We start from the raw sequence: 144,179 nt of genomic DNA on the forward strand, positions 1-144,179 counted from the left end.
TTACAGTGATGGTGCTTTATATTTTGACCAGCTTTTAAAGTTGTCTATAGTAAGCAGCTTGGTTTGAATTACCTATTCAGCTTTTACTCAATGCAGAAGTATAACTGAGAGTTGGAGAAACAGAAAAACTGATCCTGACAGTTTGAATTTCTGTTTTTAGTCATGCCTGAAGCCTCACCTACCCCTACTTCATTATATGCAACCCTGAATCCCCCTTCTGCTTAAGCCAGGTTTTAGTATTATAGAATTGTATGCCACTTATAACTAAGAAATTTCTAACTTGTACTCTAGTAATTTTATTTAGGATTTTTGTACTAGTATTCATAAATAAGATTAGTCTGCAGAGTTTTTAAAATTTTTCTACTGACATTTGCTAAAATTTTCTATGCTAGCTTTATAGATATACTAGCTTTATAGAAAATTAGTGTGCTGTCTCTCTTATGCTCTGGAATAGTCAATAATTTGCTGGTAGTTATTTTTTCTTATGAAATAACCCTAAAACCATCTGAGCTATATCATTTTAATAGTGGCAGTAATCAACTTAGTAGTAATATTCACATTATTTGCATAATTTGCCATTTTTAGTAATGTATATTCATTGATATTAAAGTGCATTAAGAGTAAAATTATAATCACTGTTTTCTTATAATTTTAAAAGCAGTCTGCTACATATAATAGCAGCTTTTGTGTGTTGAAATTTTACCATGTACCAGACATTGTGCCAAGCATCTGACATATAAAATCTCAAGTAACTCTTAAAATGACCCTTTGAGGTGTTATTTATTTTACAGATAAGAATTAGTCTCACAGGGATTGAGACTTGCCTAAGGTCACAGAGTAGAGCAAGGACTTAATTCAGGTCTGTATAATTCCAAAGTCTATGCAGGTTTTTCTATTTTAAATATATTTATTTTGTTCAAAGATGCTGATTTTTTTTGTTTATCAATTGTTTTGTCTAATTCACTTGTTTTTTGAACTTTTTGGTTTTAATCTTTTTCTTCATTTCTCTAATTTCTGCAGCTTTGTCTAAGTTTTTAAAAAAATCTTCCTGAATTATAATGTAATAAAATATTTGGCTTCTGAATACTATTTTTTTTTTTTTTTTTTTTTTTTTTTTTTTTTTGCGGTACACAGGCCTCTCACTGTTGTGGCCTCTCCCGTTGCAGAGCACAGGCTCCGGACACACAGGCTCAGCGGCCATAGCTCACGGGCCCAGCCGCTCCGCAGCATGTGGGATCTTCCCGGACCGGGGCACAAACCCATGTCGCCTGCATCGGCAGGCGGACTCTCAACCACTGCGCCACCAGGGAAGCCCCTGAATACTATTTTTGACTGGAGTCCATAAATTTTGTTTCCATCTTCTAAATTGCTGGCAATTGTAATTGTAATTACCTTTTGGAACCTACAGTTATTTAGTAAGTGATTTATAAATTTTAAAATAGCTAGAGAGTTTAAATTTATTTTTGGTGTTTACTCTTGTTTTAGAAAGTACAATGTGCTCAGAGCTTTTATAATAGGAAGAACTACCTATGTTACACTGTATGTATTATTTGGTAGCCTGATCATTTCTGTGTCGATAAACACTCTGCTATAATATGATTTTTAGTGGCAGCAAAGTATTTTATCTTATACATGTGTCATATTTTAAATTCCCTACCCTTTGAAGATAAATGTTTCTTATGTATCACTGCAATAAATAATGTTGAGGTGAACACTATTTTTACTATATATTTGAGTGTATATCCATGATCAGTCTCTTAAATTTCTAGAAGTTTAATTTCTATTTCAAAGGATAAGGACTTTTTAAAGGTTTTTGATCTATAATGCCAAATTGCCTTCCAGAAATGTTATACAAATTTTCTGCTTCCAATAGTAGTGTATGGGGTTCTCATCTCTCCATATCCTGGCCAACAGGTATAACCATTGAGCCTTTTATTAATACATAATGTCCTTCTTTGACTCTCATAAACTTTTTTGATTTAAAGTCTATTTTGGCTCATATTAGTATAGCCACCTCTGCTCTATTTTGGTTACAATTTTCATGGAATTTTTTCCCCATCCTTTCACTTGCAATGTATTTGTGTTTTGGGACCTAAAGTGAGTCTCTTACAGACAGTATACAGTTGGATCATGTGTTTTTATCCATTCTTTCAATATCTGTCTTTTCATTGGAGAGTCTAATCCATTTACAATTGAAGTCATTACTGATAAGGAAGGACTTCTGTCATTTGCAATTTGTTTTCTGTATGCCTTATAGCTTTTTCCCTCATTTCCCTGCATTACTGTCTTCTTTTGTGTTTAGTTGATTTTTTTGTAGTAAAATGTTTAAATTCCTTCCTCATTTTCTTTTAAATTAAAGAGGGTACTTGTGACTTGTCTGTAGGGAGAAAGTACTACTCACCTCCAGATGAAAGTTTCCGCACAGAAATTGGTGCCTATTGCTTCCTGATCTTTCGTTTTATTCCAGAAAGTAGAAAAAGAATTTCCATTGGAAATGTTCCAATTTTTAAATGTTGGCATCTAATTAATGAATGTTGTTAAACAATGTTCAGGTCAAACTAAACATATTGTGGACCTGATTCAGTAAGAGAGCTACCATTTTGTAACTTCTGGCACAGGGTACAGGTGAGTCAAAATAAGACTTCCTTTCCTCTAGACTAGAAAAAATGCCTAAAGGGAATGTAAAGAGGACTTCAATGCTGTGTGTGTCCTTAATAAAGGGACATAGCCTCTTTCTCCCCTCCAACTCTGGGCCAAACTCCTGAGGTCATGGGAAATGAAATGCCAGATGGTTTGGGCGGATTCAAAAGCAGATTCCTGTGGTCCTCCTTTCCTAAATAGAGTTCAGCACTATGATGAGACTCAAGAGTTTGTTTGGTTCAGTGTGATATAGGAGTTTCTAGCTGTGTCTTGGCAGACTGGACTGAGATTGCCCCGTTTAGGGGCTGGGAGTGACTGAGTTTATCTTGTTGAGATAGCACAGAGTGACAGAATCAATTTCTAGGAGCCCAAGAGGGTCACAGAAGTTGAAACTCAGCTGAATTGAAAGGGTCTTTCAGATGGGTATGAAGGGTCACACATCAACTCTTATGGAGGTTCATAAAAGAGTGCATCTTCAATTATAAAACCAGTTACATTTCTTTTACTGTGTTTGAGTTTATGGATCAAAAACTATACCCTCTACACTATCTTTTCTGCTATAAATTCTATCACATCCTAGGTTTGATATGTAGTATTGTCATTACTGTTATTTTGTAAATCACTTTTCATTACAACTTCAATTTTTTCTTGACACAACGGTTACCTCTCCCCATCCCAGGTTTTATTTAGAATTTAGAATTTAAATTGCCTTTTCTATTTTACAGAACTTCAGTTGTTTTTCAGATCTGATTTTTTAAAATGGGTCGCAGCATATGAAATTGAATGTATTCATATCTGGGAAAACACATTTTTCGGAAATTCCTAAACATAAATATAATTTTCATACCTGTGAAAATGTGTGTTTTTGAAATTACAAAAGCCCCTATCTATGTTTAATCTTAATGTTTTTACCTGTTTTCTTAGATTTTTAAAAATATGTAAGTCCAAACTTTATCACCAATATCTTTATGTCCACAATTTGCTGCTAAGGTTTTTTTGTTTGGTTGTTTTCTCATTGCTCTCTCTCAAAGCTACTTATACACGTTATACATATTTTTCTGTTTTATTTTCATAAACTATACACTCTCTGTAAGACCAGATAGAGATGTCTTTCAATGTTATTTAAGAGGTAATGAGGTCAAATAAATCAAAGCAATCGATATATAATAAAGTTACTTTGGCAAAGTCACAGACATTTCTAGAATCAGCTTTATTTGTGCAATGAATCTCTGAGATGTCGCCTTCTCAGGGTGCCTTGTGTATCTAAGACAGAAACATAGGTCCCCCCCCCACACACATTCTCTATCCTTTTACCTGGTGTTCTTTTTTTTCTCGATAGCAATTTATCTTTATCTGACACACTATTTTACTTGTTAATAGATTCCAGGCTTGTGTTTGCAAACTTGGTCTGATTTGTTCACAGATATTTCTCCAGCTTTTCTGGCAGTGGCTGGCACACAGTAGCTCTTAATTAAATGTTAAATCAAAATGCCTCCAAAGAATCTAGAAACTGCCTAATGCTCAGGATGTTCAATGACTGGAGTTATCAGTGGTGCAGAAACACATTAATTATAAGACATCTACAAGTGAATAACTTTTTCTGAGATTTTTTTCCCCAGCCCTTTCCTCTTTTACCTTTGTAATTAAAGCTCACTGGCCTGAGAGTAGCCTCAGTCTATCAACCTTTGGTCAGAGAAGAGGTTTCAGAGAAAACAACACAATTATCACGCAGCAAAAGGAGTAGGGGTGAGGAGGAACAAAGTGAAAAGTTAAGCGGTAGCCTCAATGGGGCATTCCCGGATTAGATGTCCAGGTTCGCCCAGCGGTAGCAGTTGACCTCGCTTCTTTTGCTGCAGTTGATGACAGTTGATGGCCATGTGGCTGGTCTCGCCACAACGGTAGCACTTGACTCGGGCACAGTGTTTCTGAATGTGGCCATATTCGCCACAAGAGTAGCACTTCTGCCCCTCCTGATGGTCACAATCACGGGCCAGATGCCCTGGTGTGCCACAGGTGTAACAGCACTGCTGTCTTTCTCGCTTAGGCTTAACACAGTCTTTGGTGATGTGGCCACTTGTCCCACAGTTGGAGCAGATGTCATCGAGAAGGTTACAGTTCTTAGCATGATGACCAGGCTCACTGCAGCGGTAACAGATGACAGATAGGGTGGCAGAACTTCACTGAGCACCTCGGCCACCACCTCTAGCTCCGTGCCCTCGAGCTCCTCCTCCTTTAGGGCCAGAGTGTCCACACTTGAAGCATTCCTTACTGTTCATGGCTGCAGTGAGATCTTCAGGTGAGCAGTCCCACTGCTGCCCCGGAAGCCCCAACAAAACTCCCCTTACGGAGGTTTAAACAGAAGTGGCTGTTTTTCTTGAGGGGCCTCAGCGACGTCACACAGGGTTTGCGCACGGCCCCATTCTTGTGTCACAGGCGTTCTAGCAGTCAGCTCCTTCCCGCCTGACTTTCCTGCTGTCCTTGAAGCCCAAAGCCCGTCTCAGGGGCGTTTTCCGTTTTTTGTTTGTTTATTTTTGTTTTTGTGTGTTAAATAAACACTTCTTGGGTCGTTAAGTTTGAGTTTGAATCTGTTCTTGTTCAGAAAATGTGCCTTGTAGGATTTCTTATAATTAAGGCTTAGGCCTTCTTTGTGGTCCAGTAGATGACCAGTTTTTATATATGTGCTTTGGACATAGGAGAGATATGTGTGAGTTGTATCTAATCCAGTAAATGAAAGAAATTATAACAAATTAGAGTAACCCATTTGGGGGGGATTAAAAAATAAAATACAAACGTCCATAAAGATATGAGATACATAAGATAGAAAAAAAATGTGTAAAATGCTACAGGGAGATTTACTCACAATTTAGCCTGTTTTATTTCAGGAGTCTAAGTTTTCAACATAATCACCACCATTTAAGTTGTAAAACAACATAATTGAAGCACTCAGTATAAAGAATATGATGTTTTTTGGAAAATAAATTACAAAATCTTAATTTAAATATTGGACAGGGCTTCCCTGGTGGCGCAGTGGTTGAGAGTCTGCCTGCCAATGCAGGGGACACGGGTTTGTGCCCCAGTCCAGGAAGATCCCACATGCAAAAAAAAAAAAAAGAATAAATATTGGACAGATTTCCTCTCTGTTTTCTCAATTATTTATTATATAAATCTCATAAGGATTTATGGACATGTCCACTTACATAGATATAGAAATATGTATGGAAAACTAGACACCAAAATATCCAACTGTAGCTATTTTGGGGCTATAAGATTGAACAGGACTTTTTTCTCCTTATTTTCCTTCCCTGTATTTTACACTTTTTGAAATGACTTTAGGTTGTGTAATTTTAAAAATCCACAATAAATATTTTTCTTTAAGTTACTAGCTAGCTATGTTTTGCATATGAATTTTTTTCAGGAAGCCAGTACAAATGTATTTGGTAAAACATAGACGTGAGAATAATGAATGTAGCAATTGCCCTTTATTTTCAATATGACTTGATTGGAATGTGCAACTGGTTTCATAAATGCAACCACAAAGAAAACTGTTTTCAAAAATTAATAAAAGTTATAGCCAAAGAGGATGAGCAGTTGCCACATATAGAGTAGTGGAGTGAGTTTTATTCCTAAACAATTAAATGATGCAGCATAAATGGTTTCAAATGGCAAAAATTCTCTCTGTGTTTTAAAATTTGATATATGTTTATTAAATTAGCCATATTAACTATCATATTTAAACCCCTGTTTAGATTTATAGTTATATTAAAGTAATTCATGCCCATAGTTTAAAGCATTGATTTTCAAAAAGGTTTAATTGAGACAAGAAGGAAGAAATGCATTTTACATCACAATAGAGGATATGTGTAAAAAATGCTGGTAGTAACCCATTAAATTAATCTTTCAATTCACTAAATGATTTTTACTCATAGTTTGATTGATAACTATAAACAATGCTTATGCTTATGTTATGACTTCTTGATGTTTCAATTTTAGACATTATCTATGCTTTTCCATTTCAGAGAATGAACATTTAGCCCTCTTTTACCTACACCATCTTTTGGTACACTTCATGTGCTTGCATTCCACTCACCCTCCCACCCTTGCACCTTTCTCCTAATATTGATTGGGTCAATAGCCAACATTTACATAATTATAACTATGCAAATGCTACTCATGGCTGAGCCATATTGAATTTTGTCAAATGCTTTTTTTGCATCTCTTGAGTTTGCCTTGACTTCTTGCATTTGCTAGAACCACCAGTAGATTTTTGAATATAAGTTGTGAAAGTGCATATCCTTGTCTTGTTCCTGATCTTAAGGGGAAAGCTTTCAGTCTCATCATTAAGTATGATGTCAGCTGTGGGCTTTTGGTAGATACCCTTTATCAGGTTGAGGAAGTTCCTTCCTATTCCTAATTTATTAAGCACTTTTTTAAAACATGTAAGTGCATTGGATTTTCTTCTATGGCTATTCTTCTGTGGCTATTCAGATGATCATGTGGTTTTGCCCTTTATTACTATTGGATTTGGTTTGCTAGTACTTTGTTGAGGATTTTTGCAACTACACTGATAAGGAATATTAATCTGTAGAAGTTTTAAAATTTTTATTCTCGTGATATCTCTGTCTGGTTGTCATTTCAAAGTAATACTGACCTCAAAGGATGATTTTGGAGGGCTTCCCATCTCTCCTATTTTTTGGAATAATTTGTAAAGAATTTATACTATTTCTCCTTGAAATGTTTGCACGATTTCACTAGTGAAGCTATTTTAGCCTGGGCTTTTCTTGTGGGAAGTTTTAAAATTACGAATTTAGTCTCTTAACTTGTTATAGGTATATTCAGATTTTCTGTTTCTTCTTGAGGCACTTTGGGCAATTTGTATCTTTCTGAGAATTTGTTGATTTCATCTAGGTTATTTAATTTATTGGCATACAGTTGTTCATAATATTCCCTTATACTTCTTTTATTTCTGTGAAGTCAATACTGATGAACACTCTTGCATTCCTGATTTTAGAAATTTGATTCTTACCTCTCTTTTTCTTCATCAGTCCAGCTGAAGGGTTTTTTTCAATTTTGCTGATCTTTTCAAAGAACCAACTTTTGGTTTTGTTGACTTTCTCTATTGTTTTTCTATTCTCTATTTCATTTATTTTCACTCTTATTTCCTCAGTTTTATATCCTTGTAATGCTAGCTATTACAGAATTAAGGCCAGTCTTATGTCAGATTTAGTCAATGTACAATTTGGCAAGGCAAAGCTGTATTCAAGGGACTGATAGAGTATTCTTGATTATTTTTCATTCCTGTACCCCAACCTCAATTCATGGTGTTCACAGGTTTGAGGAGATCCTCTGTATTTGGATTCTTCACAGGAACAGAACCAACATGATATCTCTATATCTATCTATCTATTGAGAGAGATTATCTATCTATGGATATATGTATATATATCTTTTATATAATATATAAATAAATATTCATTTACTTATTTTAAGGAATTGGTTCACTTCATTATGGAGGCTGGGAAGTCCAAAGTCTGCAGGGTGGGCTAGCAGGCTGAAGACCTAGCGAAGAGCCAGTGTTGTAGTTCAAGTCCAAAGACTGTCCACTGGCAGATTCTCTCTTGCTCAGGGAAGGTTAGTCTTTTGTTCTATTCAGGCCTTCAACTGATGGATGAGGCCCACCCACATTATGGCAAACAATCTGCTTTACTCAAAGTCCACTGATTTAAATGTTAATCTCATCTAAAAATACCCTCACAGAAATATCCAGAATAATATTTGGCCATGTGTCTGGGCACCATGACCCAGCCAAGTTGGCACATAAAATTAACTATCATATTTTCTAAAGAGGGTCATTCTTCTAAAAAATGTATTGGGTGGGGAATAAAAGGGAATCAGAGCCTCAGAGTGTTAGTGTGGAGGTAGTAGAGGTCTCCAGATTTTTTCTTTACCACTCCTGAGGAAATGAAAAGTTCAGAAAAATGCGTAGGTCCAGGACCCAAAGTATTTTATAGCATTCAAGATTTACAAGCTGTGCCTCTTTCTTGAATTTCTCTCCAGATTGGACATAGTAGATTAGGGAAGTTTTGTTAAAGGGAAGAGAAGTGGAAAGGGCAAGTAACTGCATCTGCAATTATTATTATGTGCTGACCTCAATTTTAGAATACTTTAAAAAATGGAATGTTGTCCATTTGTTAAAATGATAAAGATGATATTTAGGACCATGTCAAAATATTTAAAACAACACTATATTAAAATGTCGATGTTAAAACATTACATATTTAAGCAAAAATTGAAAGAACACAAAGATATGATAATGGACATAAGGTTTCATTTGGGGGTGATGAAAAATTCTAAAATTGTGGTGATGGCCATACAGCTGTGAATATACTAAAATCCATTGCACTGTACACGTTAAGCTGGTGAATTGTATGACATGTGAATTATATCTCAATAGAACAAAAAAAAGTACACAAAGAAATAAAAGCATTTGTTATAGTGCTGTAGAATAGTGGGCAAAATTCCCTTTTATTATTATTATTTGGCCACGCTGTGGCAGCTTGTGGGATCTTAGTTCCCCAACCAGGGACAAAAACCATGACCCCCGCAGTGGAAGTGCAGAGTCCTAACCACTGGACTGTCAGGGAATTCCCAAAATTCCCTTTTAACTTTTGTGCAATAATAAATGATTCTTTTAATTTAGGAGTGAGGTTTTTTATACTACTATAACTTCAAGCATTTCTATTTTTCTCTTTTTTTTCTTTCTGCATATTGCACATTGTTGTATATAACCTTTTTGTGCATATTAGGCAAAAAATAATCTTCCATTATGTCTCCAAATAACGTTAATATGACATTCCTAACAATTAGAGAGGATGATGATGTACACATTTTATGGGTCTCAGAATTTATAGAATTGTGGGTTCTTAGTTTTTGGTATTTCCAAACTGGCTTTCTTAGAAAGCAAGAACCAGCCACCAAAGTAAAACATCATAATGAGAAACAAAATGTTATTTTGTATTCTCTCCTCCTCACATCCGAAAAGGAATCTATTTCAGAGCCTGTTGAATAAATGATGCCACTTCTCTTAAGATTAATTTGTGAATTTCTCACAGGAGACAGGAACAAGCCTTGCATCTAGCACCAAAGTACACTGAACAGTATTTTTAATGTTCAGACAATACCAGGGTTGTGAAGAGAAAGAAAAAGGTGTTGCATACTCCTTCTTCCCCCCAAACTGATGGAACACCCTTTCCCTTTTTGCTCTGTGCATAGGGTCTTTTGGTCCCCTGCCTCTGGGTTTCCTCTGTGGGTTCATCACTAACCAGGCGTTGTTTGCCCAACATTAGCTGGTTGGGCTCAGCTTGAGAGCTTCTTTGGAGAAGATTGTGCGGATACAATATCTTTTAAACAGCATTTTTTGCCGTATCTTTTACAACTTGCAACATCAGACACACAAGGGGAGGAGTAAGAGGCCCAATAGGGCTGCAGACCAGGCAAGGCCAAGAATACACGGGTAAGGCCACTAAGGATAACAGAGCGAATAAAGGCAGCCAACTGGCAATGAAATGGTGGGCTAAGAACAGAAGAGGGACTGACGGAGGAAGATGGGCTGAGGGAAGGCTGGTGGTGAAAACGGGTGTAACCAAGAGGAAGAAAGGTTGAAGAAGCAGGATGGGCCAGGGACCTGGGCGAGGGGGAACACCGGAGGGTCAGCCTCAGGGAAAGCTGGGGCTGGGTGGAGGGGTGGGGAGAAGAGGGCGGGCTCAGCGCATGCGCCTGAAGCACACTGCGGCGATCCTGGAGAGGCGGCGCTGTCTGGGCATCGGCGCTGTCTGGGCATCTGCGCTGCGGCTGGAGGTACGGCTGGTCCTCTGCCTGCTGTCCACTGCCACCTTGGTCTGCTCTTGCCACCCTGGCGCCGCGAACTCTGTGCCGCCTCTCCCTTCACCCTGTCTTGGGACGGCCGGCGCTAAGAATTCATGCTATGACCTTCGATGCAGCCAGGAGGTAAAGGAACGACATAGGGGAAGAACATGGAGGGCGGCGGAGGGAACTCGGCCCAGGGGGATCCTTAATTTGTGTGTTCTCCCGGTTCACGAGAGGAAAAAATGGGGGACAGTACGCGCCTCAGACCTACAAAAGGATGTTGAGCATTTACTTCCCATTGTGTAAGTAATACAGACTTCTTTCCATTAATCAGGGTTGAGGCACCTGGGTGTCGGCATTTTCCATAACGTTCCTTGCTTTAAAATTTTTTGGAGTTCCTCATATGCAGTAGAAGGTGTATTTAAAGGTCGAGGTTGTAGGACTAGGAGATTATGATAGCTTTCTTTGCCTTTGTTCAGTGTGGTGGCTCTTATTACGGAATCCGAGGGTACTCTAAGCCCCTCCCTGAGGGTCGGGACGGATTCTATCTGGATCTGGCATCTGCTCTGCAAGCAATGACGTCTTTTCCGTATTCCACTTCCTAGTTTATCACACCTACCCCCATTAGGGAAGGCTGGTAATGGCTCTCCTTGATTGAGCACTGGGGCACAACTGTAGCAAGAAACACATCCATATATCATCAGGCACTTTTATATAAAAAACTGAGGTGGGAGGACAGACGCGGTGCGCACGTGTATTTGAGAGTGTGGGGATGCGCGGCGCGGTAGCGTGCAGGTATGCAGTCATCCTTTGGTAACCGCGGAGGATTGGTTGCAGGACCCCCGCGGATACCAAAATCCGCGGATGCTCGAGTCGCCTATGTAGAACGGCATAGTATAGTCAGTCCTCCGTATCCGCGGAGGGTCCACTGTATTTGAGGTCTGATGTCTGTGGGGGTGGGGTGGGGGGGCGACCATTGGGGAGAGCGGGAGGTACGCACGCGCAAGGCTTGGGGCAGGGGGATGGGTCGAATGCGTATTAAGGAAAGCAAAGTTGCCGGTAGTTGATAGGCGCGGAAGGGAAGAGTGAAGGTGCACATGCGCATTCGAGACGACTTTGTGACGGCTTTAACGGGAGGAGGGGAGAGGCGCGCATGCGTATTTCAAACGGAATGACGGGGAGGGGAGGGGAGGTGCGTAGCGTACGTGTAATTAAGATTGCAAAATGGCGAGGGGGGAGGTAAGTTGTCTTTTTGCTTGGCCATCTTGGGCTAGGAGGGCCTGCAGAGGAGCAGATCGACCTTTCTAGTTGGGTGAGGGGGTTTAGCCTGAGTTGGAGTTGTCTTAGGCTGTGGCCAGATCCACCAGATAATAACCCAGAATCTTAGCCCCTCTCTGGCCTATAGATAATGTGGGTTTAAAAACGCGGAGGCGATGATGACTTTACAAAAGGTTACGGCAGCAGGCTGTGTGTAGGAAATGCGTAAAACGGGAGCACTTGGAGACAAGGCCACATTCGGGCAGTACGCCTCTGGAGGGCTCTCTGTCGGACTTGCAGATCGTGGGCCGGTGTCCTTGGCTCTGGACACGTTCTCTCATTCCATCAGAATAGCAGAACCCAGCGGTTGCAATATTGTGAGAACCTACTGATGGTCAGAAGCCCTTGGTTTTCTCCCCTTGAGGTTGTAGGGGTGAGGATTTGGCTGTTTCCAAGTGCTTGTTCCACTTTGCTTTAAACCTAGGATTTAGGCAAATGATAATGGTGGTATGAAGGTGACCTCGGTTCACACCCTTTCTTCTAAATTATTTTTTTCTGTAGAACTTTGAGCACGGTTTCGTCTAGGGGGACTATTTTTTTTTTAGGCAGCAGCACTGTCATGGCTCTTAGAGGGCTGTCAGTAAGGATCTACTGTTAATTGCTAAAACTAGTAATTTAGCAGTTAGATATATAGAAGAAAGGGCACAGGATTCAAAATTGAGATAGGTCTTTTCAGTAATCCTAGCTGTGATCTCATACGGTCATTTTCCTTCTTTGGGACTGTTTCCCTATCTATAATAATAATTATGCTTAAACGTCTTTGGAGCTTAAACTGTGTGCCAAGTACTGGGTCTACATGCTTTTACACATGCCTTAACTAATTTAGTACTCTGGACAGTCTTATGAAATAGCAGTACCGTTATTCATCTTTTACAAGTGAGAAATTTGGGGGACACAGGTAAAGTAAATCCAAGGCTTTATATCCGTTTGAATGACTGAGACTGGATTTTTATCCAGGTACTGTGGCTTCGGAATCCTGTGCTCTTAAACATTATATTTATCCACCAAAATCATGGGGCAAATTTAAAGGACCCTTCTTTTATGGTTTCAAATTTTATTTGTAACTTATCTATGATGTATAAGAAAGGAGACCTGTTTCCTGATTTTTATTCAGTGCATTGTACAGGGTTACATATGTTGAAGACAAAAAGTAAAGAATTGGTTTGGAGCCTAGTGGGGTGGCCATCCTTACCTACCCTTGTCTTCTGTGCTTTTTGTTCTGCAGAGGGTTTAAAATGGCCGACTGCGGCAGGCTGGACACACCCTTCTTGTTTTGCCTGATTTGAGATCTGGTCTGACGCTTTGAGACAACCAGTCATTTACCGCAGTAGAGATTTTTTCCTTACCCATTATTAATATTTTGGTGTTAATACCAAGGTTCGATAGTAAAGGAGAGGGTACTGCTTTTCTTTCTTATAATAAAAGAGAATACATGGATTTCTTTTATTATTTGGTTGGGATAGATTCATTGAAGCGGAATTACTGTGTCAAAGGGTATGAACATTTTTAACACTTAATATGTATTGCCAAGTTTCTTCCTGAAAAGGTTGTACCAATTTTTACCCACACAAGCATTGAGTAGTATTTATTAAAAACATTATTTTAATGGATTAAAAAAACAGTATTTAATTTTGCATTTCTTTGGTTGTAAGTTTGGATTCTGTTTTCCTCTATATGTTTCTTAGCAGTTTTATTTTCTTCCATGTGATGTTAGTTCATGTCTTATACTGATTTATCTGTTGGAGTTTTTAGTTTAGCGTTTACTATTGTTATCTATTTGAATGTGTTTTGTAAATAAAGGCTCTTACTCAGATTTCTGTAATGTTAGAAATATGTACTACAGGTTATTGTTTGCCTTTTAATTTTTGTTTCTAAATTTTTGGTTAGTAGAAATTTGAAATTGTGGTCAAATCACTCTATCTTCTGTTTCGTGATTTTTCTTCCATTAAGTTTGAATAGTTCCCTCAATGTAGAAATTTGGTAAATACCCATTGTAGCTTCATCTGAAGATAACCATCAAGTATGAGGGAAAAAGATCCATAATTTCACCACCCAGAGATAACCAGTGTTAATAAATGTGTTCACTTTTTTCATTCTTTCTGAATTTTTCTACAGTGATCACATATTTGTACTATTTTATATGGTGTTTTGTGTTTATAATGTGCATTTTTCCATGTTAAACATTTCTGTGATTGTCATTGAATGGTTTCATGATATTTTGTTGTATGGAAGTAGCTTAAGATTTTCAGTATTTTAAATTATGTAATTAATGTCTTTTCATTTAGTTTTTATTGTTTATCTATTTTGAGTTATTTCTTTATAGAACAGAGTTCCTAATTAGCATTATTCATCAAATAGTTTGAACATTGTAAAGACCTGCCAAATAGCATTCCAAACGTTGTCAATTTTTGTACGCAGTCATTTAGGTACATAAAATTTTTTTTACTTACTTTATATGTAAAAGAATGGTATCTTTGATTTATGGTACATTTCTCTGATTATTGCTGAGGCTGGACTCTTAAATGTTAATTGATAGCTCCTATTTCCTTTTATGAACTATTCGACTTGGGTCTGAATGTTATCTATTTGTAAGAGCTCTATATTATGTGTTCTGTGTGAGAATCTATTACCCCTTGTCGTTTGTTGCAAATGACAAACCTCATTTGTTGCACATACACTCCTGGTATATGTTTGTTGCCATTGAGTATGAAGAAATGTTTGTGATTCCAAAGAAAACTGCTGCATGGAATACATGTCAAATTCTTGGTAGCCATTTTGAAATAACATTTATTTGTTCTTTAAATAGATAACCATTTCTTTTCATCTAAAAGGAAAGCACTGTTTGCTGTACAGCAGTGATGCTCCCTCGTTATGGGTGTGGGGAGAAGACATGGCAACATTTTGTCCTTAATAAGACATGGCAGCCAAGTAGACAAGACACAAAACAGTAGTCCCCCTCCCCCCATCCATTCGGGGACTGGTGTTCTTTTGAATATTTATGAGTGATCTGGGGGAGGATATGGACGTAGTGGAATGTTCACATTTGTAGATAACACGGAACTCTTTGGAGATGTAAAATGGTAATAGGAACAAACCACAACACCTGAGAAGACATTGTGCTTGTGGGCTGACAATTGGCAGAATGGAACAGGGTAGATAAGAGCAGTGTAATGACTTTAGGGGAAAATAGTATGTTAAGCATACAAAATAGTGGCCTCAGAGACATTGGGTCCCAAGACAGGGATCTCAGTGTAAGCAGAAACAATTTATTGATGTCATCAGCTCAATTTGCGGTTGCAGAGACAGAAGACCCATTAAAAACTTAGGCCTGGGGCTTCCCTGGTGGCGCAGTGGTTGAGAGTCCGCCTGCCGATGCAGGGGGCACGGGTTCGTGCCCCGGTCCAGGAAGATCCCACATGCCGCGGAGCGGCTGGGCCCGTGAGCCGTGGCCACTGAGCCTGCGCATCTGGAGCCTGTGCTCCACAACGGGAGAGGCCACAACAGTGAGAGGCCCGCGTACAGCAAAAAACAAACAAACAAACAAAAAAAACTTAGGCCTTATTAAGAAGCAGTATGTGACACACAAAAATTCCATCCTATCTTTGTATAAAATGATCTGAACCAAATGACCAGTTAACACTAGTAATCTCTCCTCAAGGAGTCTCTTAACTACCTCTCACTGAATTTTGAGAAGGTGGTGGGAAGAGTGTGTTACCTCTCTGTTTCATTTTTCTTATTTATAATATGGAGGTTATTTAGATTATATATTCTCAAAGGTTGTTTGGAGGGATAAGCTATCTTATTTTGGTTTCCTGAAACTGAGTCTGTTATTTGTGGTTCAAAGAATCTGTTTAATTATATTTATTAGTTAAGCCTTTCTAAATTATTATTCCCACTCCATGAGCTATATACTATCTCTTTTATATTTAGTAACATTCTAATTTTATTTTGTCAGTGAAAGGGGGATTATTGGATTTAGAGGTGTCAAGTGAGCTGTTACTTGCTTTTTGTTATCCAGTTATGCTGGGTTAATTCAGTTAGTTGTAAGCTCCCATGTTTCAGCATTTTGCTAGTTGCAGATGTTAAACTAGGCTTATGCGTGTGGTGGGGAGGTTGACAGATGTATAATAAGCAAAATGAAACAAAACAAAATGAAACAAAGCAACAACAACAGAGCTTGTGTTGTAGAGGAAGTGATTGGGAATGTCCTTTACTGGAGGTCTGTGCCTATCTTAAGGATGGGAGTCCCATTTTACGTCATGCCAGTGTCTAGTTCCCAAATCCATTTATGATCAGGAGTTAGGGAGAGCCTGGATATTAGAAATAGCCTGAAAGCATTTAACCTTTGGTTTCTACAATTTGTTCCTCCCCTCTCTTGATGTTACAGCCAGCAGCAGCCTGGAGCAGCACCCCCTGGAAAGAAATTTTACATCGGCCATTATAATACAACCTGATAAGTGTTACAGCACTTATCAGGTTGTATTGTAATTGTCTGTGTATATGCCTGTCTCCCTTCCTATGTTATCAGTTAGACTGTGAGCTCCTTGAGGGCAGGGACAGTGTCTTCATCTCCAGAGCCCAGCCTGGCACATTAGTAGGCCTCAGTAAATGTTTATTGGATGAATAAATGAATGACTCATCAACAAACATTTATTGTGTGCCTGCTAACGTGATCTCCACAGGCTCTGGACTGTCAACTGTTTTCTTCAAAATGCGTGTGGTCAGAAACTTGCTGTTTCTTTCTAGTTATGTATATATCTTCTCAAGAGTTTCTCATGAGATAATGCTATTTTTGTGTTTGCATTTCAGTCCTTGGTATTTACAGATGTTGCTACTATTGCTACTGCTGACAGTCTCTTCCTTGGTGGAACCTGGGTGAAAGCTGCCAGATCAGGAGCTTCATCCTCACTGTCTAGTGTTTGCTAAATGGTTTCTATTTGTAGACTCATCCCCTTTTCACTCCTCCTCAGGTCATCCTCCAAATGGTATTCCCATGTGGGCTCCACATTCTAGATCAGGGGTGGGCAAATACAGCCCATGGGCTGCCTGGTTTTGCAAATAAAGTTCTGTTGGAAAACAGCCATGCTCATTTGTTGATGTGTTGTCTGTGGCCTCTTTGACCTACAACAGCAGAGTTGAGTAGCCACATCAGAGACATGGTGACCCACAAAGTCTGGCCCTAGAAAAAGATTGCCTACCCTTTTTGGAGTATCACTCAACAGTCATGGTTTCATTCCCCTCTCCATTCACCGGAGATAACTTTTAGCATCTCAGAAACTCATTTATTTACTTCATTCATTATTACTTATGACGAGTCTTTTTCCTGTTTTACAGATGGGCCAGCCAGGACACACTTCAAACTAGGAGACTGATTATAAGGCCTCCCCCAGGGTCCTGCAGTCAGTCAGTTATACGGTGTCCTTCAGCATCAAGTTTCGAGCTTCAACCCTAGAAATTAAAATTCCTTTTGTTATATCCTAACTTGAAGCATATGGACATTTCATGCTTTGGTACCTTATGCCTTGCCCCCCTCCTTCCTACACAGCTCTTTGCAATGAAGATATGGGAAATAAGGAATTCATATGAGATAAAGCAGAAAAGTAGGCTGAGGCAAATGTTTAGAGGGTCTGAATGCTAATTTTTAAACTGAGAAATGGGATTTCTGAAACATTCACTTATTCAGACTTATACAGGTAGTGAGCCTGCCCTTCCAAGAGCTTAGGGCCCTTCCCTCAACCCTCTCTAACCCACCGCACGTTGTCTTGGTAACCTGTCTGTGAGTATATTGTCATTCATTTCACTTCATTAAAAAGTTGGAGAGCTCCAAGTCTGATGCAAGAAATGTAGATCTAAAAAAGCAAAATGGAGAGAATATCAGATAGTCTCATTCTAGGAGTAAAATGGAGGGAAAGGCCTTACAGTGTTATTTTCAAGCTGCTTGCTGGATTTTTCCCAGGACTTCATTATGAAAATTTTCATACAGAAAAATTGAAAGAATTGTACAGTGAAAACCCATATACTCACCCCCTAGATGGTACAATTAACATTTTGCTGTATCTGCTTTATTGCATATTCGTCCATCTTTGTTGGGTGGGTTTTTAAAGTACTTGTGTTGTCATTCATTTTGATTTCATCTGTATCTGACCCATTATGGTACAGAAAAATAATCTCTTTTGATTCTTATCTGTATTTTCCAAGATGGTATGGAAACTGCAGCCTAACTACGTACAAACAGATCTTCCTGGGAATAAGAGTCCTAGGGAGAGAAGACATTTTGTTTCTGAAAGAAAATGGCTGCAGCTCACTGTTGTTTACTGGAAATAATAGGCGAAGGAAAAATGGAAGTCCAGATCCAGTGTCAGTAAATCCTTCCAATAATATACTGCCCTGCACCTCATTCACTTCACTGGCTTTAGGGGGTGGGGGGCAGCTGGTTTTCTGAGCTGCTTCTGCTTTTTCTTTCCTTTAAGAATTGATGAAGGAGAAACAACAAAGTGATATCGAAGTGCCACTGATGTGATAGTCAGCATTAACACAACTCCTTGGAATTTTAGTAAATGGATTTTTAATTTGGACTACTGTCTAATATTCTTTTGGACCTTTTCTGTTAGCAATAGCCACAGAGTCAAAGGAAGCACCATGAACTGAAATCTTATTTATCTTTATCATGAATATGATAATGGTACATGTTACCTGTTTGTGTCTATCTCCCTTCATTTAAGTTCAAGGGCAGAGGCCATATCTTACTCATCTCCTAGTAAAAAATGTCTATATTCATAAAAAATGCAATATTACATTTAACACCTATCACATGGGCAAAGATTAAAAAATGTTATACTAGTGTTGGTGGGATATGTCCAATTTTAGTGTAATCCTTTGTAGGAGCAATTTGGCAATATATATTAGTGGGCAGAATAAATATTGCTTGCCCTTTGACCCAGCAATTTCATTTCTAGGGATATACCCCTAAAATATTCTAAATAAATTCTAAATATTTTTTTAAATGTTCTAAGGGTATTTTAAAAGATTTAGGTATGGGAATGTTCACAATGTTCATAGCAGTAAAAAAAAATAGAAAAACTTACTTATCCCTAAATAGGAATTTGAATAAATAAATTTTGGTGTATTCATGTAATAATACAACTTAGGCATTAAAAATGAAAAGTCTTGTAGATGAGTATATGGCTTGGAAAGATGTACCCAGTATATTAATCGAAAGGCTATGGTTTCATCTAATTTTTGTTAAATAAAAATTCATGTTTGTACAGGTACATAAAAGTAATTGGAAGCATATACCCCAAGTGTTAAACTTTCTGGGATTTTGTGATTTTTACTTTCTGTGTATTCTTAATGTATTTCTGGAATTTTTTTTTCACAGCGTGTGTTTATGACTTTGAAAGTTAAGACAAACATTGAAACGGTTTCCATTTTGAAATATGCTGACCTGAACAGAAGTGGAATAAATGGGTTGGTTGAGGGGGCTGGAAACTGGAGCAGTTTAGTTTGGAAAAGAGCTGGGCCGGGTGGGAGTAGGGCATGGTGGAAATAAGATCTCTGTCTTTAGAGAAAGGCACTAGCTTAACTACTAACTGTTCTTGGCTCCTTAGTGCAGGCATTTCACGCATCAGGCTTTACACTTACTGTTTATTTCCCAATTAGACCCTGTACACATTCCTTTCCTACCCATGTCCCTCTGGGCTTTCATAAGCTAAATAATTGCTGGTGGCAGCAGCTGCTTATGGGTGTGCAGATCTTGCTCTAGTAACGGCTGCTTTACTTTATCCAATAAAGAGAAGGCTCAAACCCATCAAGGCTGCCTCCTCACCTCCCCCCACCGCCCCCAACACATACCACTTGGCATTATGAATCTTCCCCACCTATGGTGGGAGAGCTTTCTCCTGGGTCTCATGATCACTAGTAGATTATAAGACACTATTATATTTCACTGTGGGTGAAACAGTTAAAAATGAGCCCTGATAAACTGCTCCTTGGGTTTTCCTGGGGTTTGAGGGTTGCCTGCATCTCACTGCAATAACAGGAAACCTAGTTGCACTAGTTGGTGCTGCCAGCATCTAATGATAATAATTAATAGCCTGGGCTTTGGGCCGTCACTGAATTGCTAGATTTCTGGGTTGCTTTTCATGCTAAACAGCTAGGGACTGGGAAACTTAGAGGCAGAAGGCTGCTTCCTTAGGGAAGAAAGGACCCTTTGGGGGTCTTTGGCTTGTCCTGTGAGGGTCTTAGGTCTCAGAGCCCCATTCCTCATGGTTGAGTTTTGGAGGTAGGGGACTAGCCACGGGCCTACCTAGCTCCTTGTGATCCTTTTGGTCACCCACACAGCTGATAAGGGACAAGATATGTTCTATTACTTTTCAGGTATGGGAAAAGTGAGTCCTGGTGGGAGTTGAGATTGTAAATGACAGGCCTTGGTCCAGAGCCCAGGGTTTTGTACCTTTCCTCATCAGTGTGAACTAAATGCCATATGATGAGTAGATGGAGATTTAGTTCACTTTTAGGGGGGCCTTTTAGTCAGGAGTATGGAATAAAGGGTCATAATTGCCAGGCATAGAAGGGCACCTAAGATACCAAGTTTACCTCCATTCAAAGATAGGATATTGATTGAGGTCTAAAGAGGGTAGGTAGCTAGGAGGATCAGCATCAGTTCAGATCTGAGTTCTAACACTTTGGTATAGTTACTTGGTGCCTCTGTACCCAAGTTATCTCATTTAAAATGGAGGCAAGAATCCTTATTAAATAATAATTGTTTGCATTGCAACAGTCTTTGCCAGATAAAGATAATTGTGATGCTAATAATAGTGCTTAGCAAGAGTGTAATCTGAGGTCCATGGTGTGGACTGGATGACTTGACTATGGTAAAGTAAAATTAAAGCTAGATCTCATACCTTAACTGTTCTTACATTTGTTTCTTCTTCCTTCTCCCTATCCTACAGGTGACACCAAACTCGATCAGAAACCATGCCACTGGTGAAGAGGTATATTGAGCCCTGCCTGGCCCAGTGAGGTTACTAGAGAATTGGAAGAGACTCAAATCAGCATCCTGCACATGGTTATCAAACCATTGTGAAGTCTTAGTAAGTGGTCAGTGGCTCTGGTGGGCTTGCCCAGTTAGTGGGAAGGGCCAGGAAAGGTAGTCTTACTAGGCCTTTCCCATTATGATATGAAAAAAGGTCTTAAAATATTCAGAGTACACTAGAGAGTACTGAGCCTAACCTCTTCTTTTCCCATTCTCCCATTTCTGCAGATGATATCTTGCCCAAGATCATAGCTAGTTGGTATAGAAAATGGATTTGAATCCAAGCCCAATACTGTGTCTTCCACCCAGTGCTTCCTCTAGATTCCATCTAAGTCCAAGGAGGCCATGTGAGACAGAAACATTTTTATTCCATACTGTGAAAGATTTTTATAATAGCCTCTGAGATTGTGCTCCTCTGATGAAGGAAATGTCCATGGTGTGATTTTTTTTATTATGCATAAAATCACCTGGGATGCTTGTTAAAAATGCAGATTCCTGGGCAGCCTGAAACCTTAAGTCATTGAGTCAAGAGCAACACTAAGACCTACCTGTCACTTATCCTGAGGCTTCCTGCCCAGTGGGTTCACCAGCAAGCCAGAATGAAGCATCATTGCCCTGGATGTCCTTGTGAAGCCGTTAGGAAGTCTTGGTAAGTTGGTGGTGGTTTCGGTGGGGTTCCCCAGTTGGTGGCAGAGAAGAGATGGTTGTGACGTGGCACTTCCCCCCTTCCTTCAACAGACAGTTATTAGGTGCTTACTAAGTGCCAGAGACTGTTCTAGATATTAACAAAGTCCTGCCATCATGGACTTTCATTCCTATGAGACTAGACAAAAGAATAAATAACTGATAAATAAGTAAATATGTATCATAAATGTTATATCAGAAGTTTCTCCATTTTGGTGTGAAAATGGCATTAAAAAATGGTTGGGTTGGACTAAGCAATACTGTGTGTTTTTCTCCCCCCTTCTCATTCTCCCTTTTCATACATTCCACTGTCTATCAGTGCAGTGGAGGCTGACAAGCTGAGTATGGGAGGGTCATAGATAATGAAAGCAATCTATTTCCTTTTTGTAACCCCTCACTAGGCTGAATTTTGAAGGATATCTTTGAAAAGTGTTTTAGAGAGTCTACCAGATTTTCCACGTGAGTGCATGTGCAGCAGAAGAGGGGGTCTTCTCAGTGATTAAGGTAACACAGTGATTAAGGTAAGTAGGGGGGGAGGAAAGACTGACATTGCCTTGGCTCCTGTCAGGGAGGCTCTTAGAAATGTCATTTCCAGGGGCCAGTACTTTTAAAGCCTGCAGTTTATTCTGTGATATATCCTTCTCAAAACAATTGGGGTGGATTATATGTTTACCCAGTCTGAGAACACCCCTGCAGAGGGTCACGAGAACTGAAATGGTTCCCAAGTAAACTCGGTGGCATAAGCTGCATGTCATAAATAATGTCAACATGACACTGATTACACTCCCCTTAGGGGAGAGTCTAATCTTTCAAACCAGACTTGTTGAGGGTTTTTCTTTATCAGACTATGGAGCTACATACATCTTGTCAAAAGCCAGCTCATTAGCAGAAGCTTGTTGTTTCAGCAGCCACCAAGTATATGGCACTTTGGATTAGTAATTTCAGAGGAGCAGCGTCTTCTTGTGCACTCCATTTAAACCAATTGGACCAGCATTCATTTTTGGCTCCTCAGGGATCAGCCCCCTAATAGGCTTTAAGGAATAATGAAATGGTTCATAATTAAACTGGACAGCATCTATAAAATGGCCATTCTTGGGAGATCTCTGCAGAAGCCACCCCTGTCTTAAGCTAGTAGCTTCTCCATCCAGAGTTAATACCTGAGGGCCATATCATTCCTTGGTATCTGCCATTTTTTATGGAAGCAATAAAAGTCACCTTTTCTCATAAGGATGGATGGTCTTGAGATGGTGCCTTCATAACATAATGTTCTTGGTATAGTTTCTGGTGTGTTTGGATAATTCCTGCTGGCAGAATTAGGTAGATTAGCCTGCACTGGGAACCTGAATGATAGAAACATGGTCTTTTCCCTACAGAGAAGTCTGGAATAGTCGTTGATACAAAGAGAGTCCCTGCATTCTGTATCCTTCACCAGAACTTATTTTAAAATGACATTGTTCATGTATAAGGATATGAATGTTAGCATGCAGTTAAAAAAGTCTTCTGTCACTTTCTCTATCTGGGCCAAAGTGGGATGTATAAATTTGGCTTTTGCTGTCTGAATGCCATTTCTTGCCCTAGGACTTCCCTAGCCTTGTTATCCATCCTCCTTTCCTTTTGTGACAGCAGGTCTGTTGTTTTTTCTTTTTCTTTTCTCTTTAGGCTAGTCATCTAGCACCCACATACAACATTTGAAAATTTCCTTCCTAAAGTCATATAATAATAATAGTGCTTATTAGTTATAAGTGGCTTTTATGTTCTAGGTGAGTGCTTTACACCTATTTGCTATCTCATTTTAAATTAACATTACCTCTGGGAAGTAGGATTTGTTCCTCCTTTACAGATAATAAAACTGAGGATCAGAGAAGTGTCACTCATGTAACACAGGGAGCCAGTGGTGGAGCTGTGTGAGTCACACTCCAAATATCTCAGCTACCTTACTTGAAGCACTAGAATGTTTTGAGCACGTTCTTAGTTGTTGGGACTTCCTGACTCCTTGTGGGCTCTTCATCACTGTCGTCTTCTGGGATATAGGGGCACATGTGAGTGGTTCATTCTTGAAGGGAGATACAGATGCACAAGAGATGGTGCAAGGGTTGTGTAGGTCCCTCTAACTTTTAGAGATGACCGCTTTGGATGGATTAGCATTTATTTCTTTCCCACACCACCATTCACTATTTCTCATTGTCTTCTCACCTTTTATTATTACCCCCACCCTCCAGCATGATGTTTATGTTGTATAGTTTCTATGAGGTTATACTTCCTTTTACACAAACAAAAAGGAATCACAAAAGTCAGAGTTACAACTGAAAATCCCATCGCTTGCAGAATGTTAACTCAGGTGTAGGTGTATCAGGGGTTGGAGCAGCCTGCTGTGTAGATCAGCGTGTCCAAGCGCGAATTCCACATAAACATTGCCTTCCCTTAGCAGACAATGCTGATAAAATTATTTTCTGTTCATATCAAGTGGAAAACAATAAGAATACCTAACAATTAATACTTTCATAAATTTTATTGCTGGTAAGGTGACAGTGTCCAGATAGTTAACATAAACTATAGGGCTTGGTAAGCTATGGCCCACATGCCAGCTGCCCGTTTTTGTAAATAAAGTTTTGTTGGAATACAGTCATGCTCATTCACTATTGTCCATGGCTGCTTTACACACTACAGTAGAGTTGAGTAGTTGCAACGGAGACCATATGATCCACAGAGACTGAAGCATTACCATCTGGCCCTTCACAGAAAGTTTGCAAACCACTGGCATAGGTTAAATGTACTATGACTACAGATGTTCCCCTCCCAACCCATTTTCTTTTCTGTGGGGCTTAGATTTACAGCTGATCCTAGAAAGTATGGAATCTTATAGTAGTCAGTTTGCCTCTGAATTTCTTCCCACTCAAATTAAGCTCACCAAGAAAGCACATTCACAAATTTGCTATGTATACAGAAAGAACTATGTTTTATATGCCTCACTGTAGCTATTCGTTTATCCTATATGGTTCCCTTCTTTTTTCTTTTTTCTTTTCAGGGATGACTTAAATTTTAGCCATTCTCAAGTATCAATGAAGTACTACTCATGTTTCCTAATTATGAGTTTATCCTAATTTTTCATACATCTTTCCCCTCCCTGTAGCGTGAAAGCAGCCATAGACAGTACGGAAACAAGTGGGCAGGACTGTGATCCAATAAAACTTCATTTACAAAAACAAGTGACAGCCCGGATTCAGCCCATGGGCCATAGGATGCTATCCTTGTTCTATACTGTATATACACGAAGACTTTAAAATAAGACTTGAGGTGATACGTTAAAGAAAATATTCAGGGTGATCTTTATTCAAAATACTTGTAATACAATGACAGTAACACAGCTCTACTTGAATTAGCACTGGAAAGTGTCTCATGATCTGTGTATTATGTGCATGACTTAATAGTCACCTAGATATTGGCCCGAGTTCTTGGTAGAGTGATAGAATCCTCATGGGCCACGTTATTATCATCCCTTAGAGGATCTTCTTCCTTGCCACAGGTCTTTTCTTTGGATGGCTTAGAAGTGACTTTGTCTTTATGTCTGTTATTTGTTCTTATTCTTACCTTATCAGCTCTAGTGTTTACCTTCTTCACCAGCGTGTCTTCTACCCTATGTAGGTCCAAAAGTGAATCTGATACAGAGGTTACTTTGGATGTAATCACTCTCCTAGCAGTCATCGTAGGGGGCTGTGGTTTTGGTAATTTGCTATATCAAACCCTAAATGGCTTTCAGGATTAGGAGGAATTAATCCTTCCATTGATGTCTCAAAATGTGATCTGAACAAAGTAACAGGGATCTCAGTCTAGTAAGTGTTGAACATGGAAGTAAATCTTTTTATTTACCCTTTTTGTTGTATTTGTTATATTTAATAGCTTTCCTTATAATGAACCTACCTTGTATTTCCAGAAGAAAATTTCCTAGTTTTCAAGAGTATTGAATTAGGTCTGCTAAATTCGCTATTTTTAAATTTTATTTTCTATTTTATTTTTTTACTACCTTGTTTCTGTGTTCAAAAGTGAGTTTTTGGTTGGAGTGACAGTCTTTGTCAGTTGTTGACGTTAGGGTCATTAATGAAACCTTGTTGCCTGAGCTTTTAAATTCAGCAGATCTCAAACTGTCCCATGCCATCTGAAACATGTTTAATAAAAAAAAAATTTTAATAATAAAAAATTAAACATCTGTTTTAATTGGCATTATAATATAAAAAATAATTTGTATCTGATATTTGGGCCCTCGTTCAATTGCTGCCCTTCTAAGTTTGTGTAAATAATGCTTAATGTGAACATCCCTGTAAATAAGTTTTTGCACATCTCCATGTTTGTTTCCTAAGGTTGGATTAAATGTACAATTCCATCTAGTGTATGAGAATGCCTGTTTTTTCATATCCTCAGTAATGTACTATATTGTGGTTTTAAAAAATCTGCCAGTTGCAAAGGTGAAAAGTGGTCTCCCTTGATGTTTTAATTTATTTGATTCCTAATGAGATGGAACAGTTAAAAATCTTTCTTGGGTCTTATTTTTAAGTTTCTTTTTCACACTGATTTTTGATCTACCATATATGTCACAGATGTTTCCCTCAATTTGACATAGAAGTTCATTTTTTTTTTTTTTTTTTTTTGCGGTACGTGGGCCTCTCACTGCTGTGGCCTCTCCCGTTGCGGAGCACAGGCTCTGGATGCGCAGGCTCAGCGGCCATGGCTCACGGGCCCAGCCGCTCCGCGGCATGTGGGATCTTCCCGGACCGGGGCACGAACCCGCGTCCCCTGCCTCGGCAGGCGGACTCTCAACCACTGCGCCACCAGGGAAGCCCAGAAGTTCATTTTTATGTAGCTCAAATATCTTTTTTCTTTATGGTTTATTCTTCCCTTGCATTTCACAGTGAAGATAAATATAGTTTATCTTCACTTTATAGTTTCATATAGTTCATGCTTTATTTATTTACTTTTAAATATAAATCTTTTTCTGTTGGGGATCCTCTCTTTGTGTGTGGTATATAATTTTTCTGAATGTCCAGCACATTCAGGGTTCAGGGGGTGATAGGGTACTAGTGGGGATCTCAGCAGAAGGAGTTTTAGAATTTTTTCTCCAGTTTTCTGCTTTTATAACATGACTTAAATATTCTGTCTGCCCCTGTTTCTTTTGTGTGGCTTCTCAGTTTTGCTTCCACTGGCCTATTCTGTCCTCTTTGATGGTTTGGCAACTTTTTCTGTAAAGGGCCTGATAGTAAATATTTTAGGCTTTGTGGACCATATGGTTTTTGCCACTGTGGCATGAAAGCAGCCAGAGGCAGTACATAAACAGACAAATGTGTCTGTGTTCCAACAAAACCATATTTATTTAAAAAAAAAAGATGGTGCTGGATTTGGCTTGTGGGCTGTGGTTTGCCAACATCTGCTCTGTGATATTTTGCTTTATAACTTTTGCTCTCATAGTTTCTACTTAGTCATGGTGGACTTCCTCATGTTCATGCCTCTCATCTCCCCTCATAACCTCTTAGAGCACTTTTTCACCTCCAGTCTCTGCTACTGATTACCTGTTTCTGTACATATTTCACAATTCTGAGTTTCTGAGAGCACAGGTGGTAGCCAGACTGGGTGCTTTGTATGTCATTAGTATTATGTTCTGGGATGTAAAAGTGATTTGCTTGGCTGTCTACCTTGCTGCTTCAATATAACCAATTCCATATTTATTACATTCCTTTTCAGGGTCTATTCCTTGCAATCCAAATTTTATTGCAAGAAATGGGCTCATTTGGGTCAGTTTAAGAAGTTTACAGAACTTGACTCCACTGTGGCATTATTAATGTCATTCAGTTTATTTCTCTGGTTTTCTGCATGTCGTCTTGCTTCTACTTCCAACTGGTTTCCTCATACTCTGTCCTCCTCTACCTCCTAGCTACTGAATACTTATGTTTTTATGTTTTTTTCTCATTCATAACTTGAGCTTGTGCAGCCTCTGTAGGCGTGGCCTCCAGTCTACCTCATCTTTCTCTCTGCAAACTATCTGTTTCCACTCTTGTTCTCCATGCTGCCCAGTTGTCATTAAATTGAGACTCTGATTGCCTGTGGGTTAAGTTTCCTGAGACTGTAGAGGTAGCAGTTGTTATTTGGCAGGTCTAGGACATTTCCCCCTATTGATTGCTATGTGGAAATGTTTTTCTTTCCCTTTTTATAATCCCGAAGTACTTTAGACTAACACAACTCATCTATCATAGGTATATCCAGAGTCATTTAATTGCTCTAAAACTAGAAGGCATCCCAGTCATGGGACATCCGAAAGATGCCATACCTAACCATCTTTGGAAGCGACAGTTTCACACATGACTACACGACCCTACTTTCTCTATATCCTTGAGTCCTGCTGCTGTTTGATTTCCTTATCCTCTGTTCTTTATTCTATTGCTAATGGAGTTTTTGCTTATTTTTAGCTTCTGATTTCTGTGCTTACAGTTGATATTACTTAAATCCTTCATGATTCTTACATAGGCTGTGGTATGTTCTTTCATTGCATATCCATTCATTTCAGCTGCAGAGGTTTTGTCCCTCTTTTTCCTCAGTTGTAAGTTGAATCTAATTTTCTTACCTCATCCTTGTTTGCGGACAGCTTTCATGTCACAGCAAGTCATAGGCTGTTGACCGGCTTGTGGATATCTGTCCTTGGATCTGATCCTTACTTCCCCTTGATCTGAATAGCCATGGATTCAGAGGAGGGATTCTTGGTCACAAGAATGCTTTCTTAGCTAGACTCGTTTGCAGTACAGTTTCCTTTAGAAGAATTTTGGGCATGGGTGACACTATGACATGTCTACTTTATTCTCTCTGGTTTAGCTGCCTAACACTGCTTATTTGCAGCATCTAGCAAGTCTCTCAAAGTCTCACCTTCTAAAGTGGGTATAAAATGTAAATTCTATGTCACAAGCTGGTTTGCACAGCATCTTTAAAACAAGGGATTTTCTGGAAGATCATAGCCAATTCCCTAAATTGCATTCCTCTTGAGGGGCTATTCTGCTTCTTACTATTGGTTAGGTACTTCTGATTGCTAGAAACAAATTCACCAGTGAGCTAATGACAGGTTATTGGCTGGTGACTTGTGGGGAAATAATGGTGACTGGGATCACATGAAATGCCAATTATAGGGGGACCTTAATATAGTTATGCCCATTAGGGATGGGATCTGGGTCCAAAGAAGCTTTGGGAAACTCAGCAGCAGGAGTTTGCGGATCTTCATGTTACGATTGTGCCATTTATGTAACTGAGTTACTCTGTCTTCTTAAGTTTTGTGTCTTATTTCTCCCATTGCCTATTGGCTTACCTATTCACTTTGTTTTAGTTTTTTTCTCTGCCTCATATTTTTAGCTTATTCATAGGTTCTGCTTACTTAGGGCTTCACCTTTTTTCCCCCCACTGAATTGTATACTTTATTTATTTTTTAAATTGGAGTATAGTTGATTGACAGTGTTCTGAGGGCTTCACCTTTATCATAAGTTTTGCTTGTTTGTGGCCCTCGTGGCCTCACCTCTCTGCATTGTGTTGGCTTGCTGTCTATCCTTTCAGCTTCAGTTCCCTTTGCTAACTATGATTACTACTTTTTTTTTTTTTTTTTAAAGAAGATGTTGGGGGTAGGAGTTTATTTAGTTATTTATTTTTGCTGTGTTGCGTCTTCATTTCTGTGTGAGGGCTTTCTCTAGTTGTGGCCAGCGGGGGCCACTCTTCATCGCGGTGCACGGGCCTCTCACTGTCGCGGCCTCTCTTGCTGCAGAGCACAGGCTCCAGACGTGCAGGCTCAGTAGTTGTGGCTCACGGGCCTAGTTGCTCCGCGGCATGTGGGATCCTCCCAGACCAGGGCTCGAACCCGTGTCCCCTGCGTTAGCAGGCAGATTCTCAACCACTGCGCTACCAGGGAAGCCCCGATTACTACTTTTGATAGCCCAATTCTAATTCCTGAGAATACAAATGTACTAGGCCTGACTTATCCCAGTTTAGTTAGATATTTATATACCAACAGCAGCAGTTTGTGGGTCGTTTTTTTTTTTAAGATTTTCTGCAAGTTGATAAAAAATCTACAATCTACAATACTTCTGGGTAGATATGGAATTCTATGAACACATATAATAGCTCTCATACTGTAATTGATGGATGTTTCCTTATGCCTAAGAATACTATTCCTTACTCTGAATATCTCTTAAATCCTAGAACAAACAGGGTTCAGTCTTTTTTTTCTCGTGTTTCCCTCTCACTTGAAAAATCGTCAACAGCTCTCCGCTCTCACCAGACTCCACTTAGTCATTCACTACGACAACATCGTAGAAGCCACCCTGGGTGTCTCCCAAAAGATAAAATCCTAACCCCTGGTACCTGAGAATGCGACTTTATTTGGAAATATGTTTGTGGGTCTTTACTTTTGTGTTCTGCAGTTAATATGATTATTATACTTAGTCTCTGTTTCTTTTACTTTGCTTCGTTTCTTCTAGCTTCCAATGCATCCATTAACAACTGGCTTCTCCATCCTTTATTTCAGGGGTTGCAATTGCAGATGCATGCAGGGTCCAGATGGGGTAAATGTGTAAGATGGTTCTGATATTTATTTTCTTATTTATTTCTTGAAACACTGCTTTGTTTTTGTTTTGTTTTGTTTTTTTGGCTTTTCTTTTGTTGCTCTACTTTTGATACAGACATTGGAAAAGAGAATTCTCTTAAAATAAAATAAAGATTTCAAATGCAATGGTAAAGAGCAGTTGATGCTTCTAAGAGGGAGTGTTTAGGTTTGTGGTCCAGTGGAACATGAACCTTTCATCCAAAGGAGAAGGCTATTACTCCTTGGCTCCTGTTGATTGTTGCCCAGTAAAAATGCTGCCCAACATTGACAGGATTTCCAGCTCTCTGCAAGGAGCCTGAGTTTGAGCTGTTAGCTTAAATTTGTTTAACTGCTGCAGGCCAACACAGTGTGTTTATTTTATTTTTTTAAATATTTATTTATTTATTTATTTTGGCTGCCCTGGGTGTTAGTTGCGGCACGCGGGATCTTCGTTGCAGCATGTGGGCTTCTTAGTTGCGGCATGCATGTGGGATCTAGTTCCCCAACCAGGGATTGAACCCGGGCCCCCTGCATTGGGAGCACAGAGTCTGACCCACTGGACCACGAGGGAAGTCCCAAATGCAGTGTGTTTATAAATGCTCTTATAACCCCATAGCTTCTGCTTCTTTATATTTTTGACTTGTTTGTAGTGTTACCTTTTTCCCATGTGGTATGAAACATGAGTGTGTAGTACTACCCGTTCAGCTTGGCCTGTGGTTGGCAGTTTTCCTTGGGTAGTGTTTAAAGCTAGGTCGCAGTTTTGAATGGAATGGTATAGATTCGAATAGATTAGGAAAGAACAGATGAAGATAGACTATTTAAAAATGAGAAAATACTAGCCTCCATCTGGCAAAGGGTAAGTACTTTGTGAAATTTTTGTTCCAGCTATATGTTTGTATGTATGTATATCTTTGTTCTAATGTAATTGTTTCTTACTGTGGATTAAGCAACTTTATAAGGCACCTAGTGAAATAGTGTGAGTAAGCTGGCATCCTGTGGGCTAAATCCCTCCTGTATACAGGTCTCCTTTGGCTCACACAGTGTTTCTTAAAAATCTGGTGATTGCCAGGGGCTTGAGGGGAGGGGGAGAATGAGGAGTTGTTGTTTACTGGGTATAGAGTTTGAATTTTGCAAGATGAAAAATTTCTGGAGATTTGTTGCTCAGCATTATGAATATGATTAATGCTACTGAACTGTGCACTTAAAAATGGTTAAGACGGTTTAAAAAAAAGAACAGGAGTAACCCATTAAACAAAGTTTACACAGTCATCAGAATATCCTTGAGTATCTCAAATATAATCAAGTTAAAAAATACTTGATGACCATCTTTGATAAAACCTTCCATTTCTATATATCAAGCTATGGCCCACGGGGCAAACGTGGCCCACCGCTTTTTATATTTATATATATATATATATATATATATATATATATATATATATATATACATACACACACAGCCTATGAGTGGAGAATGGTGTTTACATTTTTTAATGGTTCAAAAAAATCAAAAGGAGAATAATGTTATAACCTGTGAAAATTATACAAAAATCAGATTTCAGTTTTATTGGAACACAGCCACACATTCATTTATGTATTGTCTATGGCTGCTTTTATGCTACAGTGGCAAAGTAGTTGTGACACAGACCATATGGCCTGCAAAACCTAAAATATTTACTACCTGGCCATTAAAGAAAAACTTGGAAAGTTACTCTATTGCAACAGTTGCCGGATCCCTCACAGCATCATCTTTGATGGCTTTAAATGCCTAATTAACAGCTCTGTCATGGCCTCCTAGTGGCTATTATCATTCTATTCTAATATGTGGGGGGATTCTCACTTCCTTATCCCCTACTGTGACACCCTAACCAAATCGAGCAAACTCACATTCTTGGTGAGCTTCAGTTATGCCTGGAATTCTGTTAGCAATTTCTGGTATTGTAGGTTCTTTTATTTTCAAGAAACGGACCTCTCTTGGGTCAGCCAGGCAATTTGGACCACCCATGGCTATGCATGGCCAGCCTCTAAGGTAGACAAAGGTTTCATAAGAGTCAAAATAAAGAAAATCCAGTATTTGAATAAGACAATTAAAAAATAAAGAAAATGAAATTCAGTTTCCTCTCTGAGGAAAATGGTTTGAGGATTGGAAACGGTTCCAAGATAGATGCAAGCAACAGGGGTTTGTATCATTCATCTAGTATGCTACCTTTAAAATCTTTTTTTTAAAATAAAAATTCTATATATTTAAGGTATACAACTTGATGATTTGATATACATAGTGAAATGATTACTATAGTCAACCGTCAAACTAATTAACTTTCTTCTCACCTAGTTACCTATTTTTTTGTGATGAGAGTACCTGCAATCTATTCTCTTAGCAAATTTTCAGTATTCACTATAGTATTATTAACTGACCTTATGCCATATATCACATGTCTTCATTCCTCCTTTTCTCTGCTTTTTTGCCTTCCTCATTATCTACTCAAGATTTAGTTTACTTCCTAGTTTTGTTTATATTCTGTTTCCTCATAAATTTTCAGTTATTCATCACTAAACCTTGCTTATTGCTCCAGTGTCCTTGGCTGTATCTCATGTTTCCCAGCGCTGTCATTTAATATTCAGCTCCCTCTGCTATGGGCCTCACTCTTTTTGTATTTCACAAACTTTATTCCTCAATGCAAGAATTTAAATGGCTTAGCTCACCCCCTGCTTGGGTAGTCAGTTTCTGAGTCGTGCAATGACACAGCACTTAGGTAGTGTGTCCCACACCTGGTACATTCAGCTTTGGGTGACAGGACAGGTCATATTCTAAAATTCATTGCTCTCTCAGACTGCCTCATCTCCAGAACTATGAGTGGAACAGTTTACCTTAGATGAGACTGTGAGTGTAGCCACCACTTGATTCAGGTGTGTTTGTATTGCATTTCTACATCTTGACCACTAATCACCTGTGCCCCGCATCTCATTTTCTCATTTCTAAAGATGCTTCTGTTTATACTTTTCCAGCTCTTACTTAAGCAGAAATGTTGGAGAGTAACTAAGTCACGTCCAGATGCTATAGTCTGATGTCACGAGGCCACTTTAGATATTTCCCTGCCAATTTTAGAAGCATCCACCTGTCTGATCTTCTTGGCCACTTCAGTTTTCTCTCTTGCGATTCTACCACAAGTTACCTTCATTGGATGTGTGATCCTGTGACAATAACTTGGCCACAGTTCCTGTAGGCCCTTAACCTTCTAGCCTGGGTTGTGGTGGGGTGTGTGTCTGTTCTCTGCCCCACCACCAAGTCATAACCAGGTCTAAATATTTTACTTCCTGCCGAAGTTCTGTTTATGTAGCCCAACTCTACATTATTTTCTAAATTACATAAGATTTCTGGTTTCAAGAAATAAGACGCAGGATTAGCTCAAGAAATAGACATTTATCAAATAGATACACATAGTAAGATACACACAGTAAGGAAGATAGGATTTCATAGGAATCTTAAGAACAGTGTGGTATGGAATTAAATCTGTGGTGGCTCTAAGAGCTTAAGCACATGGAGTTTGTAGACCTTTTCCATTGTGCTGTTGACTTGAATTAAATCAGTTATTTGTTCAGCTATTCTCTTCCTCTCTACTTTTTTTTTCTTCCTCATGACTGGCTTTGCCACTACTTCAATGAGGCTTTCAGCTTCAGCTTTTACTGGTAATTACCTAGTTTTCATTGTTTCTACTCAAATTCCAAAGAGTGAAAATCTAATTGGCTTAGTTTATCTTTACTTCTGCAGTGCTTTTTCATGCTTAGACATGCTGGCAATATATGGATTGGTCCCGACAATCGTGCTCATTGGAGAGGATGTAGTACTAGATAATGTGAAACAAAAGCTGGTCATTAAGGGCTGTGCTACAGCTGTGACAATAGATAGGGTGGTGATCTTTAGAAGGATGCAGGCGTACATTTGTAGGAACCTGAACACTGGACACATTTAGTCCAGTGGTTCGCAAGCTTGGGAACCTATGGTCTGATCCATGTTATTCCGTGCCTGTTGGAATGGTAACTGAGCACCCTGTCTAGCTATAAGAGAGATAAAATCATGCTTTCCAGGGTCAGCACCTCGTGGTTATGTTGGAATTTGCACATCATTGTCAGAAGAGAAATAACTGCCAAACCCTGCTCTGCTTATTTTTTTGTTGTTGCTATAATACAACCACTACCAGTAGCCTCAGTGCTTCACCTTAAGTGGCTGTATGTATCAGTCACAAAGGCAATTGTGTAATTAGTGGCTTTGCCACAACATAACCTGGACTTGTAAAAAAAACTTTGCATCCTGGTATCTGGAGGGGATTGTGTATGATTTTCTACCCTACAGTCATACCCTAACAATTCCAAATGTTTTATATTTCTCCTGGGGGTCTGTTTTCATGCAACTGTATTTCTGATACAAATTTCTATACAAAATTGGCTCTTTTGGTCTCAAGAAATGAAGAATCACTCAGCCTGCCTCATTAATAGGAGTTTATTTTATATAAATATGTTGAACAATGTGGAAAATGGGGCTATAATGGGAATCTAAATATAGAAACAATATTGAGTATGGGAACTGGATTCGAGAAGCTCTGGGCACCTTAACAGCAGGTATTTTTGGTTCATTACTCTTGTGCTACACCACTGACATCACTCAGCCACTGTGCGTTTGCTGTTCCTTCTAGCTCAGTGGCTCTCTATCAGAGCTGTACATTAGAATCAACTGAGGAACTTTAAAAATAAACCAGGGTGAGATATTGTGATTTAATCGCCACAGGCATCAGTTTTTAAAGTTCCTTCATGCTTCTTTTGCTTTTAATTTTTAAAAATTTTTTTGGTTGCACTGTATGTGGGATCTTAGTTCCCTGACGAGGGATCGAACCCATGCCCCCTGCAGTGGAAGTGCAGAGTCTTAACCACTGGACTGCCAGGGAAGTCCTCTTTTGCTATTAACTGGCTTCCCCAACCTTTATTTCTCTACCTGCCAGTTTCTGCTTACTTGTGATATTCATGGATTGTATTACCTCGTAAATTTGCCTTCTCTTGGTCTTAATGAGCTCCCTTAGAGAAGAGCCTATGGCATGACAGCAAAATTAAAGTGTCTATTGCAAGGGTTGGCAAACATTTTCTGTAAAATTCCAGATAGCAAATATATGAGGCTTGTAGGCCACAGAGTCTCTGTTGCAACTATTCACTCAGGGAATCAACCAGAGACAGTGAATGCAAGATCCGTCTGCAGCCAGATTTGACCCATTGGCTGTAGTTTGCTGACCCCTGGTCTGTTCCTTCCTTGTTCATAGTAAACTTTCTTGTTTATTCTTTCTCAGTATCTTCTTAGCTACTGTTCTCCAATTCATCATTAACTTGAATATAAGAATTACTTTGGGGACTTCCCTGGTGGCGCAGTGGTTAAGAATCCGCCTGCCAATGCAGGGGACACAGGTTCAAGGCCTAGTCCAGGAAGATCCCACATACTGCGGAGCAGCTAAGCTCGTGCGCCACAACTACTGAGCCTGCGCTCTAGAGCCCACGAGCCCCAACTACTGAGTCCGTGTGTTACAACTACTGAAGCCGTGCGCCTAGAGCCCGTGTGCCACAGCAAGAGATGCCACCGCAATGAGAAGCCCGCGCACCGCAACGAAGAGCAGCCCCTGCTCGGCGCAACTAGAGAAAGCCCGCATGCAGCAACGAAGACCCAATGCAGCCAAAAAATAAATTAATTACAAAATTAAAAAAAAATTACTTTGTAAAATTCTACTTCATCTAAAAAAATTCATTTAGGGATATTTATCGTGGTAGCATTTGATTTATAAATTCATTTGGTCAGAATTAACGTGCTTGAAACATTTCTTCTCCTCTTCTAGAGACATTTAGTCAAGTCTTTTTATGTCCTAATAATCATAATTTTCATCATGTAGATCTCCCCAGTATTTCTTATGTTACTCCTTAGGTATTTTATGCCATATGTAGCCACAATTTTCTATTAATTCTAATAACTTTATTTTTCCTAGCTTATTTTAAAATGGAAGTGCTGTTTTTCCTGGTTATAAAGAGGTACTTATAATAAGCAATTCAAATAATACAAGGATATAAAGAGTGCAGGCAAGATAAGCTATAATCCCATCATTCATCTAAAACCACTGTTAATGGTGTATAGACTTCAGTGTTGGGCTGTCTTTGTCATTGAGCATTTATTTTATCTAATTATGCCACCTGTTCAGATTCTGTGCTGATTAAGCAATTTCATGATTACAATTTGGCTACAAGAAAAGCATATGCTCCTCATGTGGAAACGAGTATTCTGGTTACATAGATGGGTATGTTTCTTGTAGTAAGTTAAATTGGCATGTTGAAGATTATTTACCTCTCATTATATGTCAGCTATGATGAATGCCCTTGTAATTTATCTTTGCACAGTTGACTCATCATTTCCTTACCAACCATAATTTTTAGTCACAGAAGCTGCAGTGAATTCTCTCAGGGCCCTTAGGCCTGGTTTGTTTCCATGGAAAAGAGCCTGACAAAAGACTGATAGTGTCGACATGTTCCTGGCAGCAGGCATGAGCATAAGTATGCATTTGAAGAAGTATTAAGAGAATATGATAAAAATCAGTGGTTACAGTTTGTTAGGAGAAACTCCCTCATTTTCTAATTTACCTAGAGAATTACTTTAGTCAGTTCAGAGATAGCAGCATGTATATGTTTTGTCTTGTTCCTGAGGCACAGTTGTTGGAAGTTGGCTACAATGGGCCACCAAAGGATTTTTACACTCCTTGAATACATCCAACTAGGGAGAATTGCATGAAGTATTTGTAATTGAAAAGTGTGCGTGCCTGCTTTTAGTAGCCTGGAACTTGATAAAAATGTCGTTAACTAAAGGTAGGATATAAAATATTTTAACTCAGTAACAGCTTAATATCTAAAAAGAACTTCTGCATCACTAAGAAGAAAAATGTCTTGCTGGGAACAAGTTTGGGAAACAAATGTACTTTTTTTTCTTTTTGTGGGGAGTAAAGTGCCCTCTCAAAAAAAAAAAAAAAAACCTTGCCTAGTTCAGAAAATGCATTGTTCTGCTTAAAAACCAGCTTAACATTTTGTTCTAAGTCAGAAGTAGTTCCTAAGTTGTATGTTTTATGATAGTTGTAACCTCATTTATTGACAGTTCTAATCCAGTGATTTAAAAAATGTGACAGTAAGGATAATTATAACCAAAACATCTAATCGTTATAATGTAAATATATATTATATTTAATTGTGGTTGTAAAAATGCATTTTGAAACTTCAAGGAAAACAAGGGTGGCCTATATGATTTGGCTACTTAATATCAAAAATGGATGATATGTGGGGGTATCACTGGATCACAGGACTCAGCATATAGTTTTACTCAGGGCTAACATAGTAAGGATACATAGCCTTTCTAAAGTTAGCATAAAGAAAAAGACACACGTGGAGTCTGGAGGAGTCCTTGTGCAGCTTTCCATCTGCTTTCTCCTTCCCATGAGCAGTCACACAGAGCATCCCCTTGCAATAAAAATACAGCAGCACGTTGTAACAGCAACAGGTTTCTGCCAGGGAAACCTGTTAAGAGACTCAGCAACCAAGGTTTTTATTGTGGGCTGGTCACATAGGCACTTTCTGCTTAGCACATACCAAGACATCAGACTTCCAGAAGGAAAGTAGGTATTCAACGTGATCCACATTATTTATATAAGCAATTTAGGCACAGTGAGCCACCCTTATCAGTTAGGGAAAGTTTTCTATCAGTGCAGGGAACTGTTTGCCAGTAAAGTTTCCTGATGCCAGCCAAGGGCCAACCTTGCAAGCAGGTCTTTCTGAGGATAGTAGTCTTAGGCCTGCTATGTTAACTCTTTCCTGTGTACGTGGGTTGAATGTATAAGAATAGATCAAAATTATAGCATTCTATGATTGATCACATTCAGGTACTGCTTAAGGTGATAAGAGTGAGTTCAAATATATGATTTCTGTTCTGTTTGGGGCATGTAAAAAAATTTTGGGAAGCCTTTTAGGTTATGTCAAAGAGTGACTTAAGCTTAACTTGTAAAGTATTTTTAACAAAATCTTTGATATACTGGCTATTTTTTCCTTTTTTCCTCCTTACACTGTTGGAAATAGTTAACTGAGAGAAGTGTGTTAATTTAAAATTGTGGGTGTCTTTCCTTCCCCACACATTAATTAGGAAATTCACCTTCAAGGAACCATTCTTTAAGAAAGAAGTCCAAGGGAATATTAAAGTTTTGTTCTATGGTTTCACATGAATTTAATTAAAAAACTGAAAGTTAGTTTAAAGTAACAGGCCTCTCCATTTGAGAAGATTTAAAAGCAGATTGATTGTGCTATCTGGGCATAATTCGATTCAGGTAATACTATTTTTCTCCCTTACCAGAAACTGAAGAAATTGCTGTAACCCCTTTGATGTATTTTCCTGCATCAAAAGTAAAAATATGGAAGTCTATTAAGACACCAAAATGTTCACATTGGTTATCTTTTGAGACAGGTTTACATAAGTAATTATTATTTCTTATGGGGTGTTTTGGTTTGATTTTTTTTCTTAATGAAAATATACTATGTTGGAAAAAATAAAAAGTTGGTAGGTTGACAGTGAGAGATTGATACTGCTATGACACCAGGTCTCTGACACCACCTGGCTTCAATTCATTTCTGATGCTAACTACCCCAAGTTAATACCAGATCCCACAAGTTAAGGGCAACATCTTCCTGAAGACTGCCTTCCCTTTAGTAAATCTTAGGGCAACCTATACTGACCAATCAGCTAAATTCAGGGATTCCTGTGACCATCTTGGGTTTGTTAATTTGCTAGAATAATTTCTAGAACTCCCTGAAAGTGCTATACTTACAATTACAGTTTTATTATAAAGGATACAACTCAGGAGCAGCCAAATGAAAAAGATACATAGGACAAAGTCTGGGAGGACCCTGGATAAGGAGCTTCCATTCCCTCACCCCTTGGACTCAGGATATGTCACCTTCCTGGCACATCAAAGTGTTCACCAACCAGGAAGCTCCTTGAGCTCTGGGTTTCTAGAGTTTTATTGGGGTCTTATCATTGGTCAGTTGGTTAAGTTCAGTCTCCAGCCCCTCCTCTCTGAAAGTCTAGAGGATAGGGCTGAAAGTTCCAATCTTCTACTAATATGCTTGGTCTTTCTGTCAACTAAGCCCATCTTGAGTCACCTCGTTAGCATAAACTCAGGTGTGCTCAAAATGGACTTCTTGTAAATAACAAAAGAACACTCCATCACTCACGCATTTTAGAGATCTGTGCTTCCAACAGAGGACAAAGACCAAATTTATATTATACATTTTTATATTTTATCTCTAGTTTTGTAAAGTTTTTTGTTATGAGGAGCGCAAATGATAGATCCAATGAGGGGATGATAATTTGCAAGGTTATAAGGGATCGTGAGCAGTAAGGGAGGCAAGAATTTTACTGGAAACCCACCAAAGGAACAGGTGAGTGGCTGTGCCTCTCTGGCATGGTAACTAGAAGGCCACCAGGAAATGGAGGCATCAGGAGAAACCCTTTATGGGTTTGTTTCTATTTATGGGCCATGTTCTGCTCTTTTTTTTTTTTTTGGTGGCTTGTGGGATCTTAGTTCCCCAACTAGGGATCAAACCCAGGCCTTTGGCAGTGAAAGCGTGGAGTCCTGACCACTGGACCACCAGGGATTTCCCCTGTTCTGCATTTCTGCTCTATCATTACCTTACCTCTGATTGTTTTGCTCTTTCTTTTGACCTTTTATATCCTTCTCTACACTTCTGCTTACTCATAGTTTATGCTTTTCCATGAATCCTTAGAGATCCAGTTCTATCTCTCACTTCGTTATGCATATTTAAAACTTGAGTGCATGTAAATTGTCAGCCTGTCATACTGACTGGCTCTTTCCTAGGCTAGGTTGGGAATTAACAGTAGTAGACTCAGAAGACTACTACTGCAGAGAAGTTTCACTTAGGAGCCAAGGGAAGAGAGGCTTATTACAATGGAAAGCACTTCTAAAACAACATTAAAATGTTTCTTTTTAAAGAGTGCTTAAAACATTAAGGATATCAGTGCTTTTCCTAATACCAAAAGCAAAATTCTTAATATGGAAGATTGATAAATGTCATGATATAAAATTTAATCGAGTTTAATGTATTAAAAAATGTTTGGATTTACTGTTAGAAAGGAATTCTAAATCTCAAGGCTAAATCAGTATATTTATGTATATTTTCTTATTCTGTCAAAATCTTGCAATCCTTAATTAATTTTTTTTTTTAAGTGGAAAGGATTTACTTTTTTCTCTCTCCCAGTTGTTTGGTTATTCTATTTGTTAATCCATTCTTTGCTCACTGATTTGTAAACACATCTTTATCTTTCTGTGTTTTCAAACATAGAAGCCATAAAATGATTCATAAGCGCAGCTAACATAATAAAATACTTCATGTCAAAAACACTAAATGAAGTCAAAAGAAAATGAGAAATTGGAAAATATATGCAACATGTATTACTTAGTGCTAATCTCCATTAATGTATAAAAAGATTCTAAATAAAATCAAAAGACCACAGTTTAAAATGAGCAGTGGGCATGAACAGAGACAGTTCACAGAAAAACAACACTTAAACCTATGAAAGAACGCTCAAGCTCATAAGAAATGCAAAACAAAACTACAGAGAAAGTTAATACTTGAGAACTTTGCTGGAAGGACTATGGGAAAACTGGCATTTATAGAATGTTTGTTAGAGTACAAAATAGTATAATACTTATGGAGGGCACTTTGGAGATATTTATCAAAACTATAATTGCCTTTATTTTTTGATCCAGTGATCCTGTGTATCTGCACATGTGAAACAAATTGCATATGTAACATTGCAGACAGTTTTATAATAGTAAAAGATTGGAAACAACCCAGGAGCCCATGAGTGTGGAATACTAGGTTGCTGTAAAAACACATGAGGAAGCAGTCTCTGCAGTGATATATTGTTAAGTGAAAAAGTGAAATGGACAATGTTCACTTATGTTAAAAAAAATAACAGATTATATAAAAGTGGTTACCTGTAGGTGTTGGGAGAATGGGGCAGGTGTATCCAGGGATGAGAACAAGAATTTTCTATATATAATTTTTTATATAGAGAGGGGGAAGGTAGCAGAATTGATAGGTTTGGAAGGTTCTGGTGACAAGATACACCTTTAATTTTTACTGTAATGTTTTATATATTGTGTATATTTCTAAGGTATATTGTGTTCGCTGATCTGTTGATTTCTTTTACATGCTAGTCTTTAAACTATGTGTTTTTTTTGTTTTTTTTAATCTTTTTTTACATCTTTATTGGAGTATAATTGCTTTACAATGGTGTGTTAGTTTCTGCTTTATAACAAAGTGAATCAGTTATACATATACATATGTTCCCATATCTCTTCCCTCTTGTGTCTCCCTCCATCCCACCCTCCCTATCCCACACCTCTAGGTGGTCAGAAAGCACCGAGCTGATCTCCCTGTGCTATGCGGCTGCTTCCCACTAGCTATCTTACGCTTGGAAGTGTATATATGTCCATGCCACTCTCTCACTCTGTCACAGCTTACCCTTCCCCCTGTGTCATACAGAGTGAAGTAAGTCAGAAAGAGAAAGACAAATACCGTATGCTAACACATATATATGGAATCTAAGAAAAAAAAAAAAAGGTCATGAAGAACCTAGGGGCAAGACGGGGATAAAGACAGACCTACTAGAGAATGGACTTGAGGATAAACTATGTTTTAATAAGAGGTTTTCTTTTTTTAAAAAAAAGGCTATGTTCACTCATTTTTCCTCTTGATAAGCTTTTTATTCAACTTGTATACATTAAATGCCTCCTGTACCATGCATGGGTACTGTACATAATTTATACATACAGTAGGTTCTAGGTTTTCTCTGGGAGATCAATAAGCTAGGGGAAGTATAATAGAGTTAAGTACGAGGTACGTAGGAAGGAAGGTTACCTAACAGTAGAGGTGATAGGAGGGGAGAGGAGGAGGACTTTGCAACATTGGACTTCAGGGGAATTTTATCACCAAAGCTGTACCCTAAGGCAGAACCCATATTTGGGGCCAAGTAACCAAGCTAACATTGGTAGATCTTGTTCTCTGAAGGACTTTTGGTATTTTTACAGTGGACTTAGCCACCATATATATCAATATATTGCCACCAAGGGGCTTAAATTCCAATTATTAGAGGTTCCAAGGGACCTGCTTTTGTCCATTAGGTGTTCTTGCTAAAATTTTTGTAATTCTGGGTCAGGAATCATGTCAGTCATAAATGCAGCCTTTTTCATGATGTCTCTAGATAAATTTTGTCATTTTTTAATTTCACGTTGTTGATCATCACCCATTCCTTTCTCTTGGAATCATGATACCTTGGTACCCTGGCATAATTTACAGTTTTTTTTCACTTTGTAGAAACTTAAAAATCTGTTGAAGTAGTGTTAAGTGTCTGGCTTAAGTTCTGCTTGGGGGGTTCCTTTGACGCAGAATGTTCCCTCTGATGTTAGACCAAATATTGTGATCAAGCTCAAGGGGTCAGTATATCTTATAGTAACTTTAGTGACTGATCTATAATTGGTAGTTTGATACTTTCAGCTCTATTATTTTCTAGTTGAGAGATTACATGATGTCTGTCAGTACCTGGGATTGAATAGTTGGCATATCATATTATACAAGCATTGCACCCTGGGTCTGAAATTACATTGTAATGTAGGGCGTAGACAAATCTACTTCCAACAGGTTGTATGAACATCTTTAACACCAATGAATTTCTACCGAAGTCATGGAACTCAAAGGTGTATTGTAGAATTTATAGGAGTCTGCTGGGCATTAACACTTTCAACTCAGGTTAGGTTGAATATCATAAGGTGGCCTGCCATCTTGCATTGGTGTATTTCCCTATAACCCCTGCTTGATTGGCAGCCTAGTGGCAATTTGGTTGTTGCTGCTGATACGTAAGCTCTTTGCTGATATATACAGGGTTTGTGTCTTTGTAGACCAAGCATTTTTATCCTTTTAGAATGCTGTGATTCCATCTCTTAAAACTGCCTGGCACTTAGTAGGTGCTCATTAAATGTTGAATAAACATTGGTATGAATATAATACCAATATGTCTACAATACCATATGTGTCATCCCCTAAATGCAAACAGTGTGTTACATGTCATTTATATTTTTCTGTATCTTGTACACTTGTTCTGAGGTACTTGCACTAGTAATTTTGTATGATTTGAGTAAAGAGAATATGCACATTTAATAATTTGATTCATTAGGTTGCTAGATTGCCCTTTGAAAATGTTCCAGTTTTACTGTCACTCACAGATTATAATAGTTCTTTTCAAAAAACAATGATACATGCAAATAGTAAATAGTTCAGTTTGTACTAAAGTGGATATAGTTAAAAGTTGCCTTTCCACCCCTGGTTTCTAATCCTCAATCTTCCTTCTTCCCAGATATAAGTACTGTTACTAATTTCATGTGTAATTTTTCAGAGATAGTCTCTGCATATATAAGTTGATACTCTTGTTATAAAGTCAGCATATTGTAGAAACAATAGCCTGATAAAAATAGATCTGTGGACCAGTCTCTGACAGTGATATACAGTTGATCCTTGAACAACAGGGGTTTGAACTGCCAGGGCCCACTTATATACGAGTATTCAGTTGTTCAATAAATATGTTCTATACTACACCATCCCGAGTTGGTTGAATCCTTGGATGTGGAACCCCAGGTATGGAGGGCTGACTGTAAAGTTGTGTGTGGAGTTTTGACTGCGTGGGGGGGTCAGCACCCCTAACCCTAGCGGTGTTCAAGGGTCAAGTGTATAAGCAAATAACCTAAATATAAACTTGGTGAGAAGGATCCAGAAGCAAATTCATGACTAGTATATAAGCAAGTAGTGTTCCTGCCAGCCATGCAAGGATGATTCAATTTTAGGAAATCTGTGAATATAAGTACCACATGGTTAGGCCAGAGGGAAAAAACATCACATGAGCAGCCCTACAAGTTGAACTTTTTAGTATTTTTATAATTTAATCAAAATCATTGTTCCATTTAGATCTTATTTTGATGTCAGTAGTCATATAATGATCTCACATTCTATTTTAAAAGGCTAGCCAATTGCCCAGTACTATTTATTGAAAATTCATCTTTTCCTCACTCATTTAAAATTACATCTTGTCAAATACTAAATTTCATAATTTATTTGGGTCTGCTTCTGGACTCATTGGTGTGTGAGTCCATTAACTGTCTTTTCTGTGACAGTATGGAATTATTTTGATTGTGTAAGATGTTACTATTTGCTGTGCCCACTTGCTGCCTGTCCATACTTAGATTCATTTATTTGACACCATTCCATATACTCTAAATTTCTTGGTTCTACATAGTATTTGTGTCAATAACTGTTCATCATGGCTCTTGACTTTCCCACTTTAACAATTTACTAGCGTAGTCTCCATCTGAATTTTTTTCATTATTCTATTTTGTGTCAGTTCTACACAGGGTTTTTGTTTTTCCCAGCTGCTTTTATACTTTTTTTTCCTGCCAGGTGTACCGTAAAGATGTATGATGTATATATATATACATGGGCTTTATAACAGGAAATTTTACATGTTAAAATTAATATACAGGGTGATTTTAATCAGCATACACATCGCATAATAGAAGAGCTAAAGCAGAAAAAGTAATATTTCATGATCTGTGCTTCCTTGCATGCCTATTTGCTGCACATTGCTTGTGTTCTTGGTTGAGATAGTCTTATCAAGGTAATATTTATGGGATGTTTCATGACAGCCATATTCAGAGTCCTCTGTCTTGCCTTGTGTCTTTGCATGCCTTAAACAGGACCCCTTGTCATACACAAGTCATTCAATTTTATGTTCTAAAAATTATCAATTTTGGCACTTAACATGTGACTCTAGACTATACATCAGAATATTTGGCTGTTAGTTTGAAATTAAAATTTATGCATAATATAATTTATTTAACAGATTACTTTAAAGCCTTTTGTTCCTTTCACAAATAATGAAGTGAAAACATGATCCATATTTCCTTGTGTGAGTATTTTTATATGATTTCTATATGATGGTATCTTTGCAAAAGTTGGAAAAATATGAACAGTTTTTATTAAAGTTCTTCTCAGTTGCCCATCTAGAAATGTTTTACTTAACCATTTTTATAGTTGCTTAATTAATTTTCTTCAAAATACAAGGCTGTGGATTGTTTAACCTGTATTTTAGCACAATATCACAAAACAGGTTATCCCCAAATTTTCCTTGCACATCAGGGGCCTCAACAAGGTTATTATAAACTTGATTCAATTTCCTTTATTGAATTTGTAATAAGTCTAATTTTTAGTACATGGAAAGATCAAAATGTGTGGTGACCTATTTATAGAGTAAAATTTGGAGGGATGTGGATGTCATCATTCGGTTATTTTTTTTTAAATAAACTTTTTGTTTTTAGAACAGTTTTTGGTGTACACAAATTTACAAAGAGTTCTCATATATGCCCCACTCAGGGTCCCCTATATTAACATTTTATGTCAGTTACTATGGTACATTTGTCACATTCCCTCTCTCCTTAACCCCTGGTAACCTCTAAATATAATTTTGGTCTCTGTGAATTTTCCTATTATGGGTACCTCATATAATTGGAACAGTATAATATTTGTCCTTTCGTGTATGGTTTATTTTACTTAGCATATCTTCAAGGTTTATCAGTGTTGCATGTACCAGAACTTCATTGCTTTTTTTTTATGGCCAAATGATATTTCATTGTGTGTGTATGTATGTATCACACTTTATTTATGCATTCAGTTTGTTTATATGACACATTTTGTTTTTATACAACATATATTAGTATATATTTGTTTATATATGCACTTTGTTTATAAAACACATTTTGTTTATTGTCTAGTGGATAGCCCTGCTCTACAACATGCATGTAATGTTTTGGGTTAATTGTTTCTACATTTTATTAAGCTAATTAAATTGCTCATAGTAAACTGTACAGTAGAGAATTATTTAACTCTTGCAATAAAAATCTTGAAATTGGCTCTGTAGTATTAAGATAAAACTTTGGTCTGCTGAAATTATGAGGCATCTATATTAATATCAGCACAGGCTATCCAAAAATTAACAAAATATTTTCCAATTTTAGTTGAGATACCTTTGGCATCAATGTCTATTTTCCTTGATTAAAATTGAACAGTAATACTAATTGGGTAAATAGTTTTATGTGATTTAAAATGTATTTTTCTTTTAGCTATAATTTTTAATATAGGTCAGTATTTTGTGTAGAATTGCTGTCTATTTCCTGAACATTTGCTCTTTACTTTCCTTTTCTCCTTATTCTCTTCATATTTTCTGAGGACTTTTAGTCAATTTCTTTAGGGAGGAATAAGTTCAAATCTATGTATCTATCACTCAAAGAATCATTTTCTTTCCCCCATTATACAATGTATTAAAAAATTATAAAAGGCATAGGTATTAATTGTAAAAAATTGAAGTAAAAAAGCATAGCACAATTAAAAGAAGAATATTCAGAACCACTCAGATTTTTGGTACATTTCTTTTTAGTATATGTATGTATACTGATAACATTTTTAGATGGCTCTTAAATTAACGAAAACATTTTCCTGTCTTTAAATATGAATACACACTAATCTCATTTGGACCGTGATTTTTTGGTATAACATCTCCCTCTTTTTTAGACATTAGAATTATTTTAAGTATTTTTAAAAATAAAATTTGAACATATCAGTACAGTTAACATACTTACAGAAACATCTTTGTGTACGTATGTCCCTGATAATTTCTTTTATTATAAACTTGTTAGAGACGCGATTATTTTTTGTTTGTTTTGCACCTCTTGATTAGCTGATGTGAAGACAGTTAAGTGTAAAGTAATTAGACCCACATTCAATAAGCAAATGTTGTCCATACATCCCTACATCCCTTCACACTTAATTTATTGTCTCACCTCTGACAGACATACTCATTCTGTGCCCTGCTGTCATCCACCATCCTTTACCTTCCTCTTTCAGTTCTATGTTATGAGATGCCTCTGTTCCTTTCACTTTCACTAGTTGATAACACTTTTAATGGTTGAAATATTATTTTAACCTTTTAATCTGTTTTCCTAGCACTTTCTACCAAATACAACTATTCCTTCTCATTTAAATACCTCTTAATCATATCTATTTGTTCTATTACAGACAGCAGTCGGTTTTATACAATATCCTTTTTCTTTTATAATAGTCTTTTGATAACAATAGTTCACATTAACTGAGCACATAGTAAGTGTTACACACTGTTCTTTCACTTTTTTTTTTTTTTTTTGTAGTACTCCGGCCTCTCACTGTTGTGGCCTCTCCCGTTGTGGAGCACAGGCTCCGGACGCGCAGGCTCAGCGGCCATGGCTCACGGGCCTAGCCACTCCACAGCATGTGGTATCTTCCCGGACCGGGGCACGAACCCATGTCCCCTGTATCGGCAGGCGGACTCTCAACCACTGCGCCACCAGGGAAGTCCTACACACTGTTCTATGTGTGCTTTGACTCAGTTTTAATGGTCAGGAAGTAAATTCTAATATTATCCCTTGTTTTCTTCAGCTGCCGTAATTGAGGTCAGTTAAACTCAGTAACCTTGCTCCCGAAATGTCACAGAGCAATTCAAGCAGTTCATCCCCAGAGTCTCTGCTCTGTAGGTTCTCTCTCATTATCTTTTTATCAATGATGCTCTAGTTGGAGGTAAATTGAGGTCCTTTTCAATGTCCAGGGGTAACTGTGCTCCTAGGAAGATCAGGAACTCTTTAAGATTTGCCCTTTTTTTTAAGTTTAAATGCTGGACCAGCAAAGTAGAGGCAATCATTAGAGTATATAGGATAGGTGTGTTAGGATTAACCGGGGTACCTTTCTAATAGAACACCTGGATATGACCCTTATCTCCACATCTGGTTTTCAAACACACAATTGAACCATACAGAAAAGACCTTTTAATAAAGGCCATTTCCTCCCAAGGTTGGTTCATTTTAGAGATAGCCAAACCTAGAATTGTTCTAATTGCTTCTACTTGATATAATAATCTCACCAACTCTGGTGTTAGTATCATTTTTATTACATTTCAAAGACAGGTTATCAAACCAAGAGAAGTTCAAAACTCATCCAAGCATGGCCAGACAGTAAATTGTAGACTCCCTTTTTGAACCCATGTCTTATGATGGAAGAGCCTAATCTCTTAATTGCCCCAGGATACTACAGTGTCATCTTTGGACTTTCTTAATTACCCTTGACCTCTCTGGTATTTCCTCTTGTGATGTCTCCATCCTAACAACCTTTATTATACACATGTTTTCGTGATTTAACCACACTCCATGGAAGAAGCATTTTAAAAAAAATTTTTATTGGAGTATAGTTGATTTACAATGTTGTGTTAGTTTCAGGTGTACAGCAAAGTGAATCAATTATACATATGCATATATCCACTCTTTTTTAGATTCTTTTTCCGTATAGGCCATTACAAGAGTATTGAGTAGAGTTCCCTGTGCTGTACAGTAGGTCCTTATTAGTTCTCTATTTTATATATAGTAGCGTGTATATGTCAATCCCAATCTCCCAAGTTATCCCTCCCCCGCCACCCTGAAGAAGCACTTTAGAATGAGACTTGTTCCAAATTACTCAGTTGATTTCCCAAGTAGAGATCTGCCTTTTGGTTCCTTTATCTGGCTACCAGGATAGAGAGATTCCTGGGAGCCAACCTGCTATCAAGTCAACTGTTTTACCCCAGATGTTTCTGTCCAGGTTCAACCTTGGAAATTCAGGCTCCTCAATCTTCAGGTCTTCATCCTCCATTTGACTTTCCATCTCGTCCACGGAGGATTGCTGAGTTAAGTCAGGTGAGCGATCATTCCATCTCATTATCTTTCATGTTGTTGGGACAAGGGCTGTCTTTCTGTCAGAGGGGGGAAGTTTTATTCCTTTAAACTACAGAATAATTTATAAACTATAATGCATAGTCCAATTGGTTGGTTTTAAAGAAAATCCATTAAAAACAGAGCTTTGCTGTGCCTAAACTGAATATCTGTCTGTGTTCCTATTGATTATTACCTACCATGGGCCTTGCAGATATGCTCTTCCCCACATCCTCTGATAAGTAAATTATAATTGGTGTACATATCATGTACATTGTACAGATAATCAGAGTGTGAATTGGAGAGAAAATAATTTTAACAAGATCAGAATGCTTTTTAAGTTACAGTTTGAATTTGAAGGCTCTGCTGTTTGTGGCATTTTACATTCCAAGGAAAGCTTTGAATTGTTTGGGATTCAGTTAACTCACATTTCGCAAAGGAAGAGAAGCATGGCTAACCTTCACACCTGTGAAAATTTCCCCATATTTGCTTGGGAACAGATGACCCGTATGCACTTATATATTTGTCTAAGGGATACATGTGGTTTCTCAGCAGTTAAACCTTCATTCAACTGAAGTGCAGTTAGCCTTCCCCAACAGGGCGGTTTTTTCTCAATAAGTTTTCTTTTTTAATAGGAAAGAAAACGGTCGTGCACAGAGGGAGAATTGATCACCGTCTGTTCTTCAAAGACACTTCTGTGGCAGTTGTTGGGGCTACTAGTGCTCACTGCCCTGACAGAGACCTGCTTCGACAGGGTAGGAGGAGGGTGGGCTTTGGGTGTCAGACCTGCATCTCCACTGTTAACTACAGCCCTTTTGAAAGTCAGGCTTTACTCCTTTTCCAGGGACTCCTTTGGGATTGAGAAGCTTTCTTTCTATTTATTGGCCTTCAGCCTTGACTTGGCCTTGAAGTTTCTGAATTTCTAGCTCACAAGTTTTTTCAGGTTGAAGTTAAATATACTTAATTCACATACGTGTGAGTCATTTCAGTTGTAATGTGCGCAAGTCCTTAGACCAGGCACAGTTTCTTACCTGGCCACATGGCCCTAGTGAGAATAGCATCCCTGTGTCAGGGCTGAAACAGCGAAGCAAAGTGACTGATAGACCCAGATCGCTGGAGCCCAGATTCAGAAGCAACTAACATTTATTGGGTAATTCCTGTGTGTTAGACACTGTTCATGTATTAAAGCATTTAATACAGCAACCCTTTCCTTTAGGTTCTGTGAGTAGTCTTATCCAGATTTTACAGATGGGGTAATTACAGCTTACACAGTCTAGATGACCTGTCAAGGGTCACACAGCAAGTCATTTGCAAAGCAGGGATTTGTACCCAGGTGATCATACTGCAGGGTCTACACTCTTAGCCACTACATCAAGGCCCCTCATCGATTGCTGTTTCACTCTCCTTCCCCTGGCATGTGCAGTTATTCCTTCTTGCCCCCTTTCATTTATCTGAGTCTAATACTCTCTCTCTCTTTTTTTTTAAATCATCCTTCTCACCTCCACCTTCTCTAGCCCTTCATATTCAGAGTTTAACCACCTGGCTGGGAAAGCTGGCAGGCTTATACAATAAATAAATCCTCATAAAATTCTCAGCAAAGCAGATGGGGGTGAGTGTGGGGTCATTTATCCTTCTTTTGGAATATAAATGGGGTATGGGGTGTAGGGATCGTGGTCTTTTGGCATCATTGTCTCCTGGGAGCTCGGGAGCATCAGTGGTTCAGCTAGAGTGGTGTGCTGGCTTTTTGGGGTCCATGTTGAGCCAGACAAGTGAGGGGCTTTGTGGAGTCACTGAAGAATGAGTTATGTGCCCCTTGGTGCCTCTTGGTGTCTTTCATTTGTCTCATTTTAAGACTTCTCCTTTTACCTTTAAAATGGTAGTTGTGTGTGGTGGGCTTACTTGTTGAAGGCTTCTGTTTTTAGACTCTAGCTTATTCTCTGTGCCTTACCTCCCTGCTTCTGCCTTTGAGGCTTTAACCCCAGGAGACTGAGCTAGTTTGGTAGCAGCTTGACTGTCAAGTAAATGAGTGTTCACAAAAGGAGGAATTTTGAACTGACCTACTAAGAGGGTGGGCAGGGCAATTTAGGGAGTCCTTTGTAGGTTTCCCCCCATTAATCTTTAGCCTTGTACCATATCACTAGTGAGCTCTCATTTCACAGTGCCTATGAGTTCGTCTGTCTAGGAAGTCACTTATTTTACCCTGGCCCCTAAGGAATGCCAAGTATCAGGAACTGTAATCACTTACACTTACCCTGCCGTTGGATGCCTAATGTCCCCTCACACCAAACTGTAACATAGCTTGAGGCAGAATCTGGGAAGTGCCTTTAGGTCCAAGGAGCAGGGTGGTAGGATGAAGACTCACTTGGCATTATTAGACTTTGCCATGGTTGACAACCTGCTGCTGCATCAGAAGAACTGGTGCATCTCAGAAGATGTTTGAGATTGAGTTCTTTGGGGCCACTGCTAACACCAGAGCTGTCCTGGGGTGGACAGTGCCGCTCCTGAGCCTCAAGGAAAGGGGTGTGTGGTTAAGAGAGAGAATACAAATCCATATTCTGTAGGGTATTAGAGCTGAATAGACTAATTGCCTGATTAGGCCCTATAAGTTTCTGTGTGTGAACACTGAGATCCGTGGGTTGGGTGTGGGTGGCTTGTCTGGCCCAGGATAGATTGAAAACTCAAGGAAACTGCATGAGCCCTTCTAGTACTTTTGCTTTTGGTATTTAAGGGATTTTAGAGTCTTGGCTTAAGAGGGAAGTAGGGAGTAAGGTGTGGGATAGTCAGCATTTCCTGTCATACAGATTGATGCTATTAGGAGTTCTGTTTGAGAGTTATTAGGTAAGGGAGATAGGTAGGGCTGAGGGCCTGAGGGCTTGGGGCAAGAAGGGAAGAAGGGAAGGGATGGAAGATCCATCTGGAATCGGTTTCAAAGAAGAAAGACTGCATAGTGCTTTGAAGAAATCAAACATCAGTCCAAGAAGACATGTGATCACAGCAGCTATCTTCACATCACCCCATCTCCTTGGCAGGGCTCAGCCTAACCTCTGCCCCCTTAATGCCCATCCTGGTTCTGTGTGTTTTGGAGCCCAGCGATTGTTTATGCTCTGGGTAAGCTCAAGCACTGGGAGAGGGACCACTTGTGGCTGTCATTTAGGCCACGAAAGCAGCAGGGAAGGGATGGTTTCCTGTGGAATGGGGATGTGGTGTCAAGCTGATGAGCAGCAGAGGAGCTATTTGGGGCAGCATGGAGGGAAGGATGCATATCCTGTAGGAATCAGGTGACACAGGATTTTGTCACCTATCAAGTGCCCTCAGTCGGGGATGGCTGCAGCTCTATTACACAACCCTATCAAGCAGGCACCGTAGTTATTAGCAGTGACTTTGAAAAAAATTATTCTTTTGCCTCTTCTCTCTCTCACTCCCAAGCTGCTCAATATGTTGAAAATGGAGTCCAGGGACCATCGTCTTTATATAGAAAGTTCCAACTTGAGATGCCTTTATTATTACATCCAAGAATCCTCTCCACTCTTTCCCTGGCTTCTCATACCTGTGGGATTGATGGGCCAGCCTGTGTCCTACCAGTGTTTCCTCAGTATTTATCACTGTTCAATTTGGGGGTTAATTGGAGAAGGATGGCGGAACTACGATGGATAATCAAGTGTGTTAAGATCTTAAAGATTTTCTGTGGATTTCGACGTGCCTCAAAGAACCTTCCTGTCCGGTAAGTACAGGATAATTGAGCAACATACATAACTACAGACATTAGATTGTAGGCCATCTGATTCAGTAATTTGACTTGAAGCACTTCCTAGTTTGCATGTTTTACACTTGAGGATAAGGTTAAGAGAAGTTAACCTATTGAGAAGTTTTAGTTGCTGCTGGAACTATGTTCACTTAATACAGGACGCCAGTATTCTTCAAAGATGAGAGTTCCTCTGTAGGACAATAGGAAGAACATGCAACATTTGTTCCCCAAGGAATAGTACACCATGGTAGACAAGGTTCTGGGTCCCCTGAGGGGTCTCCAATCATAGTATTGCTGAAATTCCAGCTGTCCTTTGGGATGGGATGTCTTTGGCTTAGCTGTACTTTTTACTGGCTTCTGCTTATCAGGACCAGAAGGCTGTCCAGACAGATGCTGCTATGATGAACTCTTGGTGTTCATCTCAGGAACTCACTGCCCTTACAGCCTTTTAACTAAGTGCAGTAGTTCAGCATGTGCTCTAGAGTTAGGAGGTCTTAGATGAGACTCCAAAATAAAAGATTTAAGAAATCCCATACCTTATGTTAGGACCAGAGCACGTGTTCAAGGATGTAGTGAGATGGTTTTTTGTTTGTTTGTTTATTTATTTTTAACATCTTTATTGGAGTATAATTGCTTTACAATGGTGTGTTAGTTTCTGCTTTATAACAAAGTGAATCAGTTATACATATACGTATGTTCCCATATCTCTTCCCTCTTGCGTCTCCCTCCCTCCCACCCTCCCTATCCCACCTCTCTAGGTGGTCACAAAGCACCAAGCTGATCTCCCTGTGCTATGCGGCTGCTTCCCACTTAGCTATCTATTTTACGTTTGGTAGTGTATATATGTCCATGCCACTCTTACTGAGATGGTTTTTAACCAGAAGGATGGTTGCGGGTATTGACCTCAAGAATAATCTGGAGCAGGTTTGCGATGAAGAGAACAAAGATTACCCCTGCTTTCATCGGGAGGAGGAATGAGCCTGATGCCTTTTGTTTGTGGTATACTTAGCCCATAGAGCTTTGTGATGCCTACATTGATATAGGCAATCTTTGATCACTGCCAGAATGGCCAGTGCACTTTGCATTTATTACCCTGTATTGAGTTACTCATCCTTTGGATGAGTTGCTTTCGGTGCTTAGTTTCTGAGCTTCCTTTGCACTTCCTGGTTCACATCTCAAACGCATATTAAGAGCAGTCAAGAAAGGAAAGATTTTGTTTATTTCAACCTTTAAAAGTGACATACTGGCAGAGATGGGAATAAAACCAGCTTCTGAATCATCAGTTTCAGATTCCAGCACAAAAAAATTGGCATTTTTAAGTGAAAAGCATATGGTTTTATACATGTGGGAACTACAAACTGGGCATGCTTTCCACAAGAAGCGGGGAATAAATACTTTTTAATGTGTCCTTGGAGTATGGGTGGGACTCATGAATATACCTCCCTGCTTGGCTGTTTTATTGATTTGAAGGAGTCCCATGCAGCGGCACAAAAGATCTCTCATCGTTGGAAGTTAAGGTTAGTTCACCTTTGCTGCTCCCTCTCTACGTTGCACTGGAGTGTGTGAAGTAGAAATGTAGGTCTCATAGTTTGTCCTAGACCCCATCCATACAAAGGCCCTTTTCTAGAACCTCTTAGCATATTGTGAAGTGCCTCGCATCATGCACCCCCAGTACTAAGAAGAAATCAGAATTGCCTAATGACAGCATTGGTCAAAGTGTCCCTGAAAGTGAACTAGGAAGCAAAACTTCAGATGGGAGTTTGCCATCGCTGTCAGTAAATATGCAACAATCTTTTAGGTGGTGAAATTCTTTAATGCCTAGTTAGTAATAGTGCCTATCTTCAACAAACTTGCTATCTGAAAATATTCTAATATACTTTTGTCACTCATAGTGTCCCCTTGCTCTTTGGGAATCATGTTTGCAATAGATTCTCCACTCATTGGCTTTAAGGGCAGTTTTCTTGTAAGTGGACAAGAAGCTGTTGTATACTGCTAGCACTTTTTGTCCTAGCCACCTGGGGTTCTGGGACTTTGTGGTCCTCGAATATCCCCTGATGGGCTGGGTTGTATTTTCCCAGATAATCTCTGTTAATACTATTAGTAGACATTACTATTCCTTTCAAGCATTCTACTGCCTAGGACATGTTACTTGAATTTTCATTAAGTTAAGGTTATTCGGACAATTCCCTACATTGGTAGTGCAGGTGAGCTTTCTTAGTTTTTCAAGAAATGCCTTTAAAATATTTGGTTCTTTGAAAGCATGTAAGTGCCTAACTCCTCTTCTAGTTGTCTGTCTCCTAAGTATGCTCCTGTAGATGCTTTGTTGCATTGTAGACAGCCACTGCTGGAGAATTGGCTGTCCTGAGACAGGATAAACGTCTTAGACATGGTGCTACTCTATGTTTCTAGTTTAATTGATTCTTCAGATGGAATGTAACACCCAATTGGCAGCTTAAGCTCAGCAAATCTTCCTATGATATGGTTGTAATGAACTTCCAATTTTGGTTTCTCTATGGACAAATTAGCAAGAAAATCAAATGTAATTGCATGACTTATCCTTTGGAAATCTCTGGTGCAGAGCACTGTGTTCCAAAGTTTAGACTTAGTAAAAATTTTAGTAAAATTTTGCTGCTTATTGAAAAACTCATTGTATCTTAAGGTCCTTTATTTCTAGTAACTACATATTCATGCTTACGTGTATGATAAACCGGTCACTGTTTTTTAGGTGCAATATTAATTTACCTGGGTTGCTTCCATCTCGTGCAAACAGGCAATGCAATCAAGTTGTCCAATAAAGTCACAGGTTTGGCATCCGTCTTTGAAATATTGAGCCACTAATTGGAATTTGTAGTGCAATAATGTAGCCATTTGCTATTGGGTCAGTTTTCTATGGGAAGTTTAGTCTTGTCATCACTTTATGGCAGATAATACTGCAAACCTGGATAGCTATACTTTTCCATATTTGTGTCTTTACATTAAGTAGCGTTACTACTGTCATATACCTAAAACGTCAGTCACCTACTTTTTGTTTACGCTGCCAGAGGCTTGCAATGGAGTTCCCCAATTGTCCACTCTGCTTTGCCTCTGCAGAGGTGACATTACAAGTCAACGTCTCAGGGTCTCTTCCAGTTGCATTTCATTAGGATCCCTTGATTCTATACCAATACAATAAGGCTTTTTAAAAAAGAAAGTTTGCTAGGTATCCTTAGGTGCCTATTTACTTTTTTAGGGAGTCAATTTTGTCTGAATATTTGGCAATGTTAAATAGGATCCCACTGCCAATCATATCTTTCACGAGCCTTGACGAATTTGGTGCTGTGTTTTTGTGTTTTGGACAGAAGACCGATTACCGTGGATCTTACGTATATTTCATTTGTCTTTACAGTGTTGTCTTTTATAAGCTATTAGATGAATTTTAAGAAAATTACTCTTAGTAATGCACTGCTTGCAGCGTTGGAAACCAGCAAGTCAGTAATAAAGGCATTTGGTGGTGAAACATTTTTAATTAAATTGTATGTCTGCTCTTGATCCTTTATGCTGAACGTTTCATGAACGTATTTGATTTATCACCATTATCATTTGCAAATAATTTTACAATACCACTCTCTAATGCACTGATAGCATGTGTTTATCCGGGCATACTTCTAAATGTTAGATTTGGTACTGTCTCAGAGTTAGGTGATGCTCTGTACTAAATTTACCCACACTGCTATTTAACAGGTGACGAGCTTGCATTCTAAGTTTGGTTCTTGACAGGCCAAAAAGTACACGTAGGTAAATTTAGTCGTAAATGTATGCGTCATTCTCTGGGCTCCAATATTTTACGGCCATTGTTTCATTATTAATTCCACTGCCTATTTTTTCCCCCGGTACGCAGGCCTCTCACTGTTGTGGCCTTTCAGGTTGCGGAGCACAGGCTCCGGACGCGCAGGCCCAGCGGCCATGGCTCACGGGCCCAGCCGCTCCGCGGCATGTGGGATCCTCCCGGACGGGGGCACGAACCCGTGTCCTCTGCATCAGCAGGCGGACTCTTAACCACTGTGCCAGCAGGGAAGCCTCATTCCACTGCCTATTAAATCTGCGGTAATAGTGTGGCGTTTTCATAGGTTGTAATGGGTGTTTTCACATTTGTAACGGAACTGTAGAGAAGTTGGAGCTAATCCGAACTTGTAGCCAATTGGTACATGCATCATTACCCTTTGGGAATTTAGACGGTTTGATGTTCATGTGAATGTAGGAAATTAGTGTCATCAGCAGTGCAGTTTAATACCTCTGCTACATAATCAAATATTGAGATTGGTAGGAATTTGGCGCCATCTTGTGGATACAAGATAACCACTATGTTAGCTTTTATGTTGTACCTCATTTGTCCACAGGGCAGCACCCTTTGTGAAATCACTACAGATCAGAAATGCCTCCCCAATTTTCCAGTAACATTACAATCTGGTTCCTCCATTTTGAGTCACTAATATATTTCAGGGTTGTTGTTGAGTGTCTTTTATTGTTAGACATTTAAATACTTTAAAAGAGTAACAGGGTTTTAAGCCCCAATAATTGTGTTTTTTGGTTGTTAAAGGTATTAATAAGGCTATTTACTGGTACATTTAGTGTCTTATTCAACCATTTACAGTATACCTCCAAAGTTTGTGCATTTCTGAGAACAATTAGCAATGATTGTGGAAATTTTCCACAGCTTGTATTAGTGGTATTGGTTGCATATTTCCCTTCAGGGATTATTACTCTAAATGTAAATGCTCCAGTGATGGTAAGACAACAATAATGTTGTAAGGTTTTTGAGGACATTGAGATTGTCAACTGTTGTAGGTTATATATCGCATGTATATCATCTATAGTCTGATTTTCTTGTTTATAGATCACTTTGATCATGCGATATGTAAAGTAGTAGTCTTGCCAATTACTGTAGATCCTCCATAACATGATAGGAATGAGGTTTTCACTCATAAAAACTCCAAGAAAAGTTCATCCAGATTTTGCATAGTTTAGTGGACAAAGAGGAAACATAACGGAAACTGTTACTCAATTTACCCATAATATGATGCCTTTTGGATATGTTAGGTTCATCATTCTCACAGAAATTTGGTCTCTTCAGTCTCTTCTAGAAATGGAAGTTTGTGAATGAAAACTTCCATTAACATCACAGTCTAATAGTACTAAAGAGCAAAAAATAATTTAGTGTTGATAAAAGCTGTTTATTTGCTTGTAATATCATTAACTTTATCTCCACATTCACTGAGGTGTGTGACCTTTTTAAAGTAGGTCAGTGTAATTATTACGTATATTACAGTGGCTGTTTTTCTTTAATTTTAGGTGTCTTGCCTCCAAATTTATGGAGGGTTTTGTGCCCCTTGTCAGGAAATATTTCAAGGTTTGTTGCCACCTTGTGGACACGAAGTTTTTTCCCCCCCAAGACTCTAGTACCGCATTAGTCCACAACGTGTCGCCCTTTTGAGTGATATTGCATTGCTTGCATCACAAGTATGGTTCTGATTGAGAGTACAGTAAACTGATGACTGTGCAGTGAGCCAAAAGTATATTTGAGGAATTTCAAGGGTGTTTGTTTCATTTCTTGATTTTGCCCAGTTACAGGCTCTGGCTTATAAAATTTGACGTTGGTGTTTGTGTGCAGTATAGTGTAGTGCTGATGTATAATTGGTTTAATTCGATATTCCTACTTATTAGCTTTGTCCTGGTTTATCACTAGCAATTTAAAAATTTCACTAGCAAATTAAAAACACATGGATGATGTCTTTATATCAGATAACAAGGACCGTGTTTCTCCTAAAACCAGTTGACCTCACTGGAGTACATTGCTCCATATATAAAAAAATGCCTGAGGGAGTGTATTGTTAAAGACTTACTGTGCTATTCCGAAATTTCCAAGTGTTGTTATTTGATATACTTTTATTGTACTATTGTTGCAGTAACTTCAGCTGACTTTTGTCAAACATAACATTGCCCTAGTAAGCACATGCTCTGTGATAATCTGATATGGATACCAAAAAGCATAGTATGTGTTAATGTATTATTGGTTATAATTGTGCTTTGTTTTCCAAATTATTTTAAAAATTATCTAGCATGCATATGTATAATGCAGTGATGAGTGGTGGTTTAATTTTGCTGGTGTTCTCTAGTAACCACTATTGTTTGTTAAACAGTACTTTGAGCTGCGTCTCACTTGGTTTCAAAAATTTTTGCTTTTTTTGTCATGGCAAAACTTGTTTAGGGGGTGTGCTTTAGTATTGTCACCTAGGTTGCTCAGTACGTTATAGTGCTTTACATGGAGAACTTTTCATTGTTTACTTTTAGTTCAGTGTTGCTATTTAGATTGGGGTATTCTAATATTGTTAACCATTTAGCCTTTCTTTGCTCCTCCAGTTGACTGCCTGTAATTTTGTTAATTAGCAAAACGTTAGGTATTAGGATCTGCCCACCATGGACTGAGTGGTTCTGGAGGGCCTGTTACTTGCTGTATTGTGAAACCATAGATCCGTGATTTGTTATACTGCCAATGTTAATTTAATCATGTGATCAACAAATGTGTCCCAGAATTTTATCATGGTGAGTGGTCATTGTTTCTGACTGCTGTCGTTACTTGTTGAATAGCATTAATCTAAACCATAGTCACCAACGTGATTGAAATATATTTGGTAGGTCTTAGGCTTTTTCCACCATTAAGAAAATTTTGTCTTTTTTACTGCCTTGTATTGGTACTGAATTGTCATATTTTCCTACCTGTTACTAAAAATAAATGTCTAGTTGTTGGCTCAGCAATCCCTTTGTATTATAGATGTGGTCCTGCTAAGATTTTTCACCACCTGTGGTCAAATGTACTTTTCTGTTTTGGAGGTTCTTCAGTGACTGTTCTTTACAGTCTTGCCTCTGCTACTTCTCTGCTAGATCATTATTTAGCCCAGCTGTATTACGGGATCTTTTGACTTCATGGTATCACTGGAAAGCTTACATGTCCTAGTGGATGAAAATATTTCAATGGTAAGACTAATCTCCATGTGGTATTTTATTTTATCTCTAATTTTTGCTTATATGTTTATGGGTTATGCCTACACAGATTGGGCAGTTTGATGCTGGCATAATGTTGAAGGACATTTCAGGTTTTGTGTGGACATATTTTCATTCCCTTAGATATCTACTTAGCATTGCAGTTGCTTTGTAATATGGCAACTCTACATTTAATGTTTTGAGTAATTGACAAACTGCTAAAGTAACTGCAGCATTTTACATTCTCACCAAGAAATTTATGAGGATGTTAATTTAACTCCATTCTCACTTATTTTCTATCTTTTATAATAGCCATCCCAGTAGATGTTAAGTACAGTTGACTCTTGAACAACACAGGGGGTTGGGGGCGCTCATCCTCCTCACAGTGGAAAATCCACATGTAACTTATAGTCAGCCTTCCATACATGCAGTTCCTCCTATCCGAGGTTCCGCATATGCACAGATTGTGTAGTACTGCAGTTTTTACTATTGAAAAAAAATCCACCTGTAAGTGGACCCACACAGTTCCAGCCCATGTTGTTCAAGGGTCATTTGTTTCTTGTATCTCGTGTTTTTGCCTAGTGTTTCTGTGTTGAACAACTTTTCATATGCTGATTGACCATTTGTATTTCTTTGGAGAAATGTCTATTCAAATCCTATGTTCACTGGAATTGAGTTATATATTGTTTTATATGTTGTTTAGATTTTCATTCAAAATACTAATTCTTTTTGTGATTTCTTCTTTGACCCATTGGTTATTTAGGAGTTTGTTGTTTAATATGCACATATTTGTGAATTTCCCAAATTTCATTCTGTTATTGATTTATAATTTCATCATGGGAGAACATACTTTATATGATTTCAATTCTCTTAAGTTTGTTGAGACTTGTTTCATTTCTTAGCATCTAGTCTATTCTGGAGAATGTTCCATGTGCATTTGAGAATAATGTGTATTCTGCAGTTGTGTGGATGTTTTGTAGATGTTTAATAGATCAAGTGGTTATTTTTTTGTTTGTTTTTTTTTGTTTGTTTTTTTCAAGTGGTTATTTATAGCGTTGTTCAGGTCTTCTCTTTTCTTGTAGATCTTCTACCTAGTTGTTCTGTTACTGAAACTTACTGCTGAATTATCTATTTCTTTTTCTGTTTCTACCATTTTCTCCTTATTTTTGGTGCTATGTTGTTAGGTACATATATGTTTATAATTATACTTTCCTGATGGATTGATCCTTTGATTGTAATAAAATATCCTTATTCATGTCTAGTAATAATCTTTTCTTAATTGTGTATTTTATTATTAGTATAGCTAACTCCAGCTCTCTTTTGGTTAGTGTTTTTGCCTGGTACGTCTTTTTCTATCCTTTTACTTGTAAACTTTTTGTGTCTTTGAATTTAAACTGTGTCTTGTAGATAAGATATAGGTAGATTATATTTTTTAAATCTGTTGTTCCAAGCTCTGTCTTTTGATTGCATTACTTAAAAATTTTTTTATCTTTAGTGTAATTACTGACAAGGTAGGATTGATGTCTGTTTTGCTACTTGTTTTCCATGAGTCTTACGTCTTTTTGTTCCTCTGTTCCTGTATTACTACCTTCTTTTATTTTTGTTAAATATTTTAAGCATTTTCTTGTACCACTTAAATTCCCTTTTTTCTTTTATTATATTTATTGAGTTGTTTTTCTCATGGTTGCTCTGATCTTTCAGTTAACAACTTACCTTAAAAGAATTGATTTCAGATTAATACCAACTTAATTTCAATTGTGTATACAATTTGTTCTGCTATGTCTTTGTTCCCTGTCTTTTCCTTTGTGATGTTATTATTATGTAAATTACATCTATACATGACATAAGCATATCAACACAATTTTCTAGTTATTCCTTTATGCTATTGTCTTTAAGTCAGAAATGGGAAGAAAAGTGTTACAAATAAATACAGATTTTTTTTGTCTGTTATATTTATTTATGGAGCTATCTTATTGGTGCTCTTTATTTTTCATGTGCATGTGAGTTACTGTCTAATGTCTTTTCATTTCTGCCTGAAGGACTTGATTTTGTATCTCTTGTAGATGGCATGTCTACTAGCACTGAATTATTTTAATTTTTGTTTATCTAGTAATGCTATAATTCTTAATTTATCAAGGATAGTTTTGCTGAACATAGAATTCTCAGTTTACATTCTTTTTCCTTCAGCAGTTTGAATATATCACCCACTGTTTTTTGGTCTCCATGGTTTATGATGAGAAGTCAGCTATAACTTACTGAGGAGCCATTGTACATGATGAGTTGTTTTTCTCTTGCTGCATTCAAGATTCTGAAGTTAGTCATGAGTCTAGATTTGAGTGTCTTTGACTTTATCCTTTTGGGCATACATTGATCTTGCATGTATAGATTAATATTTTTTTCATCAAATTTGGCAAGTTTTAGGCTATTATTTATTCACATATTCTTTGTCCCCTATTCTTCTCCTTTGTTTGACTCTCATTTTGTTTGTTATCTTTACTGAAAGTAATTCTTTTTCATTACCTTATAATAAGAGAACATAAAGCTATGTATAGTATTGGCTTTATGTTATAGTGTTCCTTTTTTACTTGCTAAATTGGCTTGATTGTAATTTACATTTCTTTTTTGACCCAATTGTTATTTACTGTGATGCTTCATGTTGAGGTTTTCTGGTTTGAGCACATATTTCATATATATATGAAGTATATAATATATGTTGAAATATATACATATAATGAAATGTATATATGGTTTTATTGCATTGTGATTAGACAATGTGACTGCTATATGTTCCTACATGTCTAGTTTTAAATAACAACTTTATCTAGTAGGGAAAGACCCTCATTCGTTTTTTAAAAAATTTCTTTATTTTCATATACTTGTTCTTCCAGGAGCCCATTAGAAAGAGCATGTCAAGTTCTCACCACAAATACCATTGGAGTTACAGTTGGAATGGCGTTGAATTATAGAATAATTTTTGGAGAGCTGTCATCTTTATAATTTTCTCATACATGAAGGTGGTATGTTTCTCCTTTTATGCAGGTCTTCATTATTGTGTGCTTGTCTTTTCCACTTATTATTTTCAATGTTTTTTTCCTAGTTTCTGGAAGAAGTAGGCAGATATCTTAGGAACTGAGATTCTGGTGGGAAAAGTACAGAAGGTGTCATCTGCATAGACTAGACTCTATTAGTATAAAAGGTCATATAAAATGTATTTTTGAATATGACGTTACCATTTCTTCCACAAGGCCCTAGGAGTCTGCATTATTTATAATGTTCCATATCCCTGTTCTGCATAAGTATAGAGGTGGTTGCTAATATTAGGGGAAATTATGTAGTAAGCCATTTGTTTTTAATACTGTCAGCATCCCTTTGACCCTCCCCTTTCCCTTTTCGAAGTGCTTCTTCCATCCTGCAAGCTTTTGGGGACTCTGCTTATTGTTTATACCATATGTACCCATTGAAGACCTTCAAACCCTCCAATATAGAGCTAACTGGTTGTGTTTTCACTACAAAAGTTTACAGTTTCGGAGAGGTAAGAGTCCTGTTCCACTTGATGGTTTTGTTTCAATTTTAAGAGCAACTCTCTGAGAGGGAGCTAAAGGAGAACATCCAGGATACAGAGAGATATTTGAACTTAGATCCTATGAGAAGCATTATAGGAATTAGAGCTGTTTAGATTGTGGGAGACAACTCCAAAATGGAGAGCTTGCTGGTCTGAAGTCAGGGATAGTTGGTTTTGTTGTGTAAAGGCAGTTCTAGTTAATGGAGTAACAGATTCAAGAATGTCCAAAGATGAAAATACTCTTGGAAATAATAACCTAGTGGAATTTGAGAATCTCCCTGCATGGAGTGAAAGTTGGATTACATGCACTTTAAGGTCACATTTATAACTGAGATTCTGTCTCAGTCAGGGCAGATGAAACTGATTTTTATTGTGTGCCTACTTCACATGTTCCCATTTAATCATCACAACCCTCTGAGGCATCCCAGAGAGGTAGAATAAGTTTGCTCAGGTAACTAATCTCATTAATGGCAGAGCATACTTCTTTTACCTCTCCCCTCCTATATATCTTAATTTGCAATAGTAATTCCTTACATTTGTATCGCAGTTTATCATTTAGAAGCCTTTCAGAAACATGGTTTTATTTGACCCTTATAAAAATCTGGTGAAGTTGGAAGAACCGATTCCACTTGTCTATTTTATAGGTGAGGAACATATATTTCTCTGGGGTAAAAGGGATCTGAGAGACTATTCAATACAATGTCCATATTTTGCAGTTGAAGAAACAGTACCAGAATTAAAAATCAGGATATTTTGTAGGCATTCTTTGATTTGTGTTGGATGGAGGGGAAGGTGAGACTAGATGATTTCATGAGGTACAGAAGGTTGTATTGTTTTTATCCATCCTATAGTATACACTGGATTGGTGCGAGCTCGCCATATTAGATTAAGTGGCATTTTAACAAACTGATCAAAGGCACTAGAGGTTTAAGGAAGAAACGTAAGGCTTCAGGTAGCAGGTTGTGGAAGATATTTGGTCATGAGGTTCTACTTGGTGGCCTTTAAAGCATTTAAAGTATTTCCTGCTCCAGGTTCAAGGGTCACCAGGGAATCAGGCCACCGGAAAATGAGTTATGTTGTACAATCAGTCTGCTAATGGACAGGAATGAGATGAAGCCTCAACAGTTGTCCACAACTCTGGGAGCCACCATTCACTGTGACATGGGCTCAGAGTGATGGCTCTTTTGATTATAGCATAGGTTATAGATTTAGAACCTCAAGGATAGAAGGACCTTAAAAAAAAAATCTCATATCTAAAACAGCTTATTTTAATTTGACCCTAATTCAAGTCCTTTTATAATATACCCAACAAATGGTCTTTTTGCCTCCAAGTAAGTGTACTTAGTGATAGGGAACTCCTCCCTGAGTTAACTTATCTCTTCTTTCAAGAGCTCTATGTAATACTGAGCTGAAATATATTTTTCTATAGCTTCAACTCATTCATCATATTTGTATTATGCCTCAGTTCAAGAATATTGCTTTATTGTTCTCTCTCCTGCATCTTCAGCTTCTCTCTGCTGCCTTTTGTGCTGCCAGGCACAGTGCTTGGTGATGGGGATATGGAGATGAATTAGACACAATTCCTGCCCTCAAAGAGTTCTCAGTCTAGTGAGAGAGTTCGACATGCACACAGATACTTACAACAGTATGGTATGCTCTACAATGGAGGTATGTACAAGATACTATGGGGTTCAGAAGAGAAATCATTTGACTGAGTCTGGAGATGCAGAGGTTGGAGGAACTGATGCTTCAGTTGATTCTTTAAAAAAGTAAAGGTTGACTAGGCAGAAAACAGAGGGAAGTACCTTCTAAGCAAAGGTATGGGGATTAGAAATAGAATGATGAATTGGGAAACTACAAGTAGTTCATGAAATTAGATTGGAAATATGCCATGAAATTTGGATTTTATTTTGAGTGTTTTAAGGAGATGCTTTTGATGGTCACTCTGGTAGTATGGAAGATTTTCAAATCTGGACAGGGAGATCAGTTAGAAGGATACTGTAGTAGTTAAGATGATATGTGATCTAAGGCTAGAAGGAGTGGGAGTGAAGAAGAGGGGATAACCTCTCAAATAAGGGTTTATACAAAATACAGATATAATTAGAACATGGGAAAATTTAGGCTTTCAGGCTTCGGCAAGTGTGTATCCCCCATCCCCACCCCTGGCCTTCATGAAAGATCCTCACGTGTTCTTTAGATGGGTGAACATCTAAAGATGTTCCTTCCAGACTAGGGCTTTGCTGCACAGATTTTGCAAGTTTCTTTGGTTTGGGGGGCAGCCACATATGAAATTTTGACTCTTGGGAAGACATCTGAACAGCTGTAGACTTCTCATAGTATTACTAAGTTCCTGGTCCTTCTCATCAATAGCAGGGCTAATCTCATTGTCATATATCTCTCAAAATATTTTTTACCAAAAATGGAGGCTTTTATATTTAAAACCCACTCAGGGAAGAAATGGCCTTAGTTATTGTCTCAATTGCTTTATTTTGCTTAGGGATTTTTAAATGTTTATGGTTATATCTCTTGGTAAAAAAATACATTCAATAATTAAAAATCTAAATATATCCAGTGTTTATTTTCTCTTTTCTCAAAGCAATATAAACAGAATATTTGGGAAATTCTCCCCTTAAGGCTCAGAGTGGTGACCCTGGGGATTCAGAGAATGGCTTTCTGTGACTCAATGATTAATAGGAGATTATGTTTAAGTAGACCTTATGTATTTTCAGTGGACCTTATGTCACTAGCCATCCTGGAGGGCAGTAGGGGGAAGAAGGTTTGGGACAGGAAGCCCCGAGCAGGACAGCAAAGCAGTACAGTGACAGTTTGGGTCTTGGACTCAAATCGAGTCTCACACTTACCAATGTGGTTTTGAGCATGGTTTTTCACCTCTCTGGTACTTCTTATGTAAAATAGAATTAATAATATCTTTTTGCAATGATGAGTGAGGGTGGGAATGTAAGTATTTAATGGGATTATTTCTGTAAACTGCTTGGAACTGGTGTGGAATATGCTAAATGCTATATGAACTGTAGTTGCTGCAGATAATGATGTTGACCTTGACGAGGATTAAAAGAAGATAGTTAACTAGAGGTACTTATATTTTATATTGTCAATAAGGATGTTGGGGTTTGCAAAAGAAAGTAAAACTAACTGACCTCAAGGTTTTCAATGGCATGCTAGTGTGAAGTCACTTCTCTGCCTTTTTTTTTCCCTCTGCCAAATAGGTTGGGAAAACAGATGACTTTTGTCCATGCCCTGATCACTAATCTATTGCATTTGCTCTTATTTCCAAATATAAAGTCGTTGAAAATTTGTACAGTACCCAAACTGAATAAAAGTATCCTAAAAAATGTAGTAAAATGCTTTGGAATTGGTCAAAACTGGATTTGAAACCTGGCTCAACTACTTAATAACTGTGTGATCTAAGGCATGTTACTAAACCTCATTGAACCTCAATTTCTTCATCTATTATAATAATTAATTTGCAGGGTTTTCATGAGGATATTGTAAAGTGTATGTTATAAGCATGCTATAAATTGCAGGTATCATTGTTAGTTCTTGGGACATTCACCGCGTGACAGAAACAACAGCAGGCCCTGGTGGCTGGGAGGACTTCATGGATCCAACAGCAACCTGAAGAAATCCTACTCGGATGGATATAATACAACCTGCTAAGTGTCCTAGCACTTATCAGGTTGTATTATCATTGTCCGTGTCTATGGCTCTCGTCTACCAGACTCTAAATTCCTAACGGGCAAGGACAGTGCCTTATTCATCTTTGTATTCACAGTGCCTAATCCGGTGCACATTGTAGGCCTCATTAAATGTTTGTTGAATGAAAAAATGAATCATCAACAGACATTAATTGGGCGCCTGCTCTGTGATCTCCATGGGCTCAGCTTGTCCCCGCCAGTTGCCTACAACGTCCAAGCTGTCTTCAGTATGCTTTCTCCTGAAGCTTACTCCTATCTTCTAATTCTTTTGCCAAGGACTTTTCTGTGTAGTGCAAAAATAGCAAATATACTTCATCTCAAGTACCATCTCCAACTGATTGATAGTACCTGTCTTGATTATGTTTTATAAAAAGGATTCTGAAGCCAGATCTCAGCTCAGTATGAAAGAGGATTATAACTAATTAGTGATGTTTGCTGGGGGTGGGGGAAGGGGAGTAGCAGCACAAGTGCCACATATATGTCATATTTAATATTGTATTTTCCATGAAATACTCTGTTTCTATGCCTGTATTTTAGTCTTGGCTCCTTGCAGATGTTGCATTGTTGCTGCTGCCACTACTACACTTGCTGCCAGTTGCTCCTTGGGTAGGACCAGAGTGATCATTGATCAGAAACTTCATCCTCACAGTCTGGGGTTTGCTCCTGTGGCTGGTATTCACAGTTTTCCCCTTTCAACTATACCTCAGCTATCCCCTTACCTACATTAACAGGTAGGCCTCCAGATTATCTTCACCACTCAACAGGCTCATACTTCCTTTTTCTTATTTAGTGTGATAAATCATTATTGCTTCATGAGAAGCCTTCTTTCTGTTAGAAGATGTGACAACTAGAATACAAGTTAACCAATTCCATCAGGGCCCTACAGTGAGTCATAAAAGCTCCCTTTTAATGTAGGAGAAAATTGAGCATGCTCACAGACTACAGGGCAGGGAAAAGGGAGGCATTGTACATGTGGGAGAGAGATGATAACTTTTGGCTCTTAGAACACGGGTGGAGGGTTAGCCTTAGATGAAAGGAGTTACCTCTTCACTGGGGCATAGTGACAAGAATAAGAGTTAGGAAGAGTACCTGATAAGGGTGTTGAAGATTTGTAATTGGAGAGGTGGATGATAGAGAGGAAGCTGACCAGGGACAGGATTATGGAGACAAGAGTCTAAGGAATATCCAGGCCAAAAGGCTGGATTGGAGAGCTTATGACATATCAAAGTGAACAACTAGTTTGAAACTTGATAATAGATTCAGGAAAATATAAAGTGGTCTTGGACCATTGTTACAAGTAACATTTGGTTGCCTGGAACTGATCTTGATTGATTGAGGGATGGACAGCTAGCAAGAGAGGAGTTATGCAGAAATGGATTTGAGGATCCAGACTGTATATGGAAGGAAGCTCAGAGTCTGTAAAAAAAAGAGGCCTTAGTGCAATCAAGATGGGTGCTGAGTAGTTGGAAAACTAGAATGATAGGACCTGTATCAGAGGCTGAACTTTGGAATGTTAAAATTTTAAAATTGGAGTGATCAAGATACCTGTGATGGTAGGATGTCAGATGGTTGTTTACCTGGATACTGAAGTGACCCAGGATTATAGCAAAAGCTGGGCTAGGAATGAACACTGTAGGCTAGATAAAATAGGCTTCAGTGACTGAGGAATGATCTGGAGGTTGGCACATGACAGTTGTGCAGATGCAAGAGAAGAGAGGTTGTAGTGGGATGGTAGTATGAGCCTCAGAAGAGTGGTGGGGATTACTAGAAGATGCAAAAACTGTGGTTTGCCCATTGCACTGAGGTTTTGGCTGGCAGAATGCACATCTAAAATGATCCCCTCCTTTATTAAGTGCTTGTTCTATATCTGACACTTCGCTGTGTGCCATCTGTTTATCCCTTTTGGATCTGTCAACATTTCATGTGTGAAAATGAGCAGCAATCCCAGGCAAGGATAGCTAGGCTGCTGGCCCTTAACACTGGTGGAATCCTGTGGCCATCTCCTAACTCTTTGAAAGAGCAGCAAGGCTGGTCATCTGGAAGTATGATAAAAAAGATTTGTTTAGGATTAAAATTTTCCCTTGACCTTGATGTAACTTCATTACATGGTACAGGCTTTTGTTGGCTGTGTTCCATAATGTGCTTTGGCTTCTGAGCCTCTGAGTTGAGGAGTGAACTAGAACTGCCCTTTGAAAAAGACAGGCACAGTACTTGAAAAACACTCGTGTTGATTAGAACAAGACACAGTCCTATTATCTAATTGAGCTTTTAAGATAAAGAGTAGACAAAGCCCACATCAGTGGGTGAATAACAAAACCACTTTGTAAAAGCCATTTAGCTTCAGGATGCATCCAGTCTGGTGGCCATATTGTAGATGTTCCCTGTGCTGTTGGGAAGGATGGCTGGAAATTGATGCAAAGAGATGGCCCTTAGGACTTGGAAGGTAAAGTTTAGGAAGAGAGTCTCTCTGAACCCTCTGAAATTGCATGCAGTCATTTTTCTTTTGTTATAGTCTTCAAATGAGCCAATATTCCAATAAAGGTTTAGAGCCACTGTGTTAGAGTGACCAGACCCTCAGATAGCCCATCCCCTCCCATGGGGGCTGCTCTATATTTATTCCTCAGGAGGAGCTGGTAGAAGACTTCATGAAGGAGAAGAAAAGGAAAAGATCAGAGGATGACTACAGCCTCTCTTCATCCCAGCTTTGCAAAGCATGACTCAATAGATAGATCACTCTTTTGAAGACTCTCCAGACCACAGGTTGCTCTTTTCAATTGCATGTTTAGCCCTCTTGGCTCCTTTCAGAAGTTGTACTCTATGTATGTATATATGAACTATCACTTCGCATAAAGAGGACACCATGTAGTCAAAAATTGCCAGATCCCCAATGCTGGAATATAGGCCACCAGAGATGAGTTTGAGTTTCAGCAACGTAAGACCCCAACTTCATGGAAGGAAGGTAGTCAATTGACTTGAAAATAACCCCAATCCCTGTATTCATATTCTTTTTCCTTCAGTCCTATGGCTAAGATATCACTGATTAAAGCAAACAAAAGCCATGACTTTCTCCTTCCACTGGCACTTCTCTATCCCACGTATATGCCACTGTGAGTCACTGTCTTTCATTAGCACTTCTTTCCATCTCTTAAAACCCAAGGAGGTATGAATACTAAGGTTGGGGTTGAATTTGTCATAATTACTCTGCAGTTGGAGAATACTCAATGTTAATCACCCTGAAACCAACTCCCACCTTATCTCCTGGGGCAGCCACAGGAGACACTGTAGCCATGGCTAGCAACTGGACCCCAGCCCCAGGGATTACTCCTGATGTCTCAACTGATTATGAAATACCAGTAGGAGGGCTTGTTTCCCTTTCTAACTTGGTCATCAGAGATTAGGATTTGCATACATATGGTATATAAGGACACACATCTTATGGGTCAATAGTAAACAGTGTCAGGTTACTTTTTGTCTCTTGGGGATGGGCAAGATAGGGTATGGGGGAAGTGGAAAGTCTTGAACCTTTCAAATATTCCCAGTGATTGTTCAGGACACCCCTAGTCACATCTTCTGGTGCCTTATCCTGTGCCTTGCCTCTCCTTTCTTCATAATCCTTCTAGTGCACTCCTTGCTCTCTCTAGCCACCTTTCATCTCCTGCCCCACCCTGATGGGTTTCAGCAGGTGTTTATTTTCTTTTCCTTCCCCCAGGCCATCTGTAACAGGCCCCAGATAGGAAGAGCCTTACTGTGAATGAGTGAATGAAGATTCAGTGAGTGTTGGTAGTGACACCATGTTTCTCTCTGGATTTAAGGAGAGAAGGAGTGCGGTGCAGAGGGGAAGGAGAGGGAAGCTATGAAATCCCATTATGGAGTAACAAATGCTTGACATTTTAGTGGGTATTAGACCTAGAAGCCTACATGATTGAAGGAAGCAAACCTGAGATTTCTGATATTTGTGAGTGAAGATAGGTGTTAACTCCTTATTGCCATTAAGAATGAAGGGAGGAGAGAAAAGTAAAGGTCATAAAATCCTTTACCTCAGTGGAGAAGGCACTGAGACTCACTTTATGAACCTGTTATTTTTAGAGGTAGGGTGAAGGTAAGTTGTTGTGCTGCACTTTCGTTACTCGTGAGAGTCACTGTCAGCCACTTTTCTTAGGTAGGTCTGCCCTTGTGGAGGTTTCTGTTGACCTGTATAAAAAAAACAACCCAGAAAAAAGTTTGCAACTTAGAAGAACTCTCCAGTTCAATAACAGGGTGTTAAAGGGGTTGAGGACAGAGGAAATAGCACAAGTAGTACCAAATAGCTCAGTTTTTTTGTTTTTCTTTTTAATAGGATGAATGGGCCAGAGATAGTGGGCAGAATGGCTTCATGCAACCCCAAACAGCAGATAGGACATAAGGAAACAGTACAATGAAAGGTCAATACTTGGACGTTTGTCATTCCCCAGAGAATGATGGAATATCTAAAATAAAATTAGGAGCTGCTTTGGAGAAGGGTTTTAAAAGATTATTTCATAGAAGAAAGATTTAGAAGAGGGGAAACTTCCAGTTATATAAGATGGGCATTATAGCTTTTAAAGACATCTGTTCCCTGTATAGGTCATAGAGATTGATACCAGTATCAGCCTGTGGCTGATCAGGCCAGTTTAACTAAGCAGTTTCATGTTGCTGGAGAGATGCTGCCACTCTCTGTCTCTCACTTTGGCAGGTATTCATTCATCTGCAATGAGTCCAGTACCTGAAGGAGCAAGACAACAACAAGCATCCAGGGGGACAACAGTGTGGCCTTCTGAGTGAAGATAGCAACTGAAAAGATCATGGGATTGGCTGCATTAGGCTGGGTTTGTTTCTTTTTTGAAAATAAAAAATGTTCTCTTTTTGATGACAAAAGTAACAAGTGGTCATTGTTAAAAAATAAAGTGAAAGGTATAAATTAAAAAGTAAATAATACCTATAATCTTATAACCCAGAAAATAATTCATAACATTTGCATGTATTTCCTTTTACTCTTTAAAATAAGTGTATATAACACAGTTTAAAAATAAAATTGACATTGTATATGTTATTCTCTAACTTTTCTCATTTGAGAATAAACAAGCATTCTCCTATATCATTAGCATTATTTAAAAATACAGTATTAAGTGTCACATAATATTTCATATGGTTCTAACAAAATTCATTTACAGTAAGTCCCCCTACATATGAACCTTCAAGTTGCAAACTTTCAAAGATGCGAACGTGTGTTCACATGTCCAGTCATGTAAGTTAGTTCACGTGTCTGGTGTACATTGTCACGTGCATGCATCTTCTACAAGTGGTTGTGCTTTTGTGTACTTCACTGTACCGTACTGTATAGAGCATAGTAGTACAGTATCTTTATTTCAGGCCCAGAATGTGAGTGAAACTGAAGCTTACCCAGCCGCCTAGCACAGGGAGATCAGCTCGGTGCTTTGTGACCACCTAGGGGGGTGGGATAGGGAGGATGGGAGGGAGACGCAAGAGGGAAGAGATATGGGGATATATGTTTATGTATAGCTGATTCACTTTGTTATAAAGCAGAAACTAACAAACCATTGTAAAGCAATTATACTCCAATAAAGATGTTAAATAAAAAAAGTATTTTTAACTTAAGGTTAAAAAAAAAATTGAAGCTTACCTATTGCTGATGATCCTTCAGCTCTACCATCTCCCACCTCTTCTCCCTCCAGTCAGTAACTCTTCTTGCCTGTTCACTTGATGCCAGCCCCTGTATGCCAGCTGTTATACTGTACTAGTGTACTTTTCAAGGTACTGTACTTTAAGATTAAAAATGTTTTCTTTATTTTTCGTGTTTGTTTTTTATGTATTATTTGTGTAAAAAGTATTATAAACCTATTATAGTACAGTACTATATAGCCTATTGTGTTAATTGGGTACCTAGGCTAACTTTGTTGGACTTACGAACAAATTGGACTTATGAACACGCTCTTGGAATGGAACTTGTTTGTATATAGGGGACTTACTGTGGATGATCCCATGATGCAGACATTTTGGATATTATCAATTTTGCCTATAAAATTAAAATGTAATGAACATAATTGCACATTAACCTTTATGTGCATCTCTATTTCTTTAGAATAAATTTCTAGAATTGGAATTACTGAGTTTGATGAGAGCATTATTAGGGCACCTGAAAGGTGTTGTTGAATTGTCCTCAATATTGTACAAATAACATTCCCATCAGTGGTGCATAAATGTGCATCAAAATATGCCCTTTCCTTTTATAAATCTCTCATCATTTGACAGGCAAAAATATCCATTTGTTTGAGATTTTTATTTCTAATTTGCATACACTAAAATTCATTCCTATCATGTATAGTTCTATAGTTTTGACAAGTATAGAGTCATGTATCCTTCCACTCCAGTACCATACACAATTGTTTTAGCATTAATAATTTCTCTTGATTGCTCTTTTTGTTGTAAACCCTTTCCCTCAATCCCTGGAAACCACCTATTTGTTCTCCATCCCTATGGTTTTGCCCTTTCCAGAAGGTTATATGAATGGAGTCGTGCAATATGTAGACCTTTTGATCTGGCTTCTTTCACTTAGTAAAATGCATTTAAGTGTCATCTATATTGTTATGTAAATCAATATTCATTATTTTTATTGTTGTACTTCACTATATGGATGTACCAGCTTTTAATCCATTCACTAATTGATGGACATGAGAGATATTTCCAGTTTAGGCCATTATGAATAAAATTGCTATAAATTCTCAGGTACCAGTTTTGTGTAAATATAAATGTTCACTTCTATAGGGTAAATGCCTAGGAGTGAGAGTGAGTTAAACTTTTCCAAAGTTTCTGTATCACTTTACATTCCTACCACAAATATGAGTTCCAATTGCTCCACTTCTTCCACATCTTAACCAGCACTTGGCATTATCATGTTTTAAAAAATTTTACCCATTGTGTGTGTGGTGATCTCTAATTGTGGTTTTAATTTGCAGTGCCCTAATGGCATATGAGTTTGAACATCTTTTCATATGCTTATTTGCCATTTGAATATCTTCTTTGGTGCAGTCTCTGTTCAAATCTTTTGCCCCCCCCCCTTCTTATTAGGTTGTTCTTTTTCTTACTGTTGAGTGTTTAGACTTCCTTATATATTCTTGATACAAGTCCTTTGTCAGATAGATTATTTGGAATTGGATTCTCCAAGTCTGTGGCTTGTCTTTCTATTAGCAGTGCCTTCTTCAGAGTAAGTGTTTAATTTGACAAAGTCCACTTTGTCAAATACATGACAATGTAATTTGGGGTGGGTATAAATGAAATTAAAATGTTCAAAGCCACTTAAATTATCCAGGTAGTGTTTAATACTACAAATATTTATTGTTGAAGTGAGACTCTAAGGATAAATCTAAAAGATCTGTCCTAGTCCTTAACACTGTGTAATCTCCTCGCCTTCAATGTGGGCAGGATCTGTTTCTTGCTTCTAACCAACAGGATATGGTGATCATCATTTTCATAAAAATGTTACATAATATTACATTTCCACGTGAAAATAGCCTCAAAATATACAGAGCATTAATTAATAGAAGTCCACAGAGAAACTGAAAAATCCACCAAGCAACTGAGAGAATTAAACAGCTCTTTTTCAATTGTTGAGAAATCCCATATACAAATCAACAGCATACAGAAAATTTAAACAACACAAAATCACAAGCCTTACCAAATGGGAGTGGAAATACAAACACTTCTGCCTTGAAGGGTTACAGAAAACATAATTCATTTGAAGCACACTTGGAACAGTTACAAGAATTGATTCTGGGAGAGAGAGCAAGATGGCAGAGTAGCATGACGTGAAGCTCACCCTCTCCCACAAATACAGCAAAAATACATCTACATGTGGAGTGATTCTCACAGAATATCTACTAAACGCTGGCAGAAGACCTCAGACTTCTGAAAAGGCAAGTAAATCTCAACGTAACTGGGTAGGAAAAAAGAAAAAAAAAGCGAGCAAGGAATCAGGATGAGACCTGTGCCCCTGGGAGGGAGCTGTAAAATGGGAAAGGTTCCTGCACCCTGGGAAGCCCCCTTACCGGCAGGGAGATTGGCCAAGACAGAAGGGGAGCTTCAGAGCCTCAGAGGAGAATGCAGCAACCAGTTTGCTGCAGCCAGAGCAGAGGGAGAACTGCACAGGTGGTCAGTGCTGCTGCCCAGCACTCCACAGCCTGACATGCACGTCTGCCAGTGCTGGTGGGGGCTGGTTGCTGGAACTCAGGCTTCAGAGATCAGAACCAGGAGAGGACTGGGGTTGGCTGTGTGTAGACAGACTGGGGTGGGGTCGGGGCGCTGGAATCCAGTGTGACTGTGGCTGGGTGTGTAAGCAGAGGAAGCCTGGGCCACTTTAGAGGCCAGTCGCCATTGTTTGCGGGGTGCATGTGGGGAGGGGTGGGACCAGATTGTAGACTTCTTCCTCTGTGTACACTCTCAGAGGGCAGGACACTGCCTGAATGGGCTCCAGAGGCAGTGGCAAGCCTCCACTGCTGCCTCCCCAGACGCTAGGAGCAGTTGTGGGACCCCACCACCTCCCACTCAGACACCAGGAGTGGTTGTGGGCCCCTGCTGACTCCCTCCCAGACCCTGGGAGTGGTCATGAACCCACCCAAATTCCAGTCGTTATTACAAGCTGCCTCCACTCCCATCACATGTCCCAAGTGCACGCCTGAGCTGCCTGCCTGAACTGAGAACCCCAAGACTGGGCATGAGCCACTGCATCTGCACACCCCCTATCAAGGGGGAAACAACCAGCACACTCTGGGGAAAGAGGTGACAGGCATCCATACTAAAAACAGCCCTCACACCAAAAATATTAAACCCACACAAGCTACACAGGGACAACCTCACACACAAATAGCCGTCCAAGACCACAGTAGGTAACTTTCTCCTAAACTCACAGAGTAAGAGAAATATAAGTAAAATTAAGGAACAGAGGAACAACTCCCAGTTAAAATATCAAGAGCATTCCCCTGGAAGAATTAACAATGAAACAGGTCTCTGACACTGAGTTCGTAGGTAACTTTCTCCTAAACTCACAGAATAAGAGAAATATAAGTAAAATTAAGGAACAGAGGAACAACTCCCAGTTAAAATATCAAGAACATTCCCCTGGAAGAATTAACAATGAAACAGGTCTCTGACACTGAGTTCAAAAAGGAGATAATGATAATGAAAGAATTAAGAAAGGCTATCAAAAGAAATGCAGAGCACTGTAAAAAGGAACTAGAAACTATAAAGAGGAACCAAGAAAAATTAGAAAACTCATTTACAGAGATGAAAGCTGAGCTAAAGGCAATGAATAGCAGAATGAATAATGCAGAAGAATGAATAAGTGACCTGGAAGACAGAATAATGGAAATCACCCAATCAGGACAGCAGACAGAAAGCCAAATAAAAAAAAAAAAGAAAAAGAAAATAGTATGAGACAGATGGGATAATATAAAGTGTGCCAACCCACACATAATAGGGATTCCAGGAAAAGAAACAGAAAAGGAGACCAAAAATATACTTGAAGAAATTATGTCTGAAAACTTCCCAAACCTAAAGAAGGAAACAGATATCCAGGTACAGGAAGCACAGAGGGTCCCAAGCAGGATAAACACAAACAGACCTACACCAAGACATATTATAATAAAAATGGCAAAAGTTAAAGATAAAGAGGGAATTCTAAAGGCAGCAAGAGAAAAACAAAGAGTGAATTACAAGGGAACCCCCATTAGGCTATCAACTGATTTCTACAGAAACGTTGCAGGCCAGAAGGGAGTGGCAAGATATATTCGAAGTCCTGAAAGGGAAAAATCTGCAAACTAGGATACTCTACCCAGGAAGATTATCATTTAGAATAGAAGGAGAGATAAAGAATCTCTCATAGCAATACTAAACCTATCCTAAAGGAAATATTGAAAGGTCTTCTCTAAATAGAAAAGAAGTAAGAATCCATAGGGAAGACAAAATCACAATTGGAAAATAAATCACTTAAATAAGCCAGCACACAGATTAAAAACAAAAAAATTTCTGTGAAAGTGATGATAACCACAATGAACAGCACAAGAATGAACATGAAGATGTAAAAGAGGACATTGAAATCATAAGACATGGGGGAGGAGAGTAAGAAAATGTAGATTTTTTCCCCCTAGAAAGTGTTTGAGCCTATATGACTACTAGTTTAAGGCAAGTAGATATAGGAAGGGGTTAACATACTTGAAAAACAGGGTAACCACAAATCAAAAACATACAGTAGATTCACAAAAACCAAAAAGAAGAGAACACAAGTACAATACAAAAGAAAATCATCAAGTCACAAAAGGAAAAAGAAAGGAAGAAGAAATACAGAATCAATGGAAAAACAAGGTTCAAAATGGCAATAAATACATATCTATCAATGATTACCTTAAATGTCAGTGGACTAAATGCTCCAATCAAAAGAGAGAGTGACAGATTGGATTTAAAAAAAAAAAAACAGGAGCCTATGATATGCTGCCTACAGGAGACCCACTCTGGGGCAAAGGACACGCATAGATTGAAAGTGAGGGGATGGAAAAAGATATTTCATGCAAACGGAAATGACAAGAAAGCAGAGGCCTCAGTACTCATATCAGAAAAAATAGACTTTAAAACAAAGGCCATAAAGAAAGATAAAGAAGGACACTATATAATGACAAAAAAGATCAACATAAGAAGAGGATTTTACACTCATCAACATATATACACCTAATATAGGAGCACTCACATAGATAAAACAAATACTAACAGACATAAAGGGAGAAACTGACAGGAATACAATAATAGTAGGAGACTTTAACACCCCACTCACATCAATGGACAGATCTTCCAGATAGAGAATCAATAAGGCAACAGAGATGCAAAGTGATACAATAGAGCAGTTAGACTTAATTGATATTTTCAGGACATTACACTAAAAAAAACCTAGAATACATATTATTTTCAAGTGCACATGCAACATTCTCTAGGACTGACAACATACTAGGGCACAAAACAAGCCTCCACAAGTGTAAGAGTATAGAAGTTATCTCAAGCATCTTTTCTGACCACAATGGCATGAAACTAGAAATTAACCACAGAAAAAGAAATGAGAATAAAAAGATTACATGGAGACTAAACAACATGCTACTACAAAACCAATGGGTGAATGATGTAATCAAAGAGGAAATTAAAAAATACCTTGATACAAATGACAATGAAAATATAACCATACAGAATCTATGGGATGCAGCAAAAGCAGTTATTAGAGGGAAGTTCACAGTGATACAGGCCTTCCTCAAAAAATAAGAAAAATCTCAAACAACCTAACTTATCACTTAAAAGAATTAGAAAAAGAAGAACAAACAAAACCTAAAGACAGCAGAAGGAAGGAGATAATAAAGATCAGAGAGGAAATGAACAAAATAGAGAACTAAAAAACAATTTAAAAAAAGTCAATAAAACCAAGAGCTCGTTCTTTCAAAAGATAAACAAAATTGACAAACCTCTGCCCAGGCTCACCAAGAACCAAAGAGAGAACGTAAATAAACAAAATAAGAAATGAAAAAGGAGGCATAACAACTGATACTGCAGAAATACAAAAAAAATAAGGGAATACTATGAATAATTATTAGCCAACAAATTCAACAACCTAGAAGAAGTGGACAAGTTTCTAGAAACATACAGCCCACCAAAATTGAATCAAGAAGAAATAGATAATTTGAATAGACTGATCACTAGAACTGAAATAGAATCTGTAATTTAAAAACTCCCTACAAAGAGAAGTGCAGGACCAGATGGTTCCAGAGGCAAATTCTACCAAACATACAGAGAATTTATACCAATCCTTCTCAAACGCTTCCAGAAAACTGAACAAGAGGGAACACTTGCAAGGACATTCTATGAAGCCACCATCACCCTGATACAAAAACCAGAGAAAGACACTACCAAAAAAGAAAATTACGGGCCAATATCTTTGATGAATGTAGATGCAAAAATTCTCAACAATATATTAGTAAACTGAATCCAACAGCACATAAAAAAGATCATACAACACAACCAAGTGGGATTCATCCCAAGTTTACAAGGATGGTTCAACATATGCAAATTAATCAACGTGATACATCACATCAACGAAAGAAAAGACAAAAAATACATGATCATCTTAATAGATGCAGAAAAAGCATTTGACAAAGTTCAACATCCATTCATGATAAAAAACTCTTACCAAAGTGGGTATAGAGGGAACATATCTCAAAATAATAAAAGCTATTTACGACAAACCCACAGCCAATATAATACTCAATGTTGAAAAGTTGAAAGCCTTCCCACTAAAATCTGGAACAAGACAAGGATGCCCATTCTCACCACTTCTCTTCAACATAGTGTTGGAAATCCTAGCCACAGAAATCAGACAAGGAAAAGAAATAAAAAGTATCGAAGTTGGAAGGGAACAGGTGAAATTTTCATTATATGCAGATGATATGATACTATATATAGAAAACCTTAAAGATTCCAAACAAAAGCTACTAGAATTGATCAGTGAATTTAGCAAGGTAGCAGAATACAAGATTAACATACAGAAAAAAGATTGCATTTCTTTACACCAAAAATGAAATATCAGAAAGGGAAGGTAAAAACAAATACCTTTTTAAATTGCAGCTCCAAAAATAAAATACTGAGGAATAAATTTGACCAAGGAGGTGAAAGACTTATACACTGAGAACTATAAAACATTAATAAAGGAAACTGAAGATGATTCAATGAAGTAGGAAGATATCCCATGCTCTTCAACTGGAAAAATTAATATTGTTAAAATGACCATACTACCCAAATCAATCTACAGATTTAATGTGATCCCTATTAAATTACCCATGACGTTTTTCACAGAAATAGAACAAATAATCCTAAAACTCATATGGAACCATAAAAGACACAGAATTGCTAAAGCAATCCTGAAGAAAGGGAACAAAGCAGGAGGCATAACCATCCAAGACTTCAAACAATACTACAAAGCTACAGAAATCAAACAGCATGGTAATGGCACAAAAACAAACTTATGGATCAATGGAAGAGAATAGAGAGCTCAGAAATAAACCTACACACCTATGGTCAATTAACCTTCAACAAAGGAGGCAAGAATATACAGTGGGAGAAGACAGTCTCTACAAGTGTCAGTGGGAAAGTTGGATAGCCACATGTAAGTCGATGAAATTAGAACCTACCCTCTCGCCATACACAAAAATAAACTCAGAGGGCTTATAGACTTAAACATGACATGACACCATAAAACGCCTAGAAGGGAACATAGGCAAAACATTCTCTGACATATATCGTACAAATGTTTTCTTAGGTCAGTCTCCAAGGCAATAGAAATAAAAATAAAAATAAGCATATGGGACCTAATCAAACTTACAAGCTTTTGCACAGCAAAGGAAGCCATAAACAAAACAAAAAGACAACCTAGAGAATTGGAGAAAATATTTGCAAATAATGAAACTGACAAGGGCTTAATTTCCAAAACATACAAACAGCTCACACAACTCAACCACAAAAATACAAACAACCCAATCGGAAAGAGGGCAAAAGACCTAAAGAGACATTTCTTCAAAGAAGAAATACAGATGGCCAATAAGTACATGAAAAGATGCTCAACATCGTTAATTATTAGAGAATTGCAAATCAAAACTACAATGAGCTACCACCTCACGCCAGTCAGAATGGCCATCATTAAAATGTTGACAAATAATAAATGCTGGAGAAGGTGTAGAGAAAAGGGAACCCCCCTACAGTGTTGATGGGACTGTAAGTTGGGGCAGCCACTATGGAAAACAGTATGGAGGTTCCTCAGAAAACTAAAAGTAGAATTACCATATGATCCAGCAATCCCACTCCTGGGCATATATCCAGACAAAACTATAAATCAAAAAGATACATGAGGGACTTCCCTGGTAGCACAGTGGTTATGAATTCACCTGCCAATGCAGAGGACACAGGTTCGAGCCCTGGTCCAGGAAGATCCCACATGGTGTGGAGCAACTAAGCCTGTGTGCCACAATTACTGAGCCTGTGCTCTAGAGCCCATAAGCCACAACTACTGAACCCTCACGCCACAACTACTGAAGCCCATGCGCTTAGAGCCTATGCTCTGCAACAAGAGAAGCCACGGCAATGAGAAGTCCGCATACCACAACGAAGAGTAGCCCCCACTTTCCACAACTAGAGAAAGCCCGCACACAGCAATGAAGACCCAACACAGCCAAAAATAAATATAAATTTATATATAAAAAAGATACATGCACTGCTGTGTTCATAGCAGCACTATTCACAATAGCGAAGACATGGAAACAACAAAAATGCCCATTGACAGGTGAGTGGATAAAGAAGATGTGCATATATACAATGGAATATTACTCGGCCATAAAAAAGAACGATATAATGCCATTTGCAGCAACATGCATGCAACTAGAGATTATCATACTAAGTGAAGTAAGAAAGAGAAAGACAAATACCATATGATATTACTTATATGTGGAATCTAAAATATGACACAAATGAACCTATCTATGAAACAAAAACTGAATCAGGGACATAAAGAATAGACTGGTGGTTGCCAAGGGGGAGACGGGTGGGAGAGGGTTGGATTGGGAGTTTGGGATTAGCAGATGAAAACTGATATATATAGAATGGATAAATAGGGGACTTCCCTGGTGCTCCAGTGGTTAAGAATCCACCTTCTAATGCAGGGGACATGGGTTTGATCCCTGGTCAGGGAATTAAGATTCTACATGCCACAGGGCAACTAACCCCGTGCACCACAATTACAGGGCCCATGCGCTCTAGAGCCCTGTGCCACAACTAGAGAGAAGCTCACATACCACAATGAAGAGCACGTGTGCCACAATGAAGAGCCCACATGCTGCAACAAAATATCCCACATGCCACAATGAATATCTCAGGTACTGCAGCTAAGACCCAATGCAGCCAAAAATAAAATATTTTTTAAAAAAGAGAAAAGTTACTTAAAAAACAAAGAATGGATAAATAACAAGGTCCTACTACATAGCACAAGGAACTATATTCAATATCCTGTGATAAACCATAATGGAAAAGAATATGAAAAAGAATGTGTATATATGTATAACTGAGTCACTTTGCTGTACAGCAGTAATTAAGAGAACACTGTAATTCAACTATAATTCAATAAAAAATAAATTAAAAAAATGTCAGTTCTGCCTCAATGTCTGGAGAAGCTTATTTAGATTCATAATATACTAGACAGTGTTCCAGTGGGATAAATGGCACAGATTCATTAGAATGATTCAAGAAAGTTTTAATAAAGGGACTCTTTTCAAAGATATGTGTGAGGAATTAGAAAACCATTAGGGGTTAAAAAAGAGTTTAGGAACACTAAGAGTGAAGATGAAATTATTTTTAATTCCAGAAATGACAAGGAGAGGGAGTGGCTACAAGAACTTGAGAACTGTGGGCAGAGACACTCTTAGTGGAGTCGTGCACTGTATTTGACGAATACAGTCAGCCCAAGTTCCTCACATGGAGAGAACCATGGAAATATAAAACAAAACCTCATCCCTTTCTGATTTCTTACTCTTGTTCTCCACTGACTAATCCAACTGGAAGCCAAAAAACAATTATATAGCCTATTGTCTTATCATGAAAAAAAAAACTACTAGAGAAAATACCAGTTACTAGAGAAATGCCAATTGAGGGGCATTTTACAAAATACCCGAATAATACTTTCCCCAAATATCAAGGCCATCAAAAATAAGGTACAAAAGTGTCACAACCAAGAAGAGACTAAGAAGACATGATCACTAAATGTAATGTAGTATTCTAGATGGGATCGTAGAACAGAAAAAAAAAGGGTATTAGGTAAAAACTGAGCAAATCTGCATGAAGTATGGGCTTTAGTTAATAATAAAGTATCAGCTTTAGTTTACTAATTCTAAACTATGTACTATAACAATGAAAGATGTTAAATGCAGGGAGAACTAGGTGTGAGTATATGGAAAATTTCTGTACCATCTTTGCAATTTTCTGTAAATCAAGAATTGTTCTAAAAATAGTTTATTAAAAAATAAAATTCAAAAAAAGAATTGATTCTCCATAAATTATTTACTAATTTTAAAGAACTGGTATCATAGCAACCATGTTATCTTACCACACTGCAATTAAGTTATATATGAATAAAGAAGGTAAATAAAACATCTACATATATTGTACAATTTAAAACACACTTCTAAATATATGAATCAAAGAAGATATCATGAGGGACATCTTAAAATACTTAATGTTTAAAAATAATACATATAAAAACCTATGAGATATGATGAAAGCATGTTTTAAGGGAAGTTTATAGCCTTAAATATTTATATTAGATGAGGGGGTGAAAATTAAACAGCTAGGTATCCAATCTAAGAGTATAGTAAGAAAAAATGGGAAGGGGGAGTAGAAGGAAGAAGGTATTAAAGGCAAACCATAAATTCATAAAATAGAAAACAAAGACAAAATAAAGGTCAATAAAACCCCATATTTGTTTGTTTTACAAAACTAATAAAATAGACAAACATTTAGGAGATTCATCAAGATGATATACAATGAAATAGTATAAAAGGGAAATCATAACAAAGGAAAAAAGATTAAGAAGAGCAAGGAACAGTTTTAACAATTTATGTCAATAGGATTGAAAATTTAGAGGAAATAGATGAATTCCTAGAAAAATGTGGCTTAACAAAACCAACTCAAGAAATAATAGGAAAGCTGTATAGTCCCATAAAATATTTAGCTTTTAAAATGAGACCTAACTATATGCTTTCTACCAGAAACACATTTCAAATAAAAGTACATAGATAATATTATATTATGCAAACACAAATCAAAAGGAAGTTGGAATGGCTATATTAACATTAAAAAGTAGACTTCAGAAGAAGAAATATCCCTAGGATAAATAGTGACATTACACAATGATAAAGATTGCACTATACCAAGAAGACATAACAATACCTGAACCAAGAACTGACAGAACTGAAAGGAGATAGACAAATCCACAATTATATCTGGAGATTTCAATACTTTACTCTTAAGAATTAATAGCAAGGCATCACACTCCCTAATCTAAACTATACTACAAAGCTATAGTAATCAAAACATTATGGTGTTGGCACAAAAGCAGACATAGATTGATGGAACAGGATAGAAAGCCCAGAAATAAACCCACACACTTATAGTCAATTAATCTATGACAAAGGAGGCAAGAATATACATGGAGAAAAGACAGTATCTTCAGAAATTGGTGCTGGGAAAGTTGGACAGTTGCATATAAAAAGAATGAAATTAGAACATTCTCTAACACCATATACAAAAATAAACTCAAAGTAGTTTAAATACCGAATTGTAAGATCAGAAACCATAATCTTACTAGGGGAAAACATAGACAGAACATTTTGACATAAATCATAGCAATATTTCTTGGCTATGTCTCCCCAGGCAAGGGAAGCAAAAGCAAAAATAAACAAATGGGACTACATCAAACTAAAATGCTTCTGCACAGCGAAGGAAACGATTAACAAAATGATATTGAAACCTACTAAATATAGGGAGAAGATATTTACAAATCATATATCTAACAAGGGGTTAATATCCAAAATAGATAAATAACTCGTACAACTGAATAACAAATAAAAAACAATTCAATTTAAAATATGGGCAGGTAATTTGAATAGACTATACAAACAACACACACACACACACACACACACACACACACACAATGGAATACAACTCAGCCATAAAGAAGAATGAAATATTTCCATATGTGACATGGGTGGAGTTGTGTGTATTATGCTAAGCAAGATAAGCCAGACAGTGAAGACAAATACCATATGATTTCACTTATATTTGGAATCTAAAAACAAAACAAATTGAACAAACAAAAGAAAAAAAAAGAACCTCTGACTTCCCTGGTGGCACACTGGTTAAGAATCCACCTGCCAATGCAGGGGACGTAGAACCAGGTTCTATCCCTGGTTCAGGAAGATCCCACATGCCACGGAGCAACTAAGCCCATACACCACAACTACTGAGCCTGTGCTATAGAGCCCGCGACTCACAACTACTGAGTTCATGTGCCACAACTACTGAAGCCTGCACACCCCAACTACTGAAGCTTGTGTACTCTAGCGTCCGTGTGCTGCAACTACTGAGCCCACATGCTGCAGCTACTGAAGCCCGCACCACCTAGAGCCTGTGCTTTGCAACAAGAGAAGCCACTGCAGTAAGAAGCCTGCACACCACAATGAAAAGTAGCCCACACACGCCACAACTAGAGAAAGACCGCACACAGCAATGAAGACCCAACACAGTCAAAAAATTTTAAAATGTTCTATATATTAAAAAAAATAACCTCATAGATACAGAGAACAGATTGGTTGTTGCTAGAGAGGAGGGGTTTAGAGGGTGGGCAAAATGGGTGAAGGGGATAAGGAAGTACAAATTTCCAGTCATAAAATAAATAAGGCTTTGGTTTGCCCAAGGACTACCTTTACTATGGGCATTTTCCATTCAGTAGGCTTCAGTATATCTTTTCTCCTGGTCCATTCTTTCATTCATATTGTCATTATTGCATTCATTTTACTGCTATAAAACGGTATGTTTTCATGAATGTCTTCTCTATATTAGATGATAGGCTTGTTTACAGTATTTTGTAACACTAGTACCTTGTGCATAGTAGGCTTCTGATAATGTGCTGTGTGGCTGATTAGTGTATCGATAAATGAACACATCTAAGTCTGTCTTTCAGCCCAATGTCTTTTTCTTGTAATACATCCAGTCTCCTGACACTTAAATGTCAACATCTGTGAGGAAGGACTTATAGTGTTAATGTATAAATGACAATGCTTTCCCCCTCTTCCTATATGAAAGAAATAAACAGGGGTTAAAAACACATTGAAAGACTGCCTGTTGGGAGAGTGTGTGCTCTAGAGCTTGAGCTCACACCTCTCCATTCTTCAGTCTGAGAATAGAGTTTCCTCTGCTTCTGAACCAAACTTGGTCTCCTTTGGGCACAAGCCACACCAGTCAGAAGGACCTGTGTTGAAAGCCATGTGGCTGACAGGGTCTTGGTGCTCCAGCTGGGTGTCAGGCCTGAGCCTCTGAGGTGGGAGAGCTGATTTCAGGACATGGGACCACCAGAGACCTGCTGGTCCTATGTAATACCAATCTGCAAGAGCCCTCCAAGATCTCCATCTAAATGTTAAAACCCAGCTCCACTAAACGACCAGCAAGTTCCAGTGCTGGACACCCCATGCCAAACAACCAGCAAGACAGGAACAAAACCCCACCCATTAGCAGAGAAGCTGCCTAAAATCACATTAAGTTCACAGATACCCGAAAACACACCACCGGACACGGTCCTGCCCACCAGAAAGACAAGATCCAGCCTCTTCCACCAGAACACAGGCACCAGTCCCCTCTACCAGGAAGCCTACAAAACCCACTGAACAAACTTTACCCAATGGTGACAGACACCAAAAGCAACGGGAACTATGAACCTGCAGCCTGTGAAAAGGAGACCCCAAACACAGTAAGTTAAGCAAAATGAGAAGACAGAGAAATATGCAGCAGATGAAGGAGGAAGGTAAAAACCCACCAGACCAAACAAATGAAGAGGAAATACGTAGTCTACCTGAAAAAGAATTCAGAGGAATGATAGTAAAGATGACACAAAATTTTGGTAATAGAATAGAGAAAATATGAGAAATGTTTAACAAAGACCTAGAAGAACTAAAGAACAAACAAACAATGGTGAACAACACAATACACGAAATTAAAAATTCTCTAGAAGGAATCAATAGAATAACTGAGGCAGAAGAACAGATAAGTGACCTGGAAGATAAAATAGTGGAAATAACTAACACAGAGCAGAACAAAGACAAAAGAATGAAAAGAATTGAGGGCAGTCTCAGAGACTTCTGGGACAACATTAAATGCACCAACATTAGAATTATAGGGGTCCCAGAAGAAGAAGAGAAAAGAAAGGGACTGAGAAAATACTTGAAGAGATTATAGTTTAAAACTTCCCTAATATGGGAGAGGAAATAGTCAATCAAGTCCAGGAAGCACAGAGTCCCATACAGGATAAATCCAAGGAGAAACACATCAAGACAAATATTAATCAAACTATCAAAAACTAAATGCAGGGCTTCCCTGGTGGCGCAGTGGTTGGGAGTCTGCCTGCCGATGCAGGGGACGTGGGTTCGTGCCCCGGTCCGGGAAGGTCCCACATGCCACAGAGCAGCTGGGCCCGTGAGTCATGGCTGCTGAGCCTGTGCGTCCGGAGCCTGTGCTCCACAACGGGAGAGGCCACAACAGTGAGAGGCTCGTGTACCACAAAAAAAAAAAAAAAAAAAACTAAATGCAAAGAAAAAATATTAAAAGCAGCAAGGGAAAAGCAACAAATAACATACAAGGGAATCCCCATAAGGTTAACAGCTGAACTTTCAGCAGAAACTCTACAAGCCAGGAGGGAGTGGCAGGATATATTTAAAATGACAAAAGGGAAAAAGCTACAACCAATATTACTCTACCCAGCAGGGATCTTATTCAGATTCGAGGGAGAAATGAAAACCTTCACAGACAAGCAAAAGATAAGAGAATTCAGCACCACCAAACCAGCTTTACAACAAATGCTAAAGGAACTTCTCTAGGCAGGAAACACAAGAGAAGGAAAAGACCTACAATTACAAACCCAAAACAATTAAGAAAATGGTAATAGGAACATACATATCAATAACTATCTTAAATGTAAATGGATTAAATGCACCCACCGAGAGACATAGACTGGATGAATGGATACAAAAACAAGACCCGAATATATGCTGTCTACAAAGACCCATTTCAGACCTAGGGACACATGCAGACTGAAAGTGAGGGGATGGAAAAAGATATTCCATGCAAAACGAAATCAAAAGAAAGCTGGAGAAGCAATTCTCATAGCAGAAAAAATAGACTTTAAAATAAAGACTATTACAAGAGACAAAGAAGGACACTACATAATGATCAAGGGATTGATCCAAGAAGAAGATATAACAATTGTAAATATTTATGCACCTAACTTAGGAGCACATCAATACATAAGGCAAATGCTAACAGCCATAAAAGGGGAAATCAACAGTAACACAATAATAGTAGGGAGAATGTAACACCCCACTTTCACCAAAGGACAGATCAACAAAAATGAAAATAAATAAGGAAATAAGAGCTTTAAATGATACATTAAACATGATGGACTTAACTGATATTTATAGGACATTCCATCCAAAAACAACAGAATACACTTTCTTCTCAAGTGCTCATGGAACATTCTCCAGGATAGAACGTGTCTTGGGTCAGAAATAAAACCTTGGTAAATTAAAAAAAATAGAAATCGTGTCAAGTATCTCTTCCGACCAAAACACTATGACACTACATAACAATTACAGGAAAAAAAACTGTAAAAATATAGAAACACATGGAGGCTAAACAATATGCTACTAAATAACCAAGAAATCACTAAAGAAACCAAAGAGGAATAAAAAAAAATACACAGAAACAAATGACAATGAAAACACAACAACCCAAAACCTATGGGATGCAGGAAAAGGGGATGCAGTTCTAACAGGGAAGTTTATAGCAATACAATTCTACCTCAAGAAACAAGAAACATCTCAGATAAACTACCTAATCTTATACCTAAAGCAATTAGAGAAAGACCAAAAATTCCCCAAAGTTAGGAGAAGGAAAGATCATAAAGATCAGATCAGAAATAAATGAAAGAGAAATGAAGAAAACAATAGCAGAGATCAATAAAACTAAAAGCTGGTTCTTTGCGAAGATAAACAAAATTGATAAGCCATTACACAGACTCATCAACAAAAAGGAGAAGACTCAAATCAATAGAATTAGAAATCAATAGAATTAGAAAGGAGAAGTAACAACTGACCCTGCAGAAATACAAAGGATCATGAGATAATACTACAAGAAACTATATGCCAATAAAATGGACAACATGGAAGAAATGGACAAATTCTTAGAAAAGCACAACCTTCCGAGACTGAACCAGGAAGAAATAGAAAATATAAACTGCCAATCACAAGCACTGAAATTGAAACTGTGATTTAAAATCTTCCAACAAACAAAAGCCCAGGACCAGATGGCTTCACAGGCAAATTCTATCAAACATTTAAAGAAGAGCTAACACCTATCCTTCTCAAAATCTTCCAAAATATAACAGAGAGAAGAACACTCCCAAACTCATTGTAGGGAGGCACCATCACCCTGATACCAAAACCAGACAAAGATGTCACAAAAAAAGAAAACTACAGGCCAATATCACTGATGAACATAGATGCAAAAATCCTCAACAAAATACTAGCAAACAGAATCCAGCAGCACATTAAAAGGATCATATACCATGATCAAGTAGGGTTTGTCCCAGGAATGAAAGGATTCTTCAATATACACAAATCAATCAATGTGATACACCATATTAACAAGATGAAGGATAAAAATCATATGATAATCTCAATAGATGCAGAAAAAGCTTTCAAAAATATTCAACACCGATTTATGATAAAAACTCTCCAAAATGTGGACATAGAGGGAAACTACCTCAACATTTCTTGTAAGTCTGGTTTAGTGGTAATGAATCCTTAATTTTTGCTTGTCTGGAAAACTCTATCTCTTCTTCAATTCTGAATGATAACTTTGTTGGATAGAAGATTCCTGGTTGGAATTTTTTTCTTTCAGCACTTTGAATATATTTTGTCATTCCCTTCTTGCCTGCAAAGTTTGTGTTGTAAAACCTGCTGATAGCCTTACGGAGGTTCCCTTGTATGTAACAGGTTGTATTTTTCTTGCTGCTTTAAATATTCTATTCTTGTCTTTAATATTTTTTTAAAAATAAATTTATTTATTTATTTATTTTTGGCTGTGTTGGGTCTTCATTGCTGCACAGCGGCTTTCTCTAGTTGTGGCAAGCGGGGGCTACTCTTGGTTGCGGTGCACGGGCTTCTCATTGCAGTGGCTTCTCTTGTTGTGGAGCACAGGGTCTAGGTGCATGGGCTTCAGTGGTTGTGGTGTGTGGGCTCAGTAGTTGTGGATTGTGGGCTCTAGAGCACAGCCTCAGTAGTTGTGGCACACAGGCTTAGCTGCTCCGCGGCATGCGAGATCTTCCCGGACCAGGGCTCAAACCTGTGTCCCCCGCATTGGGAGGTGGATTCTTAACCACTGTGCCACCAGGGAAGTCCCTCCTTGTCTTTAACTTTTGTCATTTTAAATATAATGTGTCTTCATGTGGGTCTCTTTGGGTTCATTTTACTTGTAATTTTCTGGGCTTCCTGGATATGGATTTCTGTTTCCTTCCCCAATTTGGGAAAGTTTTTAGCTGTTATTTCTTCAAATAAGATTTCTGCCTCTTTCCCTCTCTTTTGCTTCTCCTTCTGGGGGCCCTATAATGTGAATGTTAGTCTGCTTTATGTTGTTCTTTAAGTCCCTTAATCTGTCTTCACATTAAAAAAATTTTTTTTTAATTTTCTTGCTACTCTGATTGGATGAGTTCCCTTGCCTTGTCTTTGAGTAGACTGATGCTTCTGCTTCATCTAGTCTTCTCTTGGACCTCTCTAGTGTATTTTTCATTTCAGTTGTATTCTTCAGCTCTGTGACTTTTATTTGGTACTTTCTTAAATTTTGCACCTCTTTGTTGAAGTTTTCACTGTGTTCATCCATTCTTCTACCCAGTCCAGTATTTTTTATGACCATTACTTTGAACTCTTTATCAGGTAAATTTTATATCTGTTTCATTAAGTTATTTTTTTCTGAGGTTTCCTTTTGTGCATGCATTTGGAATATATTTTTTTGTTTCTTCATTTTGCTTGACTCTCTGTGTTGGTTGCTCTACAGTAGATGAAACAACCACCTCTCCCATTCTTGAAGGAGTGGCTTCACGTAGGAAATGAAACTTTTCATTCATTCCTGCCCCAGCCTTTTTTCATCTCTCAACCATCTGTACTTATCCAATCAGTCTATTATATTTGTAACAGCTCCCAGTAGTTGAGGATGTGTCAATACTTGTTAGTGTCACAAAGGGGAGGATCTCAGCATCTGGATTCAGGGTGACTGGAAGACAGACCCTCAGGCAGTAGCTTTTAAAAGTATATCTGTATCTATATCTTTGTCTATATCTATATCTATATCCACAGTCACGAGGGGCTGCAAGCATTAGCCTCACTGGCTACCAAAACCAGGCAATCTAGAGGTGTCTCCTGTGCAGCAGTCACAAAATCTGTGGCTCCAGATGAGTGGATAAGCTGCTTTCTGGGAGATATCAGTGAACTGAAATAAGGCAAAGGGAGAGTTCCAAGATGGCATCCACAATCTACGTTCCTTGAGAGCAGTTCTGTAGGCCACTAAGTGTGGCCAAACCTGAAGCCTGATCCTCAGTCTGGAGCTCTAGGACAAATAAAGTGGCCTCCTTCACAGAAAGACAGGGGGAGTATGTGTGTCTAATTCTGCTGTCTGTGCAATGCCCTGGGGTGGTAGCCTGCTGAGAACTGTCCCTCTGATTGCTGCAGTACTGTAGGACTCAGGAATGCAAACCATTCTGGCCACCAGTGCCAAGCAATCAGGGGTTATCCTCTGGGCATCAACCATAAGATCCAGGAACCAGACACATGTAAAGCTCGCCTCCAAGAGACACCAGTGCTCTGGAGCATGGCAGAGGGTGAGTGTGAAGATAGTGCCTGCCCTCCAAGGTCTCTGGAAAGGACTACAGTCAGCCTTTAGATGCATGTTTAATTAGAACCCTGTCCCTCAGGTCACAGTTATGATGATTAGCTAATAGGCCTCTTTCACAGAAAGACCAAGTTCTTGGGTTTATTGTCTCTTGCTATGCCCTGGAGGTGGTAGTTGTTTATGAACTCTTTTTCCATTGGCAGTAGTACAGTGGGACCCAGGAGCATAAGCCCCACTGGCCACCAGAGCCAGGCAATAATCACAAAAGCTGGGGTGCTAAATAAGAGTATGAGCTTCTTTGTGGGTGACACAAATTATTACAGTCTCATGGTACCAGAAAAGGTAACTCCCCTGGCCTCCAGAGCCAGGCAATGAAGAGACATTCCCTGGGTGTCAGCTGCCAAAAATTGGGATATGAGATGCATGTGAAGTCTGAAACATGGTAAAGGGAGAGCACAAAGATGTCACCCACCAATCTAAATCCCAGGAGAGTTTTCCAGCAGGCTCCTAGATGTGTGTGTTAAATTAAATGCCTGCCCCTCAGGCCAAGGTTTCAATATGAGTAGGTGAGCCTCTTTCAATTTAAGTCTAGGCACTATCGGCTGCCTCTGAGTTGGGCCGTGGGGCAGATGAGTCTGAGTGCGTGAGTCCTTTAAGATGTGTTTCTCAGATTGCTACTGTCTTGTGGGCCTCAGTATGTGAGCCCTGTTCGTTTTCAAATTTAGAAGATTGGGGGGCTTGTCTCTTAGGTGCACATCTTAAAATTTGGGGTGTCTAATGTGGGGTCTGAACCCTCTTGTCTTCAGAGAGAAGCTCTGGGATTTCAGTTCCCTTCCAGTTGTGGATTGCAATGCCAAGGGAGGGATTTATGGCAAGATTGTGTCCCAGCCTATCCTACCTGTTTTGTTTTTTTTTTAAACATCTTTATTGGAGTATAATTGCTTTACAATGCTGTGTTAGTTTCTGCTTTATAACAAAGTGAATCAGTTAAACATATACATATGTTCCCATATCTCTTTCCTCTTGCATCTCCCTCCCTCCCACCATCCCTATCCCACCCCTCTAGGTGGTCACAAAGCACCGAGCTGATCTCCCTGTGCTATACGGCGGCTTCCCACTAGCTAGCTATTTTACGTTTGGTAGTGTATATATGTCCATGTCACTCTCTCACTTTGTCACAGCTTACATTTCCTCCTCCCCATATCCTCAAGTCCATTCTCTAGTAGATCTGTGTCTTTATTCCTGTCTTACACCTAGGTTTTTCATGATATTTTTTTTCTTAAATTCCATATATATGTGTTAGCATACGGTATTTGTCTTGCTCTTTCTGACTTACCTCACTCTGTATGACAGACTCTAGGTCCATCCACCTCACTACAAATAACTCAATTTCGTTTCTTTTTATGGCTGAGTAATATTCCATTGTATATATGTGCCACATCTTCTTTATCCATTCATCTGATGATGGACACGTAGGTTGTTTCCATCTCCTGGCTATTGTAAATAGAGCTGCAATGAACATTTTGGTACATGACTCTTTTTGAATTATGGTATTCTCAGAGTATATGCCCAGTAGTGGGATTGCTGGGTCATATGGTAGTCCTATTTGCAGTTTTCTAAGGAACCTCCATACTGTTCTCCATAGTGGCTGTACCAGTTCACATTCCCACCAGCAGTGTAAGAGTGTTCCCTTTTCTCAACACCCTCTCCAGCATTTATTGTTTCTAGACTTTTTGATGATGGCCATTCTGACCTGTGTGAGATTACATATCATTGTAGTTTTGATTTGCATTTCTCTAATGATTAATGATGTTGAGCAATCTTTCAAGTGTTTGTTGGCAATATGTATATTTTCTTTGGGGAAATGTCTATTTACGTCTTCTGCCCATTTTTGGATTGGGTTGTTTGTTTTTTGTTATTGAGCTGCATGAGCTGCTTGTAAATTTTGGAGATTAATCCTTTATCAGTTGTCTCACTGGCCAATATTTTCTCCCATTCTGAGGGTTGTTTATGGTTTCCTTTGCTGTGCAAAAGCTTTAAAGTTTCATTAGGGCCCATTTGTTTATTTTTGTTTTTATTTCCATTGCTCTAGGAGGTGGGTCAAAAAGGATTTTGCTGTGATTTATGCCATAGAGTGTTCTGCCTACGTTTTCCTCTAAGAGTGTGACAGTTTCTGGCCTTATATTAGGTCTTTAATCCATTTTGAGCTTATTTTTGTGTATGGTGTTAGGGAGTGTTCTCATCTCATACTTTTACATGTACCTGTCAAGTTTTCCCAGCAGCACTTACTGAAGAGGCTGTCCTTACTCCACAGTACATTGCTGCCTCCTTTATCAAAGATAAGGTGACCATATGTGCATGGGTTTATCTCTGGGCTTTCTATCCTGTTCCATTGATCTATATTTCTGTTTTTGTGCCAGTACAATACTCTCTTGATTACTGTAGCTTTGTAGTATAGTCTGAAGTCAGGGAGCATGATTCCTCCAGCTCCGATTTTCATTCTCAAGGTTGCTTTGGCTATTCGGGGTATTTTGTGTTTCCATACAAATTGTGAAATTTTTTGTTCTAGTTCTGTGAAAAATGCCAGTGGTAGTTTGATAGGGATTGCATTGAATCTGTAGATTGCTTTGGGTAGTAGAGTCATTTTCACAATGTTGATTCTTCCAATCCAAGAACATGGTATATCTCTCCATCTATTTGTATCATCTTTAATTACTTTCATCAGTGTCTTATAATTTTCTGCATACAGGTCTTTTGTCTCCTTAGGTAGGTTTATTCCTAAATATTTTATTCTTTTTGTTGCAGTGGTAAATGGGAGTGTTTTCTTGATTTCACTTTCAGATTTTTCATCATTAGTGTATAGGAATGCCAGAGATTTCTGTGCATTACTTTTCTATCCTGCTACTTTACCAAATTAATTGATTAGCTCTAGTAGTTTTCTGGTAGCATCTGTAGGATTCTCTATGTATAGTATTATATGTCACCTGCAAACAGTGACAGCATTATTTCCACTTTTCCAATTTGGATTCCTTTTATTTCCTTTTCTTCTCTGACTGCTGTGGCTAAAAATTCCAAAACTATGTTGAATAAGAGTGGTGAGAGTGGGCAACCTTGACTTGTTCCTGATCTTAGTGGAAATGCTTTCATTTTTCACCATTGAGGACGATGTGGGCTGTGCGTTTGTCATATATGGCCTTTATTATGTTGAGGAAAGTTCCCTCTATGCCTACTTTCTGGAGGGTTTTTATCATAAATGGGTGTTGAATTTTGTCGAAAGCTTTCTCTGCATCTATTGAGATGACCATATGGTTTTTCTCCTTCAATTTTTTAATATGGTGTATCACATTGATTGATTTGCATATATTGAAGAATCCTTGCATTCTTGGAATAAACCCCACTTGATCATCGTGTATGATCCTTTTAATGTGCTGTTGGATTCCGTTTGCTAGTATTTTGTTAAGGATTTTTGCATCTATGTTCATCAGTGATATTGGCCTATAGTTTTCTTCCTTTGTGACATCCATGTCTGGTTTAGGTATAAGGGTGATGGTGGCCTCGTAGAATGAGTTTGGGAGTGTTACTCCCTCTGCTATATTTTGGAAGAGTTTGAGAAGGATAGGTGTTACCTCTTCTCTAAATGTTTGATAGAATTCGGCTGTGAAGCCGTCTGTCTGATCCTGGGCTTTTCTTTGTTGGAAGATTTTTTTTTTTTTTTTTTTTTTTGCGGTACGCGGGCCTCTCACTGTTGTGGCCTCTCTCGTTGTGGGGCACAGGCTCCGGACGCGCAGGCTCAGTGACCATGGCTCACGGGCCCAGCCACTCCTCAGCATGTGGGATCCTCCCGGACCGGGGCAAGAACCCATGTCCCCTGCATTGGCAGGCGGACTCTCAACCACTGCGCCACCAGGGAAGGCCTGTTGGAAGATTTTTAATCACAGTTTCAATTTCAGTGCTTGTGATTGGTCTGTTCATATTTTCTATTTCTTCCTGATTAAGTCTTGGCAGGTTGTGCATTTCTAAGACTTTTTCCATTTCTTCCAGGTTGTCCATTTTATTGGCATAGAGTTGCTTGTAGAAATCTCTCACGATCTTTTGTTTTTCTGCAGTGTCAGGTGTTACTTCTCCTTCTTCATTTCTAATTATATTGATTTGAGTCTTATCCCTTCTTTTCTTGATGAGTTTGGTTAATGGCTTATCAATTTTGTTTATCTTCTCAAACAACCAGCTTTTAGTTTTATTGATCTTTACTATCGTTTCCTTCATTTCTTTTTCATTTATTTCTGATCTGATCTTTATCATTTCTTTCCTTCTGCTAACTTTGGGGGTTTTTTGTTCTTATTTCTCTAATTGCTTGAGGTGCAAGGTTAGGTTGTTTATTCGAGATGTTTCCTGTTATTAAAGTAGGATTGTATTGCTATAAACTTCCCTCTTAGAACTGCTTTTGCTGCATCCCATAGATTTTGGGTCGTCGTGTCTCCATTGTCATTTGTTTCTAGGTATTTTTTTATTTCCTCCTTGATTTCTTCAGTGTTCACTTCACTATTAAGTAGTGTAGTGTTTAGCCTCCATGTGTTTGTGTTTTTTACAGCTCTTTTCCTGTAATTGATATCTAGTCTCATAGCGTTGTGGTTGGAAAAGATACTTGATACAATTTCAATTTTCTTAAATTTACCAAGGCTTGATTTGTGACCTAAGATATGATCTATCCTGGAGAATGTTCCATGATCACTTGAGAAAAATATGTATTTTGTTGTTTTTGAATGGAATGTCCTGTACATATTAAGTCTATCTTGCTTAATATATCATTTAAAGCTTGTGTTTCCTTATTTATTTTCATTTTGGATGATCTGTCCATTGGTGGAAGTGGGGTGTTAAAATCCCCTACTATGAATGTGTTACTGTCGATTTCCCCTTTTATGGCTGTTAGTATTTGCCTTATGTATTGAGGTGCTCCTATGTTGGGTGCACAAATATTTACAATTGTTATATCTTCTTCTTGGATCGATCCCTTGATCATTATGTAGTGTCCTTCTTTGTCTCTTCTAATAGTCTTTATTTTAAAGTCTATTTTCTCTGATATGAGAATTGCTACTCCAGCTTTCTTTTGGTTTCCATTTGTATGGAATATCTTTTTCCATCCCCTTACTTTCAGTCTGTATGTGTCTCTAGGTCTGAAGTGGGTCTCTTGTAGACAGCATATATATGGGTCTCGTTTTTGTATCCATTCAGCCAATCTGTGTCTTTTGGTGGGAGCATTTAGTCCATTTACATTTAAGGTAATTATTGATATGTATGTTCCTATTCCCATTTTCCTAATTATTTTGAGTTCGTTATTGTAGGTCTTTTCCTTCTCTTGTGTTTCTTGCCTAGAGAAGTTCCTTTAGCATTTGTTGTAAAGCTGGTTTGGTGGTGCTGAACTCTCTCAGCTTTTGCTTGTCTGTAAAGGTTTTAATTTCTCCATCAAATCTGAATGAGATCCTTGCTGGGCAGAGTAATCTTGGTTGCAGGATTTTCTGCTTCATCACTTTAAACATGTCCTGCCAGTCCCTTTTGGCTTGCAGAGTTTCTGCTGAATGATCAGCTGTTAACCTTCTGGGGATTCCCTTGTGTGTTATTTGTTGTTTCTCCCTTGCTGCTTTTAATATGTTTTCTTTGTATTTAATTTTTGACAGTTTGATTAATATGTGTCTTGGCATGTTTCTCCTTGGATTTATCCTATATGGGACTCTCTGTGCTTCCTGGACTTGATTAACTATTTCCTTTCCCATATTAGGGAAGTTCTCAACTATAATCTCTTCAAATATTTTCTCAGTCCCTTTCTTTTTCTCTTCTTCTTCTGGAACCCCTATAATTCGAATGTTGGTGCGTTTAATGTTGTCCCAGAAGTTTCTGAGACTGTCCTCAGTTCTTTTCATTCTTTTTCTTTATTCTGCTCTGCAGTAGTTATTTCCACTATTTTATCTCCCAGGTCACTTATCTGTTCTTCTGCCTCAGTTATTCTGCTATTGATCCCATCTGGAGTATTTTTAATTTCATTTATTGTGTTGTTCATCGTTGCCTGTTTCATCTTTAGTTCTTCTAGGTCCTTGTTAAATGTTTCTTGCATTTTCTTTATTCTATTTCTGAGATTTTGGATCATCTTTACTATCATTATTCTGAATTCTTTTTCAGGTAGACTGCCTATTTCCACTTCATGTGTTAGGTCTGATGGGTTTTTATCTTGCTCCTTCATCTGCTGTGTGTTTTTCTGTCTTCTCATTTTACTTATCTTACTGTGTTTGGGGTCTCCTTTTTGCAGGCTGCAGGTTCGTAATTCCCGTTGTTTTTTGTGTCTGTCCCCAGTGGCTAAAGTTGGTTCAGTGGGTTGTGTAGGCTTCCTGGTGGAGGGGACTAGTGCCTGTGTTCTGGTGGATGAGGCTGGATCTTGTCTTTCTGGTGGGCAGGTCCATGTCTGGTGGTGTGTTTTGGGATGTCTGTGGACTTATTATGATTTTAGGCAGCCTCTCTGCTAATGGGTGGGGTTGTGGTCCTGTTTTTCTAGTTGTTTGGCATAGGGTGTCCAGCACTGTAGCTTGCTGGTCGTTGAGTGAAGCTGGGTGTTGGTGTTGAGATGGAGATCTCTGGGAGATTTTCGCCATTTGGTATTATGTGGAGCTGGTAGGTCTCTTGTGGACCAGTGTCCTGAAGTTGGCTCTCCCACCTCAGCGGCACAGCACTGACTCCTGGCTGCAGCACCAAGAGCTTTTCATCCACACGGCTCAGACTGCTAGTGTTTGAGGGTCTCCTGCAGTGGCGCGGGTGGCTGTGGCTCACCACAGGGACAAGAACACTCCTCTTACCTGTTTTGATGTGGTTTTCTTTTCCTTTGTCCAATGTGTAGTCATCACTCAGCCAGACTTTGTCTTTTTAGGAAGAAATTGTTCCATATGTAGCTGTAGACTCAGTGTGTGAGTGAGAAGGGAGTTTCAGGATCTTCCTATGGTGCCATCTTGAACTAGCTAAACTTAAATTCTTGCCATAAATTCCATTTGGCCATAATGAATTATGATTTTTATATATTATTGGATACAATTTACTAAATTGTTATTGGAATTTTGCATCTCTGGTCATCATGAATATTGTTCTGTAGTTCTATAATCTTGTGATGTGGTATCAGAGTAATACCTCATGAAATGGGTTGGTAAGTATTATCACCCCCCACTTTCTAATATTTGTGTAGGATTGTTAATATTTCTTATTTAAATATTTGATATAATCCACCAGTGAAGTCATCTGGGCCTGGACTTTCCTTTGTGGGAAGAATATTTTTACCAATTTAAATTTGTTCATTGATATAAGTTGTATTTCTTTCCTATTGCTACTCTAACAAATTACCACAAAACTAGTGTCTTAAAAGTATACAGATTTATTATCCATTAATATTTAATGGTGTTATTTATATGGTTGGACATCTTCTTACAATCTTATTATTTCTTTTCTACATGTCTCCTCTGTTTTTTCCCTCTGTTCCTCCTTCCCTTCCTTTATTTAGATTATTTGAATATTTTCTAGCATCACTTAATTTACCTTTGATTTTTTATTTTAAATATCCAAAGGTTTCTCTATGCATTATAATATACATTCTAAACATTTTACAATACACTTATGGTTAGTGTTATATCATTTAATGTAAAAAAATGGAAACCCTGCAACTGTATAAGTTCATATGCTTGACATCTCCCCTCATTGATATTACAATTGTTATATTTATTACTTATAAATAGATAATAAATCCCACAAGTCAACATTATAATTTTTGCTATAATTAGTGTGTGACTCATAAAAAAAGGTAAATAGCAAAGAAAAAAAATTATCTTTTCTATTTATCCAGATTCTATTCTATTAATCTTCATTCTATTCTGAGTGTCTCTGTTTCAACCTGGTGTCATTTTCCTTCATTCTGAAGAACATATTTTAGCATTTCTTGAAGTGCAGGTCTGCTAGTAACAAATTCTCATAGTTTTCCTTTTTCCCTTTTCTTTTTTTCCTTTCTAACCACTTTATTAAAGTATGATTGACATACAAATAGCTATACTTAATGTACACAATTTCATGTGTTTGGAGATACATCTGTAAAACAATCATCACAATCTATGTCAATAAACATATCCATCACCTACAAAAGTTTCACCCTGCCTTCTTTACCTACTACTATTACTACCACCACCACCATTATTGTTATTATTTTGAAACACCTAAAATAAAATCTACCACTTAGCCAATTTTTAAGTATACAATACAGTATTAACTCTAGGCACCACATTGTAGAGTAGATCTCTAAGAATCATTCATTTTGCATAACCGAAGCTTTATACACTTTGACTAACATCTCCCCATTTCCATCTTCCCACCAGACCCTGGAAACCAGCATTCTACTCTCTGCTTCCATAAGTTTGACTAGTTTAGATCCTTCATATAAGTGGTATTATATAGTATTTGTACTTCTGTGTCTAGCTTATTTCACTTGGGATAATGTCCTCCAGGTTCATCCATGGTGTGGCAAATGGCAGGATTTCCTGCTTTTTTTTAAGGCTGAATAATATTCTATTTATGTATATATTATACTACATTTTCTTTTTTAAAATTGAAGTATAGTTGATTTACAATGTTGTGTTTCTGGTGTACAGCAAAAGTGATTTATATATATATATATATTCTTTTTCATTTTATTTTCCATTATAGGTTATTACAAGATATTGAACATAGTTCCCTGTGTTATACACTAGGACTTTGTTGTTTATCTATTTTATATATGGTAGTTTGTATCTCCTAATCACAAACTCCCCACCCTTTCCCCTTTGGTAACCATAATTTTGTTTTCTTTGTCTGTGAGTCTGTTTCTGTTTTGTAAATAAGTTCATTTGTATCATATTTTAGATTGTCAATTTTTAATATTCTCTATTTCATATTTATTTCTAATCTTTATTATTTTCTTCCTTCTGCTAACTTTGGGCTTTGTTCCTTTTTTCTAGTTCCTTGAGGGTAAATTTACGTTGTTTATTTGAAATCTTCTTCTTTGTAAATGTAGGTGGTTATCTCTATAAACTTCCTTCTTAGTGCTTTTATTACTTTCAAGTCACACATTTAAGTCTTTAATCCATTTTGAGTTGGTTTTTTGTGTATGGTATAAGAAAGGGCCCAGTTTCAGTCTTTTGCATGTGGATATACAGTTTTCCCAATACCATTCATTGAAGAGATTATCCTTTCTCCATTGTGTGTTCTGGGCAACTTTGTCAAAAATTAATTGAGCATATGTACTTGGGTTTATTTCTGGACTCTCTATTCTGTTCCATTGGTCTACATGCTTGTTTTTATGCCAGTACCACACTGTTTTGATTACTATAGCTTTGTAATATAATTTGAGATCAGAAAGTGTGATGTCTTCAACTTCGTTTTTCTTTCTCAAGATTGCTTTTGTTATTCAGGGCCTTTTGTGGTTCTATACCAATTTTTAAATTGTTTTTTTCTATTTCTGTGAAAACACCTTTGGAATTTTGTTAGGGATTACAATGAGTCTCTAGGTCTTTTTGGATAGTATGGACATTTTAACAATATTAACTCTTTCACTTCATGAACACAGGTTATTTTTCCATTTATTTGTGTCTGGTTCAATTTCTTTCATTAATGTTTTATAGTTTTCAGTGTACAGATCTTTCACTTCCTTAGGTAATTTTATTCCTAGGTGTTTTATTCTTTTTGATGCTATTGTATATGGGATTGTTTTCTTTATTTCCTTTTCAGATTAGTCATTGTTGGCATGAAGAAATATAACTGATTTTATATGTTTATTTTTGTATCCTGCAATTTTACTGAATTCATTTATTTCTTTTAACAGTTTTTGTTTATGGACTCTTTAGGGTTTTCCACATATAGGATCATGTCATCTATAAAGAAAGATAATTTTATTTCTTCCTTTCTGATTTGAAGGCCTTTTATTTCTTTTTCTTGTCTAGCTCTTACTAGTACTTCAGTACTATTTAAATAGAAATGGCAAAGTGGAGATTCTTGCCCTGTACTCAATCTTAGAGGAAAAGCTTTTCAGTTTTTCTCCATTGATTAGGATGCTAGCTGTGGGCTTTTCTAAATGGCTTTCATTTTGGTAACGAAAGTTCCCTCTATTCTTATTTTGTTTAGAATTTTTATTGTGAATGTATGTAGAACAAACTATTTTCTGCTTCTATTGAGATAATTGTGTGATTTTTATCCTTTATTTGGATAATATGATATATCATATTGATTGATTTTCATATGTTAAACCAACATTTCATCTCGGGAATAAACCTCACCTGGTCATGGTGTGTAATCTACTTGATGAGTTGAATTCAGTTTGGTAGTATTGTATTGAGGATTTTTGCATTTATATTCATCAGAGATGTTGGCTTATAGTTTTCTATTCTTGTCATATCTTTGGCTTTAGTGTCAGGGCAATGCTGACCTCATAAAATAAATTTGGAAGTATTCCTTTTACTTTTATTTTTTGGAAGAATTTAAGAACAATTAGCATTAAGTCTTCTTTGAATATTTGGTAGAATTCAGCAGTGAAGCCAACTGGGCCTGGGCTTTTCTTTTTTGGGAAACTTTTGATTACTACTTCAATCTCCTTATATTTTTATTGGTCTGTTCAGACTTTCTATTTCTTCTTGACTCATTCTTGTTAGGTTGTACATTTTTAGGAATTTATCAATTTATTGTAGTTTATCCAATTTGTTGGCATACAATTGTTCATAATAGTTCCTTATGATCTTTATAAATTTGGAGGCATCCATTGTAATGTCTCTTTTGTCATTTCCAATTGATTTTGAGTCTTTTCTCTTTTTCTAATTTAATCTAGCTAAGGGTTTGTCATTATTGTTCATTTTTTTCTAAAATCCATCTCTTCCAAAAATTTTTTTTTCAGGGGCCTTACCTCTTTTAATAGTGTAATAGTTATTATAGGAGTATCAGTTGATGTTTATTCCATTTTCAAGAAATAGGTCTTATTTGTGACTCATTAATAATTTGCAATTCATTTTCATCTAACTGTCCAATGAATATCAATACTCAGAGAATCAAAGTTTTGTTGACTTTTTCTATTGTTTTTCTAGTTTAAAAAAAATTCTGCTAAATCTTTATTATTTCCTTCCTTATTTTAACTTTGGGTTTATTTTGTTCTTTTTATAATTCCTTAAGGTATAAAGTTAGATTATTTGAGATCTTTTTTAATGTAGGCCTTTATTACTATAGAAGTCCCTTTTGGTACTGCTTCTGCTGCATCCTGTAGGTTTTGGTAAGTTGTGTTTTCATTTTCTTTTGTCTTCAGATATTTTTTAAAATTCCCTTTTGATTTCCTCTTTTACCCAGTGGTTGTTAAATAGTGTGTTATTTAGTTTCCACATATTTGTGAATTTTCCCATTTTCTTGCCGCTATTGATTTCTAGTTTTATTCCATTGTGGTAGGAAATGATCCATGGTATGATTTTAATCTTCTTAAATTTGTTAAGATTTATTTTGTGATCTAATGTGTGACCTATCCTAGTGTATGTTCCATGTGCACTTTAAATGTATTCTTCTGCTGTTGTATGATAAGTTCTGTATATGTCCGTTAGGTCCATTTGGTATGCAGCATTGCTCTATTCTGCTCTTTATTGACTTTCTGTCTGAATGTTCTATTTATTATTGAAAGTGGGTTTACTGACATTTCCTATTATTTTATTTCAATTTCTCCTTTCAGTTTGTCAGTGTACTTATGCACTCAACATCAGAGCACATATGTATTTGGAATTGTTATATCTTCCAGTTGAATTGACCCTTTTATTATATAATATCTTTATCTCTAGAAACAGTTTTTGACTTAAAGTCTGTGTCTCATAATAAAAAGAAAACAAAGCAGGAGTGGCTAATATCTTTTTCCATTCCTTCATTTTCAGCCTATGTGTATCCTTAAATCTAAAGTGAGTTTCTTACAGATGGCATAAAGTTGGATCTTTCTTATTTAATCCATTCAGTAACTCTCCTTATTGGGGAATTTAGTTCATTTACATCTAATGTAATTATTAATAGGAAAGGATTTACTATTGCCATTTTGTTAGCTCTTTTCTGTTTGTCTTGTGATTCTTTTGTCCCTCTTTTTCTCTCTATCTTCCTTTGTCTTCCCATTGGATTTTTATTTTTTGGTATTGATAGATTTTGATTTTCTTCTTTTTATTTTGTGTAACTTCTATAGGTATTCTCTTTGTGGTCACATAGGGGCTTACCTAAAATATCTTAGAGCTATAATAGTCTACTTTAAGCTGATAATAACTTAAAGTAAGTTGATAACAACTTCACTTGCATACAAAAAGTCTCAGCTTTATCTCTCCTCCTCACTCATTACACACTATTGATATGTATCATTAACATAATCTATAATTGTTTTTAATACTTTTATCTTTTATAGTAGAATTAAAAGTTATTGTTACTGAATGCAAGCTCATACTGCTTGCTTCACAACAGGCCAGTAAATCAAGAGATGTGTTGTTAGAGCAAGGAATAATGACTTTATTTAGAAAGCCAGCAGACCAAGAAGATAGTGGACTCACGTCCCCAAAACACATCTTGCCTGAGTTAGAATTCAGGAATTCAGGATTCTTCTGAAAGGGGAAGGAATCAAGTAAAATATTTCCTGATTCTGGTCAGCCTTCAGAGGGGATGTGTTCCTGCAGTCATTCACAGGTGGGCCTGGTCACAGGATATTTCCTGTGAGCTAAACAAAAGTAGCTTAGCTTAATGCTCATTACCTGGGAGGCAGGGTTCCAGAGATGGGCCATTATGTATATTTAAGCTTACATGCAACATCCCTTTAGTGATTAACTTGTAATAGAATACAAAGATTCTTCCCTGTTATAATTCTGCACTGTCAATGTCCATTCCACAATCTTGTGGGAAAAGGGACAAAGACCATTCTGGCTACTTCCTGCTGAATGGAGGTGACAAATATTCCTTATAATCTTTAGTCAGTCTTTTTTTAGCTACAACTATTTGAACCTGATGAAACCCCTTAGCACTCTGTCTAATTTGTAATTGAACTTGGGGTGTTGGTTCCAGTTCTCAATACGAACACTAAATTCCTGTTGTAATTATTTGGACAAAGTTAAACAAATTGATTAACCCTTCTCCAGCTGCACTGAAATTACTATCTGCTTCAGTTGGATATGCAGACTTGTTGGAGGCAAACTCATGAACAGAGGTTAGTATAGTGCCCAAAGTTTTAATGTATTTGGCAACTGCTAGTTCTTTTAGAGCACTTATAGATTCTCTCACCTGGGCAGACACCTGGAATGGCCTACCATGCAATATTTCAAAAGTGCTTAATTTAAGCTTGCTTCTTAGAAGGAGACACTGATCAATATCAGAGCAACTGGCAAGGCCTTATCCCAAGTTAAGTTACTATTCATTTTCTTGGTTTTTCCTGTTGACTGTGGGCTCCAGGATGAATGTAGTTCCAATGGCTTAATCCAAATCAGGAGATAATTTCCTTAAGGAGGGCTTTAACCAATTAGGTACTGATTTTAAAAACTAATAACTTTGCCACACACAAAACAAATGGTCCCCAAAACATTCTCCTTTCCTTCTGAAGATTTTATGATGCATTGTTATCATTAACCAGTCTTTTACTATTAAACTTAAATGACCAATTAAAACAAACAGTTCTGAGACCATTCTTCCACCACTGATTAAGACTGGGGTGGCAAGTATTGGGGATAATATTCATTTAGACTTCTGAGATTTCTGGGAAGACTTGGTGACCTTGTCAGCTTCAGCTGCCTTCTTGTCCACTGCTTTCACACCCACAGCAACTGTCTGGCTCATGTCACGAACTGCAAAAATGGCCCAGAGGAGGACAGTCAGAGAAGCTCTCAACACACATAGGCTTGCCAGGAACCATATCAACAATGGCAGCATCATCAGTTTTCGAGAATTTGGGGCCATCTTCCAGCTTTTCCCCATAACAATCAATCTTCTTCAGCTCAGCAAACTTGCAAGCAATGTGAGCTGTGTGACATCCCAGCACAGGTGCATATCCAGCACTGATTTGGCCTGGATGGTTCAAGTAATCTCTTGAGCTGTGCAGCCAGCTGCTTCCATCAGTGGTCATTTTTGCTGTCACCAGCCACATTGCCACAATGAATATCTTTGACAGATATGTCCTTGACATTGAAGCCCACATTGTCCCCAGGAAGGGCTTTACTCAAAGCTTCATGGTACATTTCAACAGACTTTAGTTCAGTCGTAATATTGACTGTAGCAAAGGTGATCACCATGCCAGGTTTGAGAATACCAGTCTCCACTCAACCCACAGGGACAGTGCCAATACCACCAATTTTGTAGACGTCCTGGAGGGGCAGACACAAGGAATACACTGGCTAGGAATACACCGGATGGTAGTGACAAGTCAATCTGTGGGAGAAGTGCTCCTCTTGCCTCAGAGGATGTTGTTTTAGATTAGGTGTCCCAGCATCTCTTTTTAATGGGATTACTATTGGCCATGTGTTTTTGTGCCTCCCTGGGCTGCTGTTAACACACACTTCTGGTCTTACCCTTTTGTAGACCTTGAGGGTGGAGGAGAGCTCTGTTTCCTTTCCTGGAGTTTTCATGAACACCATCTGTAGGCTTAAAGTGTGCTCTGGTGGGACTCTGTCAAGCTGTTCTGGTGAAAAACTTTAGGGTGAAGTCTATCAAAAAGTTAATCAGCTCATTCTTCACTGTCAATTTTACTGGGGGCTCCTGTGGGGAATTAGTTGCCTCAAGTCCAAGGGAGCCCCTGGGCCTCTTCATTCTTCAGAATCTTCCTCTTTCTACCATATGAGAGGTTCTTGTCTTTTATTTTCTTCTTACATTTCAGCCTAGGGCAATCTGTTCTCCAATGTTCTTCCTCCTTACAGAAGCACATTTTTCCTTCCCCAATAGTGGCTTACCTCTCTTCGGTTACTCAGCTTCCAGGAATCCAATACCACTGCCAAAAAGTGGTGTTTCATTTTGCATCTTCTTTCTTCTGTTGTTGCTCCCTGTTGAACACTTTAAAAGCAACATCTACCAATTGATAAGGATTTATTCCAAGTGCACCGTCTAATTTTTGCAACTTTCACCTGATATCTGAGGCACTTTGCCCAAAATAAAGGTCAAATTTACCAGTCTAATATTTTAGGGGGCTTCAGGATCTGCATTAAGATGATGTCTGTAGGCCTGATAAGACCTCTCTGAATTTTTGGAAAGGATTTTTATTTTGAGTCTCTTGAATTTTGTTCAAACTCTTTTGCTTTGGTTCCCCTTTTCAAAGCCCTGCCAAGATGCACTAATAAGTAGTGCTCTAATAAGGGCATTCTTCCTTCATTGGGGTCCTAATTTTGTTCAGCTGGGTACTGCCAAGTGGGCTTCAGGTGTAGAGGATCCTCCCTATAAGGGAGGGTTGCAATCTTTCCAATTAAAACACCTGAGAAACCCATCTGGCTGATTATTTGCATTTAGCCCCCTATGTGAGATAACGGCAATGGAAATTACCTTGCCCTGGGAGTGGCTCCTGGCCCAAATTGGGTGCCCTGTCGGGTCTCAAATTATGATACCAGACCAATTCCCTGTGCCCCAGAAACTAACACAGGATTTTCTAATTGATCCCTAGAAGGAGGGGAAGTCCTGAGCTCAGCCGGAGGAGTTAAGATTTGAAGCAACATACCCTCAGTCTCATTCCATTTTCTTATTTTCCCTGATGTAATAGCACACATGCTGGCACACAAAGGATTTCATCGTTCTTCCCCACTTCTTCACAAGTAGTTATAGAGTTATTCAAAAGCCACTGTAAAACCATGAATACCAATTGATCATCTCTAACCATTAAAAGGAAGCCTTTTTGCTTTGGCATCAACCAACCAGGATTGCAATGCAATTGAAAAGAAACTTGGTTACTGCTGTGACATAAAACATTTTAAGATAATTACTAAAATTATGACTGATCATTTACCAGGATACATCAGCATTTTAGGAGTTCCATATAGTCTTTTAAAATAAATTTTAATTAATTTATTTTATTTTTGGCTGTGTTGGGTCTTTGCTGCATGCAGGCTTTCTTTAGTTGCAGCAAGCGGGGGCTACCCTTCGTTGTAGTGTATGGGCTTCTGATTGCCATGGCTTCTCTTGTTGCAGAGCACAGGCTCTAGGCGTGCGGGCTCAGTAGCTGTGGTTCTCAGGCTATAGAGCACAGGCTCAGTAGTTGTGGCCCATGGGCTTAGTTGCTCCGTGGCATGTGGGATCTTCCCGGACCAGGGCTCGAACTCATGTCCCCTGCCTTGGCAGGTGGATTCTTAACCACTGTGCCACCAGGGAAGCCCAGGAGTTCCATATAGTTTCTAGAATGTGTATATTAATGTTTACCCATATGATACAATCTAAGAAATGTTATCACCACTTATTTGATAATGCTTCCCACATAATTTAATATACCAAATAAGTCTAATTAGTTTAATATTCCTCTCAGCAATAGAAAGAAAACAATCTGAGGTGTTCCAGGGACCCTTTGGAAAACCTCAAATTTAGCTAGAGGTTGAATGAACTTCATTTAGAATTTGATCTTTGGGAAGTTTGTCAAAAATATCAAAAAGTTTTAACCAGTGATAATAAAAGATCAATGGCAAATACAGATCACTTAAAGAAATTCACAATTACCAAAAGCAGTTCAATATTTTAAGAAAACTTTGTCCTCTTAGAGAACCAAATTCAGGTTTTGTACCACTTTACCTTTAAAATTCATTTTCTAGTTTGAAATTCATTTTCTAAATTAAGTTCAATCTTATCTTAGCCAATCCTGACCACACACACAACTCTTTCAGTTTTCCTCCTCCACAAACCTTCCACAATTTTCTGTATCCATATTATATCCATATTAGTCTGTTCCTCACTTTCTTTTCCATTCAGAAACAACCAGCTCTAGGACAGAAACACCTTTTCCCCTTTAACAAAAATGCATTTCATTCCTCATACCTTGTTTGCTGAAAACACACATCCTACATCTTTGCATACTAAAATGTTTCCCTTATAATTCTTAACCTTAAAACTTTAATCTCTAGTGAAAACCAAGAAGCAAGTAATTATAAACTCTGTCATACTAGCATTTCCTGATTGACAACTTACGCTTTAGTCATTCTCCCTCAAGAAGGCAAAGGTAGGTAAACTTAGACCTGCTCAGCAATTAATGTTCTAATATTTTATCCTATTTGCAATGACCCAGAGAGTCAATGCATTCTCTTCATTTAACTTAGTTTAAAGTTATGAAAATCTAGAGAGACTCTTTTTAGCACAGGGAGACCAGCTCAGTGCTTTGTGACCACCTAGAGGGGTAGGATAGGGAGGGTGGGAGGGAGATGCAAGAGGGAGGGGATATGGAGATATATGTATACATATAGCTGATTCACTTTGTTATACAGCAGAAACTAACACAACAATGTAAAGCAATTATACTCCAATAAAGATGTTAATAAATAAATTTAAAAAGGAGAAATAAAAATTCAAAATAAAGAAATACAGTGCATTTATTTTAATGATTGTATTTTTCTCCATACACAAACCCTACTTATGACATAATACCTTGTGATGTAAGGCTAGTAGATAGTCAATAAATTTTTATTGTTTAAAAAAAATAAAATATATAAATAAAAGAAGAGAGACTATTTTAGATGGACATTCCCAAAACATAATTATTCCTATAGAGTTTACCTAAAACTCTTACCTCATTTACCTCTATTTTATTTACTTAAAACCTTTGTCATATTGTTACTTTTCTTGCTGACAAACTTTGTAACAGGAATAAGTCTTATTTGATTTCTAGTAAACCTAGGTACAATAAAAGTATTACACTTAATGTTGATAACTCTAAAGACATTACTATATTAATCAAACCAATAGGCTTAAGCTAAATTTAATACAAAATATTAATTCAATACTGAATATTTCCTAGATCACATGAACCCAAGATTAATTCTGGCCAGTTTCTTTTATATATGAGTATTTATGTAAGTGCTTAATTTCCTTTAGGCCAGTTAAACAGAGCTCTTTTACAAATTAATTTTGGCAATGCCACACATCTATAACATGTACAAACACACAAACACAGGGACCTCATAGTTCCTACTCCAAAATTTCAGCCATGAGTCAGGTACAACATTGTAAAACCCATCAGTTACAAAAGAGGTTGGATTCAAATTGGGTTTCTGGCAGATGGGACAAATCAAGGTCACCTGTCTAGATGGCTAAGCCCTTTCTACTAATATTTATGGAAAATACACTTCTATTTCTATTTGTAGCTTTTGGTGATTTTAGGAAACAACTGGAACCTTCCTTTTCTTCCTGGGAATGTCCCACTCTTGGACAAGAAGTTTTTTTTTCTGTTCCTTTCCTCCATTTGACATCAGTAAAAATTTTAAATAACACAAAACTGATTTGGCTGTAAATGGAGAAACAGCACCAAACAAAATGTAACAAAAAACCCAAAGGACAAACAGAAAACCCTAAATAAACCCTCAAGTTTAGTCTTGGGTTTTTACATATACCAACGACACAAGAGACCATAAATGACACAACTAACACAGCAAGGATAGCAGTACATGGTGCACAGGGTCCCAGGATAAACCTGCCTAAACCCCTTGTGGAGATCCTAACAGGTACTGTGGCCACACATTGTTACAATAAAATATCATCTTCCTCTCACCCATGGGTTTATAGCTGTGATCGGAGCACTTATCCAAAATGCACCTCAGAGGACTTTCTTTAGGGATAGTTGAAACATTCCCTATTTTTAGAGACAGAAATTCAAGACAAACAAAACACAAGCTGCACACACAAATGCTAGCATCCAAAGAAACAAACGAACCAGTTCACAAATCAGGTAGAAGTCCAACAACTCTTTCCTCTCTCCAACAGGATACCCCACTCAAATACAAAACAAATTGGCTTATTCTGGAGAAAAAACCCCAAACGGAAGGAAATAAAGTTTCTGGCTGTACACACTGGAGCGACTTACCCTACTCTGTGGAGCCTGTTGGCTCCCAAATGTCAATTCCTTGCTCCAACTGCCTAGTGCTGGGGCAGCCAGTGCTGCTTTGGGGAATTTTGAAGGGATGATCTTCAGGACAAGTAGTCCTGGCAGTTGCTCAGGCCTTATCCCAAAATTCCCTAACTAGGGCCAGCTGGCCCTGAGCAGCAAGGCTCCTGGCTGGCTGTACCAAAATTTGTTACCAAGTCTATGCTCCTACTGCTCACTGCGCAACAGGCCAATAAACAGATGAACTGTTGGGGCAAAGAATAATGACTTTATTCAAAAAGCCAGCAGACTGAGACGATGGTGACTCATGTCCCAAAAAACCATCTTGCCTGAGTTAGAATTCAGGTTTCTTTTATGCTAAAAGGGGAGGGAGTAAAGTCAAACATTTCCTGATTCCGGTCAGCCTCTGGAGGGGATGTGTTAATTTCTTCCCTTCCTTCCTGTAGTCATTTACAGGTGGGCCTGGTCAGGAATGTTTCCTGTGAGCTAAACAAAGGTATTTTAGTTAAAGCTCATTAACTGGAAGGCGGGGTTCCCAGAGATGGGCTATAATGTATAATTTAAGCTTACAGGCAACATCCCTTTAGTGATTAACTTGTAATAGAATACAAAGGTTCTTCCCTGTTACATTATTATTGGGGGAGTGGAAGGTACAAACTATTGGGTGTAAGATAGGCTCAAGGATGTTATTGTACAACATGGGGGAATATAGCCAATATTTTGTAATAACTATAAAGTAATCTTTTAAAATTGTATAAAATTTTAAAAAATGTTATTTACCCACCACTGGCCTCATGTAAGATATGAATCTTGCCAATCAGAACAGTCAGAGGTTCTGGGTGTCTCAAAAACCTTTGTGCTTGTTCAAACCACCATCTTTGTTCTTAGTGGCCCCAGGAAATTAGGATATGCCAAGTCCCATCAGTGTCCCAAGACAGGTAAGACAGAAGCCAGTCCCTTGAGTAGCAGCTAGAAATGTCAGAGTGCTAGATGTGTGGTCCAATTCCTTCTCTTCTCATGGAGAAGCTGGGAGCTGGAGTTTATCACCCACTCACTCTCACTCTGCACTCTGCTAGAGAGAGGATCTATTACAAATACTTACACTCTCGTTCAGACCACACACTATTTTAACTTGTTGTTTTGCTTTTGATCACGCCCAGGGGCCTAGCGAATTCTAGGTTGTGTCAGCTCTCAGAGACACGTGGGTTAGCTGGAGGGCTGGTTCTCTCTCTTGAACAAGCTAGGCTGAGGTGGTATAGGAAGTGCCCACCCAGCTGTTTAAATTCCCAGAAGACTAACGATTATTGATTAAAGCCACCTCTTAGTTCTCCGTGGTCCCAGGAGACTAGCAAATACTGGGCCCTGTCAACTCCCAGAGATAGGCTAGTTAGAAGCCAGTCCCTATGGTACAGATATAAAGGCTGGGGCACTAGATATGTGGTCCAACTCCTTCTAGGTTTTATCACTGGAGGTGGTTGGAGAAGGCACACGAATTGCCCACATGCCTGTTTGGGCTCCTGGAAGACTATTAATTGCCTGTTCTATCAGCTCCCGGATGTAGGCTAATAAGAAGCCTGACCTTCAGCCAGCAGCTGAAAATGCAGGGACATTAGGCAGTCAAATCTCTTCCAGGGAGAAACTGGAAGCTGGGCATTTTTGCCTCTTGTTCGGCACTGAGTCCAGGGGGATAACTGTGGGAAGTGCTTATTCCAGATTAGTCATTAGCTGTATGAGCTTCTGGTCCTCCATTTCTCCCTCCTCATTCTTTCTCATGTTCTATGAGTAGTGAGAAGATTATGGACGTATAAGTGAATTGCCTTAGAGACTGTCATGGAAAAGACATTCTACACACTCAAGACCTTACTATGAGAGAAAGCTGAGCTGTAAAACTAAGAATAGTGAAATTATGTCATCATCTATTAATCCAAAGTTGCTTCTGAAGGGCCACATGTCCCAGGGAGAAGAAGAAAGAGGAATACCATTGATGCTTGAACAATACAGGGGTTAGGGTCACTGACCCTCTGTGCAGTCAAAAGTCAGTGTATAACTTTTAGTCAGCCCTCAGTATCTGAGATTCTGCATCCAAGGATTCAACCAACTGAAGATTGTATGGTACTGTAGTACATATTTATTGAAAAGTATCTTCCTGGAAGTGGACCTGTGCAGTTCAAACCCATGTTGTTCAAAGGTTAACTGTTAACCCTTTATAAGCAAACTTTCCTCTACACTGCTTCATTATACAAAGACAAAATTAAGAACTATAACCATGAACCCTTATCAGTGGTCTTCAACTTATGTCAGGAGGAAAGCCAGATTAAAATTCACCTAACATTGATTGACTATTCACTGTGTACAAGTGATTCTCCTAGGCTTTTTTTTTTTTTTAGCTCATTTAACAAAGCTCACACATCAATGATAAGGGTTTCTTGAAAGTGGAGTCATAACAGACAATTAATTTTAGTTCTGGTCCATTGCCTCCAGGCCTTTATATTAACACTTAATTTGCTCTCAGATTTTAAATCAAAGGACTGCTCCTCCCTGTCTCGAGTCTAACCTACAAGCAGGTTAGTACTATCATCCCAACTTTTCAACATTAATATTGGAAATACTGAAGCATGATTTGGGAGAATGTACAGCTGTCCTTGAGCCTATTCTGATTTGGAAAACAAAGAAGCCCTTGCTTCTCCCTGAAACCAAGAGGACTTGAGTTAAACCTTGACTTTTTTATGGGCTACAGCAGGAAGAGCAAGGAAGACCTTAGGAACTAAGCCATTGGCTTCTGCAGTCCCTTCTGGGGTTACTGAAAGGGCTCTTGGTCTCAACTAGGACAGTGCCTGGTTGTGGGCAGAACAAGGTTTTGATAAAATTCAAGTGTTGGATAAGTCCTTGGAAATCATCTTATTTCCCCACCTTTAGCCTGTTTTGCAGATAGAGAAAGCAAATCCCAGAGAGAGCATATACAGTTCTAAGAGGAAGCTGATCACTCATCATAGTCACTGAGTGGGCATAGTAATGCTCTGTGCAAAGGCATAAAGTAACACTGCCCCTTTAAAAGTAATGTTTATGTTTTCTTCTCTAATATTGAGAAATATAAAGAAAAAAATAGTCCATAATTTCACTGTCCAGTTGATTCTTCCACCCACTGTCATTTTTTACTAAGTAAAAATAATGTATGAACATGGTTAAAATACAGAAATATTACAAAAAGAAAAGTAAAAACCACCTTCCCCTAAAGTTCCTCTCTTCAGAAATGACCACTGTTAACAGTTTCTTTTGATTCCTTGGAAAAAAAATATGCATATATGTGGATTTTTGTTTCTGCATATTGTCTTATACATTTTTATTTATATAAAGGAAAATACTATGCATACAGCTATGTGTCTTACTGAATCACTTCATTTATCTTGGAGATCCTTCTATACCATGATATACTGGTATATGTCAAAAACTCTGTGTTTTTTTGTTTTTGTTTTTTTTTGCGGTACGCGGGCCTCTCACTGTTGTGGCCTCTCCCGTTGCGGAGCACAGGCTCTGGACGTGCAGGCTCAGCGGCCATGGCTCACGGGCCCAGCCGCTCCGCAGCATGTGGGATCCTCCCGGACCGGGGCACGAACCCACGTCCCCTGCATCGGCAGGCGGACCCCCAACCACTGCTCCACCAGGGAAGCCCAAAAACTCTGTTTTTATTTTTTTTATTTTTTTTTTAAACTCTGTTTTTAATTGGCAGTTTTGTGTTTAATCATGTAGACATATTGAGTCATTTAACTGTGCCTTTACTGATGGATGCCGTGTTTCTATTTCTTTGCTATGACAAACTGATTCAATGAACATCTTTGTCCATATACCTTGGGGCACTTTTGCAAGTATAGCCAGAATCTAGAAGATTGCCTGTCACATCGTAGGCATTCAGATATTTGTTGAATGAACATCCATAGAGATTTTTAGCAATAAGAAATGCTGAGTGAAAGGTATATGCATTTGATATTTTCACATTGCCAAGATTCCCTCCAGAAAGAGTTCTTCAATTTACACTCCCAGCAAGTGTTTGAATGCCCAGGCATGCTGTAACCTACATAACAGCCTCCTGAAGAATTATTGGGGCAGAAAATAATCATAGCCCAACCAATCCTAGCTACCAGATGTAGCTATTGTGCTTTTGAAGGATAAGTGTAACAGTTCCTGGGAGGGTTGTAACACTTAAAACAAGAAGGAAACCTGAACAAGAGAAATGATCCTGAACAGATCTGGGGAGAAGAACAGAGGCCTGGAGAAACATCTATTGAGGTATATCTACAACTCCTGCAGTCTTTCTGAATCCTGCATCTTTTCAAAGGTTCTATGGAAATCTGCCTTGGGGATGTCTAATCTACTTCTCTCTAATTGGAATTTGGGTTACTGTCTAGCACGGGGAGAGAGGAGGCAATGGGCAGGCTGCATTCCCCTAAGCAACTTGTGATTTCCAAGGATACAGCACCACTGTACTGCTGTGCATTCTCTGTGAACAACTAAGGACTTTTTGTTGAGGACAAACTCCGTGATTATCTGGAGCATGTGAGTAGCCCCTCCCCTCCTCTCTCTCTTGCCTTCTGCCTCGGGTCTGAAAAACTGAGCTTTTGTGATTGGGTGGGATTGTGGGATGGAGTTGGACAGGTGGCTCTGTTTTCTATAAGACGTGAAGCAAAAAAATGTGAGCAGCCAAAGAGTAGGCCTCCTTACCAAGGCTGCTATGGGAGCTGCAGCATTAATTTTCACGACTTCAGTCCAAAGGACCTAGCCTGGATCCCACCCTTGAAACTTTGGGTGGGGCTCACCAAATTCAGGAGTGTATGTGCTGGGAGGAGAGAGTGCATAAGTAGGGGAGGACACAGATATCCTGCAACCTCTGGGCCTTTGTGGATCATGGAATCTAGGGGACATGCCTTGCAGGGGTCCCAGGCAGACGTGAAGGGACAGACCGGGAGGCTGGAATGGCCAAGGTACCATTCAGAGTGGAGCTTTCTCTCGGGTTCCTGTGTAGATCCCACGTGTCCACAGTTGTAGCCCCACCAGTCCCAGAGATAGTCCAGGAATTAACATAGGGGCAACCTTTGGGGTGTAAGACTAAAGAGAACACAGTGTCGGTCCCCCTGTCCTACCTCTCCTCAGCTGTGGCCCTTGGAAACTGAGGATTTCCAAAGCATGTGAAGTCATCCCCTTGCCCTCTGAGTTACTACCTCAGTCCCAGAGAGGCAGTGGGTTGATAGCAACCCATAACTGGCAGCAATGATACTACCACAGTTCTGATGTGTCTAAGTTAGGTGCCTCAAGTGGTCTCCCCACAAAGACCCTGGAGAAGTCCGCTTTTCTCCCTGTTCCTTTCTCTCACAGGGCAGGCACAGCAGGAGAGGGCGTCCAATCTTCTGAAGTATCTTAGTGTTACAGGGCCCTGCTGGTCTCCTGCCTGTTGGCTTTGCTCTCTGGCTGCACTTTGCCCTGAGAGCAAAGAATTTAATGTCTGCCTTGGGTACCTATGGCCACAGCTACATGGCCAGATTCTGATTTATCTGGGCTCTGATGCTTTTTGTACTTGTCACTGACAGACTGAATATACAAACAGACAATGGTCAGATCATATATGTCAATAGAACTCTGACACAGGTAAGAAGCCCAGGAAACCAAACCATAAACTGCAGCAACCAGCCCAGGAAGCCAAACTATAATCTCTGTAGCAACTGGCACAGAATGGTCATAACTTTGTCATTGACTGCCAGTCTCCTTAATTTTGTTCCACTTCCAACTCAGGACCAACCAGGAAAAACCAAATGTCCTTCCCAAATCAATCACATAAGATTTCCAGCTTCTTGTTAGCCTGCTTCCAGCTTCTCCATGCCAACAACTTCTAAAAAGAGCATACCTGAAGCCTCCTCTTTTTTGACTCCCCTGTGAGAAAGCTTTCCCACTCCACTGATAGCCTCTGAGCTCTGCCAAACATAAGTGATAATGGCTGACTCCCTTGCTATAGCAAGGTCTGAATAATAGCTGTTTATTTTCATATGGGTGATCTTAGTTTATTTCTATGGTTTTCCTAGAGGCTTCTCCCGGACATGATTTACATTGCCCATCCCACAGTACCCCAGCCTTGGATGTGCAGCACCCATGTAGGGCCCTGTGCTTTTCTGCTCACTACATGTCAAGTCCACAGAGATTTTGTAAGTAAGTACCAGATATGAACTCCACTGTCTGTATCTTAAGTTCCTTGTCTATTCTCAGTTTGCTACCTGGGTTTTGATATTGGCTGACATTTATTTGGCATCCTCGGTATAAATAGGACTTTCCTTTCATACAGTTTTTCTCTCTTTTGTGCCTTTACTTTGTTTTGTGTTGTGTTTTTTTTTTTTTTGGCGGTACGTGGGCCTCTCATTGTTGTGGCCTCCCATTGTGGCCTCTCCCATTGCAGACGCGCAGGCTCAGCAGCCATGGCTCACGGGCCCAGCTGCTCCGCTGCATGTGGGATCTTTCTGGACCGGGGCACAAACCCGTGTCCCCTGCATCGGCAGGCGGACTCTCAACCACTGCACCACCAGGGAAGCCCTGTGTTGTGTTTTTTAATAGTGTCATTTATTATAACGAGAATTATGGGTAGAACACTGAAGCAGGCCCTATAAGCCTCACAAGCCAGTGAGTTTTTGATTCTCAATGGACTGGTTCCAACCAGATGAAATCTGCTGTGAGTCACCAGTAAAACAAGATAAAATTCTCTTTCAATTCTGATATTTTTGTCCTGAGAGCTTGGCTTTCATTCAGAGAGAGCATTCTCTTTGGCTTTCCATCTGCCTGGTGGCACAAATTCTTGGGTCTGTGTTCAGAGGTGGCTAACCATTAGGTTGGGGGGACCTGAGACACAAATTGTAATTTCAACTAAAAGTAGCTACTTTTCATGGGGCTGTATACTTTTAAATTGTCACCTCCTCTAGGAAAATCTCCTGATATATATATCCTCTCATTATAATTTTAACTGTGCCTATTTCTCTAAATGGCATAACTTCATAAAGGATGGCTTGGGATTTCAATGGGGGAACATTTGAATTGAACAAAATCATTTATTTGTGAGACTCCTTAGAAGAGAAAAGGAATAATATTTCTCAGGCCCAACGGGAAGCAGTTTTTTATTGGTAAGCAAAGGCCTTCAAACAAAATTCTGATTTGGAAATTGTAACACTAAAAGATTCGTTAGCCAAAGCTAGGGAGAAATTTGACGAAGTTAAGCAACAACAAACTAGATTCATTTCCCTAGTTAGTGCTCCCACTCCTTGCTTTCTAGTTGTCTTCCTATATCATCTCTTTCTCTTTGCAACACAAATGTCCATCAATGACAGGTGGATAAATATGTGGTACATACATACAATGGAATGTTATGTAACTATCAAAAAGAATGAGGTACTGATATATTGTACAAGGATGAAACTTGATACCATTATACTAAATGAAAGTAGCCAGATTCCTCAAAAATCACATATTGTAAGACAGTTGTGGGGATTTCCAGGTTTCACTGGATATTTAGGTTATGGTTGTCAAGTTTTTTCTGATATTTTGACGCCTCTTTATGAATTGACTAAATCCATAGTAAAAGAGTCTCTCCTCTGGGAATCCAAACATGAACAGGTCTTCTGTAACCTTAAGAAGTTCTTCAGTAGCCTCCTTTCCTAGGCATCTCTAACTACGAAAAAAGGCTTTTTGTCTACTTGTTCATCAGACAAATGCTTAGGCTTCATGGGACCCACCAAAAAACATTGTATACTAGGACCTAGATGCAAAGGTTTATCCACTTTTGCCATAGGGCAATAGCTGCCACTGTAAAACTTGCTGATGCTTCTGCTGAATTAGTTCTAGGATCCACACTTCAGCTCTTGGTTTCTCATGCAGCAAAGACATTACTACTGACTGAGAACAAACAACACATTTCATCTATGAATTAATCTCTGTTACTCTCTCTCTCTGTCACGTTACTATTTACCACTGCAAAACCCTGAATCCTGCCACTCTCCTTCCGCTAATAGAAGAAGGGGGACCCCACAATTGTCTTACCAAAGCTGGGTCATTTCTCTTTTTTTTTTTAAGATATAAGGCATGAAAAAATTTACTCTTTTAAAATGTGAAATCCATTGGTTCTTAGCATACACAGAGTTATGCAACTATCACAACTATCTAATTCAAGGATATTTTACTCACTCCAAAAAGAAACCCTGTACCTATTAAAAGTCACTCATCATTCTTCCCCTCCCCCCAGCCCTTGGCAACCACAAATCTGCTTTTGGTCTCTATGGATTTGCCTACTTGGCACATTTCATATAAATGGAATTGTACAAAATGTGTATTTTTTGGTCTGGTTTCTTTCATTAAGCATAATGGTATCAAGGTTCATACATGTTGCAGCACACATCAATACATAATTCAGGTCATTTTCTAAACATCTTTATTGGAGTATAATTGCTATACAATGTTGTGTTAGTTTCTGCTGTATAACGAAGTGAATAAGCTATATTTATACATATATCCCCATATCCCCTCCCTCTTGCGTCTCCCTCCCACCCTCCCTATCTCACCCCTCTAAGTGGTCACAAAGCACTGAGCTGACCTCCCCATGAGATGCAGCTGCTTCCCACTAGCTATCTATTTTACATTTGGTAGTGTATATATGTCCATGCCACTCTCTCATTTTGTCCCAGCTTACCCTTCCCCCTCCCTGTGTCCTCAAGTCCATTCTCTACGTGTAATTCAGGTCAGCATGCAGTGAATTCTCTCAGTTTTTGTTTTTGGAGATTTTGGGAAACTCCTTTTTTTAAACTTTATTTTTATTTTTTCATTGTGGCAAAATACACATAATATGATATTAACCATTTTAAAGCGTACAATTTGGTGACATTACCACTTTGGTGAAATCATCAGCACTATCTAGTTCAAAAATTTTTTCATCATCCCAAATGGAAACCCCATACCCACTAAGCAGGCACGCCATATTATCCCCTCCCCAAGCCCTTGGAAATCACAAATCGACCCTTTATCTCCATGGATTTGTCTATTCTGTGTTTTTCATATATATGGAATCATAAAATATGGGGCTTTTTGTGTCTGGCTTCTTTTACTTAGCATGATTTCGAGGTTCACGCATATCATAGCATGTATCAGTACTTCATTACCTTTTATTGCTGAATAATATTTCATCGTGTGGACATACCACTTTTTTTTTTGGCTGCACTGCAAGGCTTGCAGGATCTTAGTTCCCTGACCAGGGATTGAATCTGGGCCATGGCACTGAAAGCACTGAGTTCTAACCACTGGATCACCAGGGAACTCCCTGGAAATACCACATTTTATTTACCCATTCATCAGATGTTTCCAACGTTTGGCTATTCTCAAAAGAGTGCTGCTATGAACATTTGTGTACAAGTTTTTGTCTGAACACCAGTTGTCCATTCTTTTGGGAATAAGTCTAGGAATGGAATGGCTAGGTCACATGATAATTCTAATATTACCTTGCTACAGAACAACCAAACTACTTTTCAGTGGCAGCACCATTTTACATTACCAACAGAAAAGTACGTATGTTCCGATTTCTCCACATCCTTGAACACACTCTTTATTTTCCCCTCTGTTTTTTTATTATGGTCATCCTAGTGGATATATCACTGTGGTTTTTATTTGCATTTCCCTAATGAAAATGATGTTGAGCATCTCTTACTGAGCTTGTTGGCCATCAGTGTATTTCCTTTGGAGTCAAGTCCTTTTCCCATTTTAAAATTGTGTTGTTTTCCTTTGGTTGTTGAGTTACAAGAAAGTGTGTGTATATATATTCTGAATACTAGACACTTATCATATATATAACTTATAAATACTTTCCCATTCTGTGGGCTGTCTTTTTACTCTCTTGATCATGTCCTTTGATGTTCACAAGTTTTTAATTTGGATGAAGTTTAGTTTATCTATTTTTTTTTTGCTGCTTATACTTTTGGTGTTATATCTAAGAAAACACTACTAAATACAAAATCATGAATATTTACTTCTATGTTTTCTTCTAAGGGTTTTATTGTTTTAGCATTTATATTTAGGTCTTTGATCCATTGTGAGTTAATTTTCTGTATATGAGTGGGGAAGGAGTCCAACTTCATTTTTTGCATGTAGTGATCCAGTTATCATAGGACCATTTGTTAAAGAAATTGCTCATTCCCTGTTGAATGGTCTTGGCACTCTTGTCAAATATCAATTGAACATAGGTCAGATCAAGATGGCAGAGTAGTAGGATGTGGAGCTCACCTCCCCCAACAAACACATGAAAAATACATCTACATATGGAACAATTCTCATGGAAAATTAACTGGAAATTGACAGAAGAATTCCTATACAACCAAAGCTGCAAGAAAGATTTCCACATAAACTGGTAGGATGAAAAAAAAGGCATAAGGTTGGGACCTCTACCCTGAAAGGAAGAAAAAGTCTACACAGGTGGACCCTCACCCTAGGGAGTTAGTGGGTCAAGCCACAGATAGGGCATCCCAGTCTTGAGATCCTATGTGGAGTAGACACGACCCTCTGGCTGCTGGGAGAACCACTGGGACAGATACAAGGGCTGGAGAAGCCTAGACTGTACTTGCAAAGACTGTGTGTGTGCTGGCTTGGAACAGACAGGGTGGAGAGAGCTTTGCATTGGCAGCTGCCACCTTGCCACACTCTCCAATCTGAGCTGAGTGAACACCCCAGCCTTGCTCACTCCACACCACATCTTGGCAGGGGATCTGGGTCAGCCAGGCCCTGGGAAAAGACTCAGTCTAGCTACACAGAGACAGCCCAGGAAGCCTGGGGTGTGGTCTGGGTAGGGCAATGGCAGCCACTGTCAATGCTCACTCAAGCTGCTCCACGAGGGACACTGTGCCCAGGGTGCCATGTCTATTTCCCAGCTGAGCAAGGGCTCTGGCCCCACCTACTCTATGCCACAGCTTGGCACTGGACCTGGGGCAGAAAGGTCCTGGGAGAAGACTACCACTGAGGCAGCCCAGATCTCTGATGGCAGAACAGCCACCTCAATTCCTGCCACTACAACACCCCACGCCCCACACTCAGCCTAGTGAATGCTCTAGCCCCACTCACTCCATGCCACAGCCTTACACTAGATCAGCGATGACCAAAACAGGGGAAGAGATGTGACTTTGGGCTGCATCAGAGCGGAGCTGTGGACACCTACACAGGCAGTGCATTGGTCCTCTGTTAGTGCAAGGGTCTCACTTGCTTCAGCAACCCTCTCTTTTGGGGCAGGGCACACACTCAAAGGAAACAGAGCCTCATCAAGCCTGGCCCTTAGGGCTTCTACTCTAACAACTGGGGAGCAGACTGAACCCATGACAGGACAGTGACAGCCATAAAGCAAACAGGAACTCCCACTTCACAACCTGCACAAGCTTTAGATCTTCCAACATCAACCACACCCCCTATAAATGTGACAGCAGCCAGCACACACTGAGGAAAGCTGTGGCTGACATCCATATAAAAACCAGCCCTTGTCCAAAGACATTGGACACACATAGTCTACACATGGATGCTCCCACATAAAAACACTCCTCCAAAACCAGAGTAGATAACTGTTTTTCCTAAATTCATAGAGACAGAGAAAGTTAAGTAAAACGGAAATGGCAGAGGAACTATTCCCAATTTAAAAAGCAAGAGAGGGGCTTCCCTGGTGGCACAGTGGTTAAGAATACACCTGCCAATGCACGGGACATGGGTTTGAGCCCTGATCTGGGAAGAACCCACATGCTGCAGAGCAACTAAGCCAGTGCACCACAACTACTAAGCCTGTGCTCTAGAGCCCATGAGCCACAACTACTGAGCCCCCACACCACGTCTACTGAAGCCTGCACACCCTAGAGCCCATGTGCCACAAATACTGAGCCCATGTGCTGCAACAACTGAAGCCTGCACTCCTACAGCCCATGCACCACAACAAGATAAGCCACCACAATGAGAAGCCAGTGCACTGCAACGAAGAGTAGCCCCCACTCTCCACAACTAGAGAAAGCCCACGTGCAGCAACAAAGACCCAATGCAGCCAAAAATAAATAAAATAAATAAAAAGTTTAAAGTAAATAAATAAATAAAAAACAAGAGAAAGCCCCCTGAAAGAATAAATAAAGAAACAGAGCTCGCCAAACTACCAGACCCAGAGTTCAAAAAGGTGGTAATAAAAATGCTAACTCAATTAAGAAAGATTATCAATAGAAATGCAGATCACTGTAACAAGGATCTAAAAACTATAAAGATGAACCAATAAAAATAGATAATTTGATTTCTGGGGTACAAAGCAATCTAGAAGAAATGAATAGCTGACTAAATGACACAGAAGCAAATAACCTGAAGGACAGAATAATGGAAATCACCCAATCAGAACAGCAGACAGAGAGACAAATGCAAAAAAATAAAAGCAGAATAAAAGGTCTATGGGATAATATAAAATGTGCCACCTTACACACAATAGTGGTTCCAGAAGGAGAAGAGAGAAGGAGATCAAAAAAGTATTTGAGGAAATTTTGGCTGAAAACATCCAAAACCTAAAAAAGAAACCGATATCCAGGTACAAGAAGCACAGAGCATCCTAAGCAAGATGAATACAAACACACCTACACCAAGATATACTGTAATCAAAATGGCAAAAGTTAAAGATAAAGAGAGGATTCTAAAGCCAGAAAGAGAAAAACAGAGTCATTTACAAAGGAACCCCCATAAGGTTATCAGCTGATTTCTCTGCAGAAACTTTGCAGGTCAGAAAGATGTGGCATGATATATTCAAAGTCCTGAAAGAGAAAAACTTACAACCTAGGATACTCTACCCAGCGAGATTATCATTTAGAATAGAAGGAGAGATAAAGAATTGCTCAGACAAGCAAAGATTAAAAGAATCCCACAAGCTGCACAGTACAGCCAAAATAAATGAATGAATGAATAAATAAATAAGCCAGTACATAGATTGAAAAACAATGAAAAAATTTTTGTAAAAGTGATTATAATTACAATGAACAGGAGAGCAATCAAAATGGCAGAGTAGAAGGACATGAAGTTCACCCCCTCCCACAAACACATCAAAAAATACATCTACACGTGGAAAAGTTCTCACAGAATACCTGCTGAGCACTGGCAGAAGACCTCAGGCTTCTGAAAGGACAAAAAGAATCCCCATGTAACCGGGTAGGACAAAAGAAAAAACAGAGAGAGAGAGAGAGAGAGAGAGAAAGGAATCTGGATGGGACCTGTGCCCCTAGGAGGGAGCTGTGAAAGAGGAAAGGCTCTCACACTCTGGGGAGCCCCCTCACTGGTGGGGAGACAAGCAAAGATGGAGGGGGAGCTTCAGAGATTTGGAGGACAGTGCAACAACCAGTTTGCAGAACACAGAGAGACCTGCACAGATGGTCCATGCCACTGCCCTGTGCTCCCCAGACTGAGACACCCTGCAGTGCAGGTGGGGGCTGGGTGCCAAAGTTAGGGCTTCAGAGGTCAGACTCAGGGAGAGGACTGGGGTTGGCTCTGCAGAGACAGCGTGAAGGGTCTGGAGTGTGGTGCACCCACAACTGGGGGTATGAGTAGAAGGAGCCCAGGCTTGCTATAGAGGCAAGGCACCATTGTTGGAGGGCATGTAAAGGGAAGGGCAGGGCCACCATAACAGCCTGTTTCTCTGAGTACATGATCTCAGCCAACAGGGCACCACCTCCAAGGGACCCAGGACTGAGATCAGCCGTGGGCTCCAGAGGTAAGTGCAAGCAGTGGGTGCTGCCACTGTTACTATCACAGGCTACAGGGGCGAGTGACAACCACCACATCTATACACCCCCTATCAACACACGCAGCACACACTGAGGAAAGAGGTGACAGGCATCCATGCTAAAAACAGACCTCACACCAAAAATGTTAAACCCACGCAAGTAACACAGGGATGCTCTGGTATAAAAATAGTCTTCAAAGACCACAGTAGATAATCATTTATCCTAAACTCACAGAGTAAGAGAAATATGAGGAAAATAAAGAAGCAGAACAACCACTCCCAGTTAAAAGACCAAGAGAATTCCCCTGAAAGAACAAACAATGAAAGAGACCTCTTCAATCTAATAGACACCAAATTCAAACAGGAGATAATGAAAATACTGAAGGAACTAAGCAAGCAACAGAAATGCAGACTACTGTAAAAAGTAACTAGAAACTATAAAACAGAGCCAAGAAAAATTAGAAAATTCATTTACAGAGATGAAAGCTGAGCTAAAGGCAATGAATAGCAGAACAAACAATGCAGAAAAACAAATTAGTGACATGGAAGAAAGCATAATGGAAATCACCCAACCAGAACAGTAGACAGAAGGCCAAATGAAAATAGTATGAGACAGATAAGATAATATAAAGTGTGCCAATCTACACATAATAGGGATTCCAGAAAAAGAAAGAGAAAAGGGGATCAAAAAAGTATTTGAAGAAATTATGGCTGAAAACTTCCCAAACCTAAAGATGGAAACAGATATCCAGGTACAGAAAGCACAGAGGGTCCCAAACAAGATGAACCCAAACAGACCTACACCAAGACATATTATAATTAAAATGACAAAATTTAAAGAGAGAATTCTGAAGGCAGCAAGAGAAAAACAAAGAGTGAATTACAAGGTAACCCCCATAAGGCTATCAGCTGATTTCTATACAGAAACGTTGCAGGACAGAAGGGAGTGGAAAAACATACTCAAAGTCCTGAAAGCAAAAAATCTACAACCTAAGATATTCTACCCAGCAAGATTATCATTTAGAATAGGAGGAGAGATAAAGAATTTCTCAGGCAAGCAAAAACTAAAAGAATACAGCAATACTAAACCTAACCTAAAAGAAATATTGAAGTTTTCTCTAAATTGAAAAGAAGCAAGAAGCTATAGAAAAGAGAAAATCACAATTGGAAAGTAAATCACTTAAGTAAGCCAGTATACAGATTAAAAAGGGAAAATTTTTTTTTAAAATTTTGTGAAAGTGATAATAACTACAAAGAACAGCAAAAGGATAAACATGAAGATGTATAAGAGGACATCAAAATCATAAAATGTGGGGGAGGAGAGTAAGAAAATAGATTTCTTCCTAGAATATGTTTGAGCCTATACAACTATCAGTCTAAAGTAAGTAGATATAGGAAGGGGTTAACATACATGAAAAATAGGGTAACCACAAGTCAAAAAGATATCACAGATTCACAAAAACCAAAAAGAAAACACAAGCATTAAATAAAAGGAGGATTTCCCTGGTGGTGCAGTGGTTAAGAATCCACCTGCCAATGTAGGGGACACGGGTTCAAGCGCTAGTCCAAGAAGATCCCATGTGCTGGGGAGCAACTAAGCCCATGCACCACAACTACTGAGCCTGCACTCTAGAGCCCATGAGCCACAACTACTGAGCCCACATGCCACAACTACTGAAGCCTGTGTGCCTAGAGCCCATGCTCCACAACAAGAAGTCACTGCAACGAGAAACCCAAGCACCACAATGAAGAGTAGCCCCTGCTCACCACAACTAGAGAAAGCCTATGTGCAGCAACAAAGACCCAGTGCAGCCAAAAATAAATAAATAATACATTAAAAATAGAGTAGGCTATCATTTAATAAACAAACAAATAAATAAATAAGATAAAAGGAAATCATCAAACAACAAAAGGAAAAACAAAAAGAAAAAGAAAGGAACAAAGAAGAAATAGAAAATCAATGGAAAACCAAGGTTTAAAATGGCAATAAGTACTTATTTATCAATAATTACCTTAAACGTCAATGGACTCCAATGCTCCAATCAAAAGACACAGAATGGCAGATTGGATAAAAAAAACAAGAACCTGTGATATGCCACCTACAAGAGACCCACTTAGAGCAAAGGACACACATAGATTGAAAGTGAGGGGATGGGAAAAGATATTTCATGCAAATGGAAATGACAAGAAAGCAGGGGTCATGATGCTCATATCAGACAAAATAGACTTTAAACAAAGGCCATAGAGAAAGATAAAAAAGGACACTATACAATGATAAATGGATCAATACAAGAAGAGGATTTTACACTCATCAAAATATATATACACCTAATATAGGAGCACCCACATACATAAAACAAATACTAACATACATAAAGGGAGAAATTGACAGGAATACAATAATAGTAGGAGATTTTAACACTCCACCCTCATCAATGAAGAGATCTTCCAGACAGAGAATCAATAAGGCAACAGATATACTAAATGATACAATAGATCAGTTAGACTTAATTGATATTTTCAGGACATTACATCAAAAAAAAATACACATTCTTTTCAAGTGCACATGGAACATTCTCTAGGATTGACCACATACTAGGGCACAAAACAAGCCTCCACAAATTTAACAGTATAGAAGTTATCTCAAGCATCTTTTTTTTACCACAGTGGCATGAAACTAGAAATTAACTACAGAAAAAGAAATGAGAAAAAAACAATTACATGGAGACTAAACAACATGTTACTAAAAAAAAAAAATGGGTCAATGATGAAATCAAAGAGGAAATTAAAAAATAACTTGAGACAAATGACAATGAAATCATAAACAAACAAAATCTATGGGATGCAGCCAAAGCAGTTATTAGAAGGAAGTTCATAGCAATACAGGCCTTCCTCATAAAACAAAAAAAATCTCAAATAAACAACCTAACATACCACCTAAAAGTATTAGAAAAAGGAGAACAAAAAAATCTAAAGTCAGTAGAAGAAAGGAAATAATGAAGATCAGAGAAAACATAGAGATTAAAAAGCAATAGAAAAAAAATCAATAAAACCAAGAGCTGGTTCTTTGAAAAGAAAAACAAAATTGACAAAACTCTGGCCAGGTTCACCAAGAAAAAGAGTGAGAGAATCCCCAAAAGAAAATAAGAAGTGAAAAAGTAGAAATAACAACTGATATCACAGAAATACAAAAAAACATAATACAATATTATTATGAAGAATTATTTGCCAACAAATTCGCCAACATAGATGAAATGGATAAGTTTCTAGAAACATAAAACCCACCAAAATTGAATCAAGAAGAAATAGATCATTTGAACAGACCAATCACTAGAACTGAAATAGAATCTGTAATTTAAGTAATTCCCTACAAACCAAAGGCCAGGACCAGATGGCTTCAAAAGTGAATTCTACCAAACATATAAAGTAGAGCTTATACTGATCCTTCTCAAACTCTTCCAAAAAATTGAAGTGGAGGGAACACTCCCAAAGACATTCTATGAAGCCACCATCACCCTGATATCAAAACCAGACAAAGATAGCACCAAAAAAGAAAACTACAGGGCAATATATTTCATGAATATAGATGCAAAAATTTTCAACAAAATAGTAGCAAACTGAATCCCAAAACACATAAAAATAATCATATACCATGTCAGAAGGAGGCAAGAATATACTATGGGAACAAGACAGTCTCTTCATCAAGTGGTGTTGGGACAGCTGCATGTAAATCAATGAAATTAGAATGCACCCTCTCACCATACACAAAAATAAACTCAAAAGGGCTTAAAGACTTAAACATAAGACATTACACCATAAAACTCCTAGAGGAGAACATAGGCAAAACATTTTCTAACATAAATTGTACCAATGTTTTCTTAGGTCAGTATCCTGAAGCAATAGAAATAAAAACAAAAATACACAATTGGGACCTAATCAAACTCACAAGTTTTTGCACAGCAAAGGAAACAATAAACAAAACAAAAAGAAAAACCTATGAAATGGGAGAACATATTTGATAATGATGTGAGCAACAAGGGCTTAATTTCCAAAATATACAAACGGCTCACATAACTGAACAAGAACAAAAAAAACAAATACTCCAATAGAAAAATGGGTAGAAGACCTAAACAGATATTTCTCAAAAGAAGACATACACATGGCCAACAGGCACATGAAAAGATGCTCAACATCACTAATTATTAGAGAAATGCAAATCAAAACTACAGTGATGTACCACCTTACACACGTCAAAATGGCCATCATTAAGAAGTCTACAAATGACAAATGCTGGAGAGGATGTGGATAAAAGGGAACACTCCTACTCTCTTGGTGGGAATGTAAGTTAGTGCAGCCACTATGGAAAACAGCATGGAAGTTCCTCAAAAAAACTAAAAATAGAGCTGCCATATGATCCAGCAATCCCATTCCTGGGCATATATCTGGACAAAAATATAATTCAAAAAGATACATGCACCCCTATGTTCATAGCAGCACTATTCACAATAGCCAAGACATGTCCATCAACAGATGAATGGATAAAAAGATGTGATACATATATAATGGAATATTACTCAGCCATAAAAAAGAATGAAATAATGCCATTTGCAGCAACATGGATGGAACTATATAGATTATCATACTAAGTGAATTAAGCCAGAAAGAGAAAGACAAACACCATATGATATCACTTATATGTGGAATCTAAAATATGACATAAGTGAACTCTTGTGTAACAGAAACAGACTCACAGACATAGAGAATAGACTTGTGGTGGCAAAGGGGTAAGGGGAGTGGGAAAAGGATGGAGTGGGAATTTGGGGATAGCAGAGGCAGACTATTATATGTAGAATGGATAAACGACAAGGTCCTACTTGTTGTTCCCTTGAACAGGGAACTATATTCAATACCCTATGAGAAACCATAATGGAAAAAATATTTTAAAATAATGTATATAATATATATATATACATACATACATATATATATATATATATACCTGAATCACTTTGCTGTACAGCAGAAATTAACAGAACATCATAAATCAACTACATTTCAATTAAAAAACTACAATATATTTCAATAAAAACTATAATGAACAGCAAAAGGATAACCATGAAAATGTAAACTAGGACATCAAAATCACAAAATTTTGGGTGAGGTGCATAAAAAAGTGTAGATCATTTTGAGTATGTTTGATCTTATATGACTATGAGGTTAAAGCAAGTAGATATAGTTTTGGGTCACATACTTGAAACCCAGGGTTACCACAAATCAAAAGCATTCAATAGATTCACTTAAGCCAGAAAGAAAGGAACTCAGGCATACTACAAAAGAAAACCATCAAACCACAGTAGGAAAAACAAAAAGAAGTAGAAATTAACAAAGAAGAACTACAAAACAACATGAAAACAAGGTTTAAAATGGCAATAATTACATACCTATCAATGATAACTTTAAATATCAATGGACTAAATGCTCTGATCAAAAGACATAGGGTGGCAGACTGGATTAAAAACAAGAACGTGCAATATACTGCCCAAGAGACTCACTTCAGGGCAAAAGACACACACAGATTGAAAGTGAGAGGATGGAAAAATAACTCATGCAAATAGATATGACAAAAACGCAGGGGTACCAATACAAATATCAGAAAAAATAGACTTTAAAACAAAGGTCATAAAGAGAGATAAAAAGGACATTATATCAAGATAAAGGGATCAATACAAGAAGAGGATATCATACATATTAACATATATTCACCCAATACAGACAGGAGACATAAATATATAAAACAAATATTAACAGATATAAAGGGAGAAGTTAACAGGAATAAAATAACAGTAGGAGGGGCTTCCCTGGTGGTGCAGTGATTAAAAATCTGCCTGCCAATGCAGGAGAAATGGGTTAGAGCCCTGGTCTGGGAAGATCCCACATGCTGCAGAGCAACTAAGCCTGTGTACCACAACTACTGAGCCTGCACTCTAGAGCCTGCAAGCCACAACTGCTGAAGCCATGTGCCTAGAGCCTGTGCTCTGCAACAAGACAAGCCACCATGATGAGAAGCCCATGCACCACAATGAAGAGTAGCCCCCGCTCGCTGTAACTAGAGAAAGCCCATGTGCAGCAACAAAGACCCAATGCAGCCAAAAATAAAATAAATAAACAAATTTTAAAAAAAATTAGGAAACTTTAACACCCCAATGACATCAATGGACAGTTCACCCAGCCAGAAAATTAATAAGGCAACACAATAGACCAGTTGGACTTCATTGATATCTACATGACACTACATCCAAAAAAACCCCTAATACACATTCTTTTCAAGCACGCATAGAACATTCTCTAGGATACACCACTTACTGGGTCACAAAACAAGCCTTGACAAAATTAAGATGATAGAAATTATTTCAAGGATCCTTTGTGATCACAACGGAGTGAAACTAGAAATCAACCACAGAAAGAAAACCGGGAAAAGAATGAACACATGAAGACTAAACAAGACGGTACTAAAAAACCAACAGGTCAATGATGAAATTAAATCAGGAAATAAAAAGAAGTAAAATTATCCAAATTGGAAGGGAAGGGGTAAAACTGTCATTAGTTGCAGATGACGTGATACTCTATATTGAGAATCCTAAGGACTCCACATAAAAAATACTAGACCAAGTAAATAAATTAAGCAAGGTAATAGGATACAAGATTAATATACAGAAATCTGTTGCATTTCTTTTGGTTTATTGGAGTATAATTGGTTTACAATGTTGTGTTAGTTTCAGGTGTGCAACGAAGTGAATATGTTATACGTATACATATATTCACTCTTTTTAAATTATTTTTCCATATAGGCAAATAAAGAGTATTGACTAGAGTTCCCTGTGCTACACAGTAGGTCCTTATTAGTTATCTATTTTGTATATAGCAGTGTGTATATGTCAATCCCATATTCCAATTTATGCCTCCCCCCGTTTCCCCCTGGTAACCATAAGTTTTTTTCTACATTGGTGACTCTATTTCTGTTTTGTAAATAAGTTCATTTGTACCATTTTTTTAGATTCCACATATAAGCGATATCATATATTTGTATTTCTCTATCTGACTTCACACTGTATGACAATCTCTATGTCCACACATGTTGATGAAAATGGCATTATTTTGTTCTTTTTTGTGGCTGAGTAATATTCCATTGTATTTATGTCCCACATCTTCTTTATCCATTCATCTGTCAGACACTTAAGTTGCTTCCATGCCCTGGCTATTGTAAATAGTACTGCAATGAACATTGGGGTGCATGTATCTTTTTGAATTATAGTTTTCTTCTGATATATGCCCAGGAGTGGGATTGCAGGATCATATGGTAATTCTATTTTCAGTGTTTTAAGGAACCTCCATACTGTTCTCCATAGTGGTGATAGCAATTTACGTTCCCACAAACAGTGTAGGAGGATTCACTTTTCTCCACACCCTCTCCAGTATTTATTGTTTGCTGAATTTTTGATAATGGCCATTCTGACTGGTGTGAGGTGATACCTCACTGTAGTTTTGATTTGCATTTCTCTATTAATTAATGATGTTGAGCATCTTTTCATGTGTCTCTTGGCTATCTGTATGTCTTTTTGGAGAAACATCTTTTTAGGTCTTCTGCCCATTTTTGTTTTTTGTTTTTTTACATCTTTTTTTTTTTTTTGGGTTAGGCAACTATTTATTTATTTATGTATTTATTTATTTATTTAAACATCTTTATTGGGGTATAATTGCTTTACAATGGTGTGTTAGTTTCTGCTTTATAACAAAGTGAATCAGTTATACATACACATATGTTCCCTTATCTCTTCCCTCTTGCATCTCCCTCCCTCCCACCCTCCCTATCCCACCCCTCCAGGCAGCCACAAAGCACCAAGCTGATCTCCCTGTGCTATGCGGCTGCTTCCCACTAGCTACCTACCTTACATTTGGTAGTGTATATATATGTCCATGCCTCTCTCTCGCTTTGTCACAGCTTACCCTTCCCCCTCCCCATATCCTCAAGTCCATTCTCTAGTAGGTTGGTGTCTTTATTCCTGTATTACCCCTAGGTTCTTCATGACATTTTTTTTCTTAAATTCCATATATATGTGTTAGCATATGGTATTTGTCTTTCCCTTTCTGACTTACTTCACTCTGTATGACAGACTGTAGCTCTATCCACCTCATTACAAATAGCTCAATTTCGTTTCTTTTTATGGCTGAGTAATATCCCATTGTATATATGTGCCACATCTTCTTTATCCATTCATCTGATGATGGACACTTAGGTTGTTTCCATCTCCAGGCTACTGTAAATAGAGCTGCAATGAACATTTTGGTACATGACTCTTTTTGAATTATGGTTTTCTCAGGGTATATGCCCAGTAGTGGGATTGCTGGGTCATGTGGTAGTTCTATTTGTAGTCTTTTAAGGAACCTCCATACTGTTCTCCATAGTGGCTGTACCAATTCACATTCCCACCAGCAGTGCAAGAGTGTTCCCTTTTCCCCACACCCTCTCCAGCATTTATTGTTTCTATATTTTTTGATGATGGCCATTCTGACTGGTGTAAGATGATATCTCATTGTACTTTTGATTTGCATTTCTCTAATGATTAATGATGTTGAGCATTCTTTCATGTGTGTGTTGGCAGTCTGTATATCTTCTTTGGAGAAATGTCTGTTTAGGTTTTCTGCCCATTTTTGGATTGGGCTTTTTGTTTTTTTGATATTGAGCTGCATGAGCTGTTTGTATATCTTGGAGATTAATCCCTTGTCAGTTGCTTCAGTTGAAAATATTTTCTCCCATTCTGAGGGTTGTCTTTTCATTTTCCTTATGGTTTCCTTTGTTGTGCAGAAGCTTCTAAATTTAATTAGATCAAATATGTTTCTTTTTGTTTTTCTCTTCATTACTCTAGGAGGTGGACCTAAAAAGAACTTGCTGTGATTTATGTCAGAGAGTGTTCTATGTTTTCCTCTAAGAATTTTATAGTATCCAGCCTTACATTTACATCTTAAATCCTTTTTTTTTTTTTTTTTTTTTTGTGGTACGTGGGCCTCTCACTGTTGTGGCCTCTCCCATTGCGGAGCACAGGCTCCAGACACGCAGGCTCAGTGGCCATGGGTCACAGGCCCAGCCGCTCCACGGCATGTGGGATCTTCCCGGACCAGGGCACGAACCCGCGTCCTCTGCATCGGCAGGCGGACTCTCAACCACTGTGCCACCAGGGAAGCCCTTTAATCCATTTTGAGGTTTTATTTTATTTTATTTTTTGTGGACTGTGTTAGAGAGTGTCATAGTTTCACTCTTTTCCATGTAGCTGTCCAGTTTTCCCAGAACCATTTATTGAAGAGACTGTGTTTTCTCCATTGTATATTCTGGCCTCCTTTTTCATAGATTAGGTGACCATAGGTGCATGGGTTTATCTCTGAACTTTCTATCCTGTTCCATTGATCTATATTTCTATTTTTGTGCCAGTACCATACTGTTTTGATGACTGTAACTTTGTAGTATAGTCTGAAGTCAGGGAGCCTGATTTCTCCTGTTCCATTTTTCTTCCTCAAGATTGCTTTGGCTATTCAGGGTCTTTTGTGTTTCCATCCAAACTGTACATTTTTCTGTTCTAATCCTGTGAAAAATGCCATTGGTAATTTGATAGGTTTGCATTGAATCTGTAGATTGCTTTGGGTAGTATAGTCATTTTGAAAATACTGATTCTTCCAATCCAAGAACATGGTATATCTGCCTATCTGTTTGTGTCATCTTTGATTTCTTTTGTTAATATCTTAGACTTTTCTGCTTGCAGGTCTTTTGCCTCCTTAGGTAGGTTTATTCCTAGGTATTTTATTCTTTTTGTTGCAATAGTGAATGGGATTGTTTCCTTAATTCCTCATTCTAATCTTTCATTGTTAGTGTATAGGAATGCAAGAGACTTCTGTGTATTCATTTTGTAACCTGCAAATTTAAGAGATTCATTGAGTAGCTCTAGTAGTTTTCTGGTGGCATCTTTAGGCTTCTCTGTGTATAGTACCATGTCATCTGCAAAAAGTGCCAATTTTACTTCTTCTTTTCCAATTTGGATCCCTTTTATTTCTTTTTCTTCTCTGATTGCCATGACAAAAACTTCCAAATCTATGTTGAATAATAGTGGGAGAGTAGCACCCTTGTCTTGTTCCACATCCTAGAGGAAATGCTTTTAGTTTTCCACCATTGAGGATGATGTTTGCTATGGGTTTGTCATATATGGCCCTTATTATGTTGAGGTAGGTTCCCTCTATGTCCACTTTCTGGAGAGTTTTTTATCAAAAATCGGTGTTGAATTTTGGTAAACCCTTTTTTCTGCATCTATTGAGATGATCATATGGCTTTTATTCTTCAATTTGTTAATATGGTATATCACATTGATTGACTTGCATATATTGAAGAATCCTTGCATTCCTGGGATAAATCCCACTTGATCATGGTTTATGATCCTTTAAATGTGTTGTTGGATTCTGTTTGCTAGTATTTGTTGAGGACTTTGCACCTATATTCATCAGTGATATTGGTCTGTTATTTTCTTTTTTTGTAGTATTTTTCTATGGTTTTGGTATTAGGGTGATGGTGGTCTTGTAGAATGAGTTTGGGAGTGTTCCTTCCTCTGCAATTTTTTGGAAGAGTTTGAGATGGATGGGTGTTAGCTCTTCTCTAAATGTTTGATAGAATTCACCAGTGAAGCCATCTGCTCCTTGACCTTTGTTTGTTGGGAGACCTTTAATCACAGTTTCTATTTCATTACTTGTGATTGGTCTGTTCATATTCTCTATTTCTTCCTGGCTCAATATTTGAAGGTTATATATTGACTTGAATCCTCTCCCTCTTTTTCTTGATGAGTCTGCACAAAGGTTTATCAATTTTGTTTATCTTCTCAAAGAATCAGCTTTTAGTTTTACTGATCTTTGCTATTGTTTTCTTTCTTTCTATTTCATTTTTTCCTGCTCTGATCTTTAGGATTTCTTTCCTTCTACTAACTTTGAGTTTTGTTTGTTCTTCTTCCTCTCGTTCCTTTAGGTGTAAGGTTAGATTGTTTATTTGAGGTTTTTCTTATTTCTTGAGGTAGGACTGTGTTGCTATAAACTTCCCTCTTAGAACTGCTTTTGCTGCATCCCATAGGTTTTGGATCATTGTGTTTTTATTGTCATTTGTTTCTAGGTATTTTTTGATTTCCTCTTTGATTTCTTCAGTGATCTCTTGGTTATTTAGTAACGTACTGTTTAGGCTCCATGTGTTTGTTTTTTAGTTTTCCCCCTGTAATTTATTTCTAATCTCATAGTGTTCTGGTTAGAAATGATGCTTGATATGATTTCAATTTTCTTAAATTTACCGAGGCTTAATTTGTGACCAAAGATGTGATCTATCCTGGAGAATGTTCCATGTGCATTTGAGAAGAAAGTATAATCTGCTCTTTTCGGATGGAAGGTCCTATAAATATCAATTAAATCTATCTGGTCTATTGTATCATTTAAAGCTTGTGTTTCCTTATTAATTTTCTGTCCAGATTATCTGTCCATTGATGTAAGTGAGGTGTTAGAGTCCCCCACTATTATTGTGTTACTGTCAATTTCCTCTTTTATAGCTGTTAGCATTTGCCTTATGTATTGAGGTGCTCATATGTTGGGTGCATATATATATATATATATATATATATATATATATATATATATATATATATATATATATATAATTGTTTTATCTTCTTCTTGGATTGATCCCTTGGTCATTATGTAGTGTCCTTCCTTGTCTCTTGTAACATTCTTTATTTGAAAGTCTATTTTATCTGATTTGAGTATTGTTACTCCAGCTTTCTTTTGATTTCCATCTGCATGGAATATCTTTTTCCATCCCCTCACTTTCAGTCTGTATGCATCCCTAGGTCTGAAGTGTGTCTTTTGTAGACAGCATATATATGTGTCTTGTTTTTGTATCCTTTCTGCAATCCTGTATCTTTTGGTTGGAGCACTTAATCCATTCACATTTTAAGGTAATTATCGATATGTATGTTCCTATTACCATTTTCTTAATAGTTTTGGGTTTGTTTTTGTAGGTCCTTTTCTTTTGTTTCCCACTTAGTAAAGTTCCTTTAGCATTTGCTGCAGAGCTGGTTTGGTGGTGCTGAATTCTCTTAGCTTTTGCTTGTCTGTAAAAGTTTAGATTTCTCCATTGAATCTGAGTGAGATCCTTGCTGAGTAGAGTAATCTTGGTTGTAGGTTCTTCCCTTTCATCACTTTAAATATATCATGCCACTCCCTTCTGGCTTGTAGAGTTTCTTCTGAGAAATCAGCTGTTAACCTTATGGGAGTTCCCTTGTATGTTATTTGTCATTTTTCCCTTGTTGCATTTAATAATTTTTCTTTGTCTTTAATTTTTGTCAATTTGATTACTGAGTCTTGGCATGTTTCTCCTTGGATTTATCCTGCCTGGAACTCTCTGTGCTTCTTGGAGTTGGGTGGCTATTTCCTTTCCTATGTTAGGGAAGTTTTCTTCTATAATTTCTTCAAATATTTTTGGGGGTCCTTTCTTTCTCTCTTCTCCTTCTGGGACACCTATAATGCGAATGTTGGTGTGTTTAATGTTGTCCCACAGGTCTCGTAGGCTGTCTTCATTTCTTTTCATTCTTTTTGCTTTATTCTGTTCCTCAGCAGTGAATTCCACCATTCTGTCTTCCAGGTCACTTATCCGTTTTTCTGCCTCAGTTATTCTGTTACTGGTTCCTTCTAGTGTATTTTTCATTTCAGTTATTGTATTGTTCATCTCTGTTTGTTCTTTAATTCTTCTAGGTGTTTGTTCTTTAATTCTTCTAGGTCTTTATTAAACATTTCTTGCATCTTCTTGAACTTTGCCTCCATTCTTTTTCCCATGCCTGGATCATCTCGCTCTCATTATTCTGAGTTCTTTTTCTGGAAGGTTTCTTAACTCCACTTCATTTAATTGTTTTCCTGGGGATTTACCTTGTTCCTTCCTCTGGTACATAGTCCTCTGCCTTTTCATTTGTCTATCTTTCTGTGAATGTGGTTTTCATTCCAGAGGCTGCAGGATTGTAGTTCTTCTTGCTTCTGCTGTCTTCCCTCTGGTGGATGAGGCTATCTAAGAAGCTTGTGCAAGCTTCCTGATGGGAGGGACTGGTTGTGGGTAGAGCTGGGTGTTGCTCTGGTGGGGAGAGCTCAGTAAAACTTTAATCCATTTGTCTGCTGATGGGTGGGCTGATTTCCCTCCCAGTTGGTTGTTTGGCCTGAGGTTACCCAGCACTGGAGGCTACAGGCTTTTTGGTGGGGTTAATGGTGGACTCTGGGAGGGCTCATGGCAAGGAATACTTCCCAGAACTTCTGCTGCCAGTGTCTTTGTCCCCCAGTGAGCCACAGCCACCACCGCCTCTGCAGGAGACCCTCCAACACTAGCAGGTAGGTCTGGTTCAGTCTCCTATGGGGTCACTGCTCCTTCCCCCTGGGTCCTCAGGTGCACAGTACTTTGTGTGTGCCCTCCAAGAGTGGAGTCTCTGTTTCCCTGAGTCCCGTTGAAGTTCTGCAATCTAATCCTTCTAGCCTTCAAAGTCTGATTCTCTGGGAATTCCTCCTCCCATTGCCGGACCCCCAGGTTGGGAAGTCTGACGTGGTGCTCAGAACCTTCACTCCAGTGGGTGGACTTCTGTGGTATAACTATTTTCCAGTTTGTGAGTCACCCACCCAGTATTTATGGGATTTGATTTTATTATGATTGTGCCCCTCCTACCATCTCATTGCAGCTTCTCCTTTGTCTTTGGATATGGGGTATCTTTTTTGGTGAGTTCCAGTGTCTTACTGTTGATGATTGTTCAGCAGTTAGTTGTGATTCTGGTGCTCTCGCAAGAGAGAGTCCCATCCCCTCACTTTCAATCTGCATGTGACCCTAAGTCTGAAGTGGGTCTCTTTTCGACAGCATGTTTATAGGTCTTGTTTTTGTATCCATTCAGTCAGTCTATGTCTTTCAGTTGGAGTATTTAATCCATTTATTTAAGGTATTTATCAACATGTATGTTCTTATTCCCATTTTCTTGATTGTTTTGAGTTTGTATTCATATGTCTTTTTTCCTCCTTTCATTTTTGTTGTCTTCTCTTGTGATTTCATGACCATGTTTAGTGTTGTGGTGCTTTCTCTTTTTGTAAAATATTTATTTATTTTATTTATTATTTTTGTCTATTTATTTATTAGTTTTGGCTGTGTTGGGTCTTTGTTGCTGTGCGTGGGCTTTCTCTAGTTGCCACGAGCAGGGGCTACTCTTTGTTGCGGTGCACGGGCTTCTCACTGCGGTGGCTTCTCTTGTTGCAGAGCACAGGCTCTAGAGTGTGCAGGCTTCAGTAGATGTGGCACGTGGGCTCAGTAGTTGTGGCTCGCAGGCTCTAGAGCACAGGCTCAGTAGTTGTGGCACATGGGCTTAGTTGCTCCACAGCATGTGGGATATTCCCAGACCAGGGCTTGAACCCGTGTCCCCTGCATTGGCAGGCAGATTCTTAACCACTGTGCCACCAGGGAAGCCCCTGATTTCTCTTTTTTATGTGTGTATTTATTGTATTTTTGTAGTTTGTATTACCCATGAGGTTTTGATATAGCAGTCTCTATAGATATAAGGTTCTTTTAAGTTGCTGGGTCTCTTAATTTCAAATGTAATTCCCATTTCCTGCATTTGTACTCTCCTTACGGTTGCTGGTGTTGATATCATATTTGTGTGTGGATGATTTCCTACTTTTACTGTATGTTTGCCTTTACCAGTGAACTTTCCCATTTGTGATTTTCTTGTTTCTACTTTTGGCCTCTCTCCCCACCACACACCCTGCAATCCCCGGCCTAGAGAAGTTCCTTCAGCATTTAATTCAAAGCTTGTTTGGTGATGCTGAATTTTGTTAGCTTTTGCTTGTCTGTAAATCTTTTGATTTCTCCATCAAATCTGAATGAGAGCCTTCCTTGGTTGTAGGTTTCTTGGTTGTAGGTTTTTCCCTTTCATCACTTTAAATATATCATGCCACTTCCTTCTGGCCTGCAGAGTTTCTGCTGAAAAATCAACTGATAACCTTATGGGGATTCCCTTGTCTGTAATTTATTTCTTTTCCCTTGTTGCTTTTAATGTTTTTCTTTGTAGCTAATTTTTGTTAATTTGATTAATATGTGTCTTGGCATGTTTCTCCTTAGGTTTATCCTGTATGGGACTCTCTGTGCTTCTTGGACTTAGTTGACTATTTCCTTTCCCATGTTAGGGAAGCTTTCAACTATAATCTCTTCAAAATATTTTCTTAGGCCCTTTCTCTTTCTCTTCTTCTGGGACCCCTATAATGTGAATGGTGGAGTGTTTCATGCTGTCCCAGAGGTTTCTGATACTCTCCTCATTTCTTTTCACCCTTTTTTGTTTTCTCTGTTCTATGGCAGTGAGTTCCACCACTCTGTCTTCCAGCTCACTTATTAGTTCTTCTGTACCAGTTATTCTGCTATTGATTCTTTCTTAGTGTATTTTTCATTTCAGTTACTGTGTTGCTCATCTCTGTTTGTTCTTTAAATCTTCTATCTCTTTTTTAAACATTCCTTGTATCTTCTTGTTCTGTGCCTCCATTTTTTCCGAGATTTTGGATCATCTTTGCTATCATTACTCTTATTTATTTTTCAGGTAGATTGCCTATCTCCTCTTCATTTAGTTACTCTTGTAGGTTTTTTATCTTGCTCCTTCATCTGCAACATATTTCTTTGTCATCTCATTTTGTCTAACTTACTGTGTTTGTGATCTCCTTTCTGCAGGCTGCAGGACTGTATTTCCCCTTGCTTCTGATGTCTGTCCCCTGGTGGGTAAGGTTGGTTCTGGGGCTTGTGCAGGTTTCCTGGTGGGAGGGACTGATGCCTGTCCTTTGGTGGGTGGAGCTGGATCTTTTCCCTCTGGTGGGCAGGGACGTGTCACATGGTGTGTTTTGGGTTGGCTGTGAGTTTAGTATGACTTTAGACAGCCTATCTTCTAATGGGTTGGTCTCTGTGCCTGTTTTGCTGGTTGTTTGGCCTGAGGCATTCCAGTACTGGAGTCTGCAGGCTGTTGGGTGGGCTGGGTCTTGTTGCCGATATGGGGAACTCTGGGAGAGCTCACACTGATTAATAGTCCCTGGTGCCTCTACTACCAGTGTCCTTGCACCCAAAGTGAGCTACAGCAAACCGCTGCCTCCCCAGGAGACCTTCCAAGAACCCTCGGTAGTTCTAGCCCAGGTTCCTATGGAGGTACTACTTTGTGCTGGGTTCCAGTGCACCTGAGACCTTGTGTGTACCCTTCAAGAGTGGAGTCTCTGTTTCCCCCAGGCCTGTGGTGCTTCTGCCCTCAAGCCCCACTGGCCTTCAAGGCTAACTCTTCTGGGGGTTTTCCCTCTCATTGCCAGGCCCTAAGACTGTCTTGGAGGGCTATTTTTATGTGGGAAGGTCCCTGTGTAGCCTGTGTGGGTTAAATATGTTTTTTATTTTATTTTTTTGGTGTGAGGGCTGTTTTCTGTATGGATGTCTTCCACCCCTTTCCTCAGTATATGCTGGCCATTATCCCCTTGATAGAGGGTTTGACTGGTGTTGTGGTGACCAGAGCCTGCCCTGGATATTGAGTGGAGCCTCCCCTTGGCTCTGTGGTTGTCACTGCCCTGTCAGGGGAGGGTCTACTCTCTAGTTGTTGGAGTAGAGGCTCCCAGATCTATTTCTTAGCTGTGTTTCTGATCTGCAGTGCAAGGTAGGCGGGACTGGAGCACTCCTACTGGGAGGGAAGTCACTGAGTATTCCTCCTCTGGAGCTGTTCACCTGTGAGTGTACTCTGCTGTGTCATATTTTGTCCATTGTGTGGGCTCACAAAGTACACTGTTTTTGGCACTGCTCTTGGTCCCACCTTAACCGTGGGTATGTTGGCACTTGGCCCTAGTGACTCTCAGGCATTGTTTTCACCAGACCACTGGTTCAGATCCACTGAATTCAGGTCCCAGGACTGCAGTAGTCATGCACCTGGACCCACTGTGGGAGATATGGAGGCAGCTCAGACTCTGGTCTTGCCCAATCACCACATGTACATGCCCACAAAGCCCACAGCTGCTAAAGCCAGTGCCATCTTAGCTGTGGAAGCACTTCGTTGTCCATTCAAATGTTCCACAGGTGCTGAATTTATGAAGCCATCAGCAAAGGTGTAACTCTGCAGTTCATGCAGCTGTGAGGAGAGATTTCAGCTCTTCATCCTTAGCCATACAGCCCCTGGGGTTCAGCTCTTGTTTCAGCCCCACTTCTGTGTGCAGGCCACCAACTGGCAAATGCTTCCAAGGATGCTGGAGCACACAGGTCTGTCAGGCAGGGGATGGGGGGTGGGAGAGGCAGCGATTGGGGGGAGCAGGCTGCCCAGGCAGGGAAGGGGCAGAGGAGGTAATGGCCAGTGTTGCACAAACCCATTCCAGCGGGAGCCCTCCTTAGTGCCCATGGAGGCAGGGGCCAGCACATGGGCAGAGAGGCTGCAATGGTGTCTCCACCCTTTGCATGTCACTGAACAATGGTGCTTTGCTACTATGGCAGTCTGGGCTTCCTCCATGAGCATTCCTAGTTGCAGAGCTCCTCATTCCTGTCCCCTCAGGCTGTCTCCCCACAGCAAACAGCAGTCCCTTCCCTGAATCTGCTCTCCAAATCCCATGTTCCAGCACCCAACCCCTGTGCACAACGGTGGACACCTTTCTCAGGCTGGGGCATGCAGGGCTGTGGCACAGACCATCTGTGTAGGTCTCACTCTGTCCTGCCTGCCACAGACGGGTTGCTGTGCTCTCCTCTGAGCCCCCAAAGCTCCCCTTCTGTCCCAGCTGATCTCACCACCAGTGAGGGGGCTTCCCTGGATGCAGGAATCTCTCCTTTCCTTCAGGTCCTCACCAGGGGTGCAGGTCCTGACCTGCTTCCTCTCCTCTTACTTTTCCTTGTTTCTTTCGTCCTACCCAGTTACGCAGGGATCCTTCTTGTCCTTTTAGGTGTCTGAGATCCTCTGTTAATGTTCAGCATGTGCTCTGTGAGAATTGTTCCATTTGTAGATGCATTCTTGATGCGTTTGTGGGGAGAGATGAACTGCACATCCTCCTATTCCTCCATCATCTTGACTCCACCTCCAGAAAACATAATCTTTTTTTTTTTTTTTTTTTTTTGCGGTATGCAGGCCTCTCACTGTTGTGGCCTCTCCCATTGTGGAACACAGGCTCCGGACGCGCAGGCCCAGCGGCCATGGCTCATGGGCCTAGCTGCTCCGCAGCATGTGGGATCTTCCCAGACCGGGTCACGAACCCATGTCCCCTGCATCAGCAGGCGGACTCTCAACCATTACGCCACCAGGGAAGCCCCCAGAAAACATAATCTTAAACTGAATAAATTTCCTCATCCTGCTCAGTGGGCTTGGCTTGTCCAGCCACAGGGACAGGAAGTACCAGAGGACCTCCAGTCCCAGGAAGCTGCCCACCACCAGCAAACTGCATAAGAGGAGCTGGATCTTCAGCCTCATCTTCCTCCAGTGATAAGAAGCACACAGCCTGGTGCAGCCACTGGTACTGTTCTCCCCTCCCTCCTTCCCCCTCCATGCTCCCCACCTCCTCCCGCCCCCACTGCCCAGCGGCCCTGTTGCATTTCTTTGCACTAACAATGAGATATCAGAAAGAGAAAGTTTTTTAATCCCATTTAAAATTGCATCAAAAAGAATAAAATACCTAGGAAGAAACTTAACCAAGAGGGTAAAAGACCTATATGATAAAAACTATAAAACATTGGTAAAGGAAATTGAAGATGATTTAAAGAAATGGAAAGATAGCCCATGCTCTTCAATTGAAAGAATTAATATTGTTAAAATGGATATACTACCCAAAGCAATGTACAGATTTAATACAACCCCTATCAAAATATCCACGACATTTTTCACAGAACTAGAACAAATAATCCTAAAGTTTATATGGAACCACAAAAGACCCAGAATTGCTGAAGCAATCCTGAGGAAAAAGAACAAAGCTGGAGGCATAACTCTTCCAGACTTCAGACTATAATACGAAGCTACAGTAATCAAACAGCACAGTACTGGCACAAAAACAGACATACATTTCAGTGGGTCAGAACAGAGAGCGTAGAAATAAATCCACACACCTACAGTCAATTAATCTATGACAAAGGAGGTAAGAATATACAATGGAGAAAGACAGTCTCTTTAACAAGTGGTGCTGGGAAAGTTGGACAGTTGCATGTAAATCAATGAAATTAGAATAATCTTCACACCATACACAAAAATAAACTTGAGGGATTTCCCTGGTGGTGCAGTGGTTAAATATCCACCTGCCAATGCAGGGGACATGGGTT

The 144,179-nt window shown here is 38.6% G+C and overlaps 1 protein-coding gene, 1 long non-coding RNA gene and 1 pseudogene across 4 annotated transcripts; 1 reads left to right on the top strand and 2 right to left on the bottom strand.

The window, feature by feature from the left end:
- Positions 1-4,409: 4,409 nt before the first annotated feature.
- ZCCHC13 (zinc finger CCHC-type containing 13) lies at positions 4,410-4,916 on the bottom strand. Its single transcript, XM_060002175.1, is given in 3 exon segments — positions 4,410-4,462; positions 4,465-4,501; positions 4,503-4,916. Coding segments are annotated over 3 exon segments (504 nt in total).
- A 5,527-nt stretch (positions 4,917-10,443) lies between these two features.
- Positions 10,444-72,949, top strand: LOC132418576 (uncharacterized). Of its 3 annotated transcripts, XR_009518018.1 has the most exons (11): positions 10,444-10,644; positions 20,772-20,912; positions 21,346-21,503; positions 21,940-22,042; positions 47,522-49,072; positions 49,723-49,842; positions 52,514-52,808; positions 59,751-59,843; positions 62,738-62,866; positions 63,246-69,887; positions 71,839-72,949. It is a non-coding gene; the product is annotated as an uncharacterized lncRNA (long non-coding RNA). The 3 variants fall into 3 exon arrangements; XR_009518020.1 differs by lacking the exon at positions 52,514-52,808; XR_009518019.1 differs by lacking the exon at positions 52,514-52,808 and having other exon boundaries at positions 59,751-62,866.
- A 32,752-nt stretch (positions 72,950-105,701) lies between these two features.
- LOC132418158 (elongation factor 1-alpha 1 pseudogene) lies at positions 105,702-106,597 on the bottom strand (annotated as a pseudogene).
- Between the last annotated feature and the right edge of the window lie 37,582 nt (positions 106,598-144,179).

Source organism: Delphinus delphis, chromosome X (assembly GCF_949987515.2).
Source record: "Delphinus delphis chromosome X, mDelDel1.2, whole genome shotgun sequence".
Classification (NCBI taxonomy): Eukaryota; Metazoa; Chordata; class Mammalia; order Artiodactyla; family Delphinidae; genus Delphinus; species Delphinus delphis.